Genomic DNA, 144,179 nt, shown 5'->3' with positions numbered 1-144,179 from the left:
ACAAATTTCTAATCAATGATGGGAGAATCGTGTGAGAAATGTAATTGAAAAAGAAATGAGCATGAGCTGTGACCTGGAAAGAAAAGAAAAATTTTTGGCCCTGAAAATCCTTTTCTGTAGCAACATGGGGAGAAATTAAAGGTTAGGTTGGTCGAATTTCAGATCATTGGTGGCACCATTGGATTACAAAACGCATGAAATTTCTGATTTTCTAAAAAAAATTAATTCAGAATTCGACCCGTGTATGGCCTGCATAACAGAAACAATTATGAGGATTCCAAGAGGTGTTTAATACAAGGATCACAGATTTTTTTTAGTTTTAGGGGGGTTGGTTTGGCAGCTGAACAGGAATTTCGAATAGGAATACTATGCCAAACTCAAGATTCGCAGTTGCAGTACATTCCCTTGAATGGGTTTATTTGTCCTGATCACAGGATTGGAGGTTTTGATTGGAGCTGGGGCGGACTCACCATTTGGAAACTCGGGCACTGCCCGAGGCCCGGGGTCAGTAGGGGGCCCCATGAGATGCCCCTGGTACCTTTTTCAAATGCTTTTTTGAGTTTGGGCAAGGACACAGGGGCCCCACTATCCCCTATTGCCGGGGGGCCCCATGAGTTGTCAGTCCGCCCCTGGATTGGAGGCAGTACTGCCCGATGAACATAACAGGGGTAGCATTTTTGCCACGGCCGCTAAGCAAAGCATTGTAACCATGGCATGTGTACAACCTCATCCAACCATTGTTGTAGTCTATAAGGGTTTTTTTTTACTGCTGTCCAAGTAAACTAGCTAAAAGAATTGACAGCAGTTTTAACCCTCCCATACTCTATCCAACATTATACAGTAGTTTGGATAAAAGTTTTGGCTTTAAACTTAAGGCCTAACTCCATGAAAAAAGTCCAGCTTTGTAATACTCAGATAATCACTGTGATACTCACTTACCTCTATCACTTACCTGATTCCTCGCTGCAGCAGATTCCAGCGCTCTCCTCCTCCCCTGAAGCTCTGGTCTATGGGCTGAGCCTCAGTGTTATCACATACAATCCAGGGACATTAATCCTGTTTTGTATGTTTAGGAGGCTGGAGTGCAATTGGAGTCGGTTTCAGCTGACAGAGGAGATGCAGGGGACTGGTCACAGCATTAGAGGGGACCTGATAAAGCAAGGAGTAAGGTAAATATGTTTTCTTAATTCTCTGCCCCAGTCTAAACAAGCATTTAACCCTTGCTGTGCCCCCGCTACACTTTTTTGAATCTTCCTGGAGTTGGACTTTACCCTACATTCACACCTAAGTATTTTCTGCAGCTTTTTGCATTTTGCAGAAACACAGTACATGATTTCCAATGGGACATGTTAACATCTTCGCGTTTTCACCCAGTGCATTTTTTGGAAAGTGTCAGAGACTTTGTTGAACACAAAATGTTTTCGGTTCCATAGACTTCAGTGGAAACATTACAGAAAAGCATGTATTGCATTTTTGCTACGTTTTGTTATGTGTTTTTGCCACGTTTTTGATTCATTTTGAGTTTTAAATCTGCCTAGCAACAAGAAAAAGGAAAAAAATGCAAAATGCATAAAAAATGTGTCAAACATGCAGGTGAAAAAATGCAAAACGCAATGCAGAAATGGGTCAACCTGCATAGGTGTAAAACCTAGCCTTAACCAATGGGTGGATATAGCATACGTATAGTGATATAGTCAACTTGTCTTCCATTAAAAAGGGAATAATCAGAGTCCAGTCACACAGGACTTTTTTTTATTTCACAAAGAATTTATTGAATTTTTTAAGGTTTTATACAGCATAGCCCAGTGAAAGGGAACAAAGAAATGCATCAATAAGAAAAGGGCAGAAAGAATACTCAGTTATTGCAGCAACGTGTTGTTATAGAGCCAAATTGCATGTACTGTCAAAGTTTCAATGCTTGCACACATGTCAGAGAATGAAGTAGCTAACACTGCCTGCAGGGTTTGCTTACCGTTGGCAGCAATGATTGCCTCCATGGACGGGAGAATGGCCAGTGATATATGATTTGGAGCTATAGATCAGGAAATTAAAGAGAGTGGACAGAGCAAGAGAGGCAGAAAAAGAGAACAGGAAGAATGTAGGGGGGAGAGAGGAAGTACAGAAACAGAAAGTGAGGGGGGAAAGAGGTAGGTAAGGGAAGGATTTCCATAGGACCAACCCATCATACTGAAAGCAAAGTTCAAGTCTAATTTCAAAATGTAGTATTAGTGTCAGATAGTATGGACGTGAGCTTCTCATGAACCATAGTCCCCATGAGCCTTTGCCTAGCTTCACTGAAATTGAGAAATGGTTGTCACCAGGCTCTGGCCAGTGTCTGCCAGGCATGCAAATCCCACAAGTCTTTTCAGTTTTTTGGTGAGGGTCGGGATTGGCTTCTGCAATACGGCCTCCCATGGGTTGTGGGCAAGGGGGACATTCAAAACTGTTCTGATCGTAGCGTACACTTGAGTCTGAAAGCAAGGATTTTTATTTTTACAGGAAAATCTCAAGAGTGTGATAACAGATGGAAGTGTTCATCGTTAGTCACTAGGTATGATCTGCATGGTCCAATTCTTACTGATTATCATAAGCAGAACTCAAATTGGAAACATCACTTACACAGACTGGGCCAAAAATTGACTGGGGCAAAGTGGTTCTAAAGGCTGAAGATGGTTTACCTTCATGGATTCTATCCATGAAGGTAAAAAACCTTCTGTGTGCAAGTCCCCCTAATACACCTGAAACTCATCTCAATCTAGTGATGTGCATGAAAGTAGCTGATCCCCTGGGTCTCTCCATCCTCATTTGCTGAGACACATCATTGGCTCCCACTGCTGTCAATCACATCCAGTGAGGAGGGTGCAGGGGCAGAAACACAGCGATAGCTCTGGCGTGAGTATGCTGGAGTGCCCCCAGAGCAAGCAGCTTCCTCTGGGGGCATTCAGCAGGGGGGAAGAGCCAGGAGCTCTGGCAGGGGACCTGAGAAAAGGAGGATCGGGGCTACTTTGTACAAAACTATTGCACAGAGCAGGTAAGCATAACATTTGTTATTTTTTAAAAAATCGGTATCAAGGTAATCTGCTAAAATGAGAAGAGAGATGAAATGAACAGAAACAAACCTGTGCTTCATGAAACATCCAATTATGTGCGAGGAATTAAAAAAAACTTCTGATGCAGGTGACTGAATGCTTGCAGTAAAACAGATATACTTCACTTCATCTCAATTCGTAGGAATTCTACCATGATAGATGTCAGGAATACAGTGGCAGCAAAGTTACGATGTTCATTTTTACCTACAGGTAAGCTTTTAATAAAGCTTACTTGTAGGTAAAATTAATATCTCCAAAATGTGCACCGTTTAGGAGATATTGTAGTAAGCAGCAGCTGGTGATGTCACCAGCACATGCGATCTGAAGGAACGGCATACCCATGTCATCCCTCAGAACTGTGCGCCGTGGCCTGAAACGTTTGCGCACATGCATTGAAGTGATGTCATCGCAGCTTGGCCATTCAAGCGGTCGCAGCCCGAGAACCCGGAGCGAAGATGGAAGCCTCCGCAGAGGTGACAGATATTCGCTGGAGAGCTTTGTTTCAAGGTACGACTTTCATAATCTGCTAGCATGCAATGCATACTGGCACATTATGATATTCCTTTGCTCCCCCCATAGCCCCCCCACCTCCCCCAAAATTACCCAAGCCCAATCTCAGACCAGTGATGTGCATAAGAGCCTTTGCTCTCCCAGGTCTCTCCCCCTTCATTGTCTGAGACACAGCAGAGGAAGCCATTGGCTCCCACTGCTGTCAACCACAGCCAGTGAGGAAGGAGCAGGGGGCAGGACTGAGCCACTCTCTGACACACAGAGGCAGCTTGGGAGTGAGCATACATGAATGTCCCCAGGGCAAGCAGCTTGCTCTGGGGCACTCAGTAAGGGGAAGGGGCAAGAAGCGTCGGAGGAGGATTGGGGCTGCTCTGTGCAAAACCATTGCATAGAACAGGTAAACATGATGTGTTTAATATTTTTCCATTAAAAAAAAAAAACCTTTAAAATCGCTTTAAATTGTATGGGTGAATCTCAGAATTAACATAAGTATAGGCAATGGTTAATATTTTATGAATTATTAATTTGCATAGAACCTGCAAGATTTTTATAAGCGCCATCCAATTACACTGTGTTCTAGGCACTGTGCAACTGGCTAGACACTTTGGACTTGATTTACTAAAACTGGATAGTGCAAAATCTGGTGCAGCTCTGCATAGGAACCAATGAGCTTCCAGGATTTTTGTCCTTAAGCTTAACTGAACAAGCTGAAGTTAGAATCTGATTGGCTACCATGCAGAGCTGCACCAGATTTTTCACTCTCCAGTTTTAGCACCACTTTAAGTGGTCAGATTCACATTAAAATGACTGGGTGCTTGAAGCGAGAACAGGTTTATAGAGCTAGAAGAAAAAATCCATGTCGGTTATGGTGAGGAGCCTAAAAATATCTCTACAAAATGAGATTCCTACCCTAAGATTCTGTTAGGTGTTGCTATCTGTTTATCCAAGTTTGTCTTACTGCAGAGATATAGCCTAAAATTATAGATTTCTTTATTTCAACTTGCAAACAGCTGTTTTGAACTTATTAGCCCTCATCAATGCTAGATATAGAAATTTCTGTGTTAGTGATGCAACTTTGAATTAGTCTGGTTATGTTCAGGTGACAATGTGATAATACATGACTATACTAATATAATGTGTTGTACAGAATGACAAAAAAACTAAGTATTTACTTGTCATCAAAAAAACAAACTGTTACACTGCTGTATTTAAAATGGTGCTCACTTCCTAAATTCTTCCTCTTAACTGATGTCATTGTGAACTGTGCAAAGCACCATTGTCTTAATTATCCAAATTACCTTTTTTAAAGGCATTTTAGTAAATAAATTCAACAATTTAGAAAAGTGAACACATTCTTTGTTGCTGACTTCTGAACTTCCACTGGGCTTTTTGAAGCCATAATATAATCCAAGTCATATACAGTATTTATAAAGAGTTCAGTAAGCATCCAGAGATTGTTTTACTAAAAACACATCAGTTCAGCAAACAAGTTATTAAACGTCCATAGTGAAAAACATGAAAAACAGTTACTTACTCTATGGTGTCATAGCCCATGAAGGATCTTGGAAATATAATCTAGTTCAATTATTTAAATTGCACATTAACATACAGATCTTCAGAAGATTGGTCAAGTTTTGTCAATTTACCACATATGCCAAGTCTGGGGTCCAGGGGCGGACTGACCATTTGGAAACTCGGGCACTGCCCGAGGGACTGGGGTCAGTAGGGGGCCCCATGAGATGCCCCTGATAACTTTTTCATAGGCTTTTTTGAGTTTGGGCAAGGACACAGGGGCCCCATGATCCCTTTTTGCCCGGGGGCCCCATGAGTTGTCAGTCCGCCCCTGCTGGGGTCACTCCAATAGTTATCTAAACAAATGTAACTACTATATTAGAGTATGCATTTCAAGGTGGTATTCAGTAGATACTATTAAGATACTACTAAGTAGACACTATTCTTTGTTACAGATGACTTTACGTTAACCTGTCCCGAACCTGGACAATTCAAACTGATTAAATTATGAAAAGTTAACTTAAGTTTTCTTTAGTGAACACGGCTTGCCAGATTGATCAGTAGATCCAGTGATAAAGGTGGCCAAGATTATATATAAAACTCCACTTTTTCTGTAATATTTAGCCTTGCCTCTTGCATCCATACAAATACTAAAACGTTAGGGACAGCCAGGGGTGGACTAACAACTCATGGGGCCCCCAGGCAATAGGGCATCATTGGGCCCCTGTGTCCTGGCCCACACTCAAACCACACCCAAAAAAGCCTATGAAATGTACCAGGGGCGTCTCATGGGGCCCCCTACTGACCCTGTGCCCTCGGGCAGTGCCTGAGTTCCTGAATGGTCAGTCTGCCCCTGGGGCAGCCATTCTCAATGATAGATAGGCTCAATAGGTGGGAGGTTTGTTTTAGCTAACAGTAACACGTGTTGTTTTTTTTTCAAATGCCCAGGCTTCTCTCTTTCTTTCTCTCTTTCTCTCTCTATGTATATATATATATATATATATATATATATATATATATATATATATATATTATAGGTGTAAAGATCTATATCTATCTACAGGGGTTAGACAAAAAAATGGAAACACTACATGATTTGCAGGTGTGAAAGTGATGACATGTTTTGCATTGAAAGCGAAAGAGATGTAACATTCTTTTTTTTCCGCTGTGTGATGAGACACCTAGCTAACAGGTGGGAAGCCTCATTTTTATCATTCATTGCGTGCGCTGCTAGTAATACGGAGTCAGAGCTTACTGAGCTTCAAAGAGAGCAAATTGTTGGTGTCCGCTTAGCTGATGCCTCTGTGACTGAAGTTGTCAGTTTATTGGCTATGTCGTGAGGTACAGTATGGAAGGTTATGACAGCATGTACAGTTTCTTGGAAAATGTCATCTGATAAGCATAAGCACGGTCAACGTGGTCAACTTAACAAAAGAGACAAAAGGACATTGCGCAGGATTGTGAAAACAACTGCTGCAAAAGTGACTGCGGAGCTCAATCTCAGTCTTCATGGGACTGAGATTGAAGTCTGCAGTCATTTTTGTAGCAGACTTTTTGTAAAGTCTTAAATTATTGCAAGTTCTCTCAGCTGGAGACAAGCAAATCCTGGAAAACAATACAATAACAGTGTACTTCTCAATGCAGTTCCCGAACAACAGATATGTGCATTTCAACCAGTAGGGGGCACTGCAGGGGAAAGGCTCCAGTTTAGTTTGCTTGTGGGTTTCATCTTGTACCTCCTACAGTTGGGAGATTGTTGGGATGCAGTAGATGATAGTTTCTGTGCTCTCAGGCCTTAATTTGACAGGTAAGAGGGTACATTTGTCTGACAAATTAGTTTATCTTTATAACCTTTATATGACTCCTATGGATGTTCTCCACCATCACAGCAAAATGACTCCTATGAATGTTCTCCACCATCACAGCAAAATTTCTCCTATGAATGTTCTCCGCCATCACAGCAAAATGACTCCTATGAATGTTCTCCACTATCAGAGTAAAATGACTCCTATGAATGTTCTCCACTATCCGAGTAAAATGACTCCTATGAATGTTCTCCACCATCAGAGCAAAATGACTCCTATGAATGTTCTCTACCATCAGAGCAAAATGACTCTTATGAATGTTCTCCACCATCAGAGCAAAATGACTCCTATGAATGTTCTCCGCCATCAGAGTAAAATGACTCCTATGAATGTTCTCTGCCATCACAGCAAAATGACTCCTATGAATGTTCTCCACCATTACAGCAAAATGACTCCTATGAATGTTCTCCACCATCACAGCAAAATGACTCCTATGAATGTTATCCGCCATCAGAGTAAAATTACTCCTATGAATGTTCTCCACCATCAGAGCAAAATGACTCCTATGAATGTTCTCCACCATCAGAGCAAAATGACTCCTATGAATGTTCTCCGCCATCACAGCAAAATGACTCCTATGAATGTTCTCCACCATTACAGCAAAATGACTCCTATGAATGTTCTCCACCATCACAGCAAAATGACTCCTATGAATGTTCTCCGCCATCAGAGTAAAATTACTCCTATGAATGTTCTCCACCATCAGAGCAAAATGACTCCTATGAATGTTCTCCACCATCAGAGCAAAATGACTCCTATGAATGTTCTCCACCATTACAGCAAAATGACTCCTATGAATGTTCTCCACCATTACAGCAAAATGACTCCTATGAATGTTCTCCGCCATCAGAGTAAAATTACTCCTATGAATGTTCTCCACCATCAGAGCAAAATGACTCCTATGAATGTTCTCCACCATCAGAGCAAAATGACTCCTATGAATGTTCTCCGCCATCACAGGAAAATGACTCCTATGAATGTTCTCCACCATTACAGCAAAATGACTCCTATGAATGTTCTCCACCATCACAGCAAAATGACTCCTATGAATGTTCTCCGCCATCAGAGTAAAATTACTCCTATGAATGTTCTCCACCATCAGAGCAAAATTACTCCTATAAATGTTATCTGCCATCACAGCAAAATGACTCCTATGAATATTTTCCACCATAACAGCATAATGTTCCTTATAGTCTGGGTAGTAAATTGTTTTCTCTTTTCCTCTTCTCAGTAAAATGGTGAGACCAACATCTAGAGTTTGGAAACATTTCCACAGTGCAATTTCTGCTAAAAGCAATTTTCAAATATTGTAAGAATAAATATTCTTTTTCAAATGCTACAAGGAAGACAAAGCACATCCTTGCATGCCAGAGATACACTAAAGACATTAAAAAATACTTTAAGGAATTAAATTATGAAGACCAAAATGAAAGTGCGAGTGGCTTTTCCCTCCTGTGTTCTCATTCCAGAAACACACTTTCTGCTGCTTCTGGATCCTCACAAATTTAAAAAAGCAAGTTTAGTTTATTTACTGAATAAACTGTACTTTTATTTCAAACATAATACTTTTAAATACACTGCATTTCCCATTACTACTAGAAAAATAAATGGTGAAAAAACATGTTTTTCAATTTCTGGCAATTTTACGTGTCTACTGCCACCCTGCCTCCCCCCAAATAATAGCACATCATCTCCTACAACAGTCACATTATGTCTCTTCCACTATTATGACCAATCCTGATCACAGACATGCTTGTAGCATAATGGAGGTCTTTTTAAAGTCTTTATTGTGCATAGGGAGAAGCAGAATAAACAATGATTTGTAGGAACAAGGGGTCATAACTTCAGGGACTGCTCATGGTCAAACCTAATGTTAATGTTGCTCCTATGCTTCTGTCTATATGACTTTCATTCTGATTTGTTTAGCATTTACTTTTTGTGGGTACTCATAGCAAAGACATTTACTAACTGTGCAGGTGGAATAGTGTGCTTAGGAAAAATACTTTTCTATATGTAACCTTTAGCCAAAAGCTGACTTTTCCCACTAGCTAACTTGATTTCTATTCACTACCAGATTGCGAATGAATTAAAGTGTTACTAAACCCAGGACCCTAAAGTCACTATATCTGGTCTACCACAGTACACACAACATGGAAATGCAATTATTTTAGTAAATATAAACTGATAAATACCTTTTTCTCATCAGCAGTTAGAGCAGTCTTGTGACTTCCATCAGTGTTCAGCAGAGCACTGGTTAAAGCTTGTTGGAGGAGTTTTCTTTCTGCTCTAGGAGGATGCAAAACCCCTGACCCTCTGTCTGGACAGTGCTGATTAGCTCTGTGCTGATCACATGAACCCTCCCAAGCAAAAAAAAAAAACCTAGCAATACACACTGAACTGAGCATGTGCATGTGGCTACGGGTTCAGTCTGTCTTTTCAGGTGGACAAAAAGAATATTGCAGCAAATAACTCATACGGTAAAATATCATTATTGCGGTAATTACCGCATATTTTCATGCGGTGATTTATCGCAAGGTAGCTGGTTGTTAAGGAAGCCAGCCACGGCATCCTTAAGAACAGATGACTCATCAGCTGTCAGCGGGTGTCCCACTGACATCTGAATGTAAACAAAACATGCTAGCAAATACAAATGATGAAAAAAAACGTGTCGGGCTCCCCCCCTCCCCTTTGGGTCTGGTATGGATTTTAAGGAAAAACCCACACCAAAATTAAAAAAAAAAAAATGGCCCTTAGGTCTGGTATGGATTTTGGGGAAACTCTAGAACGGATGATTCATCAGCTGTCAGCAGTTGTCCAACTGACAGCTGAATGTAAACAAAACATGCTAGCAATTACAAATGATGAAAAAAAAGTGTTGGGCTCCCCTCTCCCCTCCCCTTTGGGTCTGGTATGGATTTTAAGGAAAAACCCCATGCCAAAATGGAAAAAAAAATGGCGTGCGGGTCCCCTCACAATTCTAAGGGATTTTGGGTCTGGTATGGATCTGGGGGGACCCCATGCCGTTTTTCTTTAAATTTTGGTGTGGGGTTCCCCTTAATATCCATACCAGACCCCTAGGGGTTGGGGGGGGACATCCTCGTCGCATCTGAAAAAATACAGCATGTGATACCACCAGCAAAACCCTAGTGATAAATATTGCATCTTTTTTTACTTTCTGTTCTGTTTGTGAATTGGACTTAACAGCTTACCGCATGTTTTGGGGGTTTTTTCGCAGTATTTACCAACACATTTTTAATTTTGCGTTAAATACTGCAGGATCGTTTTTTTTTTGTGAATTCGACATTTTGTTACCGCAGGCGATAATGTATGCAAATGAGTCACCTGACAGTGTTATCTCATGCGGTAACCTTTAGTGAATTGACCCCTAAATGTACTAAATTCCCCTCAATGTTATAACTACATCTTTTTGCCCTCTAACAACAATTTTATGTTTCAATACAGTAGGACAGAAGGGGCATGTGTGCTCACAATATGCCCAAAGGCTTGTGCCTTACGAATTTGAGTTGACATTCATAATGTTGTAACCATTAGGATACCATATCAAAGTACCACCTATTTAGGATCACTTAAGTTCTCTTTTTACCCACATTAGTGATATTAGTAACCCAGGATGGTGCACTTTAATCAAGGGTTACTTGAGGGTTCAGTTACACTGGTCTCTATGAAGTCTTCTGACCATTTGCTTGAAGTCATGTTCATAAAAGGAAGAATTTAATAAAACCAGTGACATTCATTTATTAAAGGAGTAGTGAACACTCACTTATCAGCCAAAGCTGTGTTCATTTTAAATACCCAATTCAATGCAGGGGAATAAAAAACAGGATTTTGCCTTGCACATGATTGGGTCATTAGTCAATAAATGTCTTCCTTATTAGCCAAGTTAAGTGAAACTTCTTAACTACTTTAGTTACATAAATCCCATTATGTACAAACTTTGTTAGCCAGAACTGTGGGCCAATCAAGTTATTTTACCAATGGCGGCCTTACTTGTTTTAGGCTATGGGAGCTGCAGAGAAGGTGTGCAGGTTAGATTCATGACATAACAGGAGAGCACATAAAAATGCCCCTCCTGTGTAGTGATACTCTTCATAGCCCTTTCAAAACAACAGACATTGCTAAGAAACCTGCAGAGCTGCAGGCTCTAAAAAGTATCACTTATCTCAATTAAAGTAAATTTGTTTTCACATTTAGGTCCACTCACACCAATGCGGGGGGGGGGATCCTGGGATACACCAGAGTGGTGTCTGTCTCTTAAGGCGAATTGCCCCTATATGATCTTTGTAAGGAGGAATCGGAGAGGAAGCTGGCTATAGAGCATACATCGCTGGGGAGGATCCTGTGATATACCAGAGTGGTGTCTGTTCCCTAAAGCGAGTTGACCCTGCAGGAGGTGAGGGGCCATTGCAGCTATTTTTGGATATACACAGTGTGGACACTTGACACTTGCATGAAGATTGTGTATGAGATACACTATATCTATATGGACATGTTCACATAAAGTGGAGATTTCTTTATTAGAGTATTTTGTGATATATAGTTTGTTTGGTCACTTGGTCACTTTGAATATTCCATTTTAGGGAATACACGGATTGCACTTTATTGAATAATATTGATCACTTGGCCACTGTGAATACACGTGTTACACTTTATTTGCACTGTTGCACGTTTATAAGATATATTCATTGAATATTTATTTATTTATATATATGTATGTTTATTTTAGTATTTAGCGCTGCACTATTTATTTATATATATATATTATATATATATATATATATATATATATATATTACATACAAAGCTAAGGCTAACTAAGGCAAGGGAAAATGTATATTTCTTATTTTCACAATGAAAAAAGACTATCATGCTTTTGATGTCCATACTGTATCATTGGCAAATTCTTCTGCCACCTAATCCACCATGCATACGTTTAATCAGTTTGCTGAGTGAAATGCTCCAGATTCACATTGTAAATCTTGCCTAATGAGTCCTCGCCTTCCTAATGAAGTTACAATACCAGGTTTTAAAGTTACATCTTCCCAATGAGTAACACTCTCTTCAGCTGATGTGACCCAGCTGCACATAACACAATCATGAAATAAAAAAGATCACATAAATAGGGAAAAAGGGGCTGGAGGAGGATACAACAGGGCAGTATACAATACAGGGATAACCTTTGTGTGTGTATGTATAATATATATATATATATATATATATATATATATATATGCAAGTAAGCCAAGAACTTTGACCGAAGAGGATTTTATGGCAGCCAGGGGACCTTTTTCAAAAAATGAAATTACTAATTAGAGCAGTGATACTTCTTTTTTTTGCTAATTTAGATGAACTGTCATCATTCTGCATTCTGGCTCTTATATAATGAAAATATTCAGATAAGATAGCTGTGGTATAGTTCTGGCTGTCATAAAGTGTTATTACTCTGATTCCTATCATTAGGCTTAGTTAAAATGGCACTATTTATTTATTGTAAAACAACATCATATTAAATTTGCATAGAAGCCTTTGCTTTGGTTCTGTAAATAAATGATTTAGCATTATTATGACAGTCAGGAATGGACATGTGTATGAATCAGAATCTTTGCCTCTTAACGAGGCTCCGCAACATGGGGAAAGGAGGAGGGGATTGCTACATATATACGGGCCCTTAGATATGTATTCATATCTGTAATAGTTAATTCTAAGGCCATTTTGACAGGTAAAGCATCAAAATGTAGGTAAAATGAATGTGTGGGGACAAGTACCAACAGCAATCTCCCCACCACTACCCAAAAGTGTAAGAGCTTTGCATGTCAGACTGACCTGGTATGGGGCCAGAGCAGTAGGATTTGGAGGCTGCTGCAGGTTGGTACCTACATATCTTTAGTTGCCTATACATCATACCTGCAGCAGTTTTGGAGCACCTTCCTCCAGTTATAGCGTCTCCTGAAATAGTAACAATAGGTAATAGTTGTAATAGGGAGGAGAAGGAGCAGCACACTGATCTTCCCAGTGAAAGGCTGTGGTGGGCGTGTGAGCAGAAGTCTGATCATTGGAGGAGAGCACACTGAGTTCCCAGCAGAGCTAGAGAACTGACCATGTTGTGCTCTCATGCCTAGTGTGGTCAGTTTTTAATAGGAAAGTAGAGAGACTAGCAGGAACACCAGATATTTCACACAATGGAAGCAATACAAAGAGAACAGGATACTTTTTCATACAAGTACATGGTACCAGCAGGGACATATCAATAACATGAAATGTTGGGTTTACATATTCTTTAGCAAAGCCTTTAGTTTTTTAATATAAGCCTGGCAGTGACTTTTATATATGACTTTGCTGAGTGTCTGTTATCAGTACTGAGCTCAGGCAAGAGATAGCATGGAAATAAAGCCTAACACTTCTGCTCTGGCAGGAAGAATACAAATAACTAATAAAAAATCAAATCTTCCTTGAGAGGTAATTCTAATAATTCTTGAATAAGATTCGGTTAAGGATAAGGTTAGATTATTATAAATGCCATTTGGTGACTAGTTTTCCTTACTTATGGTAATGTTTATGATTTTATACTTACTTTGCCAATAGAGGTTTATTTCTAGAATAACCATGGCATAGATATATTTTCTGCCACACTGATAGTAGTGGTTACAAGGGCAGAGGAATATTATAGTGTCTGGCATGTATATTTATAACTGAGAATATCATTAAACTAAAATATATTCAGTCTGTTCTGTTAAAAATCCAGTTCTATTTTCCTCTTTAAAAATAAATCTTTATATTAAACAACCTTTTTGCATTTTCTACAAATCAAATATACAAATAGATAAAAAGAAATGATAAAAGTATTGCAGACATATTCTACAGACATTATAACCCTTGTCAGCATAATTTTAGAACAATATGAATTTTACAAAGTGGACTGTAAGTGCATATAGTACCCAATGTCTGACTTGTACATAACCAGGATGTGAACTGAGATAGGGTGGAGGGAAAAAAATTCATGTACAAATTTAATTTTCCTAGTGTTTACTACCATTTCATCATAACGTCAGTTAAACAAATTAGGCTAAGCTGTTAAGGTGTCTAAGCTGATAAAATGTATCTTTACAGCCAGGGTTTGTAAAAATGTTAAATTTAAATTTTGGTTTGTGTGCCCATTTCTATGTTTTCATTATTTGATGTACTTTGGTCAAGCATTCTATTGTGGTGAGTGCCCTATGTTATTTCCCAGGTATATGAATTAAGCTTTTCCCTGCATTCAACAGGTGTAGCATAGTAGATCCCTTGTGTGTACCAATAGATGCAGGCAGGGCTGCTGTTAGACACCACGGGGCCCCATACAGCCACCCTCAATGCCCCCACCCCCAAAACACAGTTTACTATGCTTCAGTTATGAATGAACACAATACGTATTTGGTACAGATCACTCATTGTGTTCATTCAGGACAGAAAGAGTCTGGTAAATGTGACACAATTACCAGACCCTTCCCCACTCTCCATCCTGAAATATCCTATTGCATGCTTTTGGCTGCCAGTGGGGAGAAGAGGAAGGGAAGTCAGCAGCACTGTTAGTGGGTTAGGGGGATAAAAGGGGGGCCTGGGCAGCAGGGGGAAACGTATGGTCCACAAAAAGGGTGATGGGTGTTGTGGGGGAAGGGAATTACTAGAACAGATCCCCTGTATGTCTCTCTATGCAGCAGCTGAAAGCCAGCAGGAGGGAGAGGAAAAGAAGCCAGCATTCAGGTGCTGCAGAGGTAACCAGACAGGGGATCAGTTGCAGTAATTGCCCGCCACCATGACGCTCACCCCTCCCCGCCCACTTTCAATTTATCCTGCTGCCTGGGCCCCCCTGCTGGCCTGGGCCCTGTACAGGAGGACAGGTGGTACCCACTTATCCACGGCCCTGAATGCAGCGAGTGCATGGAACAGAACTATGACTGGGTCATCAGGAACTTGCTGCTGTCACTTTCTGAACTATTTCCCTTCAAAAAGGCCTTATGACTGGGCATTTCCACCATAAGTGCAAAAAAGTACCTCTTTGACCACAACCTCAGTAGAAATCTGTAGGACCGTGGGGAAATTACCATCTTGAATGGATTTTTTAATAGGTTTCTTACATTTTAGAATGCAATGGGCGGGTATGAGTCAGTTTTCATGTATTAGGGTGTCTAGGAAATGTAGGAAAAAAGTGGATTGAGAGAGAGGCCTCTTTGCTTGCACAGTGTGCCACAAGATCTAATTAGGCTTCAAAAACTTCAGAAAAAGTTAAGAAGCTGTGTATGTTTCCAGGTATCTAGGGAGGAGGATCCCCATTGTTAAAGTGATTTCAGGTGTGTACCGTACATGTACTGGAAGCACCAGATTTTTGCATGCTCCAATTTATTAAAAAAAAGGCTAACTGTGCTCTAAGAGCAAACACTTAAAGGCCTTCCAGAGGCAATTGTGAAGAGGAAATAAGTGACCTATGCTCTGTCTCTGTTCATGAAGTCCCAGGTTTTGCGGGTGTTGTGTGACGGGAAAGGTGGTGTATGTCAGGGCTCTCTGCTGTTTGGTGAGCCATGGGGCATGGGATAAATTGTGCCCAGCCAACGTTTTTTCCAAAGGTACCCTTAATATTGCTTTGATAAAGTGTTAACCTTATAATAAAAATGTCAATCTGGAGATAAGCTAGCATTGCATGAAGAATGAAGTTGAGTTCCTGATAAAGTGTTGTGCCGTAGCTCTACATACAGTGACTGTTATGTGTTGCACTCATAGGGGCGGGTAGAGCTACTCCACCTCCAACATCCAGTGAACCACGGTTACCTCACTCCCAGTAACAGAATGGGATCCCGCTGGACACAGAGAGCAGATCTCATTCGTGCCCTGGGTTAAGTCTTCCTCTTCTGTACTGTACAGCTAGGCTGAGGACCTCCCTAACACTGGTCTGCTCCCAGTTTCTATGGGAGATGGACTGCTAGGGAGGTAGACAAAATAGCGACTCCCTCACTACTGGAGGACACCTCACCTTAGCCAGGTACCACGCCTCAACTGGTTGCTTGCTGTCTTGAACAGGTACTTAGTTACCATTAGCAATGACCTTGCTTCTCCTTAGCATACTGACTTGACACTGTAGTTTGGTGTTCTTCATATACCTCTAGTGCTATTACAGGCCCAAGTTATTTTTTATACACCAGTCCCATTATGCACCCCTTTGAATATTTTCAGACCATGCTTAAGGGAAAGTTAACGATCTTTACTGTTCATCTGTAGTGCAAAACATGATAAAAAGTGCAACGGTTCCTTCAATAACCCTAACTAATAGGTGACCCAAACATACCTTACAGGTGACAGTTCATCATGACAGAGTTCATAGATGGTGGTATAGCTCATAGTTAGTGGCATCCCTGGGATCTCAGTGTAGAAGGAAGACGGCATGGACTTCTCCTGGAAACCGGAACAGTAGCATAGCACCACACTGGGAATCCCAGAGGGCTCTCGGAACTAAGCCTTACCACAAATTATATCACAGGTGAGCCAGCTGAAGCTCAAAAAAGCCAGCACAACAGGAGCAGTGAGCTTTACCCTTTCCCAACCCAGCCTGGGCCAGTACCTAAATTATTAAGCAGTTTCAACCAGTAAGTTTTTGGTATTGCTATGGGGAGCATTTGGATAAAAAAATAGAATTCTCAACAGCATATTCATTTTTAGAATATAGATTTTCCCAAGCCAAATACAAAGTAATTTGTCCCACTCTTAAACATCTTTATGGATGGTCTGAAGACGTATTGGTAAGTTTGCTGGGAATAGATCACTCACCCTGGTGGATAATTTTATTCCCAAGCACATGATGATATGGGTTTGCCATGGGTTTTAAACCCATGATATAGGTTTGTGTATCATTGAGATGGTAACTGGAAAGATCATTGATTTCCCCAAATGTTAAAATTCAAAACGTTTTGGAACCTATCAAGTGCCCTCATATTGTTAGGTTGGGAAAATTGAGGAGGTTACAAAGAACAGGACATTATCTGTAAAAGTGATTCAATTAGTAGAGGAACCTACTGTTATACCAGATATACCTGGGTTCTGTCTAATCTTCCAAAGCAATACTTCCTAAGCTCAATACAAACAGCATTTGTTACTACCTTTAATTCTGATCAAAGGGTTGCCATACAAGGTGGAAGATAGTGTAAGGCTTTGTCTTTAAAAGCCCACCCTATCCTTTCAAATGCCTTTTCCATGTCTTTGGATAAGATCAGGCATTGGATGTTCTAGTATCTTATGCAGTGAAGAAGGGATATTGTTCTTTGGGAGGTGTCTCTGCGTTTTGTTTGTGGGATAAATTCAGTCTGATCTTGGTAGATGTCTCCCAAGTTTGGCTTCAACTGATCAGCCAGGTATTGTACCAGAACTTTAACATCCACATTAACAATTAAATGGTACAGAAACTTTGGCAGAGAAAGAGAGATCCTTACCCTCCATTGGGCAGCAGAGTTATATGTGTCTTCTGAGCATCTTTTGGAATAGTCTCACCAGAGATCAGGGAATTAAAGTTTGCAGTCAAATGGGGGAAGAGAGTTTTACATATTTAAGAACTAAGTCCTTAGTGTGATCGTCTGGTCCAAGATTCTTCTTGATTGCTATCCCAAAAGATACACTGTTCTAAGACCTGGGTTATTTGATGATCTAGACTAGTATAGTCAAGCTGGTGTTGTTGAATTTTCCTTTACCGACTAGTCCTAGTCTTGCTGTATCTTTTAATTTCAATGTTATATAAGAACATGTAGAAGTTTTGGAACAGTTTAGCTATCTGGGAGGGTCCCTACATCTTTTCCCCAGAGTAAATGAATATAGTTTTCTCAACTTTCTTCTTGAGGGCTCCTGCTAGCAAGGCATCACACTTATTCCCATGCTATTAACTCTGGTCTACCATTATCAAAACTATTTTTGAGTAGGCCTGGGTTACTGTTAAGTAATATATGCAGTCTTTCCCAGCAGGATAAGTGAGTCTCCAGCAATCCAAACTAGTCTAAGCTGTTTCAGAAAATGCTTAAGTATTGCACCAGAGATTGCAGAAGAGGGTTTGTTTGAAATCTGGATTCCTTTAATTCCTGGATGAATGTTCCTCAAATTTCCTAGGATTCTACCAAGGAATTCGATCTGTTTAGAGCATATAATGTGGCTGCATTGGCTGACTATCCATACAGGGTTATTTTCACAAAGACATACCTGCCCCATGGATCAGCCAAATGTTCTGTAGGAAGAACTGAAAACTGTTTGTTGATAGCAACATCTGCTCCTTTAGATTTTCTCTTGTGAAAAGTGTTGAGGACCCATTTGTTTTATTTATATCTGGCCAATCTAGGTGCAGAGCTAGGAATAAAGTGCATTTTCTGGAGCCTTAAAATACTGTGTGTGAGTTTTAAAGCTTAAGTTCACTCCAGATTCACTTCCTCTTGGAGGGGGAATACAGTCAAACAAAGCTTAGATAGACTGATGGCAAGTGCTGAAAAAACTCAACAACAAACTGAAAACAATATTACATAAATGGTGTAAATCAACAACCTGGTCTGGTATAATGTGTGGCAATGTAACAAACTTTTAGCAACAAAGCTAGTATACTCATCCTTTAAGCAAGTTAACCATTGAAGTACCAAACTGTCAGTTATAATGTAAGGCACATATTAGGTCTCACCTGTTAAGTAAAGTCCTACATGTTTTTTTTGCTAAAAGACCCACATAGTCTTTCAAATGGTAGAAAATCATGGGGGAATGAGTATAAGTGCCTTGCCACTTTTCTGGCATGAATCCCCTTATGATAATGTATTGCACCAAATTCATGAAGCGTTTGCGGCACTTTTGGTTCTGACAGTGATTCATGCTCTCAAATCAGGTAGTTCTAAAATGCTCCACTTTTACATTGTGTCTCAACAAATGCACAAAATTCAAAATAAAATACCAACATTTTGTATCTTATGAAAGTGGAGCTAAATGAGACCAACTCTCTTTTTGAGTACAGAGAAAACTGGCACAGTTTTGAAAGTGTCCACCAGGCATTCTAAAAGTGGCACAGCATGCAAAAATTTCAAGTACAATCTACGAATAGGTGTAAACTTATGGAGTAGAAATGTCCGGTGAGCCCAGCAACCTCCTAACCAGTGGGCTTGCAAGTTGTTGGAGATGACTTTGCTTGTTGCGGACCACTTTCCATCCCTCAGAAGTCAGTGTGATCACAAGCCTGAGATATCTATGTCTGGAAGTTTCAGGGCTTTCATGAAACCTTGGAGGTCCTCTCTCCCCCATAGAGTAGCAGTTGTACCATCCTTGGTTGCTATCAAATGAAAAGAGATCTTCCCCATCTGTTCACAGATCCTTCTTTCTTGAGTAGAACCAGTAGAAGGGAAGAGAACCCTCTGCATACTGAATAAGCAGTAGGATAAGTTATGTTTTTCGTCTGACTCCTATTTTTCATTAGACTCCAATTTATATAATTGAGTGATGAGAGCCTCAATTTTACTGTCTTTACAGTGTTTGGGTAGTTATCCTCACGCTTTTCCCCTAATTCACCCACCCTTAGCTAGGAGTTTCAGCTTATTTAAACTGAGAATGTATGTGGCTTCTACCTTGTGGAGGAAAGAATCTAGGTGTGCTTTAGTTGTGGGTGTGCTTTAGTTGAGGCATTGTTTAATGTTTCAGGGGATATTTCCCAGCATGTCTCATCCCTTACTCCCATGGTTCCAACTCTGCTGCATAGTGAATGTGGGAGAGAACTTAATAAAGACTCACTGTTTGTGCATAGAGACCAGGATTTAGCGCTGTAGCAGGTCCTGCATGCTGCGTTAGCATGGGTACAACCCATTCATTTGAATGCACTTCTGTACCTGTGGGAAACACAAGGAAAAATTTGCTGACCCCTTTTTAAAAATGCAACCGCATAGTGTAGGAGCACCCAAAAACGAGATGTGTTTTCTGGTGCATGGGGGGGAGGCATTAAAAATGAATGGCTTCCCCACACCTCTGCAAAAGAGCAGTGTCCTTTACCTGCAGATAGGGAAATGCATGTGATTTACACATATTCCCAGACCCATTACAGTGTGAACCTAGGCTAAGGAGCTGAGTGCATTTCTGGTAGATCAACAGGTAATTTTTCATACCTACAAGGTCTTTACAGGGGTAAAACACAGGGAAATGTGCATGTATTGCAGAGATGTACTACATGTTTTTTGTCTTGAGTACACATAACTAGATAGCCTTAGACTACCCAGGTACTGCAGGTTTCACATATGCATTTTCACAATATTTTGACTTTAGAATCATTCACTTACTTTTTCTTTATTTTAAGGAAGTAGTATAATTTTAGGTTAGTGCTGGTTAACAGTAAGGAGTTTAATCAATAGATTCCATTGATTTAAAGGCAGACAGAAACAAACATTAAAGCATAACTAAACCCTCCTATCCTTTACAGTCAAGGAAGCTGCCATATTAGCCTTTGTTTAATCTGCAGTTGCCATAGTGCTACACACGTGATCAGTTATCACACCAGTCATTTGTCCAGACAGTTTGATTGAGAGCACAAGCACTTGTGACAGTTATATAGTACAACTGTACTCATTTTATCAAAATCCCAGCCACAGAAATCATTTCAGATTATTATTTGGTAATGACCAATGGCCTCATTAGCATGGCATTTTAGTGCCAGCTGTGGCAAGAATCCAGTGTATCCCTGTGGCTGGATTCACAGGTGGATGTGGATAGTTGTAGTCACTCAGCCTGTACAAAGCAATGACAGACTGATAGTGGCCCAAGCTGTGCAGGTGCTTGCATGTAATCACACATGAAGTGATTACCTGCAGTTAGGAACAGGAGATCATGTGCTATTACATTTGAAAGTTTGCAGACAGCTAAGGCCACTTTCAGCCTGTCATTTATTTGCTGCAAGAATCTGGATGTCATGTGAATGAGGCCTAAAAGTCATCACATAAAAAAGTAACTTGCTATGAGAATAAATAGCAAGTTAGTTTCACTTTTGCATACTGCAGGGCACAGTAGAAATAAAACCTATTGTCTTAACACTACAGGTGTCTAATAATAATAAGTATTTGGAGAAAGCACCTGATAGATAGAGGGCTGCAGAGGTGTCACTTTTCTCAGTATAAGAACAGCCATGCATAATCATAATTTTAACTGTTTTAAGATACATATGATCTGTTATGATTTATATACCTCAACCACATAGCAGTAGTTAGTCTGTGTTTGACCCCGGTTGTCAAAGGCCAACAATGGAGGTTTATGTTAAAAAAATACAATCTATTTCACAGGTGCAGTGTGTGTGTGTGTGTATATATATATACATATATGTATATATATTATGTATATATATATATATATATATATATATATATATATATATATATATACTGTATATACATGAGGGATGAACTGATACCCTTTTTTGATTGGTGAGTATGAGTACTGATACTTTCTGTCAAATACTCACTGATACCAAGTACTGATAGTTTGCGGTGTGATTTGCATCAATGCAAAATGTATGTACCACAAAGAATGGCGTGCAATTTGAACAGGAATGTCAAATTCACATGCATTTTCCCCACTGCTCCTGTGTGAACCCAGGAGCGGTGCGGGAAACCTCCCTGCACCAAACCTATGCTTTCACAGACGGAAAAGCTGGGATTTTGAAATCCCCATGGCTTTCTCTCCTCTCAGTGCAAGGAAAACAGTACGGGCTAGACTGCATTTGATTTGTCAAGACTGTCATAGTGCTGACCAATCAGAAGCCGTCTAGCCCGTACTGTTATCTCTGCAAGGAGAGGAGAGAAAGCCACTTCACAGGTCTGGGGATTTGAAATCCCGACGGATTTCTAACCTCTCCTTGCAGGAATGACAGTATAGTCTGCACGAAAGCCGCAGGGATGTCAAATACCCGGCTTTTCCTTCTGTGACAGCATGTGTTTGGTGCAGGGAGGTTTCCCGCACCGCTCCTGTATGAACTCAGAAGCAGTGGGGAAACTGCATGCTATTCTTTGCGATATAATTTGTGTCCATATAGTTTGTATTGATGCAAATCGCACTGCAAAGTATCACTTTCAGGTACCCGTGAAAATACTCAGTATGACAATACCAGTATCAGTGCAACCCTAATATATATACACATATAGTGCCAATAGTATTGGGATGCCTGCCTTTACACACACATGAACTTTGATGGTATCCCAGTCCATAGGGTTCAATATTGAGTTGGTCCACTCTTTGCAGCTAGAACATCTTCATATCTTCTTGGAAGGCTGTCCACAAGGTTTAGGAGTGTATGTATGGGAATGTTTGACCATTCTTCCAGAAGTGCATTTGTGAGATCAGGCACTGATGTCAGACGAGAAGGCCTGGCTCCCAGTCTCCACTCAAATTCATCCCAAAGGTGTTCTATCAGTTTGAGGTCAGGACTCTGCAGGCCAGTCAAGTTCCTCCACCCCAAACTCACTCATCCATGTCTTTATAGACCTTGTTTTGTGCACTGGTGCGCAGTCATGTTGGAACAGCCTCCCTGTTGGAACAGCCATCCCCAGACTGTTCCCACAATGTTGGGAGCATGAAATTGTTTAGAATGTCTTGGTATGCTGATGCCTTAAGAGTTCCCTTCACTGAAACTAAGGGGCCAAGCCCAACCCCTGAAAAACAACCCCACACCATAATCCCCCCTCCACCAAACTTTACACTTGGCACAATGCAGTCAGGCAAGTACCATTCTCTTGGCAACTGCCAAACCCAGACACTTCCATTGGATTGACAGACACAGAAGTGTGATTTGTCACTCCAGAGCACAGGTCTCCACTGCTCTAGAGTGCAGTGGCAGCGTGCTTTACGCCACTACATCCAACGCTTTGCATTGCACTTGGTGATGTAAGGCTTGGATGCAGCTGCTCGGCCATGGAAACCAACACCAAGAAGCTCTCTCTACGCACTGTTGTTGTGCTAATCTGAAGGCCATACAAATTTTGGAGGTCTTTAGCTATTGACTTTGCAGACAGTTGGCAACTTCTGTGCACTGTGAACTTTAGCTTGTGCTGACCTTGCTCTGTCATTGTTCGTGGCTCAGTTGCTGTTGTCCCCAGTTTTTTCCACTTTGTTATAATACCACTAACAGCTGACCGTGGAATATTTTGTAGCAAGGACATTTCACGGATGGACTTATTGCACAGGTGGCAACCTATCACACAGTACCATGCTTGAATTCACTGAGCTCCTGAGAGTGACCCATTCTTTCACAAATTATTGTAGAAGCAGTCTGCATGCCTAAGTGCTTGACTTTATACACCTGTGGTCATGGAGGCAATATAGCGCACAGTATATGTGTATTTATATATATATATATATATATACACTCACCGGTCACTTTATTAGGTACACCTTGCTAGTGCCAAAAAATATCCCCCACACCATTACACCACCAGCCTGAACCGTTGGTAGGCAGGATGGATTCATACTTTCATGTTGTTGACCCCAAATTCTGAACCTACCATCTGAATGTCACAGCAACCAGTCTTCCCATTCTTCTCTGACCTTCGACATCAACAAGGCATTTTTGTCCACACAACTGTCGCTCACTGAATATTTTCTCTTTTTCGGACCTTTCTCTGTAAACCCTAGCTGGGTCAAGTTTAAAGATCCCAATAGATCAGCAGTTTTTGAATTACACAGACCAGCCCATGTGGCATCAACACAACAACCATGTCATGTTCAAAGTCACTTAAATCCCAGTCTGATGCTCGGTTTCAACTTCAGTAAATCGTCTTCACCAACTCTACATGCCTAAATGCATTGAGTTGCTGCCATGTGATTGACTGATTAGCAATTTGTGTTACCAAGCAATTGAACAGATGTACCTAATAAAGTGACTGGTGAGTGTGCGTCTATATATATATATATATATATATATATATATATATATATATATATTCCAAGACTAGAGTACAAGGTAGACAAAATAATACCAAATATGGCTGAGCAATGACAAAATACATTTTGAAAACGGGTTCAATATTAAAGGGACAACAACAAGCATGTTTGACATTATGAAAGTGCTGGAGACAGCAATGGGCTGGTGTAGTAGAGATATGCAGACATACATTGCTGGGCAGTACTGAACCCAAATCCATAATTAATTCCAAGCTAAACTTTTACCAGATAAGATAACTGGGCATTGAAGTACTGCTCGAAATATGACTGAGCATTGCAGTACTGGTATAAATATAACTGAGCATTCTGATACTGGTCTAAATAGAATTATACAATTGGGCATTGAAGTGCTACTATAGCAAACGAGAACAGCAGATAAAATGTAGAGCAAGCCATCCTAGATACTAGGCTGCTACAGAATAATGGAAAAAATTTAACCTAATTCTGCTGAAAGTCAGCTAGAATGCAATCAAACATTTTAAATGAAAACAATTAGAATACCTAGAATAGGTTTTGACTGCTGTCTGTGTCCCAGTAAAGGAGATTCACCCTCTGTGTTTGTGCTGTTATCAACAAGACTGAAAGTGACAAAAAAATCCCAAATTTTGGGTTGTCACCAGAATAGGAATAGCGTGGAAATCTTTCTAATGGATAACAGTTCTGGTGACCCTGGTGACAACCAGGCATTCCATCACTTTGAGGTATTCCCTCTCACTTCCTGTTTTGTATCCTATATACTGTATGGATTTCATGCAATGAACACTATAAGAATAATATATTTTCTAGTTTTCTGGTATTAATATTGTATCTGCACACAGGTCGAATCTTGGACATTCCCTGTAAAGTGTGTGGGGACCGCAGCTCAGGAAAACACTATGGAGTTTATGCATGTGATGGCTGTTCTGGTTTCTTTAAGAGAAGCATTCGAAGGAATAGGACTTACGTGTGCAAATCTGGAAATCAGGTGAGCACTTGTCATGGTTCAATAAATGCATGTAGCTATTGGTGTAAAGTTTAATTAGAAATATGACTAGTAAATAAATACTATAAACCCTGGTGAATTATATTAATAGCAGATCAATATATTCCAAAGTCTACATCATCACGCCTTAAGAATGTAGTCCTGGGAAATACTTATTTGGATAGGAGCTGCTATTATACAACAATAACCCAATATATATGAAATATGTGAAAATAAATAAATATAACCACAATAATAGTGCTCACAAAAATATAACAGAAAAAATAAAATGAAAATTAATATATAAATAGAACTAAATAATAATAATATTATTATTAATCCACCACCAAATGAAATATAATGTGTGGAAAAACAAAACAAACAAAACTAAAAAATGGATCCTCATTAAAGTCCATTAAATAAAGTCCATATAGAGCATATATGATCTTCATTCAATGAAGCTATGGAATCTTAGACTTTTCCTTCACCAAATAGATAATCCAGTGCTCAACACCCATCAAAGTGAAAACTCACCAGAAACTGGTGAAATACCAGCATATCTTTATAAACTCAGTAGATGTGATAAACTCCGCAGCATATCATTTTTATCAGCTGAAAGGTTCCGATGAACTCCATAGGTCACATGTGAACAAAGTAAAGAACACTCTCCATAGCGTAATACCGTTTCAGAAATTTTATTCCAACAAATTACCCCCATAAAAACCGCACTCACATTATGTCAGTACATCAAAAAGCCTTGTATATTTAAAATCTTTCCCACAGCAGCGTTTAATACACTGCTTCCTGCATACACAGTAGCGTCTCACCAGCCTGCAACAGATAACGCGGTTGCGGTCACGTGGTTCGGACACGTGATACAGCATACGTGATACGGCATACGTGATGACATCACTGCTGGATCACTTCCTAACGCGTTTCGTCACATGACTTCGTCCTCGTGGCTGGTGAGACGCCACTGCGTATGCAGGAAGCAGAGTATTAAGTGCTGCTGTGGGAAAGATTTTAAATATACAAGGCTTTTTGATGTACTGACATAATGTGAGTGCGGTTTTTATGGGGGTAATTTGTTGGAATACAATTTCTGAAACGGTATTACGCTATGGAGAGTGTTCTTTACTTTGTTCACATGTGACCTATGGAGTTCATTGGAACCTTCAGCTGATAAAAATGATATGCTGCGGAGTTTATCACATCTACTGAGTTTATAAAGATATGCTGGTATTTCACCAGTTTCTGGTGAGTTTTTACTTTGATGGGGTGTTGAGCACTGGATTATCTATTTGGTGAAGGAAAAGTCTAAGATTCCATAACTTCATTGATTGAAGATCATATATGCTCTATATGGACTTTATTTAATGGACTTTAATGAGGATCCATTATTGAGTTTTGTTTGTTTTGTTTTCCACACATTATATTTCATTTGGTGGTAGATTAATAATAATATTATTATTATTTATTTCTATTTATATATTTATTTTCATTTTATTTTATTTTTTCAGTTGTATTTTTGTGAGCGCTATTATTGTGGTTATATTTATTTATTTTCACATATTTCATATATAAATATGACTAGAACTACTTAAAGTATGTTCCATAACTTATATAGCCAAAACATTATTTTAGAAACCTTGTTCTGGTGACAACTACGAATTCTAAGAGGGAAAGTTCCCCCACTTCAGGGAGACATTTTTTGTCACTTCTTCTTGTGTTTTTGGGACAGGAAGGAAACAGACAGAAAAATGACATGGGGTAATCATGCCTTACTCTATGCAAAACTAAAAAAAAAAGTTTTGGCTTTAGAAAAACTTTACCTGAAATGAAAAGTATAACAATGTACCAAATGAAAACATTTGTAAGATGAGCATTAAATATACAGTAGAGTATTTTTAACTAGTTATAGATACTGGGTGTGCTACACATGCCCAAAACAACTTCATGTGCATGCTCTGGGCATATGTAGTACATCTGCCCTTCTTTCTCCCCGCAATTCATTAGGTGCATTTACTGGTAATTCCCAGCTGTCATTTTAACAGCCAGGCCTGTTTTATTTATACAGGAGCAGATCTTGCTGGGCCTTTGTAAACTGAAACAGAACAGCGTCCACAGTGTGAAGTAATCTTATTATTTCTTCATTGTAACTCTGGTTTATTCATAGCAGTTCAGAGGAGAGAGGTTTGATCTTTATATGATGTATGATAAAGCAACCTTCCAAATTAAAAAAAAATGTTTCTATTTAACCCCTTAGTTTACCCTAATTAGTCCGAGTTAACTTCTTCCTACCCCTCTTTCTTTACCTTTTATTTTGCTGTCAATTTTTTTGTTAAAGTGTTACTAAACCCACAACAGTACAATCAGTCTGTATATGCAGTAAAGCATGCTTGTTATACTCACTGTGGAACCTAAGGGGTTAATCCTCTGCATTATGTAAAAACACTGATTGATCCTGACTTCTCTGATTCTCCTCCTCTTCCTCTTATTTCCACAATAAGACATATTGTGTGGAGTCACTCTGTACATGCTCAGTTTGGTGGGTATTGCTAGATAGGTTTTTTTTTTTCATGGGAGGATGCATGTGATCAGCACAGGGCCAATCAGCACAGTCCAGACAGAGGTCAGGGGTTCTGCATCCTCCTAGAGCAGATAGAAAACTCCTCCTACAAGCTATAACCAATGCTCAGCTGGACACTGATAGAAGTCACAAGACTGCTCTAACTGCTGATGAGAAAAAAGTATTTAGCAGTTTATATTTACTAAAAAAATTGCATTTCCATGTTCTGTGTACTGTGGGAGACCAGATATAGTGAATGCAGGGTCCTGGGTTTAGTAACACTTTAATGTTTTTTTCCGTTAATATTTGCATTTTTTTTCCTTTAAATTTGTTAATTAATTTTTTTAGACATGCATGTCAAAAAAGCACAAAATGTAAAAAAAAAATATTTAATTTGTGAATAATTTTGCTTTGTTTTGTAATAGAAATTTTTTTTAGCGTCATTATACATAGGGGAATTTGTAGAATAAGAGTGCACATTTTAGTGACAGGAACACTTGTTTTAAAATAACACTGGTCAAATTATAAAAATTATTTGCTATATCTTTTGTCTATAGATTTAATAGAAAATACATTTTTTTCTAGGCAATAAGGCTTCATTCACGCCGGCCATAAAAAATGCAATTGCAAGCATTTTTTATTAACGGATCTTAACGCAGCTAACAATGATTTCAATGGAGATATTCACATAAGTGCATAAACTTGCACTGTATTCAGTTCTGTAACACAAAATCCAAAAATCTACATCTGAGGATGTACATATATACAGTATGTATGCCAGATGCAGGTATTGGGGGGGAAACAAACTAGGACAATTTTACGCAATTATTTACTGATCATTATGCAGGACTTTTGTGCTAGAAATACAAACATGCATAATAAGATCAGTAACATTTTTACACCCATGTGAATGTAACCTGAAAAACCTTGTTTGTACAGAAATAAAACAATTTGTGACAAAGTTTTTCCGAATCAATAGGCCCATAACAAAAATATAAATACCTGTATAACCCTGTATACTGGTGTAGGAGCTGTACGGGTTCATTTACTGGCATTCTTTCTCTCAGCCCTGCACTTGTGTATTTGAAGTTGTACCAGAACCCAAGAAAATGGGAATTTATAGGATTCCCTTACACGCCATGCATGTTGGGATGACATTTGGTATAACAACATAGACTGGGATTTTTAGGGCTGGCCCTTCTCAGGTGAAGATGTTGTTTTCTATGCAGAAATTAAAGGTGAACAGGACCTTAGTAATGCTTTGATACGTATTTGAAACATAGAGTGGTATAAGTAAAAGTGCCATACTTACAGGGTTCTCATCATAGATATCCAAGTGTTAAGACTTGCAATACTAATCAACACATTGCACTTTAGCACTCAAGGCCAATAGCTTTCTGAAGGAAATTAGTTTTACAGAGCATAGTGTCTCAATGTCCCAAATGCCATTGCCAAATGATCTTGGCACATTTATCCACCACTGAAAGCAATAAGTCGTGGGATACGTGTGCTCAGAGCTAGGCTTTTTTTTTCTCTGCTGTACATTTGATAGGTTTTTCTCATGTTTCAGGCACAGTGAATGTAGTTAATAGTGAAAGAAAAGCATCATGATATGATAGTCAGCCTTTCACTTCCACAAGTGCTTACACAAAAGGACAAGTGTGGTGACTCATTTTTCATTATGGGTGTATACAAATATGCTTGAGAACCTTTAAAAAGATAACTATATTGCACATAAGAAAATGTTTTCTTAAATTACCTTAAGCATGCAAATGAGATTTGTTTCACAGAAGCTTCCACCTTTTTGTGCTTCTCTAACAGAGGCTGATTTACTGACTGTTAAAAGGATTATTTTAGCTAGCACATATATGACAGTTGTAGTTCATAATTTTTCTTAACGTTTTATTGACATTTTATCTTTATTCAAAATAGAACATATACTGTTTTATAGTCAATTACGTTTCATAAAGCAAAACATAAGAGAAAATAATATTACAGGTCTTATATACAATGCAAGCAAAATATGAACAGGAAAGGTTTAAAGGTATCATTTGAATTTCGATCCATCTGTGGCCATTCCTGTTCATAAGAAGTCAATCTATCAATAAACGTCTCATAAGCGGTCCTGCTGGAAAGTTTCTATTCGATCAGCGCTCCCATTCATCCTGCTGCAGTGTCGATCAGTGTATTCTGATGGTAAGGAAGTCCAGCTGTCAGAATACAATGACAAAGCAGGGAGGATTCCTGCATCCATAGCGAATGTGTTGAAGGGGGAATAGGGTCCGTTTTTCTTTTTTTGTTCAACCCGCTGGCTGAACGAAAAAAACGGAACCATGTGTGGCCAGCTTAGCTCTTTACTGACACTGACACAAGGGTTACGGCAGAACAGCTGACCAGCTCCATAACTCTTATGACAACTAGACTTCTCTTAGTTCAGTGGTTCTCAACCTTCCTAATGCCGCGACCTTTTAATACAATTCCTCATGTTGTGGTGACCCCCAACCATAAAATTATTTTCATTGCTACTTCATAACTGTTTTTTTTACATACCTGTTACTATCATAAGGGGGCAGTATTCACACCAAGCAAAGCTGAATATAAAAAGACCAGTCAGCATCCAGATTAAGTTCCCATGCAGGGGCAGACTGACCATTTGGAAACTCGGGCACTGCCCAAGGGGCCGGTGTCAGTAGGGGGCCCCATGAGATGCCCCTGGTACCTTTTTCATAGGCTTTTTTGAGTTTGGGCAAGGACACAGGGGCCCCATGATCCCCTATTGCCCGGGGGCCCCATGAGTTGTCAGTTCGCCCCTGTTCCCATGGTACAGATATTTCTTTTTTTGCAGTAGTTGATGATTTTACAGTACATGATTTTACATTTACCCAGTAATTATAATTCATGAAGTGTCGTTTTACCTCCAATACTGCTGCTTTCAACACAGTAGCTGCTTTTAACAGAGTAGCTGCTTTCAACACAGTAGCTGCTTTCTACACAGTAGCTACTCTTTACACATGTGTGACTGGTCCACACAAGTACATTATGGCTCCAACCCTGTCACACACACCTGTATTTGTACGGGGTGTATGTGATGGGGTTGGCGCGATGATGTCATCACGCCAGGTACTCGTACTCGTGGGAGTATCTGCATGTGGGCGGACCCGCCTGGAGACGGATAAAGGAACGGTGTCTCGGTTCCTAAGACCATCGGAAATATGTGTTTTCCGATGGTCTTAGGCGACGCCTGTGAAAGGGTCGTTCAACACCCAAAGGGGTCGCAACCTACAGGTTGAAAACCGTTGTCTTAGGCTGTAAGCGCAAAGTTGCTTCAGTGACAATGAACTTATAGTAGAACGGTCCCCCCAGACCCTGCTGATCCATGAATAACTGTGATCAGCATCTGACAAGTTGTCAATCCAGTCATATAAAATGTGGTTCATCACCAGACTAAAGGCTCATTTACATTGCCAGGCACACATGCTGGTGTACATGGTGCATGTGTGTTGCGGTGCATGTTACAACACATTGTAGTTTTTTTTTTCAAGGCTAAATTCACCTTTTCGGAACATGTTAAATTTTATACCCTTTTTTAGGGTGTTACATGAAAAATGTCCAAGCCCCCTTCCCCATCCCCTGAGTCGTTGTCACTGTACAGCCATGTCATTCATTCACAGTGATTTGTGAATCAATGAACTGCAAGTCCCATCTGCCACCGGGGCAGACGGCTCCTAGTTCTCAATGGACTGTGACTTCGTAGTCCATTTACTTTTCCTCGAGCTTTCAAACTGACAGCCCATATGGAGATACAGGCAGAAAGTTGGAGGGAGAGTGCACAGGAGCCTGACATCTGCTGATTGTGGGTACAATGCTTCAAAGGATCCTTTGTAGCAAAAAAGAAAAGCACATTTTTCCTAAAGAAAAAATGTGTATTTATTATTTTCCTCTTAAAGGTGAACTTATCCTTTGACTTTTTTAAAAAAAATTACATTTATTCATCTTTAAGTTCGGCTCTGCATTGTAACCCTCTGTGTTCCAATAAAATGTATGCCTGCATCATTTTATCACAATGCACACCAACACAGCACTGTAGATTATTTTATAAAATATATTTGAAGCCAACTTCCAGATTTTAGCAGTGTTTATTTCTTATTTACAGCTTTGCATACTTTCAATTTTTACTATTTCACAAAGGCACAGTTCCAAATGTACAAATATTTGTTATGTATTAAATGAGAAGTACAGCCAAAGCTTGTCTGGAGCTTTTGTGGATCACAGGAGTGCAGTTTGTCACAGAGTCGGTCCAGGCTGGGGAAAGATTGCGATTCTATGGTTGGGATCTACCCGGGAGCCTGGACCAGCACCTGGCTCAGCCTCTCTATGAGCCGATGAGAGCCTAAGCCAGCCACTCCCTCCCCCTTCAAAGCCCAGCGATCCAGTGAGTGCTGGGGGGTGGGGCAAAGCAGAGAGCTAGAGACTGACAGTCACCACTCTCTGCTCAGAGCAGCGGGGAGAACTGAGCGATCAGCAGTGTCTGATCGCTCAGTTCTCTGTCTTAGAGTAGGTGGGGAACAGATGCAGCATTGGACCGATGCTGCATCCACCTGCAAAATTTATATATATATATATATATATCCCGTACTTCTCTTTTAACTCAATGTATTATTTATCCTTACGTTTTAGAAGTAATTTTGTTATGTTGTGTTGTATTTTTATAAAAAAATATTATTTTGATAAATATTTACAAAACTATTGATTAACAGCACTATCTTTTTGTTTTAGTGGTCTTGTGCTTTCAGAAAGTATATGGTTTGGTGGTATTTTTAAAAAAAATATTTAAAATTGTAAGAGAAAAAAACTGCAAAAAATTATAAAAAAGTTAAAAATAGCAAAAATGATCTTGCCACCTGAGGGTAAAAGTGGAGAACAGGGCAAGGGCTAATTCACTACCGTAGTTGTGATATGGCCCCCTTGTGAAGTGGGCTGAGCCGTAGTTATTTCCAAAGTTTATGAAATAACAGGTTCTGCTGTAAAAAAAAGATTTGAGGCCATCTCCAGCAGTGATCTACAGGAATCTGTTTTTTAAAATATAGCAAGCTCACCCAGGTTTTATAATAGTGTGTTTGATTACCGCCATGAGGAGTATTTTGTCTACTTGCAGTATCTATTTGGCCAGATGTGGTAGTCTGGTGGTCCTCCAATATTTCAGGATCAGACTTGTAGCTCTATTTAGGAAGTAAGGCATCTGTCATTTTTCATATTTGGGAACAAACATGGGAGTACTGTGGTATAAAATAACCCAGGGATCCTGTGGAAGAGTCACAGTAGTAAAGATCTTAAAATTAACAATCTGTACCCCAAAAAAAAAAAAGATTTATAAGTGAGCAATTCCACCATATATGGGAAAGTGTTCCCAGGACTAGTCCACATCTCAAGCACAACAGAGAGGTCTGAGAGTCCCATCTACTTAGCCTACTGGGTCTCTCTTCGTGATCAAACCACTAAAGTATGAAGACCCAATGCAACTAACTTAGTCATAACTGGGTCCTTGTACATTAGTTGATGAAAAAACAGCTTAAAGCTTAACTTCAGGAAAACTGTTAAAAACAGATGAATTACATATATTAGAGCTGTTTCACCTACTGAAGGATTGGCATTTTTGTCCAGCCAGTTCTGAGATTTACACAGTTGTGCTATACAGCACAATTCTGCCTGTCAGGGAAGGGATTTTCTTTCTATCCACATTCCCTGTTACCACTCCTATCAGCACACACCCTGTATTGCAACACACCTGACTAGCCTCTTGTGCTGCTTATTGCTCCCCTTCTCTGAGCTGTGCTCTATAATAGACTGTAAGGAGCCGATACCAAGTCAAGTTCAAGTACTTACACTGCACGCATTAAAAAAAATACATTTAATAATGTATTAATAAATACAAAGCTGCATTAACTTGTGCTTTTTGTATATACCAGGAGTTCAGCTTTAAAACATGAATTGTCATTATCCTTCCAGGCTATCTTTCTCAAACTGTTAGAACTAAAAGTATGGTGTAATAATTTTTGAGCAAATAGCTAAAATGCTCATAAATAATACAAATCATCCCATAAAACTGTTCTGGGATATACAGCATGTTACCAAATAAGTATAGCCATAAATACCTGCAGTAACTAGGCAAAGAGCTGCCTTAAGTGGCCCTATTTTCATTTTATTAATTATTTATTACAGGTACTTATATATATACCATCACTTTACGCAGTGCATTATATATATATTTTTGTATATTTACAACAGACCTTAACTCTCAAGGAGTGTACAATCTAAGGTCCTTAACTCACATTCATACACATACTAGGGCCTATTTAGACAGGAGCCAATTAACCTACCAGCATGTCTTTGGAGTGTGGGAGGAAACAGGAGTACCTGGAAGAAACCCACGCAGTCACAAGGAGAACAAACTCCATGCAGTTAGGGCCACAGTTGGGATTTGAACCAATGACTCTAGACCTGCTAGGTGGGAATGATAACTACTTAGCAATTGTGTTGCTATTTAGCTTTGTAGAGCTATAGACCTGGAGTCAAACCTGCAGTACTTTTCCACTGCTAACTATTTTCAATGGAAGAATGGAATGCAAAAAGTTAAATACAATACATTCGTCATTGATATGATCTGCTCTTCAACACTCTGATCTTGCTTCATATGAGATTAGTTGTCTAAGAGTGAAAATGTACGGTTGTCATATTTTAGGGTATGTGGGAAAGTAAAAGCTGCACATTTATTGTACATACAAGGGATGTTTTTTTGTCAATGGATGTTTGCACTTAAAGCAGAACTGCAAATAAAAAGAGAAAAGGGAAAAGAGAAATTTTTGGTCCAATTATGCATTTATTAAAAGGTAAATGTGCCTTAAATAAAAAAAACAATAGGCATTCAAGAATTCTAGAATAGTCCCTAAAATAATAAAAAATTCTAAACCTTCAAATTAAGCAGACTCAGAGAAAAACAGATGAAGGAAATGTAATAAAAAATAATTTAACAAATATGCTCCTGGATATGTAAAATATACTGTATACAGCAAACCTTTTATGCATCATTAAGAAAAAAACTATTGATATTTTAGCCTAAATAAAAACAATACATTTATGATCATTTCAAATGCAAAAAATATAATATAAAAAATAAATGTGAATGTATAAGAAAGTGTATCATGTGGCTGAGGTGTCCATTTATGACACAGAGAATAGCTGCAATCGCAGTTATTCTCTGGTCATTCACAGTTTATGACACTCAGGAGATCAGCAGAGAACATGTTCAGCTCTTCACTGGAGATCTGTGTTCTCCCTCCAGATTCTCCAGCCCAGAGCTGGAGAATTGGAGGGACCGCAAACTAAGCAGCGATAATTTACCTCTGCTTAGTAAACTGATCTTTTACTGTAATCTCGGGAGATTATAGTAAAATCAGCTGTTTTCCACCATGTGTAGACCGTTCTCCAGCGTTTGTAGATCGTTCTCCCTTTGTTTGGAGAACTGCTTCATAAAGCATTCACAGGAGAACTGTGTTCTCTGAGAATGCCGGAGAACTGAGTAGCAATCATTTATCGCTGGTTCATAAACGGACACCTGAGTTGCTAAACAAATATAACTTGTTTCATTAGCAAAAGGAATGTTTACCTAAGTAAATAAGGTGAATTACAGTAAATAGTGAATAAGGTAATACTGATGATCTCTTCAATCACACCCAAGCAAAAATCCTGTTTTTTCCATTTTTACATGACTGGGTATTCAAGGTGAACAGATGTTTAACTTATTTATACAAACCTAAGTTAACAGTCCCTATTAACAATTCATCCCTAGTGATTGTAATACTCTATATCTGTTCATAAGTTTATGTGTGCATGTGGTCAGTCCATTATAATAGTGTATTATAATTGTATTGTTGACTTAATCCAATGAGTATGTATATTGTATTTCCAGGGTGGCTGTCCGGTGGACAAGACACACAGAAATCAATGCAGGGCATGCCGTCTGAAGAAATGTTTAGAAGTCAACATGAATAAAGATGGTAATTATCATAACAGTTCACTAAATGTCTCATTCCCATTAATAGGACAGTGATATCATTTCTGTCCTAAATATACAATCATCTATTGTCACTCATATTACAAAAAGAAAAAAAAATCCAATTATAAGATTTTCTTAGCAATCAGTGAGACAGTCATTGGTATTTTTTTTAACATAAGCAAAATCAAAAGCATTATGCTTAAGAACAGAAGCCTACATTAAAATGATTGACATAGCTCTGGTAAAATATAGATTAATGTCGTTATTTAGAAAGGGAAAATCATAAGGAAGAAATGTTCTCTCAAGGACACAGTATGAGGGAAGATTTTCATGATTTTAACCTTTTAATGAAATGAAGTATCTAAGAGCCTGCTCTTTGCATCAATTTTCCAAATGAGTTTGATTAGTACTGAGATGATTACTGGATTGATTTCAGCTGTTCAACATGAACGGGGACCAAGAACATCCACCATAAGGAAGCAAGTGGCTCTATATTTCAGAGGACATAAAGATGTCAATGGAACCACGCCTCACTTTCCTTCAGCAGCCTTACCAACACCTACCTTTTTCACCACTGTTAGCCAGTTGGAGCCACATAACCTAGAGCTGGCAGCAGTATCCACCACTCCCGAGAGACAGACGTTGATTGGCCTGGCACAGCCAACCCCAAAGGTAAGTCACACTCTATCTCAAAATCAATTCTGTACAAGTTAAATTATTCAGTGAGATATAAATACTATGAAGAAAACACTGCAGCTGGGCTAAAATGGGAAAGCAATTCAACATAAAGCAAATCTAAACCCAAAAACACAACTGTAATACTGTATATTGCAGCTTACTAGTCCTTAAACATGGTGGCTGCCGTTAGTTGTCTTTTTAGGCTTGGTAATCTTGCAAAGAGCCCATTTCCTGTGCCTTTGTCTTTACACTCATGTCACCAGTTTATCAATGGAGGGAGCCATGGTTTTCACACAATCTCCATTACATGATGAATTTATGAGACTAGTATTTTACACAAGAATGATAAGGATGCTTGTGCTTTCTTTTCAGTCAAGATCAATAGATAATTCTTCAGAGCTATATAGCAGCATTCTGTTGACGTAGTCCCCACTCCCTACTCTCATAGGACCATGTATCTACAAGTTTGTACCCCCTTTTAGCCATAGTGTCCCCATTTTTTCCACTTCTTAAACTCTCATTGGACAGGTAAAAAAGGTAGCACTCTAACCAAATAATCAATAATCACAAAAACCATCATCAGAAAATAAAAAGAAAATATACATTAATAAAAAAGAAGAAAAAAGTGGAAAAAAGTATATCAAAACCAAAAATATAATCTTAATTGCAAATAAAATAACATAAACTCGTTTTTATCAAACAAATGAATTATCCAGTATCATAAAAAAGAAAATATATACCCTAAAAAATCAATAGCAAACACAAAAAAAAAAAGTCCAATAATAGTGTCCTTAGGTATAATAAATATACATGAAAATTTTTTTTTTACATCAATCAAATTCCAATGTGCAATTTAATAAAGAAAAAGAAGGTGTTAACTTAAACTTCAGTGCTCCAAACTGTTAATTCTTGAAAAATCCACCACCAGATGAATTAAATAAACTCGCCAGAGCAACATGCCGGTCAAATTATAAACCAGCACACATGCTTTCACTCTGCGAGCAACGATCTGCAGATTGATGGCCGGCAATTGGGAGGCGATTCAATGAGCATTAAAGCGGAGTTCCACCCATAAGTGGACGATCCGCTTTAAAGATTGGTCCCCCGCTCCCCATTAAGGATTGGCACCTTTGGGGAGCGGGGGGGGATGGGTACCCGAATCTGACAGGTAACCACTCCCACTTCCGCTGCGATCTCCTAGGTGATCGGAAGCGGAAGTTGTCCTCCTACCCTCCCTTCCTGAAGTCTTGTGGGACACGTGACAGGACCCAGGAGATGATGGGGCCATTCAGGAAACACAGCGCTACTCGCGCATGCGCAGTGGGCACCTGGCTGTGAAGCCGCAAGCTGTCATAGCCGGTGCCCACGCTGAAGATGCTGGCGCCTGGAATACAGGATGGCCGGTGAAACGGGCTGTGGCAGGGGCAACACGGGATCGTGGGACAGGTGAGTGGCTTTTTTTTAAAAGTCAGCAGCTACAGTTTTTGTAGCTGCTGACTTTTATTTTTTTACAGAGTGAGTGGAACTCTGCTTTAATATCTTCTTGACATCAAACACACTCATAAAGGAAGAGACAGGGAACTAATAGTGTAAAATCGTACGGCAAATTTATTCATAAAAACAGTCCATAAATTACACTTACATTCCATATTGTCAAAGCCGACACTAGCTTGAACAGCGTATACAGCACAAATTCAAAAAAGCCCGCATCAGTGTCAGCTGATGCCCTCAGCTCTCTGGGCGTGGTCACGTCACTCCAAGGCTCCACCCAAAGTGAGTAATGGCACGAGTCTTATATTTCCTTTCTCCTGATAGTTTGAAAAGTGAACACATGTGGAAACTCCATTTGCCATTTTTACTCCTGACGCTTTGGGGTCCCTTGGATAGGACAATTTGGACAGCTCTTAGGATTATCGAGGAACAGGGGTTACATGCAGTTATGCTTGACTTAAGAAAGCCAAAGACTGTTTACAAATTGATTAGAGATGAGGACATTGTGGAAAATGTTCCTGACCTACCTCTACCTTCTTGCAAAGGAATGTTTATTTAAAGAAACTCACCAACAAAGGCACAAAGATCTGGCATGGATGGCGATCCAAGGGAGGTAGCCATTGAAGACTTTCATGCATTCCAGACCTGAGCCAGATACAGGCACTGCCCCTTTTGCATCATCCAGGAGGAAACTGCGTTGCATGTTTTCTAGGAGTGCCCCTCTGGTACCATAAACAGCCCCCACCCACGTTGGAGTGCTAAATGGACTATTTTGTGGTGCATTTTCACAGTAGGACATTGATTGTGCCTGGGGGAGTGATGTATTGCTTTAAGGGCGCTTTGTAGTGCACAAGAAAGCTCCTCGTCTACCAGAGGGAGAGGATGCCCTTTGAAGACAGTTGCAGACTGGTCCACAGTCTGTTCAGAGACTATAACCTTATGGACTTATGGGGAGGTCTGACGAAGATTTCCCCTTCTCCCATGTCAACTGTCATGTCATTAAAGCTAGTGATTGTTAAGAAAGATGATAAATCATTGAGAAAAAAGATCCTTATGATCTGGAAGAGTCCACAGAACGTCCATTATGAGCCTGTTTAGGTTGACATACCACAGCCATGTGTGCCAGTCAGAAACAATGAGGACCACTGGAATGCCATCTATTTCCAGTTCAGAAGAGGAAAGGTACAGATAAGAGTGTACTGATCCTACATTGCCAATGGAGCATCCACCTTTTCTGCTAGAGGATTCCTGTAACAGAAAAACCTGTCCAGTTTGTGGCTGAACCTGTAAATCAGGACATCCACATCCAGTGTCCCCTCCTTCAACATGTTTCCTGAAACATCTCCATGTGTAGGTGATGAAGCCCTGCTGTCAATTGTCTAACCCTGGGGTGTATACAGTGGACAAAGTGAGAGCGTGAGGTTTTGCCCAAGACGGGATCCAAACTACCTATTTTACCGCAGCAACACTTCTGATTGTTTACTAATAGGTGAAATACACCACCACTGTTGCATTGTCATAGCATTTGCAACTTAATCCAGATTACCTTCCAAGAAGATGATCCATTGCTGCAGAGATAGTCAAATCACCTGAAGTTCCAGGATGTTACTTGGGAGAGAAGACTCCAATGAACACCGGGTCCCCTTCATCAACAGATTACCAAGTACTCCTCCCCAGCCTGGCATCCATCATGAGGATCTTCCAGAAGATGAGAAGGAGGAATTCCCCAATTACAGAACTGAATTCCTGAACCATCGGGCCAGAGACAATTTACTTTTCAGCTTCTCCAGGAACTTGATTGACTTTTCCAGAACTGGATTCCTGAGCCCTCAGGCCAGGGACAATCTGCTTCCCATTCTCTCTAAGGACTTGATTGACTTGTCCCATGACTACATAATGTTGCACTGAAAAGATCTGTATTAAAACTGGGCAAAGTAGAATGCCTCAAAAGAGACTGCCATCAGGTTCAAAACTCTCAAGCAAAAGGGGAAAGCCACTGGACTCTTGAACTAGGAAGTCTGACACTGGAATCGGAGTGATCTGAAGTTTCTCCTGTGGAAGAACAACTCTGGCCTAGGACTAGACTAGACTGAGGTAACCACCCAAACTGTTGTATCATCTGGATAGTTAAAGTCAAGATGTTCAACAGAGCCCATGCTGACTGTTTCCTCAATAGGAGGTCATTTAAGTATCAGATAAAGGGGATGCAAAGGGAGAACAGTAGCACTAAAACTGGGGCCAGCAATTAGCAAACAAATAAGCTGCAGATGAAAAGGATGAGTGGCACAGCTAGTAACTGGCAGTGTAGGGGCCCCACATTAAAGCGTTGGAAATGCTGATGCTCTGGACAGGCAGCTACTCATCCTTAATATCCACAAAAGCCAGAAAATCTCCTTGTTGCAGGAAGATAGAGGCCAACATGATACATTTTATCTGTAATACCTAGAATGAAACCATTCAGACTTTTGATTTGCAAGATGGGGCGGCTGCCCCTTTGGATATGGGAAAAGTAAATGGTCTATAGAAAATAATATCTGCTCATTGAGGCAAATTATCTACATAGGCATATTATTTTCTATAGATTTAAGAAACATTTACAATTCAGGTATTTCTTTCTTACTTTTACTTCTTTTATTGGCAATAGTTTGATTTGTTTGTTGGGAACAAGACATTAAATTGTCCTGGGACAGTAAACAAGTGTGGTTTAGTATTATAGATGAATTTTTAATGTAGTGTTTGTCATATACTGCATCAATATGTAACTGAAATGTCTATTTTCCATTTTTATCTAGTACCCACATGAAGTGAATGGAGCTCCTTTGTATCTTTATGAAGTGGCCACTGAATCTGTCTGTGAATCTGCAGCCCGGCTCCTATTCATGAGCATTAAATGGGCAAAGAGTGTGCCAGCCTTTTCTACACTGTCTCTACAAGATCAAGTGAGTTTAGAGTCATAAAACAGTATTTTCAAAATGAGGGATTCTTTATTTATCTGTTTTACAATGCTGTTGTAAATGGTGTTAAAGGAAACCAGTAATGAAAGAGCTACATAAACTGTCCCTGCAAATCTTTTGCTAGTTGCCCGAGTGTCATACTGACACTCTAGCTTTATAACTTTCTGAGCCACTAGAAAAGGTATTTAGACTAGGAGTTGCTGCTTACAGGCTTTGGGTAAATCTCAGAAACTATAGAAGCTACATAGCCAGGCATCTAGCATTTCCAGAGATCAAGAGTAGCAGAACCAATTGTTTTAAAACCAACACTGGTCAAAATTGATGCAATGCATGGAAAATAAAATATTTATTTGAATACAATCCCACCATCATTTTGGTGTGATATGCAGTGGCAAATCATTAAGCTAAAATGTAAGAAGTAATCAGGTTTGTAAAAGGTATAATTGATAAGTATTGCATTTTACAATATTATGTATTTTTATTATTATGGTTTATTTTTGATGCAAGAATGCAGTTCCACATTATTATGTATTTAATAAAAATGTATACTGTATTTCTAGTGAGCTCATATTTTAAGGTCACTGTTTTCCCTAAAGTAAACCTTGATAAATAACATTTCTACAAGCTTTCTATTACATATTATTAGGATTGTATTAAAGGAGAAGTTTGGAGTCACCCCCTTGTCTCTGTTCCCAACCCACCTCTTACCACTATCCCTTGGTTCCACCCCCTACCCACCTCCCAGTACCACCCCTTATAGAGAATTCAGAACCAAGTAACATTTTGCAGTGCTAAGTAATGAGTGTGGAAATTGTTAATGATAAGAAAAGAAAACCAGTAAAATAGATCCCCTGCAGCTAGCAACAATAGACCCCCACCAGCATCAATATTCCCCCTCCCAGCAACAATAGACCCCCCTACACAATAATAGAGTCCCCGAGCAACAATGGACCCCCTGTAACAAAATACCACCCCAGCCCCAATAGACCCCAAAGCAGCCACAACAGATCTCCTAGCAGCATGCAACAATAGACCCCCCAACAGCCAGCATCTTGAGACCCCTCCATCAACAGTAGATCCCTCCCAGCAACAACTGACCCCCCAGCATCATATGTCACCCCTAGCAACAATAGATTCCCTACCAGCAACAATAGACCCCAACACAAACATAGATCTCCCAGAAGCCAGCATCAATAGACCCTCCAGAACACCCCAGCATATTCTTGCCTTTACATATATTCAGTGCTCGAGGTGCTGGAACTGCGTTCTCCCACATTCCCGCTGAAAAAAACCCCTGTACTTACCTCTATGCTGGATCATTGGTCTGATGCTGTAGCTGTCCCACGTCGGCTCTAAGACTTAGCGATCACATGGCTGCTGATTGATCAGTTCTCAGTCTGATTGGAGTGGACAGAAGTCAGTCACCGTTCTCCACTCTGCTCCTGTAGCACTGGACAGGGATGGGGCTGGGCACAGCTGGCTCCAGCTCTTAGCCATGCACTGAGAGGTAGAGCTAGCTGTCAATTAGGCAGCTGTGTGGATCCTGATAAAATTGTTGGGATCTTTCCAGAACCTGGAGTGCCTTTAACACTTCAGCTGATAGAAGGCTTTAGCCCGCTGTCAGCTGACTCTGGGTCACAGGACAGCAAAAGTAAGTGCACTCCTGTGCAAGGCTGCTGTTAGAAACCATGGGGCCCAATACAGCCAACCTGACATGCGTCCCCCCCAAGTAAACACAGTTTACTATGCTTATGAATGAACACAGTGAGTAATTGGTATTGATCACTCCTGTGTATGTTCAGGAAAGGAAGCGGCTGGTAAATGTGACATAGTTACTGGACCCTTCCTGAAGGAGGCTATTGTGTGCTTGCAGCTGTCGGTGGGAAGCAGAGGAGGGAAGCCGGCAACACTGCGGGGTGTGGGGGCACACACGGGAGGGCCTGGACAGTGGGGGGAAACATATGGTGTACAGGAAGGGTGATGGGTGAGGCGGGGGGGCAATTACTGGAAATGATTCCCTATATGGCTCTCTACAGCAGCTGAAAGCCAGTGGGAGGGAGAGGAGAAGACAGCTTTCAGCTGCTGTAGAGAGAGCTGTACAGGGGATCGGTTCTAGTAATCCCCCCCCCCCATGCAGTGCTGATCACCCTCCCTGCCCACATCTGATTCTTCCAGCTGCCTGGGCCCCCTGCTGGCCTGGGCCCCATACAGGAAAACTGGTGGTACCCCCCTATCCACAGCCCTGCTCCTGTGACCTACAAGAGAAGTTTTGCCACAAATGCTTTGGCCATACTTCTCTTTTAAATATAGAGATTTGTAGATCACCCACTAGAGGGGGCTACGGTGCAATTACTCTTCTCTAACAATTGTAATGGAGATACAACATGACCCTCACAGGGGATGTGTGAATTGTTTGCAAAGTGATAGCTGACTCATAGACCTATATTGTGAGAAAAGCACAACCATTATGCAGCACTGCAAAGCAAGATGTGTAATGCAGACATATAACATCCCACATGTGTATATATAAATACAAAATATACATAAAAATATATATTTTTATAACATTAAACATTAACCCTAACTAAAAGAATCTTCTGTTGTGACTTTTCATTCTGTAAATATCAGTTGTCTGGCTGTCATTCAGATATCTTCTGCCTAAATACTTTTGGGGAGGTTTACTAAAACTAAAGCACACAGAATCTGGTGCAGCTGTGCACAGTAACCAATCAGCTTCTAACGTCAGCTTTAGAGATGAGCGAAGTATTCAAAAATTCGATTCGGCTGATTCGGCGAATTCGAGGAATAAATTCGATTCGAGGCGAATATATTCGCTGCAAATTTAACTTAACTAGGGTTGAATTCCACCTTGTTGCAACGTCACAGCATGAGGAGTCGGTACGGGGGCCCATGGCAGATTACGGGCCTGGCAGCAGCAATGGGAGGCCCGTAATCTGCCAGCACCCTATGACAAAATGGAACCCACCAGCAGTGTGAGGAGACCTGAAAGTGGCACATGGCAGAGTGTGGCGATGGAGACAGCAGCAATGGGAGGCCGTACAGGGACCCATGAGACACTCTGGACCTGGCAGCAGCATGAGGAGGCGGTACGGGGGCCCATGGCAGATTACGGGCCTGGCAGCAGCAATGGGAGGCCCGTAATCTGCCAGCACCCTATGACAAAATGGACAGCACCAGCAGTGTGAGGAGACCTGAAAGTGGCACATGGCAGAGTGTGGCGATGGAGACAGCAGCAATGGGAGGCCGTACAGGGACCCATGAGACACTGTGGACCTGGCAGCAGCATGAGGAGGCGGTACAGGGGCCCATGGCAGATTACAGGCCTGGCAGCAGCAATGAAAGGCCCGTAATCTGCCAGCACCCTATGACAAAATGGAACACACCAGCAGTGTGAGGAGACCTGAAAGTGGCACATGGCAGAGTGTGGCGATGGAGACAGCAGCAATGGGAGGCCGTACAGGGACCCATGACAGATTACGGGCCTGGCAGCAGCACGAGGAGGCGGTACAGGGGCCCATGGTAGATTACGGGCCTGGCAGCAGCAATGGGAGGCCCGTAATCTGCCAGCACCCTATGACAAAATGGAACACACCAGCAGTGTGAGGAGACCTGAAAGTGGCACATGGCAGAGTGTGGCGATGGAGACAGCAGCAATGGGAGGCCGTACAGGGACCCATGAGAGACTCTGGACCTGGCAGCAGCATGAGGAGGCGGTACGGGGGCCCATGGCAGATTACGGGCCTGGCAGCAGCAATGGGAGGCCCGTAATCTGCCAGCACCCTATGACAAAATGGACAGCACCAGCAGTGTGAGGAGACCTGAAAGTGGCACATGGCAGAGTGTGGCGATGGAGACAGCAGCAATGGGAGGCCGTACAGGGACCCATGAGACACTGTGGACCTGGCAGCAGCATGAGGAGGCGGTACAGGGGCCCATGGCAGATTACAGGCCTGGCAGCAGCAATGGGAGGCCCGTAATCTGCCAGCACCCTATGACAAAATGGACAGCACCAGCAGTGTGAGGAGACCTGAAAGTGGCACATGGCAGAGTGTGGCGATGGAGACAGCAGCAATGGGAGGCCGTACAGGGACCTATGACAGATTACGGGCCTGGCAGCAGCATGAGGAGGCGGTACAGGGGCCCATGGCAGATTACAAGCCTGGCAGCAGCAATGGGAGGCCCGTAATCTGCCAGCACCCTATGACAAAATGGAACACACCAGCAGTGTGAGGAGACCTGAAAGTGGCACATGGCAGAGTGTGGCGATGGAGACAGCAGCAATGGGAGGCCGTACAGGGACCCATGACAGATTACGGGCCTGGCAGCAGCATGAGGAGGCGGTACAGGGGCCCATGGCAGATTACGGGCCTGGCAGCAGCAATGGGAGGCCTGTAATCTGCCAGCACCCTATGACAAAATAGACAGCACCAGCAGTGTGAGGAGACCTGAAAGTGGCACATGGCAGAGTGTGGCGATGGAGACAGCAGCAATGGGAGGCCGTACAGGGACCCATGAGACACTGTGGACCTGGCAGCAGCATGAGGAGGCGGTACGGGGGCCCATGGCAGATTACGGGCCTGGCAGCAGCAATGGGAGGCCCGTAATCTGCCAGCACCCTATGACAAAATGGACAGCACCAGCAGTGTGAGGAGACCTGAAAGTGGCACATGGCAGAGTGTGGAAAATGGAGACAGCAGCAATGGGAGGCCGTACAGGGACCCATGAGACACTGTGGACCTGGCAGCAGCATGAGGAGGCGGTACGGGGGCCCATGGCAGATTACGGGCCTGGCAGCAGCAATGGGAGGCCCGTAATCTGCCAGCACCCTATGACAAAATGGACAGCACCAGCAGTGTGAGGAGACCTGAAAGTGGCACATGGCAGAGTGTGGCGATGGAGACAGCAGCAATGGGAGGCCGTACAGGGACCCATGAGAGACTCTGGACCTGGCAGCAGCATGAGGAGGCGGTACGGGGGCCCATGGCAGATTAAGGGCCTGGCAGCAGCAATGGGAGGCCCGTAATCTGCCAGCACCCTATGACAAAATGGACAGCACCAGCAGTGTGAGGAGACCTGAAAGTGGCACATGGCAGAGTGTGGCGATGGAGACAGCAGCAATGGGAGGCCGTACAGGGACCCATGAGACACTCTGGACCTGGCAGCAGCATGAGGAGGCGGTACAGGGACCCATGGCAGATTACAGGCCTGGCAGCAGCAATGGGAGGCCCGTAATCTGCCAGCACCCTATGACAAAATGGAACACACCAGCAGTGTGAGGAGACCTGAAAGTGGCACATGGCAGAGTGTGGTGATGGAGACAGCAGCAATAGGAGGCCGTACAGGGACCCATGAGACACTGTGGACCTGGCAGCAGCATGAGGAGGCGGTACAGGGGCCCATGGCAGATTACAGGCCTGGCAGCAGCAATGGGAGGCCCGTAATCTGTCAGCACCCTATGACAAAATGGAACACACCAGCAGTGTGAGGAGACCTGAAAGTGGCACATGTTTGGGGCATGATTCATGGCGGATTTAGTCAGTTGTGTCAGGAACTGGTGGTTTGAAATCCAGACTAATCCACGCCTGATTCATTTTCACAAACGTGAGTCTCTCCACACTTTGGGTGGACAGTCGTGTCCTCCGCGGAGTTACAATACCTCCTGCCGCACTAAACACGCGCTCCGATGCCACGCTACTGGCCGGGCATGACAGCCTTTCAAGGGCAAATTCAGCTAGTTGGGGCCAAAGGTCAAGTTTCGTTGCCCAGTAGTCAAGGGGATTGTCTACCTCGGTTGGCAGGGTGCTGTCCAAGTAGGCCCAAGCCTGTTGTTTGAGGTCCTGCTCCAGGTCCACCTGATGCTGCTGCTGCTCCGGCTGGTTAGTAGTTTCCTCACTGCGCTGGTGAAGAAAGCTACTCATCATCGACTGCAGACTGTGGCAGCCGCTGCTGGTGGAGCTGCCACTGCTCCTACCACCCCACCCCTCCCCTGCTGCCATGGCAGCGGAACGCGAGCGCACAGGGCCCACAGTGTCTGAGGATGGACGTTGGCGCAGAAAGGCAGAGACCAACTGACTACATAGGTGGTTTTTATAGTACGTTATTTTGGCCTCCCTCTCAGCAGGTGTGAAAAAGGCCACCATTTTTGAACGGTAGCGAGGGTCCAACAAGGTGGACAGCCAAAAGTCATCCCTCTGTCTGATGGTTATTATTCAGCTGTCGCTACGCAAGCAACCGAGCATGCTATGGGCCATTTGTGCCAAGGAATGCGAGGGACTCCCTGCCTCCATCTCCACAGCATACTGCCACGGTGCGTCTGGGTCCTCTGTCTCCTCCTCCTCCTCTACCAGATGCTCCTGCTCCTCCACTCCTGTCCGCTGAGTGGAAAAACCACCCATTTCACTCAATAATTCCTGAGCACCAATGTCCTCCTCTACCTCCTCCTCTTCTTCCTGTCCTGCCCCCACAGGGGTCATGTGGCGTTGAGATCTGTGCGCCACGTCTACCGCACCCTGACCAGCCATTGTTAACAGCATTTGTTCCAGGACGTGCAACAGAGGAATGACGTCGTTCATCCCATAGTCCTGCCGACTCATGAATAGCGTGGCCTCCTCAAAGGGCCTGAGCAAGCGGCAGGTGTCACGCATGAGCTGCCAATGGCTGACATCGAAGTTACACAGGGGAGTACCTTTATCCGCTTGTAACATCAGCAAATCGGTGATGGCCTTTCGCTGTTCGTAAAGGCGGTCTAACATGTGTAGGGTTGAATTCCACCTTGTTGCAACATCGCAGATCAGGCGATGCTGTGGAATTCCGTTCTGCCGCTGCAGCTCAAGGAGGGTGTGCTTTGCGGTGTAGGAATCGCTGAAATGCATGCAAAGTTTACGTGACATTTTAAGGATGTCTTGCAGTGGGATGGTGGATTTTAGGAACCGCTTGACAACCAGATTGAACACGTGAGCCATGCATGGCGCATGGCACAACCTTCCTTGACGCAGAGCAGACACCATGTTCTTTCCGTTGTCGGTCAACATGGTTCCGATTTTCAGTTTGCGCGGAGACAGCCATCTGTCGATTTCTCTGTTCATTACACTCAGAAGTTCCTCCCCTGTGTGACTACGTTCGCCAAGGCATACCAGGTGCAGCACAGCGTGACACCGTTGCGCCCTGCACATGTGATATGCCGGTCGGGTAATGGGACTTGGCACGGGGGTGGCGGCTGAGGACACGGCGGAAGAAGAGGTGGTAGAGGCGGACATCTTTGCCGGACCAAGGACGTGCAAACGTGGAGGCAAAAGCGGCGTGACCTGTCCAAGTTGCTGGTGCGGCTGTGCCGGCACCACGTTCACCCAGTGGGCCGTAAATGACATGTACTGTCCCTGACCGTAGTTACAGCTCCACACGTCGGCGCTGCCGTGCACTTTGGCAGAGACCGACATGCTCAAAGACTGGCCCACCATCTCTTCTACATGTGAATGCAGGGCTGGCACTGCCTTTTTGGCGAAGAAATGCCGGCTTGGCACTCTCCACCGTGGCGCGGCACAAGCCATCATTTCTCGGAAAGGTGCTGAGTCCACCACTTGGAAAGGGAGGGACTGCAGCACCAGCAACTTGGACAGGAGGACGTTCAGCTTCTGCACCGTCGGGTGCGTGCTCGCAAACTGTTGTCTCTTGGAAACGGATTCCAAGAAAGACTGCTGACGGAATCCGTGAAGAGGAGTAGCAGGAGAAGGAGCATCTGAACGAGCAGAAGATGCCAACGAGCGACAACTCCCCTCAGCAGAGGTGTTGGAGCCTTGACTGGCTGATAGAGGGCGATTGACGTCGGGTGACGGAGCAAGTAACGGAGCGGGTGATGGAGCGGGGGCTGGGGCAGGCAGAACCGCCGTATCTTTATCACGGTTTTCCCAGGCCACCAAATGGCGACGCTGCATATGCTGCCGCAACGCTGTAGTCCCAACATGGGCCCCCTGGCCACGCTTGACTTTCTGGCCACATAGTCGACATACGGCTACGTTTACTTCCTCGGGCGGCTTGACGAAAAATTGCCACACCGCCGAGTAGGAAACTTTGCCCCCGCTACTCCTCACTGGCTGACTGCTACTTCCTCCGTGCACACCGGCACCACTACTGGCCGTGGTGGTAGGCTGCAGTGGAGCTGGTGCTCTACTCCGTGGCTGTTTGCCTCCACTGACACTGCTGCGACCCTGCTGCCTCCTGGGCAACCCACCGACTGTTTTGCTCGCTGCCAAGCTGGCACCCTCTTCTCCTGATGATGCGGAAGCAATAGCCTGATGACGACGAGGCTGCCAAGTGCAATCAGCCTCATCATCATCAATTAGGGTCTCCGCCTCACTACTAGCCCCCTCGGCTGCGTGTGGGTCAGGAGACAGACCTGTCTCTAGACCGGCTACCGAGCCACTCTCCTCGCCAGTACTTCTTCGCCTGGCTGCTGAAGAGGCGGATGTCTCCCCCCGTTCCTGACCGCCCTCTGTTAGCTCTTCCTCACTGTACAGTGGGGCTGAGCCCACAGAATGCGATACTTCGCTTGGTGAGGGAACTCCAAAGGACAGGGGCAGGTAGAGGACACGTGATTTCAGTGGGCTTGCTCCCGGGCCATGCCAACTATTGGTTGTGTCTGATGTACCCACCGACCGTTGGCTGTAGGTGTCAGAGGTGACCTGGGAAGAGGAAGACGACCGAGCCAACCAATCGATGATGGCAGGGTTGTCGGTGGAGACACAACCGCTGGATGACACCGGGAGCACTGGCCTCTGGCTGCGACTAGTGCTGCCTCGACCCCTTCCTCTGCTGCCACGTCTGCTCGCTCCTAAAACATTGCCTCCTCTGCCACTCCTCTGCATGTTGTCTGACATACTCTTTAATTCAACGATTCTGTGTCCCTGAGTAACAATTCTGTGTCCCTCAGTAACAATTCTGTGTCTGTCCCTGAGTAACAATTCTGTGTCCCTGAGTAACAATTCTGTGTCCCTCAGTAACAATTCTGTGTCCCTCAGTAACAATTCTGTGTCTGTCCCTGAGTAACAATTCTGTGTCCCTCAGTAACAATTCTGTGTCTGTCCCTGAGTAACAATTCTGTTTACCTGAGTAACAATTCTGTGTCCCTCAGTAACAATTCTGTGTCCCTCAGTAACAATTCTGTGTCTGTCCCTGAGTAACAATTCTGTGTCCCTGAGTAACAATTCTGTGTCCCTCAGTAACAATTCTGTGTCCCTCAGTAACAATTCTGTGTCCCTCAGTAACAATTCTGTGTCCCTCAGTAACAATTCTGTATCTGTCCCTGAGTAACAATTCTGTGTCCCTCAGTAACAATTCTGTGTCTGTCCCTGAGTAACAACTCTGTGTTCCTGAGTAACAATTCTGTGTCCCTCAGTAACAATTCTGTGTCCCTCAGTAACAATTCTGTGTTCCTCAGTAACAATTCTGTGTCTGTCCCTGAGTAACAATTCTGTGTCCCTGAGTAACAATTCTGTGTCCCCGAGTAACAATTCTGTGTCCCTGAGTAACAATTCTGTGTCCCTCAGCACAATTTTGTGTCCCTCAGTAACAATTCTGTGTCCCTCAGTAACAATTCTGTGTCCCTCAGTAACAATTCTGTGTCTGTCCCTGAGTAACAATTCTGTGTCCCTCAGTAACAATTCTGTGTCCCTCAGTAACAATTTTGTGTCCCTCAGTAACAATTCTGTGTCTGTCCCTGAGTAACAATTCTGTGTCCCTCAGTAACAATTCTGTGTCCCTCAGTAACAATTCTGTGTCTGTCCCTGAGTAACAATTCTGTGTCCCTGAGTAACAATTCTGTGTCCCTGAGTAACAATTCTGTGTCCCTCAGTAACAATTATGTGTCCCTCAGTAACAATTCTGTGTCCCTCAGTAACAATTCTGTGTCTGTCCCTGAGTAACAATTCTGTGTCCCTCAGTAACAATTCTGTGTCCCTCAGTAACAATTCTGTGTCCCTCAGTAACAATTCTGTGTCTGTTCCTGAGTAACAATTCTGTGTCCCTGAGTAACAATTCTGTGTCCCTGAGTAACAATTCTGTGTCCCTGATTAACAATTCTGTGTCCCTCAGTAACAATTCTGTGTCCCTCAGTAACAATTCTGTGTCTGTCCCTGAGTAACAATTCTGTGTCCCTCAGTAACAATTCTGTGTCCCTCAGTAACAATTCTGTGTCTGTCCCTGAGTAACAATTCTGTGTCCCTGAGTAACAATTCTGTGTCCCTCAGTAACAATTCTGTGTCCCTCAGTAACAATTCTGTGTCTGTCCCTGAGTAACAATTCTGTGTCCCTCAGTAACAATTCTTTGTCCCTCAGTAACAATTCTGTGTCTGTCCCTGAGTAACAATTCTGTGTCCCTGAGTAACAATTCTGTGTCCCTGAGTAACAATTCTGTGTCCCTCAGTAACAATTCTGTGTCCCTCAGTAACAATTCTGTGTCTGTCCCTGAGTAACAATTCTGTGTCCCTGAGTAACAATTCTGTGTCCCTCAGTAACAATTCTGTGTCCCTCAGTAACAATTCTGTGTCCCTCAGTAACAATTCTGTGTCTGTCCCTGAGTAACAATTCTGTGTCCCTGAGTAACAATTCTGTGTCCCTGAGTAACAATTCTGTGTCCCTCAGTAACAATTCTGTGTCCCTCAGTAACAATTCTGTGTCTGTCCCTGAGTAACAATTCTGTGTCCCTCAGTAACAATTCTGTGTCCCTCAGTAACAATTCTGTGTCTGTCCCTGAGTAACAATTCTGTGTCCCTGAGTAACAATTCTGTGTCCCTGAGTAACAATTCTGTGTCCCTCAGTAACAATTCTGTGTCCCTCAGTAACAATTCTGTGTCCCTGAGTAACAATTCTGTGTCCCTCAGTAACAATTCTGTGTCTGTCCCTGAGTAACAATTCTGTGTCCCTCAGTAACAATTCTGTGTCCCTCAGTAACAATTCTGTGTCTGTCCCTGAGTAACAATTCTGTGTCCCTGAGTAACAATTCTGTGTCCCTGAGTAACAATTCTGTGTCCCTCAGTAACAATTCTGTGTCTGTCCCTGAGTAACAATTCTGTGTCTGTCCCTGAGTAACAATTCTGTGTCTGTCCCTGAGTAACAATTCTGTGTCTGTCCCTGAGTAACAATTCTGTGTCCCTAAGTAACGGTTGTGTGTCCCTAAGTAACGGTTCTGTGTCCCTAAGTAACGGTTCTGTGTCCCTAAGTACCGGTTCTGTGTCCCTAAGTAACGGTTCTGTGTCCCTAAGTAATGGTTCTGTGTCCCTAAGTAACGGTTCTGTGTCCCTAAGTAATGATTCTGTGTCCCTAATACAGAGAGATCTGTCTCTCTTGAATGACCAGAGGCAAATGGAGAATTGTAAGATGGCCGCAATTTATAGCTCCACCATTACACAGTGCTGGCTGGCTGGCTGCTGATTGGCTAATGCGATCACATGTCATGAATGAATGCATTATGGGTCAGCGCGCCTTGTCTGCGCGCCTTCCCAGAGATCCCTGCTCCGTCGCCGCACATGTCGCCGCCATTTTTGGAAAAATTTCGATTCGCGCATCCGAAGTCTGCTAATTTTCGGAATCGAAATTTTCCTAATATTCTAAACGAATTCCACTTCGCCGAGTTCGATTCGCTCATCTCTAGTCAGCTTGTTCAATTAAGCTTTGACAATAAAACCTGAAAGCTGATTGGATACTATACACAGGTGCACTATATTCTACATGCTCCAGTTTTAGTAAATCTCCCCCTTTGAGTGGCTGACATAAAATAAGGAGCTATAAAATAATATTTGGGTTTTTTTTTACAGAAAGAATATTTGGCTTTACTTACTGAACTGCATACTTGTTTGGAGTCAGTAATTTCCAAATTTGTGAAGCTAGTAGGTCTGCCAAACAGCCAGACAACTAGCAATTTTAGAAGGAATTTGGCAAAGCCAGACCCCATGTTTCCTTCAGAGGAAGTTTACTTTACCACATAATGATAAGATTTGCACCAATGTGATCTATTTTACATGTGTACTGCATCTAAAAAAAAAATTATCATAAAACTAGACATGGCATTTAATGTCAGGATTTTGTTTTCAAGTCTTCTACAAAAACTCTTATAAAACTGTTGGCGTATTCACAACAAAGGATTTTAACTAAATGATAATGTTTCAAATGAATACAGATTATCACTATTGGGTATGCCAACTGTTCTTAATGGGGAAAAAAATAATATAAAAATATATGCTATTTATACATTTAAAAAAAATGTTTTACATATTCAAACTTAAAAGCGAAAAAACCCACTTAAACGTGAAAAAATATGACATTTATAAATATAAAATAAATTGCTCAGATGGATTGCACATCCTAATGGTTCATGTATTCTTGTTTCCTTCAGGGAAAGTTTACTTTTCCACATAATGATAAGGTTTACACCAATGCGATCTCTTTTACATGTTTACTGTATCTACAAAAAAAAAAATCATAAAACAAGACATAGCATTTAATGTCAGGATTTTTTGTTTTCAAGTCTTCTACATAAACTGTTATAAAACTGTTGACTTATTCACAACAAAGGATTTTGACTAAATGATAATTTCAAATGAATACAGATTATCACTATTGGGTATGCCAACTGTTCTTAATGGGAAATAAAATATAGAAAAATATGCTGTTTATACATTTTTAAAAATGTTTTACATATTCAAACTTAAAAGCAATAAACCCACTTAAACATGAAAAAATATGACATTTATACATATAAAAAAAATTGATCAGATAGATTACACATCTTAATGGTTCATGTATTCTTGTACAGCGGATCCTGTGATTTTTCAATTTTACACTTTAGTTTCAAGGAGTGCTCTTACATACAGTATATAAATCATTCTAGTCTAAACAACAGAGCACTAAAAGCCCAATTCATTCCTAAGTGTCATTGGCAATGCACAAATGAGAAAATACTCAGAAATAAAGAGTTCTATATAGCAGTCAAAGCAGCCGTGAAATTGGAGAGGGATGCATAGCTTATGTGCTTGTAAACCTATCATTCATTTACTGTATGGCAGCTGATGCTCCTGGAAGATGCATGGCGAGAGCTATTTGTTCTGGGAATAGCACAATGGGCCATCCCGGTTGATGCAAACACACTACTGGCTGTATCTGGTAAGCACCGCTCAATTTAATGACTTTATTGTAGAAATTAACATTAAAATACATAGCCGGGAATATGAACAACATGTGAAGAATAACAAATCCCATGTGAACAATAGCCCATACCTGTCATTTATAAATCTATATTTAAATGCAAATAGTGTTGTTTTGTTGTATTCATAACTGCCTGCATCATCATTGAAATGCTAATCACTGTGTTTGTTACCATCCAAAAGAGTGCTTTATTATCATTTTCATATTATCGACACAGATATAGTTTAGACCAAGATGACAGATCCATGTTAAGTGGGGTAGACTTGCTTGGATTACAAATGACAGGTATTAAAACATTATTATCTATGATATGTTTGGATTTTAGGAATGAACAACGATAACACTGACTCTCAGAAGCTGAATAAAATTATTGCTGAGATTCAAGCTTTACAGGAAGTTGTGGCAAGATTTCGACAGTTACGGTTAGACGCAACTGAGTTTGCTTGTCTCAAATGCATTGTTACTTTTAAAGCTGGTAAGTCAGTGCTTGTTTTAATTTAGGAATGTAATGTAAGATTTTTTTCATTTGCACGATTAAACACTTTCTCTATAGACAATCTCTGGGCTCAGCTTACTTTTAAAAGGTGGCCAAAGGTCTATACAACAGGCACCTCCATAGAATTCTCAAAACTCAGCTGTTTTTACAAATTTTGACCACTGCTTCCATCCTTGATTCCTACTTGCCTCCTTCCGCATCCTGAACCACTGGATTTATTGACCAATAAGAAGTCAGGGGGGGCAGGCATAGATTAGAAAGATTTGTCTTGACAATTAATTTTGTCATTACCATTTAATAGGGCCCCTCATTTAGCCTAAATAATCTTTTTAACATAAGTGATCCTGAACTTGATTTTAAACTTATACAAAATAAATGTTCTACCCCACAGGATGCTAGTTTTTGCTATTTTAAGCTAGGAAACCCTTTTCTGTGCTACTAGACTTAGTCTCACATTGTTACTGGGACCTGGCTTTCTCTGATTACTTTACTCTGTCCAGTGAGCATCAATGACCAGTAAGTGCGCACTCATTGGACAGTGAAATGATGGTTGTTTGCACTTAGTCCCGAAAACAGGAACTATCAGGCCCTAGGAATGGAGTGAAACTAAAGCTGGTCATAGACTGATTCAATTTCAGACGGTTCAGCAGGGACCAGCCAAGATTTGATCCATCTATGGACAGGCTGGTTGTACCCATGACAATCCATCAATCAACTTGGGTGCAACCAGCCTGTCAAATTTTTTACATGCAATTGCGGCCAGCGGCTATAGGTGCTAGCAGTTATCATTGTGTTCTGACGGTCAGAAATGCTCCCTGCTGGCAGAACACAATAGCTCTGACTGTGTTGATGGGGGAAGCAATATGGTGGAAGGAAAGAAAATTATATCTATGGCTTGACTAATTCATGACTCTGTCATATAGAAAAGAAGGCCATCAATTCAATCAATTTAAGAGTGCATAAATGTGTGGGAGGCAGGAGGGAGCAAGCAAGCTTTGATACCATAAGGAAGTGTAGGAAATGTTATGATCAAAACAGCCTTGACATAGCAGCAGGGACTTGCAGGCCATTGCAGATATGTGGTATTTGCAATTTTTTCATGATGGTAGTTTTATTTTAAATAAGTTGATTCTCTACCTATAATAAAAATACAAGTCTGTACCAAATTACCATCTTTAGAATTTACTACATCCAACACTTCTGGGTGTGTTGGATGCCTGTGTGTTCCCTGCTGCAGAACTGTGGTTCCACCTACTGGCTGCTACATCCCTAATAAGTCCTTGTAGCTTTATGATTACAGGACTGAGTTTGCTGGCTGTATTAAAAAATCTGTGGAAGTACTGAGGCACAAAACAATTGTGTTTTTCTTCCAAAAAAATCATATGTCATGTAAAATAGTTTCATTATAAAAGTAAAAAAATACAATTAATAAATACATTTTTCACATAAATTTATTAAAGTTACCATGCCACACTGTAATATACAATATATATAAAAGTCAGTGAGGAAAATATTTATTTGATCCCCTGCAGATTTTGTAAGTTTGTCCACTTACAAAGAAATGGAAGGGTCTATAATTTTTTTATCATATGTGTATTTTAAATGATAGAGACAGAATATCAACCAAAAATCCAGAAAAAGTACATGATACAAATATTATAAATTGAGTTGCAGTTCAGTGAGTAAAATAGTATTTGATCCCCAAGCAAAACATGACTTAATACTTGGTGGAAAAACCCTTGTTGGTAAGCAGACAGAGGTAAGACATTTCTTGTAAGTGGTTACCAGGTTTGCATACATCTCAAGAGGGATTTTGGTCCACTCTTCTTTACAGATCTTCTCTAAATCCTTAAGATTTCTTGGCTGTTGCCACTCAAAGTTTCAGCTCCTTCCATAAATTTTCTATAGCATTAAGGTCTGGAGACTGGCTAGGCCACTCCATGACCTTAATGTGCTTATTCTTGAGCCTCTTCTTTGTTTCCTTGGCAGTATGTTTTGGGTCATTATCATGCTGGAAGACCCATCCACGGCCCATCTTCTGTGTTCTGGCTGAGGGAAGAAGGTTCTCATCCAAGATTTTACAAGATATGGCCTCATCCATTGGCACCTCAATGCGGCAAAGTTGTCCTGTACCTTTAGCAGAGAAACAGCCCCAAAGCATAATGTTTTCACCTCTGTGCTTGACTGTAGGGATTGTGTTCTTAGGGTCATAATCAGCATTTTTCTTCCTGCAAACATGGCAAGTCAAATTAATGCCAAAGAGCTCAATTTTGGTCTCATCTGACCACAGCACTTTCTCCCAATCCTTCTCTGAATCATTTAGATGTTCATTGGCAAACTTCAGACTAGCCTGTACATGTGCCTTCTTGAGGAGGGGGACCTTGCAGGCGCTGCAGGATTTTAACTCATGGCAGCGTATTGTGTTACAAATGGTTGGGAATGTGGCCCCAACTGCCTTGAGATCATTCACAAACTCCTCCCATGTAGTTCTGGGCTCATCCCTCACTTTTCTCATGATCATCCTTACCCCATGAGGCGAAATCTTGCATGGAGCTCCAGACCAGGATAATCACTCCAACAATTGTCTCCTTCTCACCAAGCTTCTTGCTGATGGATAGCCCATTCCAGCCTTGTGCAGGTCTACAATCTTGTCCCTGACTTCCTTTGACAGCTCTTGCCCGTGGTGGTGAGGTTTGAATGGAAGAAAGATTCTGTGGACAAGTGTTTTTTATACACATAATGAGTTGTCATTAGGAGCACCTTCTTAAATTGACAGGACTAATCTGTGTACCACATGAGCAGATAGCCAGTCTGTGGTGGCCAGAATTATTGTTGGTTTTAAGGGAATCAAATACTTATTTTACTCACTGACCTGTAACTCAATTTATAACATTTGTATCGTGTTTTTTTCTGGATTTTTGGTTGATATTCTGTCTCAATCATTTAAAATACACCTATGATAAAATATATAGACCCTTCATTGCATTGTAAGTGGGCAAACTTAGAAAATATGCAGGGGATCAAATAATTATTTTTCCCACTGAAGTTATTCTCTTTGCAGCAGCTTGTGCATCTTTAGCTCAACATTGCTAGGACAAGGAACACTATGATAGGCCACTGCTGCAGATTTAAGAAAACTACATTAAAATTTAGTGAGAAACTGAATTCAAAGATAAACCAACAAAATATATTGCTGTAAGGATTCATCCATCATGCTTTATACCGCTAATGTGCATAATTTTGTTTTGTTATATTGTAATACAAGATGTAATCATTTAGTGCTTTTACTGTGATGTGCATTAAAAATGTATTTCTTTTCTGCAGTACCGACGCACAGTGGCTCTGAACTGAGGAGTTTGAGAAATGCTGCAGCCATTGCAGCCCTACAAGATGAGGCCCAGCTCACTCTCAACAGCTACATACATACTAGGTAGATACATCACTTAACTTTACTAAATGAAAATTATTCTTTACTTGGTTGTCTGCCATGGTCTCTGCAACAACAGCTCTTGTGAACAGTAACAAAAATATCTGCAACATTTATATTCCACTTTCTTGAACCCATCAATGTGCTGTATATGCTAAAAAATCTTATAGGAAAAAGCGGTACTAATGACCAGATAAGTAGCAGGACTTTAAAAATTCCCAGAAATTTTAAAAATATATTTTTTTATAATCCAAAAAAAACCAAAAATGACACAAAGCATATATTAAAAAAATCATATTATAATCAAAGAAAAATAAACCATAAAGAGTATACAAAGAACTCATGCACACTGGGAGTTTATCCCAATGCACGAGGCTCTGGTGTTTAGGAGTGGATGAAAGGTACAGGCACATCATCCAACTCCACTGCCAGTAGGCTGTTAAACTCTATCAGAGGCTGAAAGCTTCTGCAGCTGGATGGTACACAGAGTGGTCCAGGCATTTGTTCCTGAGCACATACTGCATTACCATAAGTACCACTCGGGTGCCCCATCCAGCCGCAGCCTCTCAGAATTTGACAGACTACCAGCAGTGGGGCTGGACGGTGTGCCTGTACTTTCCACCCGTACCTAACCTCTAGAGTTTCATACACTGGGATCTAAAGACCCAGGGTGCAAGAGGCCTAAAAGAGCACCAAATATAAATAACTAGTTAATGAAAAGTTGCGGTTGGTTATGAATTTTGCTATGTGGAAGGAGGGGGTGATGTTATTGTTGGGTATCTTCTTTTTTTATAAATACAATTTATAATATAATTTAAAATGTGGTTACTCTTCTTATCTTTTGTTTTTTGGGGTTATAAAAATTCACCTTAAGGGATTTGCAAAGGAATATTCTAATAGATTTTGACTACTCACTACTTTTCACTGACTAGTTTTCATTTTGGGCCTCCTCCTGACAGTTTTTGTCCCTACAATGGCTACAGAAGAGTTCAATTGTCAATGTGCAGGAAAACCTTATATGAGTCACTAGGTTATTAATAGGATTGAAAAAAATGGGATTATAATAGATCCTTGTTTTAAACAACTTTAGTCCATTTAAATATGTCCCATTAACATGTAATTTTTGCCAAGCTCTAGACATTAATGGGGTGTAACATTACAATGTGTTATATGAAAGAAAATGTGAACTACTTTATGCTTATCATCGGTTTGTCTAATGAGGCTGAGGTTATTGTTTGAATGTACCCTTTGTTTTTTTTATTTCTTTTCTGTGAAAAACAAAACATTTCAATAAAAAAGCATCTGATTAAAACATTGACTTTTTACCAATTATTCTTTAAAGTTTAACCTGCTTGCATTTTGCCTTCTCTGGTTCTTCCTTCCACCCATCATCATAATGCTAATGAAACTTTCAAATAAACCTTTCTGTTTTCATTTCTGTGGTAATAATTTCATACTGCTTTTTTATTTTTGTTGCATATTTGCTTTTTGAAAATCCTTACCAGTTTTCACAGAGTTTTACCTCCCCAAAAAATAGATAGTCTTTCAATAATATCAACTATCTATTTATTTTTTTGCTGAAAATATTTAAAACCTGAACAAAAATAAAAAGCAAATATCAACTAGTTTTTGGTTTTTTTTTCCCCCACAGGTATCCAACCCAGCCCTGCCGCTTTGGAAAACTCCTACTGCTTCTACCAGCATTACGGTCTATCAGCCCATCAACAATAGAAGAAGTATTTTTCAAGAAAACAATAGGCAATGTACCAATCACAAGACTGCTCTCAGATATGTACAAATCCAGTGATATCTGAAGGAAAAAACTTCTCTCAAGCTTTAGACTTTGCATAATACTGTTTCAATCACAAATGTGATCCAAGAGTGATGAGACTTGAGAAGACAAACATTAAGGGGATCTTCTTTTATTAAAACAGCCATCATATTGATGTGCAGATTATCAAAATAAAATTTGCCACGTGGATCACTTAAAGTCTTTTTGGTCCTACAAGCCCAACAGAAAAGGATGAATGTTATCTGCAAGATTTCCTGTGATAATTCAGTGGCAATGTACAAAATCAACTCCTACATTTTCAACAAGTGTTTTTATCCTTTCTTTGTACTATAAAATATTTCAAATTTTTTCCATTGCTGTAGTTTCAGAGATAGAAAAAAATCCATATAGAACAGTATGTGATCAGAATTGTTAGGACTGTGGACACTTTGGACTAGATTGCATAAAAAGCCAGGATGCATCTTTGGCTCCACCTGTGACCATGGATATTGACAAAACCACGCCATCATGCACATTTTCAGTGCTACAAATGGAATGAAGCACCAATTTCTACTTTGCAGCACACCATAATATATTTGATTGCAACAAGATTACATGAATAATTTGGGGTACTGAAAATATGGAACCACATCTGTGATGTGTTTACAACAACAAAGAGGTTATCCTTCACCACTATAGCAGTTCAGTGGTTAGACCGTCTTGTCGAATCACACCAACTCTAGTCTGCCGATAATACAAGTCACTATGGCTATGACCAACTGGAGTTTGAAATAGTTTCTTTCAAAAAAATTAAATCAACATTGCTTCTATACAGTATGTGTATCTATATATATATCTATATATATATACATACATACACACACTCACACACACTATATTGCCAAAAGTATTGGGACGTCTGCCTTTACAAGCACATGAACTTGAATGGCATCCCAGTCTTAGCCCATAGGGTTCAATATTGAGTTGATCCACCCTTTGCAGCTATAACAGCTTCAGGCCTGGCTCACAGACTCTGCTCTAATTCATCCCAAAGGTGTTCTATCCGGTAGATGTCAGGACTCTGTGCTGACCAGTCAAGTTCCTCCACCCCAAACTTCCTCATCCATGTCTTTATGGACCTTGATTTGTGCACTGGTGTGCAGTCATGTTGGAACAGGTAGGGGCCATCCCCAAACTGTTCCCACAAAGTTGGGCGCATGAATTGTCCACAATGTCTCGGTATGCTGACGCCTTAAGAGTTCCCTTCTCTGGAACTAAGAGGCCAAGCCCAATGCCTGAAAAACAACCCCACGCCATAATCCCCCCTCCACCAAACTTTACACTTTGCACAATGCAGTCAGGCAAGTACTGTTCTCCTGGCAACCACCAAACCCAAACACATCCATCGGATTGCCAGACAGAAGCGTGTTTCGTCACTCCAGAGAACACGTCTCCACTGCTCTAGAGTCCAGTGGTCACATGCTTTAAACCACTGCATCCGACACTTTGCATTGCACTTGGTGATGTAAGACTTGGATGCAGCTGCTCGGCCATAGAAACCCATTCCATGACGCTCTCTATGCACTGTTGTGCTAATCTGAAGGCCACATGAAGTTTGGAGGTTTATAGCTATCGACTCTGCAGACAGTTGGCGATTTCTGCGCACTGTGCGCTTCAGCATGTGTTGACTCAGCTCTGTCATTTTACGTGGCCTACCACTTCGTGGCTGAGTTGCTGTTGTTCCCAGTTGCTTCCACTTTCAAGGATGGACTTATTGCACAGGTGGCAACCTATTATTGTACCACACTTGAATTCACTGATCTCCTGAGAGCAACCCATTCTTTCATAAATGTCTGTAGAAGCAGTCTCAATGCCTAGGTGCTTGATTTTATACACCTGTGGCCATGGAGGTGATTGGAACACCTGAATCCAATGATTTGGAGGGGTGTCCCAATACTTTTGGCAATATAGTGTATATAATGCAGTATTTTGGTTCATTTCCATGATACTGTGCAATTCAATAATAGAAGAAGGCCTTTTTTTTCTACAGATCTAACAGATTATGTGCATCTGGTTCAATAATCAACTAAAAGACAATAAATGCACGATTATCATTTTCTTTAGGTTTCCGGAAAAACCTCTTAATGCGAACATATTTCACTTATAATCCCAATGGGAGTCACTAAAACATGATATACAGTAAGACAATGTACTAACCACAACCACCATTGTCATAGTTCTACCTCTATTTTCCTGTTAAAAAAATTGTAAAGTGTGTCTAAGTACATCTGCAAAGTCCAATAGGCACTAGTGCTGTCCAATGCACTCTTACAGACCTGGTCAGATATACCCATTCTCCTTCTCTACATTACAAGTGTGCTTGAGAACATTTGTTATTAAATGTTCTCATGCACATTTGTAGTGCTAGGAGAGTATTAGGAGAGTGACGTTACTCTATGCCAGCACTAAGTATTTGATTGAATGGGCTGAAAGCACATTTCCACTATGGGAAAAATGTATTTTAAGTAAAAATCATCGTAATTCTTCAATTGAGCTTTAAGGTTATCAAAGCAGCTTTTGTGATTTGCAGGAACATCCTAGGTCTTCAAACATTTTGTAAGGAATGCAGGAAAGACAGAATGCGAGGAATTGAATATTTAAACCATATTTGTTACAGATTCTTGAACATTAAACATTCCACAATTAACAGACATATTACAGAACAGTACATTTTAGTGGCAGATTATGATGCACCAAACTCCAGGCGAACAGCTAAATACATGGTTTAAATACATACATACAGTATATTTGAGTGTTTTTATGCCAAAATATTTGTAATTTTATGCAGACTTTCTTGTAATTTTAACACTTTTGCTAGACTGCATAGAAAGGAAAGTGACCACTATTTTCTGACAGAATTTTGTAATTAATGGTGTTACCTGCTTGGTCACTTGAAAATAAATGAACATGATCCTATTGCTAAGTAAAGAACCTCAAACTGTCAGTATGATTTTTGCTGTGCAGTATTAATTGTGGGTAGATAATATATTTCAGACAGTTACACTAGCAGAATGCTAAATAATTAAATTAATATGTAACACCCTAAATTTAATTTTTTATTTTTGCCTGGTGTTCCACTTTAACTGAATTTATCCACATGCAAATAAAATGTCATTGGTCCGTAGAACAAATATGCACCAATTACTGACATACCCTAAGAATAGGGAAGCTCTACATTTAGTACAGTTTAATAGCAGTTTTTTTGTTCAATGTTTTCAGTGTATGATTAGGATCTAGCACTAAGGAAATCAGCACTTCAACTATTAGAGACAAGTAAAAATGTTCCTTGTACAGTGTCATCTAATTGTGAATCTAAAGTTGTTCTCATTTCTTTACAGAGAATAAAATATATTGAACTTGGGTTCTTTTGATTTTTTTGTCCATATATATTTGTGTAACAAATAATATTCAGGATTTTTGTACACAAAAGTATTCATATATTCTGAACAAGGAGTAAAAGCAGTTTGAAAATGGTTAGCACTTTCGCCTGGCAGTACTAGGGTCGTTGGTTCGAATCCCAGCCACGGCACCACCTGCCTGGAGTTTGCATGTTCCCCCTGTGCCTGCGTGGGTTTCCTCCGGGTACTCCGGTTTCCTCCCACACTCCAAAGACATGCTGGTAGGTTAATTGGATCCTGTCTAAATTGTCCCTAGTATGTGTATGTATGAATGTGAGTTAGGGACCTTAGATTTTATGCCCCTTGAGGGTTAGGGACTGATGTGAATGTACAATATATATATATAAAGTGCTGCGTAAATTGACGGCACTATATAAGCACCTGAAATAAATAAATAAAACAAGTTCTCATTTATCTCGGTGGCTATATGCATTGTGTAGAAATTTGTCTTGAAAGTTTGCAACAAAGTTTTTTTTCTCCCCTTTTGCTTTATTTTGCTACATAATTTTGGTGGCCTCCCAGCCTTATAATGTAAAAAAGCAGCAGATTTTTCAGGACTGTTAAGAAATAAACCGAAACAAATATAAGTGTACATTTAAAAAACTGTGAAAAAACAGTGATAAGCAATGGCAACACTTTTCAAAGCTTGATAAGTGCCTAGTAAGAGGTTTATAAATGGTGATTACTCAGGTGGCAAGTAAAATTCGGGGAATATCTCATCTCTTCATCGTGAATTCTTGGTAATAAGTACACACAAAGTAATAGGCATGTAATGGTGAAAGTTGGGCTTTATCACTGTGATAAATGTGGAGAAAAGCCTTCTAGATTTATGCACAAGTCAGGCTCGGTGATGACTTTTTTTGGCTGAAAATGGCCAGGATGTTACCCTTTGACACATTATCAAGCATAACAGCAGGATTGCTTGTGCTGTGAAATATCCAACAAGGAACTTTGCACCACATGGTTCTTTGCTTCCTTCTCCCTTTCTTCTTCCTTGATCCTCAGTGGGAATTAATTGGAATAAGACTGTTTTGGCAGGAAAGATGCATGACACATTCATTTCTAATTGTGACAATTTTTCTGCAAGGTTGTAACTGCCACAGTAAGTTCACTTAGGGCCCATTTTCACCAATGGACACGTTATGATATGTATATAACACACATGATGGTGTGCATTGTAACAAGCCCCGGTAGGTGGGGTGAAACATGTTAGGAGGAATGGCTGGAGCAGTGCTGGCTGAGACAACATTCATCTACATATTAATGCAATGGGTTGGTCAGCAGCGCCTTTTCTTCTCTTTGATAATACTCTTACACCTCTGAATGGTACATTGATGCCAGCTCCCTTCACTGAAACTGGCGGTGAGATCTCTGTCTCAGCTTAGAGTGGCACTGCAAGTTGTTATTTATTTGGGACGTCTGCCTTTACATGCACTTGAACTTCAATGGTATCCCAGTCTTAGTCCGCAGGGTTGGCCCACCCTTTGCAGCTACAACAGCTTCAACTCTTCTGGGAAGGCTGTCCACAAGGTTTAGGAGTGTGTCTATGGGAATGTTTGACCATTCTTCCAGAAGCGTATATGTGAAGTCAGACACTGATGTTGGATGAGAAGGCCTGGCTCGCAGTCTCCGCTCTAATTCATTCTAAAGGTGTTCTATCGGGTTGAGGTCAGGACTCTGTGCAGCCCAGTCAAGTTCCTCCACCCCATACTCACTCATCCATGTCTTTATGGACCTTGCTTTGTGAACTGGTGCGCAGTCATATTGGAACAGGAAGGGGCCATCCCCAAACTGTTCCCACAAAGTTGGGAGCATGAAATTGTCCAAAATGTCTTGGTATGCTGATGCCTTAAGAGTTCCCTTCACTGGAACTAAGGAGCCAAGCCCAACCCTTGAAAAACAACCCCACACCATAATTCCCTCTCCACCAAACTTTACACTTGGTACAATGCAGTCAAACAAGTACTGTTCTCCTGGCAACCACCAAACCTAAACACATCCATCAGATTGTCAGACAGAGTAGTATGATTCGTCACTCCCGAGAACACGTCTCCACTGCTCTAGAGTCCAGTGGCAGCGTGCTTTACACCACTGCATCCGACACTTTGCATTGCACTAGGTGATGTAAGGCTTGGATGCAGCTGCTCGGCCATGGAAACCCATTCCATGAAGCTCTCTACACACTTTTGTTGTTAATCTGAACGCCACATGAAGTTTGGAGGTATTTAGCTATTGACTATGCAGACTGTTGGGGACTTCTGCATACTGTGCGCTTCAGTGCTTCAGTATGCACTGACCCCGCTCTGTCATTTTACGTGGCCTACCACTTCGGGTTGCTGTTGTTCCCAGTTGCTTCCACTTTGTTATAATACCACTAACAGTTGACCGTGGAATATTTAGTAGCAAGGGAATTTTATGGATGGACTTACTGCACAGGTGGCAACCTATCACGGTACCACACTTGCATTCACTCAGCTCGTGAGAGAGACCCATTCTTTCACAAATGTTTGTAGAAACAGTCTACATGCCTAGGTGCTTAATTTTATACACCTGTGGCCATGGAGGTGATTGGAACACCTGAATCCAATAATTTGGAGGGGTGTCCCAATAGTTTTGGCAATATAGTGTATGCATGTTTGAGAATACATGGCAAAAAACAGTATGTGGGTCGAACCACAAGAAAGTTAAAGGACCGCTTAAGGGAACATGTGAATAATATCAAAAAGGGCTATAAAGAACATTCCCTATCCAAGCACTACCGTCTCTGTCACAACAAGGACCCCTCCTCATTAAAGTTTGCAGGCATCGATATCATTAAAGCACACTGGAGAGGTATGAATAAGAAAAGAGCGGTTTCGCAACAAGAATCAAAATGGATATTTGAGCTTGATACCTTATACCCAAGAGGACTCAATGTCGAGTTCTACATCAAATGTTTCATTGACAATAGTTAAAATTATTTTAACTATTTCATATTTTGCTTCAATTTTTAGTATCAATATGCCCATAATTATCCTTTTACCCTGATAATTTTATACACAATTAATAATTAATTTTTAGATTTTTAGCTATTCTATTCTATTTCAGTTATTAATTTGTGTACCTTCGGATTTTGTTTATCTTCCACTTTGTTATAATACCACTAACAGTTGACCGTTGAATATTTAGTAGCAAGGGAATTTTATGGATGGACTTACTGCACAGGTGGCAACCTATCACGGTACCACGCTTGCATTCACTCAGCTCCTGTGAGTGACCCATTCTTTCACAAATGTATGTAGAAGCAGTCTGCATGCCTAGGTGCTTATTTTTATACACCTGTGGCCATGGAGGTGATTGGAACAACTGAATACAATGATTTGGAGGGGTGTCCCAACAGTTTTGCCAATATAGTGTATGTATGTTTGAGAATACATGGCAATACACAGGTACCACTTGTTGTGGTTCACATGCAATAACACACATCATTATACATCTGTGCACGTGTGAGTCTTAAATCTACTAGATTTCTAATGGAATCTCCTACTTTTGCCAGCTGATTGTAAGCAGGATATTAACAATACTCCATGTTCATTTGTAATAAATGGAACTGGTTAGTATCATCCCAGAGTAATCATAGTGTATCAAAATTCATGAGAAAAAAAATGGGATTTTGAACATACCCTACCAGTAGCCAATTAACATCAAAACAGAAAAATACATAAAAACTAAACAATGTTATTTACAAACCATATAAAATCCAATATTAAAATAGTCATCATCAGAAAGACGTAACTAATATATACTAGACATGTCTGCTCTTGTCTACGTTTTTTGCGATTTGTTTTCGCTTCTTCAGGACATTAACTGGAGCTGTTCATGTCCAATACATAAGAAGATTCCTATCTGAAACAATTTGACAACATTCACATTAATCCATAATAATGTTGTCCAGATTCAGCTGCAGGAAGGGGGAGAGGGAGGGGAAAAAAAAGAGGGGGAGGGAAGAATGGGGAAACAAAAAGGAAAGAGGTTGAACAAAGAAAAGAAAAGGAAAAAAAAGGGGAACCACACTCAAACCACAAATTACCCACTTGACAAAAATACCAGGACCAAAAGAAATATACATAAATTCTCCACCCCCGCCCAACCTGTGGGAGGACACACAGAAAGAAGGGACAACAAAAGGTGGAGGAAAAATAAATTCTTTCCAAATCAGCCAATGTGACTGTCTGGATTTTTTTTCTCATTTTGTCTCTCATAGTTGAGGTCTACCTATGATGCCAATTACAGGCCTCTCTCATCTTTTTAAGTGGGAGAACTTGCACAATTGGTGGCTGACTAAATACTTTTTTGCCCCACTGTATATATATATATATATATGTGTGTGTGTATATATATATATATATATATATATATATACACACACACATTATATTGCCAAAAGTATTGGGACGCCTGCCTTTACATGAACTTTAATGGCAGCCCAGTCTTAGTCCGTAGGGTTTAATATTGAGTTGTGCCATCCTTTGCAGCTATAACAGCTTCAATTCTTCTGGGAAGACTGTCCACAAAGTTTAGGAGTATGTTTATGAGAATGTTTGAACATTCTTCCAGAAGCACATTCAGGTCAGGTGAGGTCAGGCACTGATGTCGGATGAGAAGGCCTGGCTCTCAATCTCCGCTCTAATTCATCCCAAATGTGTTCTATCGGGTTGAGGTCAGATCTCTGTGCAGGGCAGTCAACTTCCTCCACCCCAAACTCACTCATCCATGTCTTTATGGACCTTGCTCTGTTCACTGGAACTAAGGGGCCAAGCCCAACCCTTGAAAAACAACCCCACACCATAACCCCCCTCCACCAAACTTTACACTTGGAACAACTCAGGCAAGTACCATTCTCCTGGCAACCGCAAAACCCAGACACGTCCATAGGATTGCCAGAGAAGCATAATTTGTCACTCCAGAGAACACTTCTCCATTGCTCTAGAGTCCAGTGGTGGTGTGCTTTACACCACTGCATCCGATGCTTTGCATTGTACTTAGTGATGTAAGGCTTGAATGCAGCTTCTCGGCCATGGAAACCCATTCCATGAAGCTCCCTATGCACTGTTGTTGTGCTAAACCGAAGGCCACATGAAGTTTGGAAGTCTTAAGTTATTGACTCTGCAGACAGTTGGCGTCTTCTGCGCACTGTGCGCTTCTGCATGCGCTGACCCCGCTCTGTCATTTTACATGGCCTACCACTTCGTGGCTGAGTTGCTGTTGTTCCCAGTTGCTTCCACTTTGTTATAATACCACTAACAGCTGACCGTGGAATATTTAGTAGCAAGGAAATTTCACAGATGGACTTATTGCACAGGTGGCAACCTATCAAGATACCACACTTGAATTCACTGAGCTCCTGAGAGAGACCCATTCTTTCACAAATGTTTGTAGAAGCAGTCTCCGTGCCTAGGTGCTTGATTTTAAACACCTGTGGCCATGGAGGGATTGGAACACCTGAATCCAATGATTTGGCAGGGTGTAAATATTTTTGGCATTTATAGTGTGTGTGTATATATTTAATATATATATACAGTTGTATCACAGTAATAGGTGCAGCGCTAGTAAATGGATATACTATATATACTGTATAATACAATATCAGCAAGTGCAAAATGAATATCACTTAATGGTGATTATTAGTGACTGAACAGTTCAAAGTGATAAAATCGTGTGGATCCTGAGGGATCACAATTTCAGGTGCACGGATGTCTTGGTCCAAAGGTGACAGGTGATGTGACTCAAATGAATGAAATACGCACTCACCAGAAGTGCGTTTTAAATACGCAGTATGAAATCCTGCATCAAGCAATGAGAAGGTCATCTGTTTCCAGGTCATATCACATCATAAATCACCATCCAGGTACATCAGCGTGTAGGATTCCCTGGTCCGTTAGCATGTATCACCCTCTGGGATCCTCTTTTGTTGTATGGGCACTGCGAATGAAGGCACTCACATGGAGAGCCCAATAAGAGACCACATAGCGTGATACTGTATAAAGCACCTTTATTCCGAATAATGGGTACAATCAATAAGATAAAAGGAAAGGTACTGACCATGTGTTCCAGATTGCCACCTGTGGTGGTCAGATGTCCAATTGCTGTAGCCCCCCTTAGGGTCTATGTGGTCTCTTATTGGGCTCTCCATGTGAGTGCCTTCATTCGCAGTGCCCATACAACAAAAGAGGATCCCAGAGGGTGATACATGCTAACGGACCAGGGAATCCTACACGCTGATGTACCTGGATGGTGATTTATGATGTGATATGACCTGGAAACAGATGACCTTCTCATTGCTTGATGCAGGATTTCATACTGCGTATTTAAAACGCACTTCTGGTGAGTGCGTATTTCATTCATTTGAGTCACATCACCTGTCACCTTTGGACCAAGACATCCGTGCACCTGAAATTGTGATCCCTCAGGATCCACACGATTTTATCACTTTGAACTGTTCAGTCACTAATAATCACCATTAAGTGATATTCATTTTGCACTTGCTGATATTGTATTATACAGTATATATAGTATATCCATTTACTAGCGCTGCACCTATTACTGTGATATATATTATATTGGAGGGTTCTTTTGGTTACCTTTTTTGGTGTTCCAGCAGCTTGATTTTTATTCTCTACAGCTAAAGGTGGCGCTCGCTTAGCAGCTTTTTACTATATATACAGTTGTGTTCAAAATAATAGCAGTAAAAAGTGAATAAAGCTCAAAATCCTTCTAATAGCTTTTATTTCCTTACACAGAATGCATTGGGAACACTACACATTCTATTCCAAATCAAAACATGAAGAAAAATATATCAAATTTGTGTTGTTCCTCTAAAACAATTGAAGAAAAGTGAATATTAGTCTGTTCAAAAAAATAGCAGTGTTTGTATTCCTCTTTACAAACTCAAACATTCACTATGTAAACTGAAGAATGTTTGAAGATGTTGCTTTCCTTTGAATCACTTAATTAATATTTTGTTGTATAAGCACTGTTTCTGAGAACTGCTGTACATCTGTGTTGCATGGAGTCAACCAACTTCTGGCACCTGTGAACAGGTATTCCAGCCCAGGATAATTGGACTACATTCCACAGTTCTTCTCTATTTCTTGGTTTTGCCTCAGAAACTGCATTTTTTATGTCACTCCACAAGTTTTCTATTGGATTAAGATCCAGGGATTGGGCTGGCCACTCCATAAGGTCAATGAGCCAAATCCACTTCCCCCATAAATACCCCATATGTCCTAACAGGGATCCACCCTCTCCAGCCAATCCACCATAAACAGAGGGTAACTCCCCCCGCAGGGGGCAGGATGATAGAGGGAGGTCTCCTCCCCACATCATTGTAACCATATAGTTAAAAAATCCCATCGCATCATGTTCGAACCTGAAACAACGTCACGTCCGGATCACTATCAAACCAGGGACAAAGCAGGCTATTTCATTTAACCACCTGAAGACCAAGCATTTTCTGGCACTTTTTGTTTACAAGTTTAAATAGGTATTTTTTGTTAGGAACTTACTTATAACCCCCAAACATTATATATATATATATATATATATATATATTTTTTTTTTAAGAAAGACCCTAGAGAATGAAATGGCAATTGTTTAAATTTTTTATGTCACATGGTATTTGCACAGTGGTTTTTTAAATGCAATTATTTTGGAAAAAATATATTTTAATTAATTAAAAAACAAAACAATATACACCAATATGAAAGAGGAAGATATGATGTGTAAAAGGATACCTAACATGTCACACTTTAAAATTGCGCACACTCATGGAATGGCGACAAACTACAGTACTTAAAAATCTCCATAGGCGACGCTTTAAAATATTTTACAGGTTAGCTGTTTAGAATTACAGAGGAGGTGTAGTGCTCTCACTCTAATGTTCACAGCGATACCACACATGTGTGCCGTGAACACCGTTTACATATGTGTGCATGACTTACATATATGTTCACTTCTGCATGCAAGCACAGAGCGATGGGGCGCTTTAAATGTTTTTTTTTTCTTATTTTTTTACATTTTTTATTTTTACACTGTCCCTTTTTTGTGTATGTAAACATCCCTTGTAATAGAAATAAGAATAACAGGCCCTCTTTAAGGAGAGAAAGCAGTCCTTCAATAAATTGGCCCTCATCATTTGAACAATTACCCCTAATACGTAAGTATTGGACAACAGGTATACCTCATATAATATGTCTGGGGTGAGCACTCCGACTATGAAGCAACATATTTCCGGCAGTGGGTTTACAGCAAATATTCATTGTAATCATACCATCCACACTTTTGTTTATGGTGACATCCAGAAAAGGTAAGGAAGACTGGTGAAAATTAAAAGTAAAACTGAGATTGAAATCATTAATGTTAAGCTTTTCAACAAATTCATGCAAAAGTGACTGGGGGCCTGTCCAAAGGATCAAAATAGCATAATTTTACCTACGTCACAAAGTATTATGGCAAAGGAACAAAAGAAGAAAAGATCCCACCCCTTCAGGTAAAGGTTGGTGCTAGGGCACACAGGTTTTAGGTAGTGGGAGCCATAAAAACATTATGTGCCAATATAAATGACAGCAAGTCCAAGACAAACAGCTTTTATTTGAGCATTCAATACTTCTTTCTTCAAGGATAGATTTAACTACATCAATTCCCTTAGAGTGAGGTATATTTGAATAAAGCGCTTCAACATCGGCTGAAGCTTAGATGGTCTTTTCACCTACGAATACATCATCCAGGACCATTAAAAGGTGAATCATATCCTTTAAGTAGAAAGGAAGCTCCTCAACATGGGGGCATAAATAATCATCAACCAAAAAACTTGCCTTTTGTGTTAGACTCTGAATACTTGAGACTATTGGTCTACCCCGTGGTTGTTCAAGATTTTTATGTGTTTTGGGAAGGCCGTAAAAGGTTGATGTGATAGCAAATTTAACCTTCAGGTAGTCCCTAGTTTCTTTATTGATGAGCTGGTCCCCATAAGCTTGGACAACAAGGGGGGATTTTACGGTACCTGCAGGATTACCAAGGATTTTATTACACATATCTATATATTGTTCCCATGACATGATTAACACATCTCACCCCCCTCCCTTGTCTGAGGGATAACTAGATAACTAGATTTTTTTTGTTTCAATAATAACTGTAACAAGCGTTGCTGGTACTGTATGTAGAGAGGTTCGAATTCGCTTGGTCAGTGGTAACCATTTCCTTTTCCCTTTCCGTAATCTCTAAATTGACAAATACTTCCGCTCTGGGTTTTTTTGGGAATTATTTCTGTATTCCTGAACATCAATTTAATGTATCAATCCCTCCTCATAAGCCTCATTCGGATCCTGCTCTTGGTCGTCCTCCAAGTTTAAACTACAAGGTAGGCTTTCATCTTCTAGTTCCTTTAGCATTTTGAGCATCCTATAATCAGTTTGGGTTAAATTCCGCAAATGTGATAGGATACCCTCCAAGGGCAATTCCTTCTGTTTAATCTTGGGCCCCTCAAGTGCACTTTTGAAATATAATTTATTGGCGAAGAGATTCCTATCTTTTACAAAGTCAAAACGGTCAATTCCAACTCGACTCCAACAAGATATTAATATGGAAAAGGAACACAGCAGGGTGCCAAGTCAGTGTGAGTAACAACAGTGTAATTTTATTCAAAGAGCACTTACATTTAAAACCTCCACGGTCAGCGTCCTGAGTCAGTACATTGTGCAGAGACAGCTCTCTCCAGGGTGGTGGAGGTGACAGTAGCTGCAGGACATAACGAGAGACCCACTGGAGGTCTAAAAAATCCAACAATATAATCCTCCATCAGTCTCACTCTAGATGTTTGCCCTTTTTTTCTGCCCCTGTTGTCCATTTAGACACCACTCTTACCCCTACATCGAATTCTCATAATGCTCTAGTAATGATTCCTCCCAAAATTGATCATTGTGCCAGTTCCGTTCACACTAGCATTCAGGAGGGACCACGTAACCCTATTCTGGATGAGTCCTATCCTGATCCCATTTTTTCTTACTGATAGACTCACTCAGGAAGTCACTCCTCTTAGTAATCTTGGTTCTTGCAAAGGACATTCCGTTAAGAACATCTCCATGGCCTCAGGTCCACCTATTTTCCATGATGGACCATCCACCTCAGGTTCATCTTTTTTAGTATCCACCCCACCCCGTCATACACAGGACAAGGTTGTAAAAAGAAAAATAAGAGAAGAGGCAGACGAGGTGGGAAGCAGAAGAAAAAACATCACATTATGCAGGATTTATATAGCGCCAACAGTTTGCTCAGCGCTTTACAATATAAATTCAACCTTTCCTCACATACACTTACATATGATGAGACTTTTAACTTTACCCCTACCAATCCAACCAATTCTTTTACTCTTTTTAGAGATTTAAAGAAATTCATTCACAAATTAACACTAAAATGATTCTATTACATTAGGAGTTTTAATTCTGATACCACTGATCCATCTTCCCCTGAATCTGTTGAGGACGGAACATGAGATTTGGAAGATAAGGTGGCACTGGCCGCTCTAGAGGGACTCTTGGCTGACCAGATAGCCATTGATGAGTCCCATTATGCTCCTGTTCCTTGTACTTCTATTTCACACACTGGATTTAAGCCCCTCTTCCACCTTTTATCCCACTCATGCTAAAGGTCCATTTATAGACGCCTTCTATCAGGTCATGTATGCAGATATACTCAAATTGTGCTCCACCACACATTTGAGCCTTTATAAGAACTATAATCTTAACAGACCTGAAAGACTAGCTTTGGACCGCCTAGCTGCCTTTGATGACTTAGCAATCAAACAGGCAGACAAGGGAGGAGGCATTGTTGTTCAGAACAAATCTGACTAAGTGGGTGAGGCGGTCAGACTTATTTCTGACCAACACACCTACAAAAAACTTTCGGGTGATCCCCTTGTTACCTTTAAGGCTGAATGTAAAACTCTAATTGACACCGGTTATCACAATAAGATTATTGAATTGGGTGAATTTCATTCCCTATATAGGGAATTTTTATCATCTATCCAAGATGCACAAGAATCCTATCTGCCCTCCTGGCAGACCCATCATTGCGGCCATGGAGAGCCTGACCAGTGGCTTTTCCCAGTACAGGGATTTTTTCCTGCAACCCATTGTTCAGGCTCTCCCATCAAATGTGTGTGATTCATTACATCTTTTAGATACCTTATCTCACTATACATGGAGTCAGATTTGTGGTTATCACTTGATGTTTGTTCACTATATGAGGCTGGCCTCACAGCTGTGGGACACCCCTCCTCCACCACAAACATGCTCATTTCATATTGGAGGGAGTCAAATTCTGTTTGGAGCACATTTATTTCACGTTTCAGAGGGCTACTATCTCCAGGTGTGTCATTTGCACCATGTTATGCTAACCTAACCATGGGTTGGTGGGAGGAGACATGCATCTGGAGAAGTAACCCCTATGCTGAACATGTCAACTACTATGGCAGATATATAGATGACATTATAGTCATCTGGGATGGTCCTCCATCTTCCATTGCACCCTTCATCCATTACTGTAACAGCAATCAGTTGGGCCATTCCTTTACTCATATTAGTAGTCCCGAGTCCCTGGTCTTTTTGGACCTGGAACTGTCACATCTGGAGGGACAAATTGTGTCCAAAATCCATTTTAAACCTTCTGCAGGCAATTTGTATTTACACTTCAATAGCTGCCACCATCCCAAATGGATTGAAAATATCCCCAAGGGCCAGTTTTGCAGATTGTGCAAGAACTGTACCCAGGACTGTATGTAGGATAAGTGCAGCGCTAAGTATAATCCGGATAAATGTATTTTAACAATGTTCATAAAATGGGTTATTAGTCCACAATACAAGAGCTCAAAGGTGATATATTATTCCCACGGTCGTAGCTTAAGTAAGACTCGGTGAGGGGCAGGGTATGTATAAAATGCGCATTCACCGGACGCGCAAAGAAAATGCGCAATGTATCAACAAAACGGAGGACTGCCAGGGGGTCCCTTCAGGATACGAATACAGCCAGCCTGGGATGGATGGACATCGTCTTCATAAATGCTCTCAATCTGGGGGTCCACTTTAAGCACACGGGTGCAGCCTCAGCTGGTGATCAAATAGGGCCGCCAGATCTCCGTGACCCGGCGGCGTGACGTCAAAGCTTGCAGGCTCCACCAAGACGCGTTTCGTACACTAGTACGGCTTCAGAAGGGGTGTGCCATCGTGGTTCCATTAACCCAGGTTACTGTGTTCTCTTTTTCCCTTTTCCTTTTTTCCCTTTCCTTCTATTTTATTTTTTTCAATTTTATGATTATTATTATTATTAATATTCTTTTTTATTTATGTTTATATGAACTGTTATTTATGGTCTGATTGCATGTAAGATCGATTCAACCATTCAGCTGCATGGATTTCTCCCACTTTCCTTTTGTTATTATTTATCTCTTATATATATATTATTTAAAATTTTTCCTATTTTGGTTCCTTTTGTATATCTCTCTTTTAAAACAATATTTTTGCCATTATCTGATTGTCACATTATACCGATCAAGTTTGGCATTTGGGTTCTCAATTTTTACCTTTACCCGATCCACTTCTGATTTTGATAAGTGTTTCCTTGCAGTTAGTTTCCCTTCTCTGGTCCTTGATCCCGCCCACAGCCCCTCCCAATTGGCTTTGCTAATTTGACAGCCTCAAAAACACGTTGCGGCCTGCCCACCTGTCACTCACAGTACCTGTCAGTAATCCCGGCCATCAGGCGGGAGATCACAGAGAGATGCCACAAACTTCTACCTCCAGCAGGTCTCTAGTTATGTCCTGCACCTAGTCAGCTCCACCACCCTGGAGAGAGCTGTCTCTGCACATTGTACTGACTCAGGCGCTGACCGTGGAGGTTTTAAATGTACAGTGGGGATCGAAAGTTTGGGCACCCCAGCTAAAAATTTGTATTAATGTGCATAAAGAAGCCAAGGAAAGATGGAAAATCTCCAAAAGGCATCAAAGTACAGATTAGACATTCTTCTAATATGTCAACAAAAGTTAATTATATTTCCATCATTTACACTTTCAAAATAACAGAAAACAAAAAAATGGCGTCTGCAAAAGTTTGGGCACCCTGCAGAGTTAATATCTTGTACTGCCCCCTTTGGCAAGTATGACAGCTTGTAAACGCTTTTTGTAGCCAGCCAAGAGTCTTTCAATTCTTGTTTGAGGTATCTTTGCCCATTCTTCCTTACAAAAGTCTTCCAGTTCTTTGAGATTTCTGGGCTGTCTGTCACGCACTGCTCTTTTAAGGTCTATCCATAGATTTTCAATTATGTTGAGGTCAGGAGATTGTGAAGGCCATGGCAAAACCTTCAGTTTACGCCTCTTGATGTAATCCCCCGTGGATTTCGAGGTGTGTTTAGGATCATTATCCATTTGTAGAAGCCATCCTCTCTTTAACTTCAGCTTTTTCACAGATGGCATCAAGTTACCATCCAAAATTTGCTGACATTTTATTGAATCCATTTTTCCTTCTACTCGTGAGATGTTCCCTGTGCCACTGGCTGCAACACAACCCCAAAGCATGATTGATCCAACCCCATGCTTAACAGTTGAACAGAGGTTCTGTTCATTAAATTCTGTGCCCCTTCTTCTCCAAACGTACCTTTGCTCATTCCGGCCAAAAAGTTAAATTTTAGCCTCATCGGTCCACAGAACTTGTTTCCAAAATGCATCAGGCTTGTCTATATCTTCATTTGCAAAGTTCAAACGATGATTTTTGTGGTGAGGACGTAGAAGAGGTTTTCTTCTGATGACTCTTCCATGAAGACCATATTTGTACAAGTATCTCTTTATAGTGGAATAGTGTACCACAACTCCAGTGTCTGCCAGATCTTTCTGGAGGGATCGTGCAGTCAAACGTGGGTTTTGAATTGTTTTTCTCACAATCCTGCGAGCTGTTCTTCTTGCTTTAACTTCCACTGTTCCTGATGACTGCCATTTCTTAATTACATTCCGAACAGAGGATATTGACATCTGAAAACGCTTTGCTATCTTCTTATAGCCTTCTCCAGCTTTGTGAGCGTCAACTATTTTCAGTTTCTGTTTTCTAGACAACTGCTTAGAAGAACCCATGGTGCTGATTGTTGGGGCAAGGTCAGATGAGTCTGGGCATTTAAAACCTTTGAGATTGACATCACCTGGTCTTCCCAGACGATGATTGAGAACAATCCATGACACTGGCATGTCTCAGCTTTGCAAAGGGGGCAGTGCATGCTATAAATTCTGCAGGGTGCCCAAACTTTTGCAGACGCCATTTTTTTGTTTTCTGTTATTTTGAAAGTGTAAATGATGGAAATAAAATCTAACTTTTGTTGACATATTATAAGAATGTCTAATCTGTAATTTGATGCCTTTTGGAGATTTTTCCATCTTTCCTTGGCTTCTTTATGCACATTAATACAAATTTTTAGCTGGGGTGCCCAAACTTTCGATCCCCACTGTAAGTGCTCTTTGAATAAAGTTGCACTGTTGTTACTCGTGCTGATCTGGCGCCCTGCTGTGTTCCTTTTGCATGTCTTCTGAGGGATTCCCCACATCCTTGGGGAGGAGCTGCTGGTGATTTTGTGTGCTTCAACCCCTCCATTGTCCACACATTTCCTCTTTCAACTACCACCTGGAAGGACTGTTTATATCGATAAATGCTGATTGATGCATGTTTACTAGTTTTTACCATTTGTCACTTGATTGTTATTGTATGTGGATCCTTTATCAATGTTCAGCATTCTTATATTCCATAATCATTAGAGCGCTGGATATGCTTGTAATTTTTACAAGGTGTCTTATATGGGATGTTAATATGGGTCTGTTTGCAATTTGGCAAACTGGCCATAATTGTTTTTGTCACCCACCTGAATCCCTGGCTGGTATTTGTGCAAATATCATCCAGAAGTCCCATTTTGTAGCGGTACCTCTATACCTTAAAATGCCCAATTCTTTCCTGCTTCTGTTTGTAAACAAACCAGCAGGGATTCATATGTTGTCAGCGACGTCGCCGAGCATCCCTGGCCCCCATGTTGACATACAGCAGTCAACCAAGACGACTCATTTGCAATAGGAGAAGCTGCAGTTGAACATCGCGAGGCAGTGTGTCAAGTCATGACCATATTTGGTCAAGGTTACCCAGGCTTCCCAGTTGGTTTGTCAACTATAGCAGCCAGCTGGGGATCTGTCATTTGCGACAGGTGCAGTGGGTCAGCATCATAGGTTGGAGAATCATCATTATTGATGATGATCCACATCACATGGGGAACTTTTTTCCTAATTCGGACATTTGTCAGGGTGTATGTTTTTTTATTAACATTTTTCGTGAAAAAGAAACAGAGGAACTACAGCGCCTTGAAAAAGTATTTATACCCCTTCAAATTTTCCACATTTTGTCATGTCACAACCAAAAAAGCAATAAAATGTAAATGTATTTTATTGGGATTGTATGTGATAGACCAACACATAACGGGGAAGTGGAAGGAAAATGAAAAATCATTTTCAAAATTTTTTACAAATAAACATTTGAAAATTGTGGCGTTCATTTGTATTCAGCCCCTCTGAGTCAATACTTAGTAGAACCACCTTTCGCTACAATTACAGCTGTCATTTTGGGGATTTTTCTACCAGCTTTGAACATCTAGAGAGTGAAATTTTTGCTCATTCTTCTTTGCAAAATAGCTCAAGCTCTGTCAGATTGGATGGAGAGCGTCTGTGAACAGCAATTTTCAAGTCTTACCACAGATTCGCAAATGGATTTAGGTCTTGATTTTGACCAGGCCATTCTAACACATGAATATGCTTTGATCTTTGTGCCATTCCATTGTAGCTCTGGCTGTATGTTTAGGGTCGTTGTCCAGCTGGAAGGTGAACCTCTGCCCCACTCTCCAGTCTTTTGCAGACTCAAACAGGTTTTCTTCTAAGATTGCCCTGTATTTGGCTCCATTCATCTTCCCATCAACTCTGACCAGCTTCCCTGTCCCTGCTGAAGAAAAGCATCCCCACATGATGCTGCCACAATTCAAGGTTGGGACGGTGGGTGTGTTCAGGGTGATGTGCAGTGCTATTTTCCACTACACATAGCATTTTGCTTTTAGACCAAAAAGTGCAATTTTGGTCTCATCTGACCAGAGCACCTTCTTCCATGTTTGCTGTGTCAGATTTGTGGAGTGCACGACTAACAGTTGCCCTGTGGACAGATTCTCCCACCTGAGCTGTGGATCTCTGCCGCTCCTCCAGAGTTACCATGGGTTTCTTGGTTGCTTCTCTGTTTAATGTTCTCCTTGCCTGGCCTGTCAGTTTAAGTGGACGGCCATGTCTTGGTAGGTTTGCTGTTGTGTCATACTCTTTCCATTTTCAGATGATGGATTGAACAGTACTCCGTGAGATGTTCAAAGCTTGGGATATTTTTTTTTTAGACCCTAACCCTGCCTTAAACTTCTACACAACTTTATCCCTTACCTGTCTGTTGTGTTCCTTGGCCTTCATGATGCTGTTTGTTCACTAATGTTCTCTAACAAACCTCTGAGGGCTTCACAGAACAGCTGTATTTTTACTGAGATTAAATTACACACAGGTGGACTCTATTTACTAATTAGGTGACTTCTAAAGGCAATTGGTTACACTAGATTTTAGTTAGAAGTATCAGAGTAATGAGGGCTGAATACAAATACATTACACTTTTCAGATATATATTTGTAAAAAATTTTGAAAACCATTTATCATTTTCCTTCCACTTCACAGTTATGTGCCACTTTGTGTTGGTCTATCACCTAAAATCCCAACAAAATACATTTACAGTTTTGGTTGTAACATGACAAAATGTGGAAAATTTCAAAGGGTATGAATACTTTTTCAAGGCACTGTATATGCCCTACGCTCATTCACCAGTGGGGGCGGCACAGCGGAAATCTGGAGACCCCTTTATTCTAACGGAGGCTTCCAGATGACAATAAGTCATAAGTTCAACCCCCCAACACCCCCGCATCCTCTTGGTCATCAAACCTGGGAGTTCAGGCTCTGGTTCCCATCAACATTGGATTTGGTACATTTGCAACAGAGGAGGGCTTTTCTTCCTTACCCTCTCTTCAAAAAGTACCCTCCAGATGTTGAAGGGATGTGGTCTGGTATTGTTAAGGAGGGGAAGGTGGTGGTATTTGCATGCCTGGATTAGGGTCTCATCTACTTTTAAAGGGTCCCCATTATTTTTAATTTTTTATATATATATTAAAAGGGACAGTAAATATTGTTTACAAATATGTATACTGTTTTTGTAAAACAGAGGTCGCTAAATAGAAATATATCCAGTTAATTGACCAGGAGTTCACACTCGCACAGGGTAAGAATGCTCACAAAATCACACACGTTCCTGATGCACAGACAAAATCGCGCTGATTTAGCAGATGCATGGGAATGCCATTCATTTATTAAGGTGCCCACATTTTTCCATGTGGGCACGACATTCAAAATGGGTCAGGGACTTTTTCTACACTTCTGAGGGCAGGTCAGCCGTCTGAAATTAATAGGTTGCCCTGCACATAGAACACAGTCCACAGTGTTGTGAACCTAGGCTAAGAATAAAACAGACTTCCTGGAAAGGCAAAGTAGCAGGACCAGTATAGCTGTAAGAGACCTGAAATCTTCTCTCCTTCAAGCTGCTTCTCAGGTTAACAACTATTAGGATGCTTTCACACTGATCCACGGATGCAGCGCAGTACTATACTTCTATTATATGCTTCGGGTTTGGAATACTGTCTGAAAGTGCACCAAAACTCCTGAACGCAGGAGTTTTGGTGCGCTTTTAGAAAGTGCACCACACCCACACGATAGAAGTCTATGGCAAACCACAACTAACCTACAGGAAAGTCACAGGTGCACTGTAGTGCAACAATAGTGCAGGTAAACCACAGCACATCAGTGTGAAAGCAGCCTTAGAGGGGGCTCAGGATAAGGGCTTATTTACTTTTGCGGTTTTGGGGGGGGGGTGTAAAACCCCATAGTTAAGACTTGTTTTTACCATCCCAACCCCATCGGTGTAGCATCAGAAGTCACAATGGCGAATGCAGCCTCCCTGTCACATTCTGTTTTACACATGGACAGGAGGGGCAGCAGGGGTGGCACATACAGGAACCAATCCTCTCCATTTTCCTCCTTCAACCACTGAAAGCTGGCTTCTCCTCCTCCCCCTCCCACTGGCATTCAGAAGCTGCAGGTGGAAAATCTTCATTATACTAGTCAAAATAAAAATTCTGAACCATTTCATTTTATTGTGGCCCGGGACCGGTTACCAAATCACTTAAGTCGCCCTTGCTCTTTAAAGGGTTGAGCAACCCTGCTGTAACAGATTATAAAGGGTGTGATAGTGTTTGGCTTCAATTTGTTTAGTGTTTTTAAATCTGCTAATACATTTAACACTACCCTGCCCCCACACTGACAATGCTGCTTTCTGCTGTGCCTTCTCCGTTCATTTATCAAGAGTTGTGTCTCACTAATGCTGATGGTGTGTTACTGGCCAGACCACCAGGTGAAAACAGAGGGAAGAAAGTCAAAGAAAAGAAAACTGATACAGCCATCACATCTAGTGATTGACCAGCTACAATACATTTCTGTTTTTGTGTTTAATACCGCCCACATGAAGGCCCTAGTACATTTACAAAAGCACTAACCTGTGATGAAAACAGCCAGATACATACTTATCAGCCCATTTATGTATGAATATATCCATCCATTTATTAGCCTGAGAGTCAAATTGGATTGGCAATGGAAGCTCTGCTACAGAGTAAAGTGACTCTGACATGGTCTCTTTAGGTTTACACATTTAATAAAATGTCACATTTTACAAAAGGAAAACAAACCTGTTAACTGATTGACGCACAAAAATGGGAATTTTGACATATGTGTAACTTCTATCTTGTACTGTACTCCAAGATATGGGACACAGGATTTAATTCCATGGGTTACATGCCACCACCTTCAGGTAGTTGACACTGGCAAAAGCTTTGTTTGGAATTGTCCCCCAGTGTACCCATATAACCCCACCCACCCTGTGAGGCTCCAATTTTTTTTTCTAGCAAACAGTAAAGGGGACCATAGATGGATTGAAATTAAGCTGATTAAGCAGGCTGCAGCCCTGATCAGTGCATTCTGACAGTGGATGAGTCCTGCTGTCAGAATACAACAGCACATTGGGAAGAAGGGTCAATGGACCCAGAAGGAAAGTTGACAGCAGAAGCACTTTGTAGTCAAAAGCATGGCGGCTCAAATAGCCACCTGTCAAAAAAACATCTTATGAAACATGAACAAAAACACAGGTGGTGGTCCTGTGACGATGACAGATGCTAGATACTGTAAAAAGTCCAACAACCCCGACATCCTTAGGAGAATGGGTTCAGGTAGGGAAGGTGCAAACTGTTGTAATTCCTACACCGTTCACCTGATTTGGATGTAAATACCCTCAAATTAAAGCTGACAGTCTGCAGTTAAAGCACATCTTGTTCGTTTCATTTCAAATCCATTGTGGTGGTGTATAGAGACAAAAATGTTAGAATGGTTCCAATATTTATGGAGCTGACTGTATCTTCAAGAAAGGACATGGTGAGGAAGAAACCCACAGAAAATAAGACAAGCCCCAGGAAAGATCACTGGCTTCCAGAATACTTTGTCTACAAGTAACAAAAAGAAACGTAAGAAACCTGGGAGAGCCAAGGCAGAACTACAGCTACCAGAGGAAACAGAAAGAAGAGTCTCATCCTTTCAAAGGCCCATTAAAGAAGTAATACCCTTTGAGCACAAAAGGGGGCCATGTGTGGCCAGGAGCACCCAAGGAAGGCCCCAGAGGGGCAAAATAAAGTCAAAATAAGAGATTCCGAATTGAATCACAGAAGCCATATATATATATATATATATATATATATATATATATTTCCAATGTCACTAAAATGAATGTTCAGGGTTTGATTAAGGTCTAATGATATAGCACCATGGAGTGTGTTGGTTTGTTTTAGCAATGTAAGTGCTATATTGAAGTGCGAGTAGATAAGTGTATAATCCATCAAGTTGGGTTTGCAGGTAAAATTTGGAAATCTCTCATATGAGAGATATAATGGCAGTTCTATGCCGTAGATGACACCTAAAGGGTGTAATTTAAGGTAGCAAAGTGTAATTGTTGATAGTGGGGCAGTAATCCCTTTCCCTAAGTAGTTGCCTCAATGTACTCCTCAAGGGATCTCTTAAAGAGAAGCTTGTCTTGGAAAAGGGCCTGTGCAAAAGGTACAGTACCTTTACCTTGCTCCATCAGTGTAAAATGTCAGCCACTGCGTATTCTGTGGTCTTATGAGCACTGGGTCACTAGCCAAAGAAAAGCTTCCAGTAGTGAGGTGCAAGAAAAGACCGCCAAATTTAAATAGGTTAACTTTATAATAAAGAATAATGTTTGTCCTTCCTAAAGATGACCAATCAGGTTGAAACGCATTGAGGCTTAGTGACATACTTCCGGTCACATGGTTTCAGGGCGGTGAAACGCATCTGAGTTTCCAGTGTCAGAAGTGGATAGTGGCCATCTTAGTGTTTGTACACAAGCTGAATATACTGGGTTCTAGTCCATAGGGCACCTTGTCATGTGAGTGAATTATTTGTGAAATATATTTAATAAAGACACCATACGGTTTTACACTCTGGGATCCTCTCTTCCACCTTCTTCTGAGAAATTCTTCTTATGCTGCACGGTTTTTGAAAACTGACAGGAGTGGATCATATAGGGATTTGCCCCACAAGTGTAGCTGACCATACTAGTGACAGTTGGTCACCAACAGAAGGTGAATGCAAGTCCATGTAGGACACAAAAGGCACCGTCAAGTAGAGCACCATATCTATATTTGAGCACCGGTACTTCTGCACCAATTGGGACATTATATTTTATAAATATTTATATATTTTTTGGGACTACTTTTAATTATATTTGTGATATGCACGGTTAGAAGTTTTCTTTTTATGGTAACTTTATAATCACTACTGTATACCTGTATAAGACAGACAATAGTCATCAGGGCAAAAACAAACACTCAACGTGCAGATTATCCTATCACCTGTGTTAACCTCTTGCATGCCTAGCACAGCGGCGTGTCTTGTAGAATGAAGAGATACAATGTACTGTGTACTACAGATCCAAGTAATCAGCCAACAAGACATGTATAGCCAAGAAAAGATAGAGAGCAACTGTTTTTTTTGTCCCTGGTTTGCCCATCACAGGCATACCCCAAAGGGGCCTTCAGGCTCTGGGTGCAACAGGAATGGATATGGATAGCACCCTGCTGCTAACTCATTGCACTATGTACCAAGGTGAGTGCCAAACACAGGATCCATTAAATGAAACCTAACAGGCCAGCTCCACTACTGTAGGGTCCAGATATGGTTTCCGAAGATGATCATCAAGGATAACGGATCTGGAAACTGCTAGTGAGCCATAGTGCAATAAACAGTCAGATCTTGATAGACCCGTCAGTTGAAGGAAAAGAAAACTATGAAAAACAGAAATAAAATAGTGTGCACAATTTTTAGGCAAATTGTATTTTGGAGGAATTTAATTTAACCAACTACAGTGTTCTCAGTCAATCCAAAATGTTAATAAACCTGAATATTTAAGAAAGTAAAAGTGAGGGCTTGGCTTTCTTAGGAGAATATCTATGTGTGCACAATTATTGGGCAACTATTAGTGTGCAGGATTATTATGCAACTAAATGAAAACTGAACATTTTCCCATCTCACTTGTTGATTTTCATCTGTTAAAGTGAGAATAATAAACTAAAAAATTACAAATACACATTTTTTTGTCAGAAATCAGTGACCAACATAGCCACCCTCCTTTTCAATAACAGTCATAAGCCTTCCAATCATGAAGTCTGTGTCTTGATCTGTTGACAATTAACTTTTTGTGCAGCAGCAACCACAGCCTCCCAGACACTGTTCAGAAAGGTGTACTGTTTTCTTTCACCGTAAGAGCTCATTTACACTTGTGCAATTTCTCATGCGACTTTGAGGTTCCAAGCCACATGACAAGTCGAGCCCCATGTTTCCCAATGAGTACCATTCATATCTGTGCGATTTCAAATAGCGACTTGAAAGTAGTTCCTGCACTACTTTGGTCCAACTTTCATGTGACTTGAGGGCCATAGACTTCCCAGTAAACCCAGTCACATGACAGTCACACCTGTTATACGTGAGACTTTGTACAGTACAAACAATCATCCTTGGTCAAAACCAAAGCTGCCTGAAATTTGTGTCAAAGTCGCACTGAAAATCGCATGATTTTGAAGTCACCAAGTGTTAATGGAGTCAATCTCCCAATTAAGAAGGGCCCACAAGTTCTCAATAGGGTTTAGGTCAGGGGAAGAAGGGGGCCATGTCATTATTCTTTCATATTTAAGGCCTTTACTGCCTAGCCACACAGTTGAGTACTTTGATGCATGCGATGGAGAATTCTACTGCATAAATATCATGGTCTTGACTTTTTCCTGTACCGCTGCTTGAAGAAAGTGTCTTCTAAAAACTGGCAGTAGGTTTGGGAGTGGATTTTGAGTCCATCTTTAACTCAAAACTAGCTCATCTTTAATAATACCAGCCCATACCAGTACCCCACCTCCACCTTGCTGGAATCTGAGTCAAAGTGGAGCTCTGTGCCCATTACTGATACAGCCACAGGCCCATCCATCTGGTCCGTCAAGAGTCACTCATCTATTCAGTCCATAAAACCTTTGAAAAATTTGTCTTCAGATATTTCTTGACCCAGTCTTGATGTTTCAACTTATGTGTCTTGTTCAGTGGTGATCGGGTTTCAGCCTACCTTACCTTGGCCATGTCTCTGAGGACTGAACACCTTGTACTTCTGGGCACTTCAAGTAAGTTGCAGTTCTGGAATATAACAGCACTGGAGGATAATGGGTTTCTGTTTCTTTTTCTCAACATGTTTCTTGCAACCCTGTTGACTATTTGCAACAAAACATTTGATGGTTCTGTGATCATGCCCCAATATCTTAGCAATTTCAAGAGCGCTGCATCCCCCTGAAAGAATTTTTACAATTTTTGACTTTTCAGAGTCTGTTAAAGCTCTTTTTTGGACCATTTTGCCTGAGGAAAAGAAGCTTCCTAATAATTATGCACACCTTGATATAGGGTGTTGGAGGGGGTGCAGTTTCCACCAAATCTTTTGCCATATTCCAATTACCTGAAGGCAGCAGCAGAAAACCCATGGTCTAAGAATCAATTTGTACTATCATACAGTGTACTGTACAATTAAGACAAGTTTTATTTCTTGCATCTCCCAGCTTTAGAAAAAATAATGCATATATACGGCAACAGAATTATTTTAGTCTCATACTTTTATTTCAAAAATTTCAACAAGTCATATAAATGTGTTTTATACTTGTATAAAGTAATTTCCCCATATTTAATATAAAGTCTTTTGCAAGCATTGACAGAAATGTGTAGAGATTACACGTTAAGAAAAGCTGAAAACACAGTGGCAGAGGTTAGCACAGTAATGGAACACAAATGAAGATATGCAGGGGAAAAAAGACTCTAGGTTAGTGCTAGTTAGCTGCCAAAATTGATTCTACATAGATATGAGTAAGACAATTTCAATGACCCGTGACAAGTGTTTCTTAGTTAAAAAAAAATTTCACGAGTGGCATCACTGTCAAGGTTAAAGGAGCCTTTACAGAAAAAAAGGCAACTAAAGTGTGATTCTGTTACAATCAAATGAGTAATTCGTGAAACAAAATCTTCATCCTCTGTAGAAACAGTACTTCCTCCAGGTCCTCGGCAATAAAATGCAAAAGCTATTTTAGCAGTTATTTAAATATGACTCCAATTAAAACAGAAAGGGCAAAAATGACTACCAAGCATTTTGTAGGATCTCCAATACAAGGCTGGTTACAATAAGGCTGACACTTCATACTGTCAAGAAGCTATGGAAGCTTCAATGCCCACAAAAATGTGCTTTTCTTGGAAGACCTGTAAGCAACTGAATACAACTCAGCTAACATTTGTGTAATTTCTTGGACCATGAGCTGCTCTCCTATATGCATGTCAAAATAAGTAAGCAATTGTGAACACAGGGCTCTGATCACAGTTCAAATTCAGTATCTTAAATAGAACATAAAGTAGTGTCAAAGACATATTGTGTGCAACATGGACCTATCTGGATTTGGTTCACAGCACAGAAAACACAAACTGAGGGCAGAATAAAGCAGAGTCCAGTCTGCCCCGTTGTCATAAAGCATTTGAGTTTGAAAGAACTAATGCATGTGCTTTAAAAAAAAAAAAACTAAAAACTAAAAATTGGACTCTGAAATAAGAAACAAATTAAAAAAAAAAAAAAAAAAGTAAGAAAGGTTAGTTTGTTACATGTATTATAAGATTGTAACATGCAGAGGATATAATGAATAAAACCATGTTGGAAAGTCGCAAGAAATTTAATTTTGATCCTTTTGCTAAGCATGTCTTATTTTAGATGGTGTGTAGTTCTTATCTATATGTTCATCTTGAAGAAACATGTGAAGGCATCGTTCATTCTGTGCCAAAGGGTGTCCAGCAACTCTGGAAGTTAAAAAGGAAGTAAAAAGAATATTTAAGAAGATGACAGTGGAAGACCTAGCATCAATACTTTATATATTAAAATAATCATTAACAGTATTTTTCTTTTCAGATTGAAATAAGGGGTGATTCAAAACCAGACCTCTATGCACTTTTTGTTTTAAATGTGAAATTTCCCTGATGCTGCACCTTTATACAAAGCCAATCAGAAAAAAAATGAGTAAACATGCCAAACATGAAGCCATAGCACACGAAACCAACTAGCAAGTATAATATTAAATACATTTTAATACATCAAACCTTGTAGTACAAGACTACAATCTGCAATCAAAGCAAATGATTATCTCAGAATTGTGAACTGCATTGTTTCAGCAGCAGGGCATACGTCGAACCAGGTATTAGCTACGGCATACCATGTAACTGTTTGTTTCAGCACCATCAATTTCAAAGGCAATCTGCATAAATTAACTTTACACAACAAATAGAAGGTCAACAATAAGAAGGACTTGTTTTAACTCATTCAATACAAAGTGTTTCACAATGCAATCTGTTTATATGTTACAGGATAATTTCCTGGCTATTGAAAAGGATCATACTCACTTGTTTATAAATTGTTCAAGCCCTTGCTTTCTTTCCTCTATGAAAGAGTCATCAAAGATGCCTTCATCTCCTCTGAAAGGAAGCTGTCTAAAAAGAGCTTTTCCAGGTAAGGGGGGCACAACGACCTGAATGATGCACAGAGAAGGAAAAAAAAAAAAAAAGAAGAAGGAGGTTACCAGGCATCATCTTAGAATGATCATATTTAAAGCCAAACTAATTTTATGCAAAAGGTAACACTGATGTTAAAGTAAAGGCAATGGTGTACCTTCTGAATCACTGTTTACAGTGTTAGATTTCAGAGCAAAGGGATGGACGCTCAACTCTGGACACAGACATTTTTGGGTCCAGGGCCCCTTATCTATCCCCGGACGAAAGCAAAAATGCTTGGATGTCAGGGTACCAGTGTACAGCTGCAACCTGTCACCTATTTGTACAGGTGGCTGTAGGCAAAAACCTGTCAGTCCTTGGTGCCCGTGTGAATGAGCTCTTATAGTAACATGCCACAGGGACATGGTCTTGTGTAACACATGCTATTATATTCCAAAAGTCGTGTTTTGTTGAAATTTATAACCGCAACATATTAACGATGAAATAACTATTAAACCTGTTCAGTAAATGAACACACAAAATAGATTATTTCAAGAGGAATTTAGTAATAGATTGTAAGCTCCAAGGAGCAGGGCCCTCAAATCCCTCGTGTATTGCTTTATATTGTTATTGTACTGTCTCATGTATTGTCTCCCATTGTAATGTACAGCGCTGAGCGAACTGTTGGCACAATATAAATACTGTATTATAATAATAATAGGAAGAAAGCCATGCAGGTTACAATACTGTAATGCCAAGATGTGTAACCTGTGGATCAGAAGCCTGAGTGTTTTTTTGAGTCCACTAATTTAAACAATTGAAACAATCAAGGTATCAAATCCATTTGGGTATCAATAGCACACCATATGGAAGTAAATATGAAACTGCAATAAAACTCTAAGCACTGGTACACACCAGTGCATCTTGTCATGCAATGGTTTGTGGCAATGGAACCATTCAAATAGCTGTGACTCAATTTGCAGCGACTTTGAAAATGGGTTCTGCGTGACTTCATTGCAAGTTGCGTTGACATCTGTTAAATGAGGTCGCACAGATGTGAGCAAGATGCACATGAAATTACGTGGCTTTGAAGTTGCACTGAAGTAGAGTGACTTCAAATCTGCATAGGTGTGAACCAGGGCTAATGCAGGCCATAGATGGGGAGAAAAACTGCAGATTTTTCTTTTAAAAAACAAAAAATCGGTTGTTCAAGTGGCCGACGTTACCATCAATGGTAAAAAAAAAAAAAATCGGCCGATTTTCTACCCGTCTAGAGCCGGCAAAAAGTGTCCCTGCAGAGAGCTCTGCTATTTCTTTGACAGTTCTCTGACAGTTCCTTGACATTTATAGAAGTTGCAACAATGTATCTATTTGTTTCCATTTAGGATACAGATGTTTTTATTCGGAAACAAATAGATACAATGTTTCAACCGCTGTAAATGTCAAGGAACTGTCAGAGAACTGTCAGAAATAGCGGAGCTCTCTGCAGGGACACTTTTTGCTGGACTGGAATTCTTCTTCATCCTCATCCTCTTCTTCTTCTTCTTCATCCTCATCCGCATCCTCTTCTTCTTCCTCTTCTTCATCCGCATCCTCTTCTTCTTCCTCTTCTTCATCCGCATCCTCTTCTTCTTCCTCTTCTTCATCCGCATCCTCTTCTTCTTCCTCTTCATCATCCGCATCCTCCTCTTCATCATCCGCATCCTCCTCTTCATCATCCGCATCCTCCTCTGCATCATCCGCATCCTCCTCTGCATCATCCGCATCCTCCTCTGCATCATCCGCATCCTCCTCTGCATCATCCGCATCCTCCTCTGCATCATCCGCATCCTCCTCTGCATCATCCGCATCCTCCTCTGCATCATCCGCATCCTCCTCTGCATCATCCGCATCCTCCTCTGCATCATCCGCATCCTCCTCTGCATCATCCGCATCCTCCTCTGCATCATCCGCATCCTCTTCTGCATCATCCGCATCCTCTTCTGCATCATCCGCATCCTCTTCTGCATCATCCGCATCCTCTTCCTCTTCTGCATCCGCATCCTCTTCTGCATCCTCTTCCGCATCCTCTTCCTCTTCTGCATCCGCATCCTCTTCCTCTTCTGCATCCGCATCCTCTTCTGCATCCGCATCCTCTTCTGCATCCGCATCCTCTTCTGCATCCGCATCCTCTTCCGCATCCGCATCCTCTTCCGCATCCGCATCCTCTTCCGCATCCGCATCCTCTTCCGCATCCGCATCCTCTTCCGCATCCTCTTCTGCATCCGCATCCTCTTCTGCATCCGCATCCTCTTCTGCATCCGCATCCTCTTCTGCATCCGCATCCTCTTCTGCATCCGCATCCTCTTCTGCATCCGCATCCTCTTCTGCATCCGCATCCTCTTCTGCATCCTCATCCTCTTCTGCATCCTCATCCTCATCCTCTTCATCCTCATCCTCTTCTTCTTCTTCATCCTCACCCTCTTCTTCCTCATCCTCATCCTCTTCTTCATCATCATCCTCCTCTTCATCATCATCCTCCTCTTCATCATCATCCTCCTCTTCATCATCATCCTCCTCTTCATCATCATCCTCATCCTCTTCTTCTTCATCCTCATCCTCTTCTTCATCGTCTTCCTCTTCTTCTTTTTCTTCCTCTTACAGGTCACTGCTCATGCGCAGATTTTTTATCGGTAAAAAATCGGCCGATTTGCCCACTAATTGCCGCGAAAATCGGCTGATCGGCAAAATCGGCCGATTTTTTCCAACTTTACCGAAAAAAAAAAACCGGCCAAAATACCGAAAAACGGCCGACCAAATCGCCCACTAACGATCCGAAAATCGGCCGATTTTATTTTCGACCGAAAAATCGGCCGATTTTCGACCCATCTATGGCCTGCATAAGGGATGGATTTACTAAAACTGGTGCAGAATTTGGTACAGCTGTGCATGATAGCCAATTACCTTCTAACTTCAGCTTTGCATAGAAACCAGTCAACGTTCAGGTTTTATTGCCAGAGTTACACCAGATTTTGCACACTCCAGTTTAAAAAACAAACAAACAAAAAACAAAACAAAAACCCCTAATAATCAACCTCTATACAGACTGGCATGAGTCCAAGCAATGTGGAGCCCAGCTGCTGGACTGACCAGCAGTCAGTCTACTCTACTCTCACTTCTAGAAGAAATTCAAAACTCCTTTTTTCAACATTATCACACTATAGTAATCAAGATATTCCATGAAGAGCAACTTCCAAAGTGCACACAAACTCCTTCCCTTCACACACCAGGCAGTAATCCTTAACGACTGAAATTAACATTTTTAGACAAGCGAGTAATCTGGTCACAAATTTCACTCTAGTGAATGATGCTCCATCAGCCAGGAAAATTTACTAAAACTGGTGAACACAGAATCTGGTGCAGTTGTGCATAGTAACCAATCAGCATTTTACTTCAGCTTGTTCAATTAAGCTTTGACAATAAAACTTGGAAGGTGATTGGTTACTATGCACAGCTGCTCCACATTCTGTGTTCACCAGTTTTAGTAAATCTCCCCCACCCTGTTACAATTTATATACAGTGCATTCCTAAAGTATTCAGACCCCCTTAATTTTTGCCAATTTTGTCATGTTGCAGTCTGATACTACAGTTGTTTAAATTAATTTGTTTTCTCATTAATCTACACTCAGTACCCCATAATGACAAAGTGAGTTTTTGAAATGTTTGCAAATGTATAAAAAAAGGAAAAAAACCTGAAATATCACATTGGCATAACTATTCAGACCCTTTGCAACAACACTTGAAATTTAGCTCAGGTGCCTCCTATTTCTCTTGATTGTTGTGGAGACGTTTCTTCAGCTTGATTGGATATGATCTGGAAAGGCACACACCTCTCTAAAAAAGGCATCACAGCTGACAATGCATACTGTATCAGAGCAAAAGCCATGAGGTCAAAAAGGAACTGCCTGCCGAGCTCAGAGACAGGATTAAAGAAAGGCACAGATCTGAGGAAAGCTACTAAGAAAAAAAAAATTCTGCTGCACTGAAGGTTCTAAAAGCACAGTGGCCTCCATAATTCTCAAACTGCAGAAGAAGTCACAACCAGGACTCTTCCAAGAGTTGGTCGCCCAGCCAAACTGAGCAACCGATGGAGAAGGGCCTTAGTAAGACAGGTGACCAAGAACTTGGTGGTCACGCTGACTGAGCTCCAAAGATCCTATGTGGAGATGGGACAAAGTTCCGGAAGGAAAACCATAACTGCAGCCCTACAGACACCTGGGCTTTATGGCAGAGTGGCTGGATGGAAGACTCTCCTCATTACAAAACACATGAAAGCCTGCTTGAAGTTTGCAAAAAAGCACCTGAGGGACTTTCAGGCTGTGAGTAGATTATCTTGTCTGATGAAACCAAGTGTGAACTGTTTGGACTCAATTCTAAATGTTATGTCTGGAGGAAACCAGGTTATCACCTGCCCAATACCATTCCAAAAGCAAAGCATGGTGGTGGCAGCATCATGCTGTGGGGGAGTTTTTCAGCAGCAGGGACTGGGAAACTGGTCAAGTTTGAGGGAAAGCTGAATTGAGCAAAGTACAGAGATATCTTCAATGAAAACCTGTTTTACAGCACTAAGACCCTCAGAGTGGGCTGAAGGTTCACCTTCCAACATGACAACGATCCTAAGCACACAGCCAAGAAAAAACAGGAGTGGCTTAGAGACAACCTGTGAATGTCCTAGAGTGGCCCAGCCAGAGGCCTGACTTGAACCCTATTAAAACATCTCTGGAGAGACCTGAAAATGGCTGTCCACCAACAGTCACCATCCAACCTGACTGAGCTTGAGAAGATTTGCAAAGAAGAATGGCAGAAAATCCCCCAATCCAGGTGTGCAAGGCTTGTCGGGTCGTATCCAAAGGACTCAAGGCTGTAATTGCTGCCAAAGGTGCTTCAACAAAGTACTGAGTAAAGGGTATTACTAGTACTGTATTTTGTATGTTTTGTAGAAGTTTTTTTTGTTTGTTTAAAACGATTCCATTGCTTGTAAAACCCTAGGTCCTGTACACCTGTTACATCCAGCTTATATTCCACCAGCTGGATAATAAGATATTGATGCTTGTGATTCACATAATAGGTGTCTCAGATGGGATTGTAAGAACAATGCATTGTATGAAAGGCACTGAAGATAAACATGTTTAAACCGGTAAAGGATAAAACACCATGTAAGAACTAAAGCTAGATCATACACAGCCCAATGAGAAAAAATATATATATTCCTCCATACACAGTCTTTACCACTGGGCTCTTTGAATCTTTCAACTTTTTTTGAGTTGTGTAGTGCCAACAGGTTCACCTACAGCTCGAATTTCACCAAAATTATCAGGGATTCGAACAAATTCAAGCTATCTATGGCTAGTTTAAGACTGTATTTACTTAAGAATGTAAAAATGCTTTTATGGAGGAACTGGATATTATAGCTTAATTTATGAATAAATTATATTGTTATGTTGTTGTAGGTCTCAAGAAATGAGACTGCTGCCAAGAGAAGATACAAAAAATATATATAGTTAAGAATATTTATTGTTTTAAATTAAATAATTAAAAAAATTAAGCTGATGATTAATACAAAGATCTTGCTATGGTGTTATATTAAGATGTGACGATGTCATTAAAATTCATTGCTTAGCATTAGGTTTTAAATAATGGCACTGATTTGAGATAAAAGTGTGCTCAGATTAATAGGAGCTTCATAACCACCTGATCAGCATTAGCAGGGTTGTTTCTTTAAATAAATTATTTATCCAAATTATTTACCTTGCTTTCTCTTTCAAGCTCACTCCTTAGCCATTCAAAGTCACTGTATCTTCTGCGGACACTAGACTCTTTCAGCTTAAAAATTGGAAGGTTTGTCTGCAAAAACAAGAGTGTGAGATGTTGAGGTACATTTATTTAACCAATAAATTGTAAACATTAATTCAATTACAATCTATAAGCAGCATTTAAAGCTTAAAATATACAGTTGAAAAACATTTTGGGAACCATTTGCCTGCTAAGGAATGTATAATTCTGTAAGTAGTTCAGTAATCCAGGCAGGCATTAACAACTCTTGAACTTCCAGTACAGCTCAGTTCATACAGAACTCAACTAGTTAAATGGGCAAATGAAGTAGCAGCAGACTGCTGAGTCAACAATCTGCTTTCTCCTTCTTTCAGTATCTCCCACCATTACCAGACCGCAATATTTTGGCGTCTGACCGGCTCCCAATGCTGTTCTTCACATGCCTTGGTACAGGGAATGATGGAAAAGATTTTAAAAAATACAATAAAAATAAGGTATACATAATGGCACTATTTTAATGTTGAGCACTGCCTTCATATTGCATGGTGGATGGACCAATTTTGCCATTTTCTTACGGAAAGTACAAACATTTGCAGAATGCTCAGAACCAAAACATTTGTTAAGGGGATTGAAGCCCAAGTTAAAAAAACAAAACAAAATCAGCACAAGGAACATGTTGCTTGTGCTACTGATTGCTGTTTTAGTCGAAATTCCTCTTTCTGATCCCTCCCTCCATAGCTGTGATCTGTTTCCATGTGTTTATTACTTACTTTTTGATTTTGCCGTTTAATACTTAATTAAAAGAGTATTCGAATCGTAAGCAAAGTCCCACAATGCAGGTGGAATATAGCAAAACAGCCAAACCTAGAAGATCTACTTTCAATATGCTGACCAGCCTTTATTGATCATGATCCACGTCAGCTTGTGTTTCATAACAGCTAGGTCTACTACCGGTTTCTTCAAGGCGGCCGCTATAGCGATTGTTGCCGCAAGAAACAAAGTAGATGAGGGTCTGAGCATCACTAAAGGCTCATTAAGGAGAACCACTCTAGGGTTTTACACTATATTCATCAAAGTCACTGAATAAATCGGTGCGTGAACTCACACCCAAAACTTATGAATTTAACTGTGATCTTTTGATGCTGCAGGGGTTAATGGAGCCAAGGGACAAATCATAGGCTCTCATTAACCTCCCTGGCGGTATTCCCGAGTGTAGCTCGGGGTAAAGTTTCAGCACCACAAGCGGTAACCCCGAGCTACACTCGGGAATACCTTGCAGCGTTGCTCCGGGATCTCTTCTTCACTTACCTTGTCCTTCGCTCCCGCAATGTTCCTCCTGCAGTGTCCCCGGCAATGTCCTCCGGCCGATGCCAGCATCTGTCTTCCGGGTTCCGTTCCCTCCGATGCCAAGACGTACAGGGACGGAACTGGCAGGAAATTTGAATGTTGCAAAAGTGACATTCACTGAATTCACTAAAATCACATAGTAAAACATTACTGTATCAAAGCATTTCACATACATTTTGTCCTTAGTGCTTTGTCCTGTGCCCTGCCTGCATTTTTACTGTTCTTTCTGCCTGGAAACTGAGAAACGCCCATGGCGTCCCTTTAGGTCAAAAGCGGTTTTAGACCAGCTAGAGAACAGCGATAGTAAATCTGAACCACTTGCAGAATTGAGTGATAATGATTCGTGGGGAAATTCCTCATCAGACACTGAAAACTATTTTGCGACTTTGCTCAGTGATGTGCGAACTTGGCGCTATATTTCAAATTTCAGTGTTTTTGGTTTGATTATATTATTGAATTAAATGTATTAAATTTTTTTTTGGGGTTATTTCTTAAATTATAATTAATGATTTCGTGTTTCAAATTTTAACATACCCGGGATATTTACTACACTCTTGCTCGGACAGATTTCAGTGAGTTATTACTAAAAATTACAGGCCTACAATAAAGAAAATACATATTTCCATGGAAAAAAATTTACTTCTGAGCACAGAAATATTGACATCAGACCGCTAGGGAGGCTACAGAATGCTGACTGTTCCTGCCCTTTTTGCCCCCCCCCCTCTCAATTCAGAGAACCTGTACTATAGCTTCCATCAGTGAAAAAAAATCTGTAATTACACTAAAATTACGCCTCCACAATTTTGTTTGTTAATGTGTGCAGGGAACACCATGTGCAGTGAAAAGCAAAAAGGGCTTGAAAAATATTTTTTCTTTTGTACTCAGAGGGCCAGGCACCACCTTGAATACTTTGAGACAAATATATTATTATATTTTGGAACTAAAACACTTTCTGGCAACATACCTGTTATAGCAAGAAGTTTCCTGTATTTAACCACTTCCTGTCCGGACATTTTTACCCCCTTCCTGTCCAGGGCAATTTTCAGCTTTCAGCTATCACACTTTGAATGACAATTGCGCGGTCATGCGACACTGTACCCATATGAATTTTTTACCATTTTTTTTGAGACAGATAAAGCTTTATTTTGGTGGTATTTATTCACCGCTGGGATTTTTATTTTTTTTGCTATGTAAATGAAAAAGTCCAAAAATGTTGAAAAAAAAAAAAAAAAAAAAAAAAAGTGTTTTTCTTATAAAATTTTGCAAATAAATAATCTTTCATCATAAATCTTGGCCGAAATGTATTCCATTATCTTTTTAGTAAAAAAAAATAAGCCAAATTAGTTTATAACCAAAAAATTATAATTTTTAAACATTTTTTTTTAATTTTTTTTTTTTTTTTTTTACATACTGTCACCCTAGCAGTACAGTGTAACACACTGTGTTACACTGTACTACTTGTGGGGGGTGATGAAGATTTTTTTTTTTTTTTACAGTGATTGCTTTTACACCCGTATAGGATGTAAAAGCAATCATTTCTCCTCTGTCTGCATTCTTGCAGCCATTGAGAAATACTGAGTGAGCTGTGATTGGTCACAGCTTGTCACATGGTACAAGGCTGTTGTGAATAGCCTTGTACCATGTGACCTCTGATCATTCACAGATTTCACACGAAGTAAGCAATGATGTCACAAGTGACATCTTGCTTACTACTTTGCATGTGATCACTGATTGGCCAATCAGTGATCACATGATCGGGATCCCGTCCGACGATCGGTGTTTCACTGTGTCCGGAGGACACAGCGGGCACCGGACCGCTGTGCTGCATGCTCCCAGGGAGCGCGCACAGATAGAAATGGCGGGTGCCGTTTATGAACGGTAACCTGCCCCTGGAGTGCCATCGTCCTGCCGTTTATAAACAGCAGGTGGACGGCAAGTGGTTAAGTGCTCAATCACACTGGAATGTGGTGCAGGAGAGCAGTGTTCCAGTGCGGCTTCCTACACTGCATTCCGATCGCAATGCCCTTGGGATTTGCTGCGGGGGGGTACGTTAAAGTTAACGACACCCAAAACATGGGTTGCAAACGCATTGCATTTGCCCAAACCAAACTGCATGGTACAAAGTACCATGCGATGCGGTTGCCATGCGTTTAGAAAAAAAAAAAAAAGTAGTGTGAAATGAATGGGTAAGAAATCGCACCACATAGACCCGCATATGAATCGCACAGCACGTTCCCGTGTGATTCACATCAAGGAACAGGGTGAACCGGCCCTTAAGAACTAGGTAATTGGACACTTTGAGGCCGTGAAATCTCTAGCACTCCCTGTCAATCATTAAAGTTCCCTCTGCTTCCTATTATGTCAGTTGGTTCCCAGCACAGAACCACCATGACTTCTCTTGACAGGACAGAGGCAAAAGGCAGGAGCCAGCGGGTGTTATGTGCTCTCAAGCACCGTTTGTAGAACGTGAAGCTGCAGATGACAGGAGATGCTATAATGAGTCATCTGTGCTTGTAGTGGCTGTGCTACTGAACTGGGAGGGCAGATGATAATTGTGGGAGAATGGCTACAATGAGCCCAGGATACTTTCTTGCTACAATATTGATCAAGAATGCTCTGCCTAGCTAGAGCAAATGACAGTGCACGCGCTGGACTGTAAAGCCCCATATTATCGGTTCTTGCTGGGTAGAGCCATCTCCTTGCAATATGCTGTGCTCATACTGACAGCTGATTGGGAACACTACCTGCCTAGAGCAGAAAATGCAGTACCAGCTTTGTTTTTTAACATTTATTCAGTCACAATGACCTGTAACCGAAGAACTTTCAAGGAAGATCTGCTTAAAGTTAGCCATAGATGGATCAAATCTCAGCTGATTTAGCAGGGACTGACTGAGATTTGATCCATCTATGGGCAGGCTGGTTGTACTGAAATTGATCCATTGATCGGCCTAAGTACAACCAACCTGTCGGATTTTTGTTCATGCGATCACTGCGGGTGGCTACAGCCTCCTGCGGTGATCATTGTGTTCTACTAATTGTGAAGGCTCTCTGCTGGAAGAACATAATAGCACTACGAGAAGGATTCCCTCCTTCAACATTGATTGTGTTGATAGGAGAATCAAGCAATATCCTTTCACCTATGGTTTAAGAAAAAATAATTGCATAATCTATGGACTGCTTTACTGTGGTGGGAGTCCTAACGAGCATCCATGGGATTTGCTGGTTCATCGTTGTACTCTCTTGCAGCTGACGTGGAAAACAACATGGCAGCGTCCAGCAGCAATCTACAGAATTTTTAAAGCTGTGAAAGAGAAAGCTTGGGAGGCAAACACCTCCGATGAAGGTAAAACATTTATATTACACATAGCAACTGAAAAAAAAAAAAATGGAGGACAGGGTCTCTTTGTGTGCATGCTATATGTGTAAAGGTGATGGTTTTGGGGGAAGGTCACTGCAATAACACTGAACCTGAAAAAGTGTTCGGCACCGAGTGCTCTGTATGCATATATGTGGGTTTCAGAACCATAGAAAGCCTGAGGAAACAACCAGCCAATAAAGAGCATCACTCAAAAGCCAAACCTTATGCATTAGTCAATGGCAAACAAAGCAGAAGATGATGGCTACTGCTGCTACTACTACTACTACTACTACTTCATCATCATCAATCGGAAATAATCAGCCACTTTAACTGGCAGGCTGAGGTTTGGCTCATTCCATCAAAATAATAATCATAGTAATAATAATAATAATAATAATAAGAGTATTTATTATTATTATTATTATACAGTATTTATAAAGTGCCAATAGTTCGCTCAGCGCTGTACATTACAAAGGGGGACAGAACATGTGACAGAACAATACCAATACAATGCAAAACATGAGGGGATTGAGGGCCCTGCTCTTTCGAGCTTACAATCTAGGAGGGAGGGGATGGTGGCACAGGAGGAGATAGCTGTGGGGGATGGAGTGGTAGGAAGAGTGGAGGAGGTCGGCAAGTTAGCAGGGGGTGGGGTAGGCTTCCCTTAAGAGATGGGTTTTCAGGGTGCGCCTAAAGGAGAGGAGAGTAGGTGATAATCTGATGGGTTGGGGCAGGGAGTTCCAGAGGATGGGTGACACCCTGGAGAAGTCCTGGAGGCGGGCATGGGAGGAGGAGACCAGGGAACTAGAGAGAAGGAGGTCTTGTGAAGAGCGGAGTGTGCGTGCTGGGCGGTACTTGGATATTAGGTCGGTGATGTAGTTCGGGGCAGTATGATGGACAGCTTTGTACGTCAGTGTTAGGATTTTGAATTTGATCCATTGGGCAATCGGAAGCCAGTGGAGGGATTGGCAGAGGGGGGTGGTGGAGATGGAGCGGTTGGAAAGGTGAATGAGTCTGGCAGCCGTATTCAGGATCGACTGAAGCGGGGATAGCCAGCGGCGAGGCAGGCCAGTGAGGAGGGAGTTGCAGTAGTCGAGTCGTGATATGATGAGGGAGTGGATTAGCTGTTTAGTGGTTTCTGGGGTTAGGAACGTGCGGATTTAAAGTATTTAAAAAAATACTTTACTACATCACCATTAAGGCCTCGTTTACACCATGGTGCAGAGACGTGAGACTTTCTGTACATCTTCAGCAAGGGAACAAAGAAAACAATTGTTCTTTATGTGCCCTGTTCACACCACAACAATGGTATACCATGAAATGTGTATAAAACACGCTCCAAGTCATAGTATTGCTATACTGCTAAAGTACTGGCCAGCCTCCTGCCTTTTCGCAATCTCCTGGCATCACACAAACACACAATCAGAAGAGAAGAGGCAAGCAGTAATTTACAGAACAGTCTAATGGAAGATTTGTTTCTTTTTTTAGTGCAAGAATATTGTGGCACGAGTGCATGCTGGCATTCACGTTCTGTGAACAGTACGCTTTAAGCAAAACAAGGCTGTTTTTTTTTATTTTTTTTTATTCACAAGGCAGGAGTAAAGTGGTCATGAAGCTGGCAAAATCATAAATCAGGTATTAAGAATGGTATCAGCTGGCTTTTTACCCGACTTCAACTCTTCATGTTTGGTGTCAGAGAAAAAAGGAGAAGATAGAAGTCTTTACAGCTTAGCGTTTTCTGCAGGTGATATTTTGCATTTCAAAGTCCCTCCTCTCAAATTACTTTACAAAAGGGGATTAGCTGCTCTCTTCTAGTGACCCTGTAAAGATCAAGTTTGGGAAGACTGTTTAGAAGAATTTTCATACACTGAGTACGGAAGTCTATAAAGTTAATCTCTGAAATAACAGATCAAGTTTACATATACAATACAAGCAGTAGAAGTGCCAATTCATCTCATTTTACCATGCATTTTCCTCATTCTGAACTTTTGACATAATGATGGGCGTGAAAAAGAGAGGGGAAAAAAAAAAAAAAAAAAAAAAAAAAAAAAAAAAGACACACAAAACACACAATTCCTGCGTGGGTCTAAAGGGAAATTATTTTTTTTTCCACAAAACCGTTAAAATCCTGGAAATTCCCCACTTACACGTTTTCAAGAGTCATACCAGTAACAAACTATAGACAGAAGAGTCTCAGGATGTTGATTAGATTGGTCTTAAACACTGCAGTACTGCTAAAAGGAAAAGTTCAAAACAAAAAACACCTCTGAAATATGGAGCAGGTATGCTTTGCTCTACATCTTTCAGTGTCATGAGAGAGCCCAGAAAGTGGACTGCTAGGATCACTTTTACATAAAAGAAACAAAAAGTGACACCAGGATGATGCCTGTAGCTGCAGGGTCATCCCGAAATAACCACTGAAAGCCCAGGATGTCATATCACGTCCTATGGGCAGGAAGTGGTTAATCTTTTCTCTTATTAACAATTTCCAATTTTTCAATTTACCATTGTTTAATTCTGCCAGCACCAAATCAGTAGTACATAACCCCACTAGCAATCACTGTCAAACTTCATAGCCTACGTATAATGTAATAACAATCTTACAACAATCCAACTGCTGTAATTTATAAATTTGTTGATGCATATAGAACCCACCTTAAAGTTGTAAACCCTTACATATACCCAGTTAAGTGACTGGCCTCAGGTAATACACAGAGATGAAACAAATCCTCCTACATAAGTTGCATCTGTTTATCTGCAGTATTCCCTTCTATACATCCGTTCAACATTCAGATTTCATCAGGGTGGATTTGATTTAAATCACTAGTGAAAAGACTCAATTTAATCATAGTTTGTAAAGAGCAACTGTCATCGCTGTCCCACAGCGGCTCTTCCTCTGATCAGCTGTTGACTCACCGACAGTCCCATTCACTTTAATGGGACGGCTGGTGATGCGGCAGTGACACAACAAAGTGAGGGAAGTGGCAGCAGCAGGTGAGTGGATGCCCGCTAACAGGCACTGCCATGATGGATCTAAAATGACAGGTGTTCTTTAAATGTAAGGAATCCGGGAGCTCAATGGAGCAATCTCCCCTTTGTTTACTTTTTCACGTGACTTCAATGCCCATTAAGGCCTATAAGCGTAGTGTTATGCCTCATCTTCTGAACGAGGCTAGATCTTTGATCCCTAGGTTCTGGAAACAGTCTGAGTGCCCCACGCTTTCGGATTGGAAACAGGAAGTGGATAGAATCATGGATGCTGAGCGTTGGGTCCATCTGGTTAGAGGTCAGGGGGGAGAAATTTAAATATATCTGGCAGGGGTGGATGTATTACTCCTCTGAGATGCCAGATGCATGAGTTTTCTCGGGTAACTCTGCTATTTTGTGCTCCCAGCCTATGCTGATATGTGCACTTGGGTACTTTATATTGCTGTTTGGATGATATTGCTTCTGCAGATCTGATTCACTGGATGTTTTATGGAAGTTTGATTTTTTTTTTTTTTCCTTTTCTCCTTTACCTTCTTTCTCTACCTTGTTCTTTTTCTTTTCATTTATTTGCTTGAAATATTGGAATTACTAATTGTCATAGATATTCCACTTATGTGCGATTTTGGCCAAGGTATTTGTTTACCGCTGTTGTTCTACGGTTTATTACTGCTTCCTTGTCAGATTGAGATATATCTGCTGACTTACTGTTTACTCTATGTCATCAGAAAATGTTAATAAAGATTGATTATAAAAATAAAAAAAATTTAAGTAATCCAACTCATTCTTGCTGCTAGTTAGAATCTTTAATATTTGCAAACCAAATGAAGGTTTCCTTTTTAGAATAATAAGCTGTCAGGTTAGTAAAACGGCGATATCAGAACCGATTTTAGGTTAATAGGTTCATCACACCTAGTTGGAGAACTACTCAGATTCTTTTATTGCATGTTTTTTCTCATTCTTACTGTGAAATTGTGTGAATGCATCAATTTCGTCATAAATTTAGCCCAAAATGTATTCTGCTACATGTCTTTGCTAAAACAAAATCCCAATATGTGTAAATGAATTGATTTACGTTAAAGTTCTAGCGTTTACAAATCGCAGTATAGATATAGAATTTTTTTTAACCTCCTCGGCGGTCTGATTATTTTTGATTTTTGGCGCTGAAAGCGGTACCATTATTTTGCATGGAAATATGTAGTTTTTTTATTGTAGGCTGTAATTTTTAGGAATAACTCACTGAAATCTGTCCGAACAAGAGTCTAGTAAACATCCCGGGTATGATAAAATTTGAAACACGAAATCATAAATTATAATTTAATAAATAATCATAAAAAATAATATAATAATAATAAATTTAATTCAATAATATAATCAAACCAAAAACACTGAAATTTGAAATACAGAGGCAAATTCGCACATCGCTGAGCAAAGTCGCAAAATCGTTTTCAGTGTCTGATGACGAATTTCCCCACGAATCATCAATCAATTCTGCAAGTGGTTCTGATTTACTATCGCTGTTCTCTAGCTGGTCTAAAACCGCTTTTGGCGTAAAGGGACGCTTTTTGGATGCCATGGACTTTTCTAAGTTTCCAGGCAGAAAGAACAGTCAAAATGCAGGCAGGGCACAGGACAAAGCAGTTGGGACAAAATGTATGTGAAATGCATTGAAACAGCAATGTTTTACTATGTAATAATCATTTTTTAAAAAATGAAATTTTAAAAAAATTTCAAATTTGCCGCCGGTTCCGGTGCCTATATGTCCCGACGTCACAGGGACCAGAACACGGAGACCGGATGCCGGCATCGGCCGGAGGAGATGGCCGGGGACGCTGCAGGGGACACATCGTGGGAGCGAAGGACAAGGTAAGTTCTGCAGCGACTCCCTGAGCAACGCTGCATGGTAAGCCCGAGTGTAGCTCGGGGGTTACCGCTCTTGGTACTCAAATTTTACCCCAAGCTACACTCGGGAATACCGCTAAGGAGGTTAAACATTTTTTATTTTTACCAGTAATGGCGGCGATCAGCGACTTATAGCATGACTGCAGCAGGCATTCTGATACTGGGGGGGAAGGGGGGTACTGACTTGGGGTCACTGACATCCTTAGTGACACCAATACAGTGATCAGTGCTAGAAAAAAAAAAAAAAAAAGCTGTACTAATGGCACTGGGCAAAAAAGGGTTAACATGAAGGGCAATCAAAGGGTTAACTTTGTGCTGTTTTACTTGTGTCTGTGCTTCACTGGGATCACACTGCTTTGGATGGCTGTGCACAACCATTCAAAGCAGTGTGCACGAGCTGACAGGGAGGAGAATTGTATTGTTTACATACAGTTCTCCTACCCATCGGAGATGCTCAACAATCACCGGGTGCTGGTGAGTAATCACCGTCCGGGACCCGCTGACTGACAGCCACAGCCGCGAATGGCGGTGCGGGTGGGGTGCACACCCCCTACCTTGAAATGCAAAATCACATTATATATATATATATATATATATATGATTGTGTGCCACCCTGTAGCAGTATATCTACTATAGGGCAGTCGGTGAGCGGTTAATAACTAGCTTTATTCATCAAATGACAAAAGAAACTGCTTGAGTATTGAGCTAGTTTGCCAATGAAAGTAGTTAGAAACATTTGAAATGCTTGTTATCCCCTTCGTTTACCAACATTTGATTCGGCTTTTGCCAGTGTCACAATAGTTGTATAAAAGTCCACCAATAATCACGGTCAAACTTCTGTGCCCAGTCCAGATTTGCCTCTTCTTCTATATTATCCACCCAGAGATATGGGAATAAGTGGGGATATCACATTTTTATTTCTCTATCCTTTATAGATCAAAGCCTTTTCCTTCCACACTATCATCTGTGTTGGGGGAATACGTTGGGATATCAGTACTAGATCATTTTTAAATACAGGCAACCAAGTGTCAGCACTGCGCCAATTACAGAGAAAAGGCTCATTTGGTATTTTAAGGGAATTGTTTTTTTTTACCTGAGAACCAGATAAACTTAATTTTTCAGATTACAAATATTGTTCATTTGACCAATCAGACGTTAAAATATACACTTTAATGCCAAAGGCAAGACTTTTAAATATTTCCAGTACACAAGTTGATGCTCACATTACTTACTGTACATTAACATTGAACTTCAAGGCTGTACTAGTGATGAGAAACAAGAGCATATTGGATTGACATAACATTTAGTCAATAGGAAACAAGTTTTTCTGCTTCGTCAACAATATTTCATTTAAATCCATTCAAACAAAAGAAGGTAAGGCAACTCTCCAGGATCCTTGCACTGTGTTTGGTGTGGGGACTATCACTTTAGCCAGCACCACCAGCAGGCATGTTGGGTTCTGTTTGGTGGTAATAATGTGATATAGTCACTAGAGTACTACAAGGATGCTGAACTGTTTTTTCTTTGGACTGATTTGGTGTTTGGTACAGACCCAGCCTGGAGCACAGTCTGGCTGGAATTGCTTTAGATTAGTAGTGGTGGCGTGGAGCAAGGCTGCATACATTCTTACATGTTATAACATTTTAAACTTGCAAAACGTACATAAGTTATCCAATTTAGGACTGCCCGCAATGTGCAGCATGTACAGTCACAGCAACGTACTTGTACTTTGCTGGCCTCTTTCGAGTACATAGCGCACATATCAGCAGGTCCCCGCCAATAATTCATGGTTGGGACCTGCTGATCAACTGTGTCCAATCACAGCCCAGAGCCCTGTGTTGACAGTCAACACAGAGCTCTATATAGGAGGGAAAATACAGTATTTGTTTCTTCTTCCTGCAAAGCAGGGAAAAGGATAAAGATTTTTAGTAAAAAGCAGCACATAATACACACATTAACACTTGTTACAAAAACACTTATTGGGATTTTATTTATCAAAGACATGTAGCAGAACACATTGCGGCCCAAATTTATGAACAAATTTGATTAAAAAATTTTTTTTTTGAAAATTATTGGATGTTTTATTGCAGAAAGAAAAAATATTGTTTTTCATTTATATAATAAAAAATAAAAACCCACTGGTGATCGAGTACCACCAAAAGAAAGCTCTATTTGTGTGAAAAAAAAAAAAGATATAAATTTTGTTTGGGTAGAACGTGCATAACTGCACAATTACCAGTTAAAGTAGTGCAGTGCCAAATAGAAAAATATGGCGTGGTCATGAAGGGGAGCTTCTGAAGCTTAAGTGGTTAAACATGAATACGCATTTAAATAAACATTTTGTGTTGACTATAGTAATTCTCTAAATTATGGATGAAAACAAGAATGAATAAGACTGGTTGCTATGCTCATCACTGACACTTAAAATAAAACTGACCTGGCCTAAAGCCTGTAAGCATTAATCACAAGACTTGTTTCTGAGTGTGATAACCATGTAAAAGAAGCCTTAGTCTTTAACTAGATCACTGTGCCCCTTTGATTTTAGGCCAAGGCTCTATATAAATCATCAACTTCTGCCAAGTTTGAGATTAAGCCACCACCTCTTACAATTTCAGGATAGGAAAGGGCAAGACTTGATCTCAGCTTGGGCAGATGTTAAGACTCCATGCACAACTTGCACCTAACACCCAGGAGGGCTTTACAGGAATCGATTTGAAAGCGAACATAGAAACTTGCAGGCACCACAAGGCACCCACTTAAAGTGATACTAAAGCTAAAAATGTTTTTTTAATGTATTTCTTGCATTAAGGTAAAAACATTTTCTATTTCTCTACCCTGTTTTTGATCTCTCTTCCTCTTCACACAGCACTTGAGCAGCAACAGGAGCCATTGGCTCCTGCTGCCGTCAATCAAATGCAGTGAGGAGGAAGTAGGGGGCAGGGCTACATTCTGTTGTGTAAGTCTATGAAGCGTGGCTTCATAGACACATAGCTCGGGAGCGTGCAGACACTGTGTGCCTCCATAGCGAACAGCTTGCTATGGGGACACACAAAAAGAGGAGGAGTCAGGAAGGACAGTGGCGAACCCGAGGAGGATCGGGGCTGCTCTGTGCCATAGCAACACACAGAGCAGAGGAAGTTAGTTATTTTAAATAACATTTTTTTACATTTTAAGCATGATTACCTTAGAAACCATTTTGGCCAGGTCAGGTTCACTTTAAAGTGTAACTGTGAGCCTTGTGTTTTAAACTGTCCATTGAGAAAAATGGTGGGAGTTGAGGACCAATACTTGTAGAACGCTGGGTATAAAATATGAGACTGTGGGAAACAACTGGCCAAGAACAATTCAGCAAGGATTACACAGCTATTTGGTATCTGAGCTCTTTTCTGAAGCCCTCTTCATAAAACATCTTGTTAGGGCATTCTTTGTTTTGCTCAGACGCACAATCTACTTACCATTTTAATCTATAGTGTGTGGCTTGTTTTTAACTTTAAAATATGTACCTGCAAAATCATAAACGCATAATAGTGCATATATAACTGACATCAACTAACATAGCTTTTGAATGATATTTTTAATTTGTAGGAAGCCGCTGTGGATTACATTTCCCCCAAACCCTACCCTCCCAAGCTCTTCAACCTCAGGAAAACAGAGTAAAGACACTGGAAATTAGAAGAGAGTCAAGTACCACTTTATGTTGTCGCTAGATGCTTTTTAGAAGCCAATGAACATAATGAATAATACTGCGGGACTTCTTTCATCCTGCTTTACTAGTCATAGACATAAACATAAAGCTGCCTTGTTGCCATGGAGCCTACTTTTATGCTGCCATTTCAAGTAGGCCAAGGTAGCCTTGATACAGCTGGGTTTACATTTCCATTAAAATAGTTGTTTGAAAGTTTAAAAAGAATCTATTCACTTTGGCTTACTGTTTATTGCTTATGTTAATATCCAATTAACTTTCAAAAGGGCATCTCAATGCTGTGAGCATCAGAAGTGAGCTTGGGAAAACAAACAGAAGAGGTGGAATATATGAAGCAAGAAGCACACAGTGTTACAGCTGCACAACCTCCTAGCAGCACTCATTGAAAATGCACTGCAAGGAAAACACTGGACCATGCAAGGCCCTAATCCAGAACAAATAGTACCAACACACAAAACTTGCTGTGCATTTTATACAAAGTGCCAAAACAGGCTATCGGCGAAGTCAAATTCATTAACAGTCTAGAACAAGTCACTTGAACCTGGGAGCCAGGAGGCACTTTAAGAACTAGGGAAGATGTGCTTTCACTCACATCAATAAAAAAGGCTAGAAGAAAAAAATAAAAATAATAAAAAGTTAGGTACCAGCTGATTTTTTAAGGCAGATTGGCTATAAAAAAAATAACAAAATTTTTAGGACCTCTATCATCCCGTCACACCGGTTTTAAATGTTGACAAATCTTTTCACTAAGACGACGTTCACAAAACTGGGCCCAATCAGGTCTGTCATTTTGTTCAGGTGGACCTAATTGGATAGTCCATTCACCCCTATGGACCAGTGGGTGTAAGCAGACTTGTGTCCATTTACACCCGTCTACCTCTGATTTGGTCCACTAAAAACCACCATGGAAGGGGTTCCATCCTCAGTCTACATGGATCAGAAGGCAGTCAGGTGTAAAAATGGACAGCAGAGTCTGTATACACCCAGCCGCCCATCGAGCAGAGCAAGTTCTGTCCAGATCCACTCTGCAGAAACTGAGCTGACATGGACCTGTCATCTGCCCGCTCTGCTCTTATCAGCAGGAGATCAGTGAACAGATCCCATTCTAACCAAAATAGAGTCCACCCCATGTAGAAGGGGCCCAATACTCCAAAACCATTTGCTTCTCACTAGAACACATGGGTCTTGTGAAATATATACAATGAATGCTTAATGAACAAAGGTAAAAAGCACTTAAAACTGTAAGCAAACAATTGCTTACCTGTCACCTTCAACAGATCATGCACTGATTTATGTGGTCTTCCAGGTCAAATTTTCCAAAGAATACTGAATTACTATTATCATTGTGTCCCCTGCTGACGAGTTTCAAGGGTGTACCTACTTTAATCAGTGCGCTAAGCATATGCTCAGGAGTGGGTTCATTTTTAATCAAATCTAAACTCAAAAATCTCTTAATTTTGGAGATTAACAATCCTTAGATGTGGTGGTTGCACAGATTTTCCTTTTAACTCAGGCTTTTTTTCCCCTTTTGAATTCACCCAGTAATTGTGCAAATATCACATGTGCTTTTGTGTCTAAAACCATTTCTCCACTGTATCTACAGAACAAGCCATGGTTGTTACACAGCCTAGACTTAAAACATGTCTTCATCTCCATTTGTGGCTGCTGACGTTTTATTTTTTTTTGGGGGGGGGGGGCCCAGATCCTATTTAGGTTTTATTATTGGTCCATTAATGTGATGAGAGATCAACAAAAAGCCTTCTAATCAGACCAAGCCACCTTTTTCCATTGCCTTGTGGTCCAGGTCTGATGCATGCATGCCAATTATCAACGCTTTTAACTGAGGACACGGGTCAGAATGGGCTCCCTGACCGGTCTTTGGCTACACAGACCCATACGCAACACACTGAGATACACTGTGTTCTGACACCTGTCAGAACCAGCATTACCTTTTCCAACAATTTGAACTACAGTATCTCTTCTATGGGATCAGACTACATGGGTAAGCCTACACCTCCACATGAATGAATGAGCCTTGGCCACCCATGACCCTGTCGTTGGCTCACCAGTTTTCCCTCCTTGGACCACTTTTGGAGGTTCTGACCACTGCAGTCTGGGAACATCCCAAAAGAGCTGTAGGTATGAAGATGCTCTAACCCAGCCTAGCCATTACAATTTGGCCTTTGTCAAAGTCACTCAAATCCTTATGCTTGCCCATTTTTCTTGCTTTCAACACATCAACTCGGACAACATTTTCACTTGCTGACTGATATATCCTACCCACTTTTAGGTGCTATTGTAATGAGATAATCGATGTTCTTCACTTTACAGTGCCTTGAAAAAGTATTCATATCCCTTGGAAATTTTGACATTTTGTCATATTACAACCAAAAATGAAAATGTATTTTATTGGGATTTTAGGTGATAGACCAACACAAAGTGGCACATAATTGTGAAGTGGAAGGAAAATGATAAATGGTTTTCACATTTTTTACAAATAAATGTCTGAACAGTGTGACGTACATTTGTATACTTTGTAGAACCACCTCTACCTGCAATTACAGCTGCAAGTCTTTTTGGTGATGTCTCTACAAGCTTTGCACATCTAGAGTGAATTTTTTTTGCCCATTCTTCTTTGCAAAACAGCTCAAGCTCTGTCAGATTGGATCGAGAACGTCTGAACAGCAATTTAAGTCTTGTCACAGATTCTCAATTGGATTTAGGCCTGGACATTGACTGGGCCATTCTAACACATGAATATGCTTTGATCTAAACCATTCCCTTGTAGCTTTGGCTGTAGTTGTGCTGTGGACAGATTCTCCCACCTGAGCTGTGGATCTCTGCAGCTCCTCCAGAGTTACCATGGGCCTCTTGGCTCCTTCTCTGATTAATGATCTCCTTGCCCAGCCTGTCAGTTTAGGTGGACAGTCATGTCTTGGTAGGTTTGCAATTGTTTACATTTTCGGATGATGGATTGAACAGTGCACTGTGAGATGTTCAAAGCTTGGGATATGTCTTTTTTTTTTTTTATAACCTAACCGTACTTTAAACATCTCCACAACTTTATCGCTGACCTACCTGGTGTGTTCCTTGGCCTTCATGATGCTGTTTCTTCACAAATATTCTCTAACAAACCTCTGAAGGCTTCATAGAACAGTTGTATTTATACTGAGATTAAATTACACACAGGTGAACTCCATTTACGAATTAGGTGACTTCTGAAGGCAATTGGTTCCACTAGATTTTAGTTAGGTGTATCAGAATAAAGGGGGCTGAATACAAATGCACACCACACTTTTCAGATATTTATTTGCAAAAACATTTTGAAAACCATTTATCATTTTCCTTCCACTTCACAATTATGTGCCACTTTGTGTTGGTCTCTCACCTAAAATCCCAATAAAATACATTTACGGTTTTTGTTGTAACATGACAAAATGTGAAAAATTTGAAGGGGTATGAATACTTTTTCAAGGCACTGTACCGGTCAGGGGTCATAATGTTGTGGCTGAAATAGATAAATAGAACTATCTGTGCAACAGTTTTATTTCTTTTTTTTTAACTTGTATTTTCAGTAACTTAAATTAATTAATTGTAATGCACACACACCAAAGTGTCTATATGTTCTGGAATTTCCTAGAAATTATTTATACATACACACATACACATATATAGGACCGAGTGCAGTAAATGGACACCAACTATGTCAGGACTTAAGGTCGTGTATGGCTGCATCAATATCCAAATGCAGAAAGCAACACATTAAAAGGCTTCAAAGCTCATAATTTAGAATTAGAGTATATTTATGCTCAAAATTTAAAATCAAATTTACACACTGAATTCCAATAATGCTTAGCCTACTCCCAATAACTGAACAACCTTGAAGTTTAACTAGTTGCCGACCGCAGATAGCCGAATGACGGCTGCACTGCGGCCGGCCAGTTCTGGGTGGACGTCATATGACGTCCCCCCAGAACGCATTCTCCTGCGCGCCCCAGGGGGTGCGCACCCGGCGATCTCCATGATCGCTGTGTCCTACGGACACAGCTAATCACGTGATGTGGTAAAAGGCCAATCATACCGGCCTTTTACCACGTGATCAGCGGTGTCCAATGACACGCTGATCACAGGGAAATGCAAGTGCCGGTTCTCGGCTGCACTTTCCTCACGCTGTCAGATCATGAGGAAAGTACTGCCGAGAACCGGCAGTTGTCAGAGCGAGGATCGGCACCGATCATCAGGGCACTGATGATCAGTGCCCTGATGATCGGTGCCCAGCAGTGCCACCCACAAGTTCCGCCCACCTGTGCCCAGCAGTGCGCCCACTAGCTCCGCCCACCTGTGCCCAGCAGATCACCCACCTGTGCCCAGCACTGCACCCACCTGTGCCCACCAGTGCCACCCACCTGTGCCCACCAGTGCCACCCACCTGTGCCCACCAGTGCCACCCACCTGTGCCCACCAGTGCCACCCACCTGTGCCCACCCACCAGTGCTGCCCACCAGTGCCACCCACCAGTGCAGCCCAGCAGTGCTGCCAGTCAGTGCCACCAGTCAGTGCCCAGCGGTTGTGCCAGTCAGTGCCGCCAGTCAGTGCCCAGCAGTGATGCCAGTCAGTGCCGTCTATCAGTACCCATCATCAGTGTCACCTATCAGTGCCGCCTATCAGTGCTGCATATTAGCGCCGCCTATCCGTGACACCTCATTAGTGCTGCCTATCAGTGCCGCCTATCCGTGCCACCTCATTAGTACTACTTATCAGTGCCCTTTAGTGCTGCCTATCAGTGCCCATCAGTGCCGCCTATCAGTGCCCATCAGTGCCGCCTCATCAACGCACATCAGTGAAGGAGAAAAATTACCTGTTTGAAAAATTTTATAATAGAAACAAAGAAACTTTTTTTTTTTTTTTCAAATTTTTTGCACTTTTTTAATTTATAGCGCAAAAAGTAAAGCGCCCGGTGGCGATTAAATACCACCAAAAGAAAGCTCTATTTGTGAGAAAAAAATGATCAAAATTTCATATGGGTACAATGTTGCATGACCGCGCAATTGTCAATCAAAGTGCGGCAGCGCTGAAAGCTGAAAATTGGCCTGTTAAATAAGGGGGTATAAGTGCCTGGTAGGCAAGTGGTTAAAAAAGCTTTAACTCATCCATTTATTTCCTTAAATGCAGTGACACATTCATTACGTCTTTCTGCTGTGTCACACATTTCAGAAAGCCTGTCTGAACTACAGAGGTGCTAAGAAGAGTTTCATGGGGTGGATTCAGTACATAAAACACACATCATCCCAGGTTGCAGGCACCAAGGTATCACAGGACATGTAGTTCTTAGAAACTAAAAGTGAACCAAAAGCAGAGAAGTGGCAAAGCATGCCAAGAATCCAGGAAGCTGTGGAAAGAGATAGCCAATAGATAAGCAGCACTCACATAACATAAAAGGAGATATTTCAAGTCAATTTGTATCGGATTGTCAAAGTAACTACTGTTTGCATTGCTATTACAATGCTGATATTATAAAATGAAAGTATATGCTGTGACTTTAGATCTCCTTTAATCATTACTGATGGCCCCAAAATTATTTCTCTTGCTATGGCATGCATGACAATACCAATTATGTGTCACACGGTCATATCTATGTACCCATGTGTATTTGTATACTTGCAGGGATCAGATATTTGTGTTTACTTTTAATTTAAACTTAATTTCTATCATGTTGGGGCTGATAAAACCCCTATGTAATAACAAATGAGAGGTGACAGGTACTCTTTATGGAGAGAAGGAAAAGTCTCAAAGTACAATATGTACAAACTTAAATTTTAATAAAGGGTTATAAAAACTTACAAATGTAAGTAGACACAAGCAGTATGTTAAAATCATAGAGCGGCGACAAGACACTTTGGCATGCCTGGAGGCAGTGACATCATCACGTATGGCCGTGCCGAAGTGTCTTGCGGGCGCTCTATGATTTTAGCATATCGCTTGAGTCTTCTAACATTTTGAAGTTAAAATTTGAGTTTGCACATATTGTGCTATGAGACTTCTTTGCATCTAATGTGCCTCATTGCTGGGGAGTGTTTGGCGTAGCAGAGATCGGAACACATAGGCCTGTGGTGGGGACAGAGTTGCTGAATCTGGCTGAAGAAGTCACTGAATGACAGAGAGGTCCGGTAGTGTAATCATTGTCTCTTTCATCCTGCACCATATTAAAACGCTATTGATCTCCTTTTTACCTGAGATCAATTTGGTCTGGTCAGAGGCTTTGCTTTTTGGAGAAAAACACACAAGAACTGGAGCACATTTTATAAATAAGAGCACCTGGCACGTGGATGGACTTCACACAATTAGAACAAAATGTATCGTGATTCAAGAATTCATTTTGTTATTGCATTTTATGCACATTTATATGATATACTGCAATTTATATTGAGGGTTATTTCCAACTTTGTTTTTTGCACAACAATATTTTTAGTAAGTTTCTCTGAGACATAACAGTATGTACTTTACTTTTGACACAGCTTAATGTGCACATATCTGCTTTTTTGCAGAGTACATTTTGTAGTTTTCATACTGAGGTTATTGTTTATTTTTCACATCATTGCTTTGGATGTTCCACAGCTATTTTAGTATGTTGAGAGTTTTTCACATTATGGGTCACGCATTAGTTTGAGTGACCTAAATATTTTTAAAGGGGACAGGGCACTTTGTTTCTTTTTTAAGTATAGAATCCAGTATTCAAGGTTTCCAAAGTATAGCAGTCTGTGACCGATGCAGAGTTGTTCTATTATATAACTCTTTATGGATGCATCAGGGATCTCTGAGACCCCTAATGCCTCCTCTGCACTTCCCCCAGCTAGACTGAGTACTGACTTTACTCGATCATCTGTTTTCCTGGAGGCTGTGGCCAGAATCTGACAGCTCCGAACCCAGCAGCACTTCCATGTTCACTTCTTCTAGGGGAGATTGGGAAACTAAGGTTTTCCATCTCCTTTCTGTTTGCCATCCTGACACTACTGATGGACCTCCCGAGCTCCATTGGGTCACACATTAGCCCAAGATTCTATATGAAGCAGGGGCGGACTGACAACTCATGGGGCCCCTGGGCAATAAGGGATCATGGGGCCCCTGTGTCCTTGCCCTCACTCAAAAAAGCCTATTAAAAAAAAAAGTACCAGGGGCATTTCATGGGGCCCCCTACTAACCCCAGGCCCTCGGGCAGTGCCCGAGTGCTCGAATGGTCAGTCCGCCCCTGTATAGAAGGGATCTAGCACCTGAACCACTTCTATTTGACATCCCAGAGCTGAACAAAAAAAGTTAAATGTGGTTCCATTTGTTAACATCCCAATACTGCTGTGCCATGACGGTGAAGGTAAAAAAGAGCTAATTATTATTATTATTAGCGCTGTACATTACAAAGGGGGACAGAACATGTGACAGAACAATACCAATACAATGCAAGACATGAGGGGATTGAGGGCCCTGCTCTTTCGAGCTTACAATCTAGAAGGGAGGGGATGGTGGCACAGGAGGAGATAGCTGTGGGAGATGGAGTGGTAGGAAGAGTGGAGGAGGTCGGCAAGTTAGCAGGGGGTGGGGTTGGCTTCCCTGAAGAGATGGGTTTTCAGGTGCACCTAAAGGAGAGGAGAGTAGGTGATAGTCTGATGGATTGGGGTAGGGAGTTCCAGAGGATGGGTGACACCCTGGAGAAGTCCTGGAGGCAGGCATGGGAGGAGGAGACCAGGGAACTACAGAGAAGGAGGTCTTGTGAGGAGCGGAGTGTGCGTGCTGGGCGGTACTTGGATATTAGGTCGGTGATGTAGTTTGGGGCAGTATGGTGGACAGCTTTGTACGTCAGTGTTAGGATTTTGAATTTGATCCGTTGCGCAATCGGAAGCCAGTGGAGGGATTGGCAGAGGGGGGTGGCGGAGATGGAGCGGTTGGAAAGGTGAATGAGTCTGGCAGCCGTATTCAGGATCGACTGAAGCGGGGATAGCCAGCGGCGAGGCAGGCCAGTGAGGAGGGAGTTGCAGTAGTCGAGTCGTGATATGATGAGGGAGTGGATGAGCTGTTTAGTGGTTTCTGGGGTTAGGAACGTGTGTATTTTGGCGATGTTGAGGAGGTGGAGTCTGCACGAGTTTGTTAAAGATTGGACTTGGGGCTGGAAGGATAGGTAGGTAATAGCCACAAAAGAAATAAACTGTGTGCACCAAATATAAAGTCAGGTATTAGCATGCTGTCAACAGCCTGTATAGCTAGCAGAGATATCAGTGGAATCCAGCAGGTCCACCCACTATAGGCTTTCTGCAGAAAACTACAAAGGGGAGGATACAAGACCAGTCTCCCTGCACATTGTGTGAGAGAGCAGCAGGGACACAGTCTTTATAACAGGAAACTCCTACATGGAGGCAAAGTGCAGGAGTTGTTTAACTCTGGATTACTGTGCAGATCTAGAAGAACAAAAAAATATCAGAAAAAGGATACCAAGGCTGAAGTAAGAATACATGTGTCTCTTGTATTTAAACAATATTTGTTTAACTCGGCCTTCAGCTTTAAAGGGTTTTCAAGGAAGCAAAGTTTGTTCCAGCCTGTACTGGGTTCTGTCAACCACAGGTTGTAAGTCAGTTGAAAATTTATGCAGGATTAACTGAACCATGCAGGGTACCTGCTGAGAAGACCTCACAGGCTTTCAGTGCCAAGCTACACAGAAGGCAATAGGTCAAACTGAGAACAGGCAGAGAAAAAAGGTCATGGATACATCAGCACTTTCAACATTAACACAAACATGGTTAAATATTTTTTATAGGTCATCGTTTGCTTAAATTTCAGATGTCATGAGAAAACACTTCCTGGCGTGAACATAACTTTTTTTTTTTTGTTTTAAAAAGGAAAGGGAAGTCTGGATGAGGTCAGTAGAGACTTGACTCTCCCCAATGCCTTGCTGCAGCACTAATCTGATTGAAGTTTTTTGTCTAATAAAAAATACTGAATATTCTGGTCCACAATGTTACTATTGACACAGCCTATCTAAAAACAAAGTGATGGCAGAAAAAGACAGTGGTCCATCTAGTCTACCTGTTTTTTTTTTTGTTTGTTTGTTTTGTTAACTTTTTTGTCTAAATATAGATCTATGTTTGTCCCAAACATGTTTGAAGCTATTTACTGTTGACTGGCACACTACCTCTGCTGGAAGTTTATTCCAAGCATCAACTACTCTTTCAGTAAAATAGTACTTTCTGATATTAGTTTTGAACTTTCCTCCAATTAGTTTAGGATATGTCCACCTTTTTGACAAACATAATAAAAAGCACATTTTCTTTTTTTCACAGGTTAAAAAAAAGTGCATTTTATTATTTTTGTCTGCAGGATCCTGTAAAGCATTGCACCAGCGATCAGTAGATCACTGATGCCATGCAGGTCTCCTGCTGACCTGTCAGAATATCTGCTTGCCGTATGGGATGTACGAGCAGATATACGGACAGGAAGCTTCAATGAACTACCATGGTGCTCCACAGCACTGTGATAGTTCACTGAAAACTACTAGCGGACAGCTGCTAAAGCTTGCAGGACTTGTAGGAACTCATTCATAGAACTCTGAATGAGTGACGCTGCCGTGTGGGCGGAGTCCCGCATGACTGCGCTGTTTTCAAATCTGAACTTATTCTCCTTTAAGGTCATGTTCCCGCGTTCTTAATTTTGGATTCGTGTTGAAAATACTACCCTCCTGAAACTTCTTCACCCCCTTGATGTGTTTAAAGATTTCAATCATGTCTCCCCTTTCACTTCTTTCCTCCAGACTGTACATATTAACTTCCAGAAGTCGCTCTTGATATGTTTTATCCCCCAGACCTTTCACCATTTTTGTTAATTGTCTCTGAACTTGTTCTATCCAATCAATATCTTTTTGTAAGTGAGGTCTCCAGAACTGGACAAATTCTATTCTAAATGAGGTCTTAACTAAAGATATATATAGAGCAGGGGTAGGCAACCTGCGGCTCTCCAGCTGTTGTAGGACTACAAGTTCCATCATGCCTCTGCAAGTCATAGCTGTAACTGTCAATTTTGCAATGTCTCATGGAAAATGTAGTTCCACAACAGCTAGAGAGCCGCAGGTTGCCTACCCCTGATATAGAGGAATCAGGACCTCCTTCCTCCTGCTGGTGACCCCTCTAATGATGCATCCTAGAATTCTATTCACTTTCCCCACTGCCTGGCCACACTGTTTGCTCATTGTGAATTCATCTGAAATAAGTATTCCCAAATCCTTTTCCTCTGTACTGCTGGCCAACAACGTACCTCCAATTTTGTACTCAATGGATTATTTTTCCCTAGATGCATTATTTTACATTAAGAAACATTGAACTGCAATTTCCACTTTTTTGACCAATCTTCCAACAATGCCAAATCATGTTCCACGTTACATACACCTCCAGGGATATTAACCCTATTGATTTCAAAGCATTTTTTACAGTTAAAAGTAATAATCTTAAAAAGTTGTCCAAACTAGAAATTAAAGTGGAAGTGCACTGCATCTGAGCACCACAAACCAAAAATGCTATTAAATTCATTGTTAATATTCAAAGCAAACTTATTCATCTATTCATGCCTCCATGCTTTATTTCACTGAGAAATTATTTTGAAAAACACCCCCTGGCATTTCTGGCAGTGGCCATCTTGAATAAGGGCAGATGATTCGTGTAGCATTTACTTCCTGGAATCCATCTGCCCTTTTCTGTCATTGGTTGAGCTGAGAACCCTCCCTCCCTTCCTGAAGACTGCTGGGATGTGTGATTCATTTGCCTAAGCATGGAACCCAGGAAGTAACTGAAGAAATGTAAAAAGAAAAAAAAAAAAAAAAAAAATTATATATATATATATATATATATATATATATATATATATATATATATAAAATAAGTAAAATATACTTTCCTATCCATTTACGAATGCTAGCAGCATAAGGAATTAGGGATGCAATGAAATTTTGCTGGCCGAAATGTTTAAGCCGGAAAAACCCCTTTTGGCCGTTTACCAAAATTAAAAAAAAAGCACCGATACAGGTGCCGGAAAATCCCCACCCCTCGCCGCACGCCCTCGCCCCCCCGCCACTGCTGCCACTGGTCGCCGTTTGGTAGTTCTCAGCCTTACCTGAGAAACCATCAATTCCAGCACTGGGCATAGAGAGGAGTGAAGGAAAGATGGCTGCCACTCATCTCTACGCCCTTGGAGGACCGGAGCGATGTCACTTCCCGTTCCGGCTGTTTTTTTTTTTCTCTTCAAAGCACTAGATCAATGCTTTACACTGAAGAGGAGAGATGTGGGGTCTTATTGACCCTATATCTCTCCATAAAGAGGACCTGTCACTAATTATTTCTATCACAAGGGATGCATGCATTTCTTGTGATAAGAATAAAAGTGATTACATTTTTTTAAAGGGACAGTGCAAAAAAAAAAAAAAAAAACTTTAAATAAATTAAAAAAAAAGAAGTTTAAAGTGCCCCCGTCCCCCCATGCTTGCATGTAGTGGTGAACACAAACCACAACCATAAGGTATTGCCATGAATTTCAGAGAAAGAGCAACAATTCTCGCACTAGACCTCCTCTGTAACTTTACACTGCTAAACTGTAGAAATTTTTAAAGCATCACACATGGAGATTTTTAAGTACCGCAGTTTCACACCATTCCACGAGCGTGCGCAATTTTAAAGCATGACATGTTGGGTATCTATATACTCGCAGTAACATCCTCTTTCATATTTTACAAAAAAATTGGGGTATTTTTTTTTATCAAAGTGTATTTTTTTCCATATATATATTAATTTTTAAAAACTGCGCATTTCGGTTTTCGGCCAATTGAATTTTTAATTTCCGTTTTCGGCACCAGAATTTTAATTTCGGTGCACCACTATAAAGAATTAAAAATAGTCTATGTTGACTGAGAGAGTGAGTTCCGCTTTAACTGTTAGTTAAGAGTGGGGTTGTAGGTAGGGCTCATTCAGAACTGAATCCAGCTACTATTGGTGTACCAATAGGCTTGTAACTGGGTCTTGTTCTGTTTAATCTAGTGGTAACCAATATAATTAAAGGCTTGTTGTGTAAGGTATGCCTTGGCAACTACTGTTCAAAGTTTTAAAATTTAAAACAATGCAATAGTACAATATTAGGAGTATGGGGGGGGGGGTTAGACCCCTTATGTCACACTTGGCTTCCAGTGATGCGCAGTATGCACTTTTTCTACAGCTAGGGAAAATAACAGTCAAACCCCAAAGTGATGTAATAAACATTGCTTCTGGGTTCTTACTAGGCAGAATAGATCAGCAGATGTTTGCTGCTTCTCTCCATTCCCTTCTACCCAGCAGCACCTGCCATGTCCATTTGGAGTCCATAGGTGGGAGTAAGGAGCCCAGAAAACATGGCGTGGTATGAACGTACCTGGGGTGTGTGTAAGTGATTGGGAAGCTGTACAACATAAAACTTGGCTTGTTAGATTTACACACAATCATGGCTGCTGTAACAGTCAGACTATGTACCATGCAGTCTTTTTCTGGCATTACTCTTCATTGCTCCCCAGTTAACTATTGCACTTTGTTCTCAGCAAGCAATAGCTCACTGCTGCAGTGATCTGTTGATTGAGGGGGTCAATGAGCGAGGGGGAGGTGCTTAGGTAGGACAGATCAAGGTTAGCTCCTCCCAGGGTAAGGATGCTACACAATGTACACCATGCTAAAGCACTATATACTGCTCCAGGCCATGCCACATGAGTGATCCTGTTGCTCACAACCACTTACTTGGTTCTATAAAGCTGTTCCCTCTCTAGCTGGACCAGCAAGGAATAATTCCAAAGAGGTAAGTTGAAGCCTCTCTGGTGCAATTCTGCTGCTGACATTATGTTGCCTCAGCAATACTAATTACCATATTTCTGTCCTGAAATATACATTTTTAAGCAACTCTGTTCTAAGAACAAAAACTCAAAAAAGTGCTGTCTGCAAAGCTTTAACAGTTTGCCTGCCAGGGAACTTTTTAAATTTTTCACATACGTGTTAAAAATCAGCATTTTTTGCTAAAACAAATTACTTAGCACTCCAAAATGAAAGCAGAGGCCTTGGAGAATAAAAAAGGTAGCTGTTGCAATTTTTTTTTTTAACCACCTCCCGCCCGTCATATAGTAATATGACGGACACAAGGTGGTTCTCTCGTTCTGGGAGGACGTCATATCGGGACACAGCGGATCACCGATCCACGGAAAGAGCCGAAGATGTTGGCTCAGTCATGTAATCATCTGTGTCCAATCACAGCTGATCACATGTAAACAGGGACATGCCAGTTATCGGCATTTCTCTCCTAACAAGCGGTCACGCTGACAGCTCAAGAGGAGAGCCGGTAATCGGCTTTCCGCGGAGGAGACATGTACACTGATCATCAGGGCACTGATGATCAGTGTAGCCCCAGCAGTGCCAACTGTCAGCGTCCATCAGTGCCACATCAATGCCTACCAGTGCCCATCTGAACTGCCTTTCAGTGTCACCCATCAATGCCAATCAGTGCTGCCCGTCAGTGCTGCCCGTCAGTGCCGCCTAACAGTGCCCGTCAGTGCCGCCTAACAGTGCCCGTCAGTGCCGCCTAACAGCGCCTTCTCATCAGTGCCCATCGCTGCAGCCTCATTAGCGCACATCAGTGGAGAAAAATCACTTATTTACAAAATTTAACAAAAACTAAGAAAAAAAAATTTTTTTTTCTAAATTTTCAGTGGTTTTTGGTTTAAGAAAAAATAAAAAACCCAGAGTTGATTAAATACCACCAAAATAAAGCTCTGTCACAAAAAAATGATAAAAATGTCATATGGGTACAGTGTTGCATGACCGCGCAATTGTCAAAGTGCAACAGCGCTGAGAGCTGGAAATTGGCCTGGACAGGAAGGGGGTATAAGTGCCCTGTAGGCTTGTGGTTAGTGTCACACGATGCTTGTGCGGCTGTTTCTAAAATGCAAATTTTCAGGAAAAACACACTTAAAAGAATTTTAGTACACACAAACAATACTGTAATAGCCAATTTATTTGGTAAAATATGATGTTGCATCACGTAAATAGATACCAAACATGTCAAAATATAAAATCCTGCATGCCTGTAAAATGGCGACAAACTACAGCACCTTATATTGTTCACAGGCAAAGCTTTAAAAGCCTTTACAGGCTATCCGTTTGGAGTTAAACGTGAGCTCTAGTGCTATAATTATTGCTTTCACTCCGACATTTGTGCCGATACCTCACCTGTGTGGTGCAATCACCGTTTACATATGCGTGCCGGACCTTCATGCACAGGAGCATGGGGGAACAAGGGTGCTTTAATTTTTTTTTTTCTTAAACTATTTTACAATTTTTTAAGAAATTTTAATTTTTCATTCAAATTTATTGCTATCACAAGGCGTAAACAAGACCCCTTGTGATAGCTTTTGGCAGTGACAGTGACTCTTTATGGAGATTTACAAAATGTTTTATGCCTCTGTGTTTTCCTATCTAATCTAAAAGTGGCAAACAAAGCTGCAGTACTTATGGTCAGTGATGAATGAGTGTTGCACAAACTCTATATAAATCCTGTATAATAATTTGTACCGCTCCTAGTGTTCTCAAACTTAAAGTGATATTAAAAAGGCAATTAAAAAAAAAAAAAACAAAGAAAAAAATTATTATTATACAGGATTTATATAGTGCCAATAGTTTACGCAGCTCTTTACAACCTACGGGCAGACAGTACAATTACAATACAATTTAATACAGGAGGAATCAGAGGGCCCTGCTGTTTAGAGCTTGGCACTCTGTGCAGTGGTTTTGGACACAGTAGCCCCGATCCTCCTGCTCTCGGGTCCCCCGCCATCGCTCCTGGCCCCACCCTCCTGTCAAGTACCCCCAGAGCATGCGGCTTGATTTAGGAGCAGGCTTGCTCCCAAGTCACTGCTCTGCATGTCCATTCACACATTGAGCCGAGGCTCGGCCCTGTTTCCTCTCTGCTCATTGGCAGTGGCAGGAGCCAATGGTTTCTGCTGCAGTCTCAGCCAATGAAGAGTGAGTTCCCAGAGAGCTGAGGCTCTCGTGCACATTGCCAGATCGAAATCGGGCTCAGGTAAGAATTTTTTTTACCTTAGTGTATTCGTAAAAAAAAACCTTGAGCCTTTACAACCACTTTAATACTATGTATATCAATTGTCTAAACCAGGGCCGTCCAATCTGCGGCCCAAGACGGATATGAATGTGGCACAACACAAAATCATAAACTTTCCTAACAATTTGATTTTCTTTGGGAAATTTTTTGTAAAAATGCATTTATACTTAGTGAACACATGTGGCCAAAGAAATATTTGACAGTCTCTTTACTGGACTTTAATAGGTTATCTTCTCAAAGAAAAATAACCCAGTCTTCACAGTCACGCCTTATTTGTACCATAGGTTTTCAGCAGCTTCTATAATTGCGGGTAACTATTTTCAAAGGATGAAGCACACAAAGGGCATAATTAGAACCATAATATCTGATGAGCACTTTGAAAATTCATTGAGAATTGCTACTACATCAATCGAATCAGACAGTGATGCCTTAGTTTATCAAAACCAGTGACTGTGTTGACGGGAGAATCGAACAGTTTTCTTTCCTTCCACCTATGGTGGAAAATTGCATAATCTATGGACTGCTTAAGAGATAAGCACTCACCAGATTGCATTGACCACTATCTCGAAGTCAAAATTCACATTTTCGCTAGATCCACTCTTATTGCTCATTTCCCTCCTCCATTGTGCAGGCTCTCCTTTCAGTAGTAACTCGGGAGAAATAAGGGAGAAGAAGCTCATATAGCGTAAAACATTTTAAAATTGTACTAAAAAAAACAATATGAAAAGAACTAATCTGCACGTGCTATGCAGCATTGTTTAACATACACCTTACTGGACAACACTAACCCTATGCATCAGGAGAGGGGTCACCTATATTATCCTGTAAGACGTAAAGCAGGGTTTGACATATTTGGTTTGAATCTAGCAACCAGCTAAAAAAGTTAAGAGCCAGGTTTTTTTAAGCGTAGAGTGGGCCGTCAGCGCCTGGGACTTCATGCAATTCCATTTGCATGGGACAATCACGGCAAAACTGCACGTTTTAGGCACCATTGAAAATAATAGCACCTGAACCTGCATTTTGCGATCAAAGTGATGCTGCTGCGATTCCCAAAGGTGTAAATAGAGCCTCTCTGGTTCACACATATGCGATTCTGTATTCATTTTAAAACTCACAGATTCAAAATGAAAAGCTAGATATTTTGTGTTCCAAATGAGTTGGTTCACAGAGATGCAACCCACACACATTGTTCTGAATGCCATTATGAAAACGGTCCTGTGCGAGTTTGTATTGGTGCGTTCAAGACTCACAAGTGATTGAGTAGAGTGGCAAGCGGACATAAGTGTTCACATAGGATTGCTATTGTCAGGCCTCTCCCCGCCGAAGCCTATGGGAGGCCTCTCCCCGCCGAAGCCTATGGGAGGCCTCTCCCCGCCGAAGCCTATGGGAGGCCTCTCCCCGCCGAAGCCTATGGGAGGCCTCTCCCCGCCGAAGCCTATGGGAGGCCTCTCCCCGCCGAAGCCTATGGGAGGCCTCTCCCCGCCGAAGCCTATGGGAGGCCTCTCCCCGCCGAAGCCTATGGGAGGCCTCTCCCCGCCGAAGCCTATGGGAGGCCTCTCCCCGCCGAAGCCTATGGGAGGCCTCTCCCCGCCGAAGCCTATGGGAGGCCTCTCCCGGCCGAAGCCTATGGGAGGCCTCTCCCGGCCGAAGCCTATGGGAGGCCTCTCCCCGCCGAAGCCTATGGGAGGCCTCTCCCGGCCGAAGCCTTTGGGAGGCCTCTCCCGGCCGAAGCCTTTGGGAGGCCTCTCCCGGCCGAAGCCTTTGGGAGGCCTCTCCCGGCCGAAGCCTTTGGGAGGCCTCTCCCGGCCGAAGCCTTTGGGAGGCCTCTCCCGGCCGAAGCCTTTGGGAGGCCTCTCCCGGCCGAAGCCTTTGGGAGGCCTCTCCCGGCCGAAGCCTTTGGGAGGCCTCTCCCGGCCGAAGCCTTTGGGAGGCCTCTCCCGGCCGAAGCCTTTGGGAGGCCTCTCCCGGCCGAAGCCTTTGGGAGGCCTCTCCCGGCCGAAGCCTTTGGGAGGCCTCTCCCGGCCGAAGCCTTTGGGAGGCCTCTCCCGGCCGAAGCCTTTGGGAGGCCTCTCCCGGCCGAAGCCTTTGGGAGGCCTCCAATTTTCCATTGAAGTCTATTGGAGGAAGTATGTGAACTCAGGCACCAGGACACAATTTCTAGTTGCCATGGTGACCTGGGATTTGTCGAGCCCTGATGTAAGGACATCACAAACTGAACCCACTAAACATGTTTCGTCCACAGATGACTTCCTCAGGAATGGCGTCTGTGCGGTCATCCAAGTAACCATACAAACAAGCCTTAAAAGCCTCCCCCTTAAATCAGGACAGTAGAATACTTGTTAAAAAGCATCATTTGCTAGAAAACTACTTAGAACCCCTAAGAAATAAAAGGTTAGCTGTTGAAATTCTTTTTCCACGAGGTTTGTGCAGCTGTTTATCAAACAAGAAAAGAAAAGAATTTTACTGCACATAAACACAATATAATACCAAACTTTTTGGTAAAATATAAAGGATGATGTTGTGTTGAGTAAATAGATACCTAACATGTCCTGCTAAAAAAAATAAATTGGGCATGTCAGTGAAATGGCGACAAACTACAGTATCTAATAATCTCCACAGTCGACGCTTTAAAAGCAGGTTTACAGGTTACCAGTTTAGCGTTAAACAGGACACTGGAATTTGTGGCACCAGAATTACTGCTCACACTGTGACTTTTGCTTCAGTACCTTACAAGTGTGGTGCGATCACAGTTTACATGTGTGTGCCTATGTAGGCGCTCACTTTTGCACATGAGCATGGGGGGAGGTTGTGCTCTTTAATTTTTTCTGATCAGCTATATTACTATCACACAGGATGAACACTATCCCTTATGATGGCTGGGTAGTGGCAGGTACTCTTTACCGAGAGAACTGGGGTTAATTAGACTCCAGTTCTCTCCTCTCCCCTCAAAAGCATCTGATCAAACCAAGATTGTCACCAGTACTTTATACAGAAGGGACAAAATTACTGGTAGGGCAGACTTCACACTGCCCCACTGCGCTTTTGTGAGAGTTAGCTGTGCATTCCCATAGACTGTATTTTTGGAAAGCGCACCAAAACTCCTGCATGCTACATCTTTGGTGAGCTTTCTGAAATTGCACCAAAACCGTGGGACCTCATGGAAGTCTATGAGAAAGCAGAGCTAACCTGCATGAAATCCACAGGGTAGCTGCATTTTGCCCAAAGCACAGAAGGACCGCACCATGGCAATGAGAAGCCACCTAAATAGAAATTATTGAACTGTGCATGCAACCAGTCAGCGTCTTTCATTCATGTTCAAAGCACAAGGCTTCATTCAGACAAGCATTGACCCCTGTTCTGTGTGCAGGCTTTGTTTAAATCAGCCTCGAGTTGCATGCAGGCAGACTATAAGGGTGGATGCAGCCACATGTCAAAATTTGATGGGTGTGCAGCAGTGAGCTGCAAGGATCTGAATGCAGGCAGTGTCCATTTGAATCTGTGCAATCACTCCTGCATGCATGTCAAATTTTGACATGCGGCTCTGCCACTGAAGCCGCTGCATATACCTCTATAGGCTGATACAGGCGCAATCACAAATACGGCCTGCATACAGAGCAGGTTTCAATGCCCATCTGAATGAAGCTTTAAAGCGTAACTAAACATATCAATATCAGGCCCATTGCACACGGGCGTTATCAGACGCACCCTGAAAACCCATCTCTTCAGGGAAGCCTACCCCGCCCTCAGCTAATTGCCGATCTCCTACACTCTTTCTACAAGCTCCATCCCCCACAGCTCTTTCCTCCTGTACCACTATCCCCTCCCTCCTAGATTGTAAGCTCCAAGGAGCAGGGCCCTCGAACCCCTTCTGTATTGAATCGTATTGTTACTGTACTGTCTCGTGTACTGTCAATAATAATTAACTGATGTTTACTCAGAAACTTGTGACTCCCTTTTGCAAGGGGCCAAAAAAATGTGTTTAAAGAGTAATGTTAAGTATAGGTGAGTAAAGGTAGGTAAACTTATAGATGAGTAAAATGCTTCTTCATTGCCAGAATTGTAATATACTCATGTATACTCATGTAAATCACACTGGCAAATTACTGCACTCAAATGAAAAATGTTCTATATTTGTTTTAGTGCTCTGTAGTCAACACTGTATTACTGACCTTTATGCAGGCCATAGACGGGTCGAAAACCGGCGGTTTTTTTAAAAATAAATATGAAAAATTGGTCGTTCAATAGGCTGACGTTACCACCAACGGTAAAAAAAAAAAAAAAATTGGCTGAGTTTCATCCCATCTACGGCCGGCATTCAATTACTTCTGTCCCTTGCAGAGAGCCTCGCTATTATATTTGACATGAAAAAGTATTGCGGTTGCAACAATGCATCCATTTGTATCCATTTCGGATACAGATGTTTTATTCGGATATAAATAGATAAATTGTTGCAACTGCAATACTTTTTCATGTCAAATATAATAGCGGACTGGAATTCTTATTCTTTTTTCTTCTTCTTGCAGGTCACGACTCATGTGCAGATTTTTTATCGGCAAAATGATTGGCCGATTTGACCATCATTGCCAGGAAAATCAGCCGATTTTTTCCAAACTTTACCGATAACAAAAATGTGCCAAAACCCCGAAAAACGGCCGACCAATTAACAATGCGAAAATTGGCTGATTTTTTTTTCGGCAGAAAAAACAGCCGATTTTCGACCCATCTATTGCCTGCATTACTCAGCTGTGTGCAATGTCCCATAGACAACAAAGCATCTCATTTCAGATTAGTAAAAAACTCAGCATTTTTTGCTCCTGTGTGCAACAGGCCTAACAGTTTCAATAAACAGTTATATTCCTGGCACGTGCCAGGAATGTAACCGTCACATTTGTTTGTGTTCTACATCAAACTGTCAAACCAACAAATGTCTGCTATCATAACTGATCACATGTGCAGCATCATGACAACTGCAGATCAACAGAGGCCAAGATGGCAGTTTCCTTGGCTGAAAACAATAGGAGGGTTTAGTTCCGCTTTAAAGTGGTTCTAAAGGCTCCAGGTGTTTATACCTTCATGCATTCTATGCATGAAGGTAAAAACCCTCTGTCTATAGCAGCCCCCCCTAACACTTACCTGAGCCCCATTCTGAACCAGCAATGTCCACCAGAGCCTCGGTTCTCCAGGAACTCTCATTTCTGATTGGCAGCTGCTGTCAATCACAGCCAGTAAGCCAATCAGGAGAGATAGGGGGTATGGCCAAGCCGCAGCTCTGTGTGTGAATGGACATGCAGAGCCGTGGCTTGAGAGCGCACCTGCTCAGGTGCCCCCATAGCAAGCTGCTTACTGTATGGGCACCTGATAGGAGGGAGAAACCAGGAGTGCCGGAGGGGGACCCAAGAAGAGGAGGATCTGGGCTGCTCTGTGCAAAACCACTGCACACAGCAGGTAAGTATGACATATTTTTTATTAAAAAAAAACAAAATACTTTAGTATCACTTTGCGCTTTGAAAATTAAAGCTACAAGCTGATTGGTTACTATATACTGCTCCAAGTTTGATCAGTCCACTTAAGTATGTTTTTTAACACTTGACTGCCCAAGTAAACAGGCCCCTTTCAAACAGCGGGTTTGATCCATCCTGACCAGCAATGTAAAACAGACTAGTGTCTATTAACACCACCTGCCTACCTCTAATTTGATCTGGTCAGCTAAAAGAGAAAGGAAAGGGATCTGTCCTCCTCTGCCTAGGGGGATGGGATGGGAGGGCAGGCGGGTGTAACAGGACTGTGGATTCTGTTTACACCCACTGGTCCATATAGCAAAGCAGGTTTTGTCTGTGTCTGCTTCGCACACACTGAGCAGACATGGACCTGTCATCCACCCGCTTTGCTCTGATCAGCAGGGAATCGGTGGCCAGATCCCCTTTGGATCGAATCGGAGTCCGATCTGTGTGAAAAGGGCCTAAAGAGTAAACTAGAAACAAAAAGATTATCAACCTACAGGAAAATAAAAAACAGAGGATATACACATCCAAACTATCAGATTCTAGATTGTTCTGTTGTCTCCTGGATCCCTAATGATGACACCTACTATGGACAGCCCAGGTACTCCACCTTGTTTACTGGGGGGGAGGCTCCACTGGATCAAAGGAGCAGGAGCTACACACAGTACCTACAGCCCACCGGGTGCAAAGGGTCTCACCTTCAGTCGGATTTCATAGGTTGTGAACCGGTTCCGGGCCACCCCGACTGTTTGCGGGTTGGACACATCGATCTCCAGGAAATTACTTGGCGGTCCGTAGGCGTCGTTTAGATTCTGAGGTTTGGTGTGCAGGCGGCGGGTGTCAGCTACAGTGTCTGCCATGTCTCCCACCAGAGAACGAGGCGAGCAACCCGACACACAAACCGAATTCCGTGCGGTCCAGCGAGCTGCCGGAAGTGGCTGCTGTGACCTGTCAGGTGACAGGAGGAGGAAGGCGCGCCCACGTGCTAGTGGATAGCTGCAGGAGCGCGCACGGAGACGTGCGTTCTAAGTCACATGCTATACGTGCCGCTGGAGGGGTGTGTGGGAGAATATGAACTTTAGGAACGCCTGACAACTAAAGAAAATTGTTGTGTGTGACTGCAGGGGCAATGTCCATCAATTCATGCACACATAGGGCGGATATAGGAAAAAAGAACGGGCTTGGGTTAATCTAGAACCTTCTGTGGGCGTTGGAATGGGGCAATTGCAGATCTAAGGGCTCGTTCACACGTTTTTAACGCTCTGCAAACGCCACATGCACAGTTTAGCAGCGTTTGCCAAGCATTAAAAATGCCCCACAAATGCCTAGAATGAAGTTTGAATGGTGTTACCACTCTGCAAACGATCTCCTCCTCCCATGCTCATCTCCAGGACTTCTCAAGAGCTTCTCCCATCCTCTGGAACTCTCTACCCCAATTTATCAGACTATCGCCTGCTCTGCTCACTTTTAGGCGATCTCTGAAAACCTCTCTCTTCAGGGAAGCCTATCTTGCCCTCAGCTAATACTGGAATCTTCTACTCTTCCAACCAGTCCGTCCCCCACAGTTATTACCTTTTGTACCACTAGCCCCTCCCTCCTAGATTGTAAGCTCCGAGGAGCAGGGCCCTCAAATTCCTCTTGGATTGAACTGTATTGTTGCTGTATTGTCTCCCTTTATATTGTAAAGCGATGAGCAAACTGTTGGCGCTATATAAATCCTGTATAATAATAACTCCTCCTGACTCGACTAGAGGCGTCCGTTTTGCCGCGACGCTAACGCTCCCGTTTGAAGAGCACCATGTGCTGCAATGTGCAGAATTTCCCAGGCGTTTTGGAAATGGTAAAAACGCTTCCCAAATGCCTGTCTGCCACTTGCTAACAAGGCTAGTGTGAACGTAGCCTAAGTGTAGCATGCAGTAAACAGATGCTAGTTGATAAATGTAAAGAAAGCATGCATATGCGTTAGGCAGTCATAAAGGGGTTAAGGAGTACTAATTCACATCTGTAATGCTTTGCGTAGCCAATTCAGGACAATGGCAGTCATTCATAAAAACGAAACATTCAGCCTTAACATGCTTCTGGAACTAAATATTAAAGGGAGCATTTACACTTGCTTCATACTTTTAGACACTTTTTAACCACTTCAATACCGAGCACTTTTACCCCCTTTCTGACCACGCCAATTTTCAGGTTTCAGCGCTATCGCACTTTGAATGACAATTGCGCAGTCATGCAACACTGTACCCATATGAAATTTTTATCATTTTTTTTCACACGAATAGAGCTTTCTTTTGGTGGTATTTAATCGCCACTGAATGTTTTATTTTTTGCTAAATAAAACAAAAAAACACCTGAAACTTTTGGGGAAAAAAACGCATTTTCTAAGTTTCTGTTATACAATTTTGCAAATAAGTAACAGTTCTTCATAAATTTAGGTCAAAATGTATTCTACTACATTTCTTTGGTGAAAATAATTGGATTTGTATTTTTTTTCAAATGTTTCTATTATTTTGTTTATTTTTTATTACATTTTTTCTTTTTTTTACTATTTTATTTTTCAGCACACTGTGACCAAAGCAATACAATGTTACCATAGTAACATTGAACTACTCTGGGCAAATGATCAGGATTTTTTTTTTAACACATTATGATTGCTAATACCAATGTATTCCATTGAAATTTGAAATCATTGTTACTGACTGAAACTGATTCATTCAGTCTTTTGTTGTGATTAGCTGTGATTGGGCAAAGCTGACCACATGATACAGATGGGCTGTGATTGGCTCTGTATCATGTGACTGCCTTGACCAGTCACAGCTAACAACATAATTGTATACAATGGATGGCATTGTATACATCCATTGTATACAAGCCAGTGACAGATCGCGCCGCTGCATAGCCCCGCGGCCGTGTGAGCGGCTCACTTTGACAGGACATTATATCTTGGCACACTTTGGAAGGTATTGGGGGGGTTCCAGGTAAACGTTTGCATCGGGGCCCACAAGCTTCAAGCTATGCCTCTGACTCCCCCTTTTGTTCTCCTCCTACAATGTATGATACATGCATGTTTTTAGCCCTCAAGTGCATAACATTACATTTAACAACATTAAACCTCTTTGCCACATAGTTGCCCAATTAAATAGTGCACTGAGGACTCCTTATTTTGAGATTTAACTAGGAAGGAAAAGTGCCCTCACATTTAGTTAATGACTTTACAACTGACTACTTTCTAGCTTCTCAGATCCAGCAATTGGTAAGCTGGGATAGGGAAGATATACTAGACTCAATACAGGGAGTCTTACATCATTTACCAAATAATCTCTGATGCAGGGGTGTAGATAAGGGGGGGTCAGGGAAGTCTGAACCCCTCCCCAGAGGAGAGTTGCCAACCATCCCTGCAGCCCTCGAAATTTACACTCACCCGCGAGTGGAAATAAGGTGGGGGCAAGCAGCGCCGGGACTAGGGGTGTGTGGGCAGTGACAAGCAGCGATCTCCTGTATGGCTTTCAATGAAGCAGCTAAATGCCGCAGGAGGAAGAGGAGGAGATGTGGCTTCCAGCTGCTTCATTTAAAGCCACATAGGAGATCGTTGCTTTTCACTGCCCCTCCCCCCCCCACTGCACAGAACCCGATCATTCAATTTTCTTTCTTTCAAGCAGGGCAGGTTCAGCGAAGGTATAATCATTCCGTAGTCTGAACTCATGCTGTTTCTGCTGGGCCAGGCTGAGGATGACAGTGTCTGCACAGAGCTCTATTACTACACAAGGCAGCTCACTGAGCACAGCAGGCGATGCTGGCCCCTGCCCCACCCGCCGCTTGTTTCCCATTGGCTTGCAGTGTTCCTGCCTTGAGGGCTTGGGGGGGAGGAGCTTTGCCTGGGTCTTGGAGCGCTTAACACTGTGGTGTGTAGCCACCGGCTCCCTGCATGGATGACTGCTGGCTGCTGTTGCTCTCCTCTCTTCTCAAGGTGTGTCCCTCATTTCTGTTTGGCTTTGTCTCACTGAGTGTCACCAGTCAACCTCAAACTAACCCAATGTGGTGCTGCTGGCAATGGCATTCTTTTGTTCATCAAGGTATTAACTATAAGTGAGAGTCTGTGACACTGTGTGGCAATTGGCAATGTTAATGATTGAGCACTGAGACTGGCCTGTCTTCCACTGATGTTGTGTTAGACCCTATTCACATCTAGCGATTTGGGATTGCGGGAGGAATCGCTGTGATTCTGCCCATGATTCCAAAACGCACTACCATACTTTCAAAATGCAGCATGCATGTCTGTGTGCCATTAATTTTTAATAGCACCAAAACACGGTGTGGTTTTGCCATGATTGTTGTGTGATTAATCGCACAGTAAACTACATTGTGCAAAGCTTGTCGCCCAAAAGAAGCTCCTGCTCCTTTTTGGGCGACAAGCCTTGCACAGTGCAGTTTACAGTGCAATAAACGGCACAACAATCACAGCAAAACCGTCTCTGAGTTCTCACAGCCGCTCTGAGCAGAGAGCAGGACCATCAGTCGCCACTGTTTGCTCTGTCCCCCCAGGGCTCACTGGAGTGCTGGGCTGTGGAGGGGGAGGGAGCGGCTGGCTCAGACTCTCAGCAGATCGCTAAGAGGCTGAGCCAGGTACCGCTCCAAACTCTGGGTTGGATCCCGACTTTAAAGTCAGGATCTTTCCCCAGTCTGGACCAACTTAGTGATGTCAGCCAACAGTGCTGTCAGCTGAAAACGGGTCACAGGAATGCAGAACGAACACCACTCCTGTGACCCACAGAGCTTTGGCTGTAGTTCTCCTTTAAGCATGTGTGAACACTACACAGTAGTGGTTTGTGTTCTGGGTAAAGCCCTGGATGCCGGGTGTAATTCTTGGTATTGGTCCTTATTCTGTATGTATGGACTCTGCACAGTACCACTTCTCCTGTCTCATATGCTGGGTGTCATTCTCGGTATCTGTTCTTATTCTGTATGTATGGACGCTGCACAGTCCCACTTATCCTGTCCTGTATGTCGGGTGGAATTCTCGGTATCTGTCCTTATTCTGTATGTATGGATATTTTTATTTGTATAAACAAACAAATTACAAGGTAACAAGACTGTAACCATCATCATAAAAAACACATAAACCAACAATGTAACAACTGCTTACATATTCTTCACGTCAGAAACTCAACAATTTAAACTAAATGAAAGTTATGCATAGAATTTGATGCTATAAATAAATTCCTCCCATTTTATATTCCTCCAATGTTCCTTTAGCTCTAAACTCTTTTTATAAATCAGAATCCGAGTCACTCTGCCGACTACCAGTTTCCATATCGGATTCTACAAATACGGGTCATCCTCTGAGCTAGCTGCAAATTCCCTTTCTATTCTTTCTAATTCTTCCTCCATTTGGGCCTCTAGAACACAGGAGTCGACATCCGACTCTGATAGGACATCATACCGGTTGCAGACTGCCATACTACCTTATGGCGCCCTTCTCACTTAGCAGATTTCTGCACCAGGGTCCATTCACTTTCAGGTGTACGGGTGGCCTTCCAATTTCTTCTCTTCTGCCTGGGAATGTTCTCCACAGAGGCAGGAACTGAAACGGATGAAAGGGGCACAGACAGCCGCTGCTCCTCAGCCTGCTGAACACTGCCCACCTGCCCGGGGCTGGCCCCCTGGACCTCTGGGTTTACCTCCCCCTCAATTGATATGGCCCCATTTATTAAGGCTTCCTCCTCTAGGTGTTCTGCTGCCGCCAGCAATTCCTCAACTGCCGATTCCTCATCCCTGTTATGGAAGGCCATCGGGCAATCTCTGTGTAAATGGCCAAGCCTACCACATAGATTGCACTTAACGTCCTCACAGGTAGAACGGACATGGCCGACCTCCCCACACAGATTATACTTCATGATAGAGCAGACACCCGCCACATGACCCGACTTATCGCATTTGAAACATAACCTGGGCTGACCTGCATAGAAGCAAACTCCTCTCTCCTGCCCAATGAAAAAGGAGTTTGGAAGGTGATCGGTGACATTGTTACTCTGCTTCAGCTTAACAAGAACCCTCCAACCCCCAGTCCAGTTCCCATCACTGTCCCTAATTTTGGTCAGATCAGAAACCATCTCACAATGCCTTCTGAGCCAGACTACAATATCCTGGGGGGCACAGACTCATTCCAGAAAATTATGTTAACATTTGCAGTGTCAGGTTTGGAGATGGGGATGAAGATGAAATTCTTCCACCCCTCTTTGTCCCGAAACCCACTAAAGCTGGCCCAGAACCTGTCCAAGCCAGACATGAGCTTGAAGCTGATATCATACTCCTGTCTGTCAGGGAGGTTGATGACTGCCAATATATCTGTGGGCACAAACCCCATCTGCTGACACAGCAACTCCCTAACTACAAACCTCCTATCAGGGAGCTCTTCTCTGGAACTCCTATGCTTCAACCTGACTACGTTCCTCCTCTTAAAGGCCTGACCAGTATAACCGGTACTGTTGGAAAAAGAAGGGGCCCCACGGCTCCAGGCATTCCGAGGAGGGACATGACCAGATGGACCACTATTCCCTTGTGATGCAGGCGGCGGCTCAACCAAAGGGGGGAAATCACGGGGGTTATTCTTAACTGACTCCTCCATTGCCACATTCTCAGGGTCCTCAGACTGGTCCTGACCCCATCCTGACATACCTCAGTATTAATGACATCGGGAACCCCTACATCAACATTAGTGATATCGGCTCTGGCCATATCACCACTAGCATCAGCAGCTTCATCCACGTCATTATCAGTTACCCCATCCTGAACACTAGTCCCCTCAGCATTGGTCCCACCATGAGAATTGGAGGTAGCAACACTGTCCTCATAATCCATGTGCTGGGAGTCCATCATGTCGCTTTCCTGGGTTTCCTGTGCTTTGAAAGTCTGCTGGGTTGAACTGACACTACCGCTATCCTCCAGAGCTGGAGTCTGTCTTTCAGGAAGCACATTTGCTGGTAGCGTGCCTTGGATCAGTTCCCCAGAGTCTGACTCTGAACAAGACTCCATCTTCACACTTAATTGTGCCTCCTGATCGCAATCCCGATACGCCTCCGCCACTAGTCCCATTTCTTCCAGAACAGCATCAATGTCCTTTGATATACCGGCCAGTTCAATGCCCAGGGAGTTAAGCTTGCTGTCATATTGGACTTCTTTCTTGGGGTTGGCAGCCTTGAGTCTGTAGATGGAGTCAATCTGTTTCTGGATCTTAGCCTTAGCTTTCCTCAGGGTCTTCATTCTCTCTGACAGAGCAGGCATCCTTCTAGCCAGGTACAGCACAGGTGATGACTTTAACACTTTCTACTTCCTATCTGCAGGACACTTGAAATCATGATCCCCATCAGCAATACTGGGCAGAGGGTCCCTGCCGGGTGTAGAAGGACTCTCCAGGGCGGACTGTGGAGGTTTATTGGCTGCATCATCTTTCTTCTGCTGGGACCTGGAGCGTAATGAATGTTCTTGGCCATTGCCCACCATTACACACTGCTGTAAGTTCTCCTTCAAGGTTTTCTGCTCCAACGTAGTCCTTGCACATTTGTGCGGAGTACTGGGAGTGACAGATGTCTCTACTCCACTCTGAACTGTATGGGCCCCGCTCTGAACGGCCTGTGCTGGGCTCTGTGCGGCATTGGCTCCACTCTTCTGGGCTTGCTTTGGTTGTAATGGCTGACTGCCTTTTGTCGCAACTCCAGAGCTTGGAGTGTGCTGGGTGACAGTGTCACTTTCCTGAGCCATATGAACTGTGTGAGCTCCACTCTGCTTTGCTGGGCCTGCTTTTGTTGCATTGACTGACTGCTTTGAGTTGCAGTTCCAGAGCTCGGAGTGTGCTGGGTGACAACCTCACATTTCTGAGCCGCATGGACTGTATGGACTCCTCTCTGGACGGCATGGGCCCCGACTCCGCTCTGGACGGCATGGGCCCTGCTCTGCTGGGCTTTCTGTGGCTGTAATGGCTGATGGCATGGAGTTGGACTTCCATGGCTTGGACTGGGCTGGGTAAGAACATCACATTGCTGGTTAGACTGAACTGACTGGACTCTGCTCTGCTGGGCATGCTGCAATGGCTGACCGCCTTGAGTTGTACATCCAGAGCTTAGAGTGTGCTGTTTGGACTGAACTGAATGAGCTTTGCTCTGCACGGCATGGGCTCCGCTCTTCTGGGCTTGCAGTGCCTGTAATGGCAGACTGCATGGAGTTAGACCTCCATGGCTTGGACTGTGCAGGGTGACATTACATTGCTGCTTAAACAGAACTGACTGAGCTCCGCTCTGCTGGGATTGCTGTGGCTGTAATGGCTGACTGCCATGAGTTGCACTCCCAGAGCTTGGAATGCGCTGGGTGACAACCTTACATTGCTGTTTAGACTGAACTAGATGGGCCCCGCTCTGCACGGCATGGGCTCCGCACGGCATGGACTTTGCTCTGCTGGGCTTGTGGTACCTGTAATGGCGGACTGCCTGGAGTTGGACCTCCAAGGCTTGAACTAGGCCGGTTAACAACATCACATTGCTGTTTAGACTGAACTGACTTGGCTTTGCTCTGCTGGGCTTGCTATGATTGTAACGGCGGACTGCCTTGAGTTGCTCCTCCAGAGCTTGGAGTGTGCTGGGTGACAGCCTTACATTGCTGTTTAGACTGAACTGGATGGGACCTGCTCTGCACGGCATGGGCTCCGCTCTGCACAGCATGGGCTCCACTCTGCACGGCATGGGCTTGCTGTGGCTGCAATGGCTGACTGCCTTGAGCTGCTCCTCCAGAGCTTGGAGTGTGCTTGGTGACAACATTACATGGCTGTTTAGACTGAGCTGACTGGGCTTTGCTCTGCTGGGCTTGCTGTGGCTGCAATGGCGGACTGCCATGAGCTGCAATTCCAGAACTCACATTTTGCTGAGAGACATTATCACATTGCTGGACCGACTTCATCTTCTCTGTATTATCAGAACTTCTCACACTGGACTTTCCATCACTAACATTCCCACATCTACTCACAGTCTCTGCCATTTGCTTTCCATTCACTGAACTCTGTCCTCCCGCTTCACCACCAACCACAGCTTCACCGGATCTCCATGTGTAGGTCAAGAAGCCTGGGACTCTCCTGGGAGGCATCCCAGCCCAAGGCAGCCCAACCCTGGGCTTATATCAGACATCAGAGGAGGTCAGCACCACACAGCCTGCAGCTGCTCCACAGGAAACCACACCCTCTGCACAGTCCCACTTCTCCTGTCCTGTATGTTGGGTGGAATTCTCGGTATCTGTACTTATTCTGTATTTATGGACTCCGCACAGTCCCACTTCTCCTGTCTTGTATGCCGGGTTAGCAAAATGGGCACCCTTTCCCCATTAAGGTTGGCTATTACAGTGCATCATCCTGTGGTAGGCAGTGACTTTTTTTAATCTGCAAATGTTTAAAAAAAAAGTCAGTGAGTGCGTTGCCTGACACAAAATGGTGCCCTTTGCACTATAATAGCCAACCTTACTAAGCAGGTGCAAAGGGAACAATCTTGAGGTAGGTAGGCAGCACACTCACTTTGTATCTGTTCAGTTTGCACACTATAACGGAGCGGGTACTAAGGGCAGCATCTTATGGCACGCAGTGCACTTTTTTTAACCTCTAAACTGTGTCCTAATGAAGTTTATGAAATATTTTTATTAGATGAAAATGACTCCATTGTGGCAGGCAATGGGCTCACAGTTTTCTTTTTCCTCTTAAAATTATTGAATAAAATTATGACACACACATTCAGTATCCATACAGCTAGTATTACCTTTCATTTGGGGATATTGGGGGGAAGTTATCAAAATGGTAACAGACAGAATCTGGAGCATTTGTGCATGGCAACCAGTCAGCTGCTGACCCCCCCCCCCCCCCTTGAACCAAAAATGACCTATGGCCCTGCCCTGATGGCCCACTTAGAATACAAAAGCTTTAAAATGAATAAACAGAACCCTACATGCATACTTTTAGGCACAGTATGGCAAACCATGAAATCTCTATTAGGTATTATAGGTTACACGCATTGTACTCAGATTTGGAATAATGCAGAATATGTGGCGTTATACAAGTTGAAAGGCTTTGATTTGTGGTACAGTCAATGGATTAGGTACCACTGTCAGTTGTATGAGAATACCTTTAAAACCTTTCGAAAAATGATGTGCAGCATTTGCTATGCCCAGGCAAAGATTTTTTTTCAATATTTACAGATAAGGCATGCTATTCAGACTCAAATGCGCACTAACACTATGAAGATGCAGAAATCTGCTGTGATTGCACTATTGTTGAGCAGTGACTCCAAAAAGGGGTAAATACTGGATAAAAGCACCTGGGAGATGGATTTAGGTCAGATCTTGGAGGACCAGTAGGAAGCTGCATTGGCTGCGCTGCAGTTAGTGTCCATCCTCAACACAAAGGCTTACCCAACTGTTTCTTTTGCACAGAACATATGTCCCTCCGGAGAGGGAAACTCCTAATTGCCCAATGTGTAATGGAACCCCAGCTGGTTTCATTTACATGCTGTGGAGGTGCCCAAAATTCCATTGTTATTGGAAGAATGCGATAAATACTATCAATACAGTTCTCCAGATATCCCTGGCTGATAACCTAGATCAGGGGTCTTGAATTAAAATTTACAGAGGTCCGATCAGCAAAATTTCCTTCCAGCAGAGGTCCGAATCTCGTTAGCGATATAACACATCACAGTCCCCTGGTACAGTATCATCTTTAGCGTACCTTTCACACTATAGCCCCCTCTACATCACAGTCCCCTCTTTAAATATGTCCCATAGTGTCCTCAGTTCCCCTTAACATCACTGCCCCCCTTTACATTGCAGTGCCCCTTAACACAACACAGCCCTCCTTAACACAACACAGCGCTCCGTAGCCTCCCTAGCGGTATGATTATGTCAGTATTTCTGTGCTCAAAGCGGTACATTTTGTTTGCATGGAAATATGTTGTTTTTTTATTGTAGGCCTGTAATTCTTAGGAATAACTCACTGAAATCTGTCTGAACAAGAGTCTAGTAAACATCCCAGGTATGTTAAAATTTGAAACACGAAATCATAAATTAGAATTTAAATAATCATAAAAAATAATAATATGATAATACATTTAATTCAATAATGTAATCAAACCAAAAACACTGAAATTTGAAATATAGCGCCACGTTCGCACATTGCTGAGCAAAGTCGCAAAATAGTTTTCAGTGTCTGATGACAAATTTCCCCGCGAATCATTATCACTCAATTCTGCAAGCAGTTCTAATTTACTATCGCTGTTCTTTAGCTGGTCTAAAACCGCTTTTGACCTAAAGGGACGTTTTTTGGACGCCATGGACATTTCTCAGTTTCCAGGCAAAAAGAACAGTAAAAATGCAGGCAGGGCACAGGACAAAGCACTAGGGAGAAAATTGATATGAAATGCTTTGATACAGTAATGTTTTACTATGTGATTTTAATGTATTAGTGAATGTCACTTTTTAAAATATTTAAATTTCCTGCTGGTTTCGTCCCCCGTACATCTCGATGTCGCAGGGAATGGAACCCGGAAGACGGATGCCGGCATCGGCCGGAGGAGATGGCCGGGGACGCTGCACGGGGGACATCGCGGGAGCGAAGGACAAGGTAAGTGATCGAGGGATCCCAGAGCAATGCTGCAGGGTACTCCTGAGTGTAGCTTGGGGTTACCGCTTGTGGTGCTGAAACTTTACCCCGAGCTACACTCAGGAATACCTCCAGGGAGGTTAACACAACACGGTGCCCCTTAACACAACACGGTGCCCCTTAACACAACACGGTGCCCCTTAACACAACACGGCGCCCCTAACACAACACAGCGCCCCTTAACACAACATAGCACCCCTTAATACAACACAGCGCTCCCCTCACAACACAGCACGCCCATCACAACACTGCTTCCCTTAACATAACACAGTGCCCCTTTTAATGCAAGCCTTCCCCTGCACAGTCCTATGGTACTTTAGGCAGAGCAGAGGCACTAATCCTTCTGGGGTGTCCTCTCCTGGGCCTCCAGCCCACCACCGATGTCATCCTCATAACAGGTGGGGGTGGGAAGAGCTGCAGATCGGGGCTGAGGGGCGGGAGCTGCCCAAATTATTATGTTAACAAGTGGGCGATTGCCTGGCTTGCTAATATGAAAAGACTCCCACTTTCTGTCTCAAGCTGCAGAGAGCGGAAGTCTTTACATATTAACAAGCTGGGTAATCACCAGCTCCCGCCCATCAGTCCTGATCTGCAGCTCCTCACACCCCCATTGGTGGCTCAGGGAGGGGCCTGAAAGAGGATACCCAACTGTGGAAGTGGCATGGCTGCGGTCCGGACAGGACTGTCCCTTGGTCCGATTCTGGACAATGGTCTGCCATTTAGTGACCACTGACCTAGATGAATCTTCTCTACCTGAGAACATCTATGTTCCTATTGTCAAAGTACTATTTATAGCCCATAAATGAATTGCTCAGAAATGGATATCCCCAAACCCCCCTACATTTGAGGAATAGAAGAACCAAGTAAATATCACCCTATTGAGAGAAAAAAATTATTTTTCAACATAGAAACTGCTCAGCGAAAATTGAACAAATATGGTACTGGTGGCTGGCAACCGCTGGCGTAGCCCTGACATCCCTTATACTACATAGTGTTCTCATGAGTGGGGAATGGCCTGAACAGCATGCCTTGTCTAATGCACAGAATGCTGTGGGTGTTTTTCTTGAAATACTTTATTGGTGGAACTGCTGTTTTGCCCCTCTTTGAAACAATCACACGAGAGACATAACATGACTTGTGTAATCTTGAATTACTTGAATTGAGAAAACATATACATTGTTCAGTTTGTAAGGTGAATCGTTACTAATATACTGTGCAGGTTCTATGTTAGATGCAAAGATGAGTATTCCTGCTGTCAGTTGTAGCTGTAGGACGTATGTGGATTGAGTTGCATATCTGTTAACTGCTAATAGCTTGTTACATTCATTAAGAACCTGCTTGGTTTCAGTAACCTTGAGCCCTTTTCCACACTAGAGAGATTTTTCATTGACATTTTGGCAACATGTAATATCTCCGGTCAAGAGAAAACACAGAGAATGTAATGGTACTGTCTTAAATGGCATGACTTGAGTCGCTGTAGCAAAAAAACGACTTCTTGCACTACTTTTGGGTGATTCTTGTACCGCACAACTCCCATAGACTTCAGTGTAAAATTGCCAGCAAGTCATACATTTGTCTTGGTTGCAACAACTTTGATAAGAGCTTTGAGGCAGTGCTTTTTTGTTTTTTTTAACCCTCATCTCTCCTCCCTGATCATCCTTGCTGCATAAAAACTTCCTTCCTAGCACATCTCCTTCACACCTGAGCACAGCAGAAACACGCGTTCCCACTCACATTTTGTATAGCATGTAAACATGCATTCACATGTAAGCATGCATTGCATATAGGGCAGCCCTTACGCTTGAATGGGCTGCCCTACGCAAAATAAATGCCCCAAGGTATAGCTCAAGAATCTTTGCGGTGTCATTAACAATTCGCCATCATTCACATCTGCATGTTTCTGAACGTATGGCAACCTGTGTTACGGAAATACGCGTCAAACGCACGTCATGTGTTGCCATTTAGACAGCATTTGCATCTGTGCATTTACAACACACACAACCCGCACAGAAAACATGTGCATTTTGAAAACATGCAGCAATGCCCACCAAATATGCTGCACGCTCAAAGTGCCATTTAGGCGGCGTTCACATCTGCACGTTTCGGAATGCACAGCAGCCCGCACAGAAAACGCAAAATTTGCCATGATTTTGAAAATGCACGGCAATGTTTGTCACGCTTGCGCACAGAAAACACACATTTTGCGTGTCTTGCTTGAATTACCATTCATTCACATTTGTGTGTTTCCAAACACATGGCAATTCACAAGAAAGCACACGCTTCATTGTGCATTTTGAAAATGTAAATGTACATATGAATTGCGCCGTAACACATCTTTGGCACCCACTTGTACCCAACTACAAAAACGTTCTATTTCTCCCACATGACAAAAAATATCTAAATAATAACTGTGAAAAATGGCAGTGAAGGAAATAAGTATTTGAACCCCTGCTGATCCCCTTTCTGAGTTTGCCCACTCAGAAAGAAATGATCAGTCTAAAAATCGAATGGTAGGTGTACTGTAACACTGAGAGACAGAATAGCAAAAAAAAGTTCAGAAGAAATGCATGTCTAACAAATTATGCACTGATTTGCATGTTCATGAGGGAAATAAGTATTTGATCCTCTATCATTCAGCAGGATTTCTGGCTACCAGGTGTCTTTCATACAGGTAACAAGCTGAGATTAGAAGCAATCTCTTAAAGGGAGTGCTGCTAATTTCATTTTGTTACCTGTATAAAAAACACCTGTCCACAGGAGCAATCAAACAATCAGATTCCAAACTCTCCACCATGGCAAAGACCAAAGAGCTGTCCAAGCATATCAGGGACAATATTGTAGACCTACACAAGGCAGGACTGGGCTACCAAACTATCGCTAAGCAGCTTGGTGAGAAGGTGACAACAGTTGGTGCAATCATTCGCAAACGGAAGAAACACAAAACAACTGTCAGTCTCCCTAGGCCTGGTGCATTATGCAAGATCTCACCTCGTGGAGTGTCAATGATCATGAGAACAGTGAGGAATCTCCAGGCATCTGGAACCACTGTCACCAAGAAAACAATTGGTAACACACTACGCCAACAAGAATTGAAATCCTGCAGTGCCCGCAAGGTCCCTCTGCTCAAGAAAGCACATGTCCAAGCCCATCTGAAGTTTGACACTGAACATCTGAATGATGCAGAGGAGGACTGGTTGAAAGTGTTGTGGTCAGATGAGACCAAAATCGAGCTCTTTGGCATCAACTCAACTCGCCGTGTTTGGAGGAGGAGGAGGAATGCTGCCTGTGACCCCAAGAACACCATCCCAACTGTCAAACGTGGTGGTGGAAACATTCTGCTTTGGGGGCGTTTTTCTGCTAAGGGGACAGAACAACTGCACCACATCAAAGGGACGATGAACAGGGCAATGTACTGTCAAAACTTGGGTGAGAACCTTCTTCCCTCAGCCAGGGCATTGAAAATGGGTCATGAATGGGTGTTCCAGTATGACAATGACCCAAAACACACAGCCAAGGCAACAAAGGAGTGGCTCAAGAAGAAGCACATTAAGGTCCTGGAGTGGCCTAGCCAGTCTCCAGACCTTAATCCGATTGAAAATCTGTGGAGGGAGCTGAAAGTTCAAGTTGGCAAATGTCAGCCACCAAACCTTAATGACTTGGAGTGGATCTGCCAAGAGGAATGGGCCAAAATCACTCCTAAGATGTGTGCAAACCTGGTGGCCAACTACAGGAAATGTCGGACCTCTGAGATTGCCAACAAGGGATTTGCCACCAAGTACTAAGTCATGTTTTATGAAGGGGATCAAATATTTATTTCCCTCATGAACATGCAAATCAGTGCATAATTTGTTAGACACGCATCTCTTTTGATTTTTTTGTTGCTATTTTGTCTCTGTGTTACAATACACCTACCATTAGATTTTTAGACTGATCATGTCTTTGTGAGTGGGCAAACATTCAAAATCAGCAGGGGATCAAATACTTATTTCCTTCACTGTATGTGTGTACACACACACCTCAAAAAAATTAAAGGAACACTTTGAAAACACATCAGATCTCAATGGGGGGAAATATCATGCTGGATATCTATACTGATATGGACTGGGTAATGTGTTAGGAACGCAAGGATGTCCCTTTGTTTGATGGAAATGAATATTACCAGCCTACAAAGGACTGATTTTAAAGACACCCGATAAATCAAAATGAAAAAGTTATGCAGCAGGCTAGTCCATTTTGCTGAAATTTAATTGCAGCAACTCAATATAGTACTCAGTAGTTTGTATGGCCCCCACGTGCTTGTATACATGCCTGACAACGTCAGGGCATACTTCCAATGAGACGACGGATGGTGTCTTGGGGTATTTCCTCCCAGATCTGGACCAGGGCAT

The 144,179-nt window shown here is 41.8% G+C and overlaps 3 protein-coding genes across 3 annotated transcripts in view; 1 reads left to right on the top strand and 2 right to left on the bottom strand.

Moving 5' to 3' along the window:
* NR2E1 (nuclear receptor subfamily 2 group E member 1) overlaps window positions 1-62,980 on the top strand; it is a 76,694-nt gene extending 13,714 nt beyond the window's left edge. The window contains exons 2-9 of the mRNA XM_089664847.1: window positions 24,763-24,908; window positions 35,441-35,528; window positions 35,964-36,199; window positions 40,489-40,635; window positions 53,727-53,823; window positions 54,191-54,340; window positions 57,686-57,791; window positions 59,440-62,980. Coding sequence (XP_089520973.1) covers window positions 24,763-24,908; window positions 35,441-35,528; window positions 35,964-36,199; window positions 40,489-40,635; window positions 53,727-53,823; window positions 54,191-54,340; window positions 57,686-57,791; window positions 59,440-59,602 — 1,133 coding nt within the window. The 3' untranslated portion in view covers window positions 59,603-62,980. The remainder of the gene's footprint in view (window positions 1-24,762; window positions 24,909-35,440; window positions 35,529-35,963; window positions 36,200-40,488; window positions 40,636-53,726; window positions 53,824-54,190; window positions 54,341-57,685; window positions 57,792-59,439) is intronic.
* Window positions 62,981-86,433: 23,453 nt separating this feature from the next.
* Window positions 86,434-129,091, bottom strand: SNX3 (sorting nexin 3). The gene is made up of 4 exons (XM_089664838.1): window positions 128,810-129,091; window positions 94,142-94,237; window positions 88,268-88,392; window positions 86,434-87,670 (listed from the first exon to the last, which is right to left on the bottom strand). The coding sequence occupies exons 1-4, from the start codon at window positions 128,969-128,971 to the stop codon at window positions 87,565-87,567; spliced, it is 489 nt and encodes a 162-aa protein (XP_089520964.1). The 5' UTR covers window positions 128,972-129,091; the 3' UTR covers window positions 86,434-87,564.
* LOC149470318 (uncharacterized) lies at window positions 89,366-92,999 on the bottom strand. Its single transcript, XM_089665395.1, has 3 exons — window positions 92,990-92,999; window positions 89,862-90,720; window positions 89,366-89,387 (listed from the first exon to the last, which is right to left on the bottom strand). The coding sequence occupies exons 1-3, from the start codon at window positions 92,997-92,999 to the stop codon at window positions 89,366-89,368; spliced, it is 891 nt and encodes a 296-aa protein (XP_089521521.1).
* Window positions 129,092-144,179: the final 15,088 nt, after the last annotated feature.

The sequence above is a fragment of the Staurois parvus genome, unplaced genomic scaffold, assembly GCF_062004578.1.
Source record: "Staurois parvus isolate SC_StPar_1 unplaced genomic scaffold, SC_StPar_1.0 ptg000048l, whole genome shotgun sequence".
In the NCBI taxonomy this organism is placed as follows: domain Eukaryota; kingdom Metazoa; phylum Chordata; class Amphibia; order Anura; family Ranidae; genus Staurois; species Staurois parvus.
This window is presented reverse-complemented; position numbering and strand designations above follow the sequence as displayed.

Coding starts and splice junctions, on each gene's coding strand:
- SNX3 (XM_089664838.1), bottom strand. CDS start 128,971: ATGGCAGACACTGTAGCTGACACCCGCCGCCTGCACACCAAACCTCAG. Junction 88,393..94,141: donor AGCTTGAAAGAGAAAGCAAG/GTAAATAATTTG, acceptor TGCATCATTCAG/GTCGTTGTGCCCCCCTTACC. Junction 87,671..88,267: donor CTTGAACAATTTATAAACAA/GTGAGTATGATC, acceptor TTTAACTTCCAG/AGTTGCTGGACACCCTTTGG.
- LOC149470318 (XM_089665395.1), bottom strand. Junction 89,388..89,861: donor GAGGATGAAGAAGAATTCCA/GTCCAGCAAAAA, acceptor CTCATTTAACAG/ATGTCAACGCAACTTGCAAT.